This window comes from Stegostoma tigrinum, chromosome 5, assembly GCF_030684315.1.
Source record: "Stegostoma tigrinum isolate sSteTig4 chromosome 5, sSteTig4.hap1, whole genome shotgun sequence".
Classification (NCBI taxonomy): domain Eukaryota; kingdom Metazoa; phylum Chordata; class Chondrichthyes; order Orectolobiformes; family Stegostomatidae; genus Stegostoma; species Stegostoma tigrinum.
Genome location: NC_081358.1, coordinates 118,259,788 through 118,374,030, shown reverse-complemented (window position 1 = coordinate 118,374,030; position 114,243 = coordinate 118,259,788). Strand labels below are relative to the sequence as shown.

General features: G+C 40.9%; 3 protein-coding genes across 4 annotated transcripts; all 3 read right to left on the bottom strand.

Moving 5' to 3' along the window:
* Positions 1 to 10,408: 10,408 nt before the first annotated feature.
* Positions 10,409 to 17,249, bottom strand: mc5ra (melanocortin 5a receptor). The gene is made up of 3 exons (XM_048529495.2): positions 17,167 to 17,249; positions 12,403 to 12,532; positions 10,409 to 11,472 (listed from the first exon to the last, which is right to left on the bottom strand). The coding sequence occupies exon 3, from the start codon at positions 11,384 to 11,386 to the stop codon at positions 10,409 to 10,411; it is 978 nt and encodes a 325-aa protein (XP_048385452.1). The 5' UTR covers positions 11,387 to 11,472; positions 12,403 to 12,532; positions 17,167 to 17,249.
* Positions 17,250 to 40,820: 23,571 nt separating this feature from the next.
* On the bottom strand, positions 40,821 to 75,228 carry rnmt (RNA (guanine-7-) methyltransferase). Its single transcript, XM_048530004.2, has 10 exons — positions 74,954 to 75,228; positions 71,541 to 71,676; positions 70,342 to 70,467; positions 69,562 to 69,677; positions 63,504 to 63,685; positions 59,937 to 60,101; positions 58,975 to 59,092; positions 54,046 to 54,147; positions 49,263 to 49,296; positions 40,821 to 41,264 (listed from the first exon to the last, which is right to left on the bottom strand). Exons 1-10 carry the CDS (start codon positions 75,116 to 75,118, stop codon positions 41,227 to 41,229), a joined length of 1,182 nt encoding a protein of 393 aa, XP_048385961.1. The 5' UTR covers positions 75,119 to 75,228; the 3' UTR covers positions 40,821 to 41,226.
* Positions 75,229 to 79,584: 4,356 nt separating this feature from the next.
* LOC125451963 (leucine-rich glioma-inactivated protein 1-like) lies at positions 79,585 to 112,105 on the bottom strand. Of its 2 annotated transcripts, XM_048529783.2 has the most exons (8): positions 111,709 to 112,102; positions 111,341 to 111,412; positions 99,537 to 99,608; positions 98,933 to 99,004; positions 93,693 to 93,764; positions 88,594 to 88,763; positions 88,342 to 88,506; positions 79,586 to 80,926 (listed from the first exon to the last, which is right to left on the bottom strand). In XM_048529783.2, exons 1-8 carry the CDS (start codon positions 111,888 to 111,890, stop codon positions 80,106 to 80,108), a joined length of 1,626 nt encoding a protein of 541 aa, XP_048385740.2. In that variant the 5' UTR covers positions 111,891 to 112,102; the 3' UTR covers positions 79,586 to 80,105. The 2 variants fall into 2 exon arrangements, with proteins under 2 accessions (XP_048385741.2, XP_048385740.2); XM_048529784.2 differs by lacking the exons at positions 98,933 to 99,004; positions 99,537 to 99,608 and having other exon boundaries at positions 79,585 to 80,926; positions 111,709 to 112,105.
* Between the last annotated feature and the right edge of the window lie 2,138 nt (positions 112,106 to 114,243).

Sequence of the window (114,243 nt, the reverse complement as noted above, 5' to 3'; positions counted from 1 at the left end):
GACCCAGAGATAATGGGAACTGCAGATGCTGGAGAATTCCAAGATAATAAAATGTGAGGCTGGATGAACACAGCAGGCCAAGCAGCATCTCAGGAGCACAAAAGCTGATGTTTCGGGCCTAGACCCTTCATCAGAGAGATGAGGGTCTAGGCCCGAAACGTCAGCTTTTGTGCTCCTGAGATGCTGCTTGGCCTGCTGTGTTCATCCAGCCTCACATTTTATTATCTTGGATCCCTTGACCCGATGGTAATGGTAGAGTGGGCAATATGTCAAGCCATGAGGTTACAGATTGGTGTTGACTATAACTCTGTTGCTTCTTATGGCTCACAGCACCTCATGGATGTCCAATTTTGAAACAGTTAGATCTGTTGTGAATCAGTTTTGCATGGCAATATTTCCACACAACACAGTGGAGAATGTCCTCAATGTGAAGTAAGGAGTTGGACTTAAAAGGACTGTTTGGTAGTTAATCCCACCAACACTGTCATAGATAGGAGAGAGATAATGGGAACTGCAGACGCTGGAGAATCCAAGATAACAAAGTGTGAAGCTGGATGAACACAGCAGGCCAGGCAGCATCTCAGGAACGCAAAAGCTGACATTTTGTCCCTAGACCCTTATCTCTCTGATGAAGGGTCTAGGCCCGAAACGTCAGCTTTTGTGCTCCTGAGATGCTGCTGGGCCTGCTGTGTTCATCCAGCTCCACACTTTGTTATCTGTCATAGAGAGCTTCACCTGCATAAAGTAACTTTCTCCTTTGTTTTGTTTCTCTCTGTATCTGCCACAGGCTGAATCTAATAATTATGTTCTGCAGAATTCCTTAGCTCAGCCAGTACTGCTGACCCATTCTTGGTGATGGACATTGAATTCCCCAATTCAGAGTACATTCCCATCTCCCTTTGTGTTTCTTTCACAGAGTATTAACATGGAGAAGTATTGATTTCTCAGCCAAGAAGGTGATAAACAGCAGAAGGTTTCCTTTTCCGTACTTGACCTGTCTCCATGAGGCATCATGAGATTGAGCATCAATCTTGAGGGCTCCCAGGAGCCACTCCATCACAACTGAACTCCAATGTTTCTGAATAGTTACAGAAGATTCCCAATGCCCCACTAGATGCAATTTTCTACATTCCCCACCACCATGCCCCTCACCCCAACAAGCTTTCTAATTTCTGCCTCTGATCTCGTTTCTCCCAAACGTCCCTTTTAATGAGCTGTGGCTTATGGAATCATTGGACAACATGAGGAAGTGGAAGATTTAAAAACTGCAGCAAGTGTAGTTCAATAGAATTTCTTCCTTCAAAACCTGTTGTGGCTATGAGAACACCAGGATTAAAATAGAATGTTTCTAAAGGGGTGTGAGTGAAGTACTTCGTGATTGTTACAATGATTGGAAAAGTTTTTCTGTTTGTTCCTGTTCATCTAGGTCCACCAGAGACCACATGCTGGCAAAATTGGTACATGGAAGATTGGGTGTTTATTTTCAAAAATTGAATTGATTCATTGGAGTTCAATGATGTAAGATTAGCAGTATACAATCACAACAGCAGCCTGGATTTATCTTCCCAAACAAAACCCACTCATACTTCAATCCTACTGAGCATTTTGTATGACAGAAAGCACATATATCCCAGGGAGTTAAGGCAGAATAGTTTATGAGTTGTGTAACAGCATGGTTCATCAATTTTGAAGAAGAAAATAGATTATATTCAATATAATAAGACATGATTCATCAGTCATTTGCTTTGTTTCCTATGTTAGGTCTCTTCTGCATCACTGACTGAGGTTGAACACTAAAGCATTCTTCAAATGGCAGACAAAAGCAAATTACTTTGACAGATGTGAATACAATTATTGTGGCGAACCATTGCACCTTTGTCTTTGGCTAGCTCAGCCATAAGCTCACCGCTGGTGGTGGTAATGTCACTAGATTAGTCATCCAGAGGCTGCTGGATGACTTTTGGTATCTTTGGGTAATGCCCCTATCTCTGAGCCAGGAGGTCCCATTCCGGGTCTTGAGAGCCAAGATAATAAAACACGACAAAGTAAAATATGACATAACGTAATCGTTCCAATACACTAATGGTAGGCAGTTAGAGCAGGGGAGAGCCTCCTGGTCAGCTAGAATGCTGCAGCCTCCCCTCATTTAAAGAATTTAAAAATACCACTAGCTGTACTCTGTGGCAAGAACTGCTTGCAGAATCTACCAGAACAAGAACACAGAGGCCAAAGCTAATGCTTTTGGGACATGAGTTCAAATTCCACCACGGCAATGGAATTTAAAGTCAATCAATAAAGTCAGGAATAATAAACCATGCAACCATGATAACTATTAGCAATTGTTATTAAACTATAAACGATTGTCATTAAACTACATCTGATTCACTGATGTCCTTTCGGGAAGAAATTTGCCATCCTCACTAGGTCTGGCCTACATGTAACTCCAGTCCCACAGCGATGTGGTTAACTCTTTAACTGCCTTGTGAAATGGCCCAGCAAGGCACTAGGTTTATTTTAATTTGCTTGTGGGCATCACTGGCTAGACCAGCATTTATTACCTATCCCTAGTTACCTCAAGAAAGTGTTGGTGAGCTGCCTTCTTGGACTGCCGCAGTCCATGTGCTGTAGGCTGTCCCATAATACTGTTACGGTAAGGAATTCCAGAGATTTGACCCAGCAATAGTGAAGGAACAGTGATATATTTCCAAGTCAGGACGGTGAGTAGCTTGGAGGGTAGTGTTACCACATATTTCCTGCCCTTGTCCTTCTAGATGGAAGAGGTCGTGGGTTTGGAAGGTGCTGTTTAAGGATGTTTGAAGCAAGGGTTATAACGGATAGGTAATAAAGGATGGTGATGATTATAATGGTGGTAATTGGGCAATAGTGAAGCCATAAAATATCAAAGAGAGGTGACTATATTCTTTCTTGTTGATGACGGCTATTGTCTTCTCCTGGGGATGCTCCACATGCTGAATGACATGGCATGCCATACCCAATACTTTCCCCCTGCACAATAATTTGTTGAAATTACGGCAGGATCAGGTAATTAGAGAAACATTACAGTACACAATCCCAATGTGTTTACATGGATCTTTATTCATTTTACGACTCAGTGAGAAACCAGATGTAGTGTACTCCACGATCCCTCATGAATACTCATGTACAGTGATTCACTTACAGTTCTTTTACTAATTCAGCTGTTGATCACTACATTCCATGCATACAACCACAAAATCAAACTCCATCAAAGATGCGTAAAAATGACAGCAGCGTAACAAGTCAACAAGTTGCACTTATCTTGTCTCAATCACTTCTATCCGTGCTACAAACTTAATTTTATTATTATAAGCACAGCGATCACAGCAACATCTCACAGACCATGAAGACACAGGTGAATCACATTGACAGATTCTATCAGTACCTTATCCTGGCTTTTGAGTGACTTTTAGAATGTATCTCATTTTCAGCGGAAAAGCTGTATTCGCACTGCATGCTGATGCCGCTACAGCCAGGATAACAAGGTACACAGGCAGTGTGAACCTTCATAAGCGCACCAAACGCTTGGGTAGCCCGATCGTCATTGATCAACCCACCTCTGAGTGCTGTCCAGCTCGAGGTGACATGAACAAAGAATATTTTATTACCCCAGGAAACAAAGTTCACCAAATAGCAACAGAACGTCCTGGAGATATTCAGTATGGCACCCTCTACCATAAGCTACTGTTGAGGTAGAGACTATGACCATTTTGAAAAGAAGTTGGGCAAACTGTTTGAACAGCAACAGAGAAAAGTCTCAGAAAACTGTTTGGAGTAAGCAGCTGAAATCTTGCAGAGGGCAACAGATCAAATGGCTTAATAAAAACTGAAAGAACTGCGGATGCTGTAAATCTGGAACAGAAACAGAAGTTGCTGGAAAAGTTCAGCAGGTCTGGCAGCATGTGAAGAAAATGTCAGAGTTAATGTTTCGGGCCCAATGACCCTTCCTCAGAACTCAGATCAATGGCTTTGGTGCTGTAATTTTCATTTTAATCATTACGGTTTCAATCATTATAAATTAGATTGAAGGAGGCACCTAAATAAGAAGGTTCATTGCACTTCAAGCATGATACGTTTTGTGCAAAAAAAACTTCTGTTGATTATTCAATCTGTATACATTTGAGTCTTCCATCACTGAAAGATTCAGTGCAACATACAACATAATTTCGTTCTAAACAATTAATCATATTTAAGACATGTCTTCATCACTGCTCCATTGAAAAGATCACATCAGATTTGCCTTTGAGAGTCACAGAACAAAGAAGCAAAAGTAAAGCATCTAATGATGATCTTGTGATAAAGTGCTACATAACAGGTTTGTCAACAAAGTTAAAGTCTATGAATAAAAGGGACGGTGGCAACATGGACACTATCTCTGGATAGAAAATAGGCTGAGTGTCAGGAAACAGACAGTGCAGCTAAACAGTTCTTTATTGAACTGGAAGAATGTAGGGCGTGCCGGGTCATTAGCAGGACCACTGCTTTTCTTAATCTATTTCAGTATCTTAGATTTGGGTGTACAGGACACAATTTCAACATTTGTAATTGCCACAAAACTCAGAATGAACTCTAAACTATCAGAATCATGGCAGACTTCAGGAGGATGTTGAGAAGTTAATCGAATGGACAACGTATGAGGGATGAAATGTAATGCAGGGAATTCTGAAATGGGTCATTTCGACAGGAAGAACAATGAGCAACAAAGTCAACTAAAAGACAATTCTACAGGGGGGAGACGAGTAGAGAGAACTGGGGTTATAGCTGCATCAGTCATTAAAAGTAGCAGGCAAATTGAGAAAGTGGTCAGTAAGGATATGAGCTCATCAGTTTTAGAAACAGATACATGGAGTACAAAAGCAAGGATGCTATGGTGAGAATTCAGAAAATACTGATCTGGCCTCAGCTGAAGTATTCTACTCCGCTCAGGGCTCTACACCTTAGGAAGGACATTAACAAATGTTCATCTTCCCAACAGTTTGAAACATAGATGACAAGATTAGTTGATAGTTTCTGTAACAGTCTTAATTGGACAATGAATGATGTCAAATTTGTTATATCTGTATTTATAAACTAAATCTTTAAGACTATTCGTATGGGCAATATATATTAAGCTGCATTGAACAGAAGAAAACCTTTAAGAAATTGTAAACATCTGTTTTAACAAAGTGAATCAAGCCTGATTTCCTAAATCCTTCAGATCTAATGTATTTTAACATTATTTCTTTCGCTGCACATAAAAAGCTGCTGTTTCCTAGATGCCTTCGAGAGGTATCATTAAACTAAAAATGGCAATTATTTTTCCTCTCCTCCCAATGTCTTTTTTTCCTTTCATTTTCCCCCTTCTGCTTCTAAAGTGACCAACCTACAGCATAATACCTGCGTCAATTATCCAAGATAATGAATACCAGTTGTTTATTCAAACATGGAAAATCAATTGAACCATGTCTTACAGCTGTCCTCACTCCGTTCCCATTCACACAGGCCTCCAGCTGGTTGCCTGAAGCTCTCTGAAACTATGCATCTCTGACCCTAGCCCAGAGCCAAAAAAGATAACTTTAGCTCTCTCAGTCATAAACTTGTTGGATCTGGTTACATTATTAAACATTGGAGCTAAATCCTGATACATCTTCAGCATTAGAGCCCAGTGCTATACAAAGCAATGTATTCACACAACAGGGAACTGAAAACTTCAATTAAAAGCAGGAGAAAATATTGGAAATACTCAGTTAATGACTTTTCATCAGAAATGCCAAAAAATTTTCTGATGGCAGATTACCAACATGGAAGATTTGATCTACAAGGGACTTGAGGGTTATGGAGTAAGGCAGGAAAGTGGGACTCAAGGTCACAACCAGATCAACTTTCATCTCACTGAATGGCCGAGCGGGTTTGAAAATCTGAATGGCCTAGTTATGTCCTCAGCAAAACTGACTTTATTTGTAAAAGGTGTTTGAATGTGGATGGCATTGAAACAGAAAATGTTGGAAAAAATTCTGATACAAGATCACAACCTGAAACATTAATTCTGTTTCTTTCTCCACGGATGCAGAGTACGTGAAGCACCTTCTGGATTTATTTTAGATTTCCAGTATCATAGTATTCTGCTTTGTGGTTACTGAAAACTGTAGCTTGGAGCAATTAAATAAAACTGCTTCATTCACCTCAAATTTTCATTAACTCTGGCCATATTGTCACAGCTTTTCAGAATTCTACAACTCATATGTAAGTTGTTGTCACATCAGGCACTGATGTGTCAGCTAGGCTTCAGTTGGTAGCACACGCCACCCAGTCACATTATGTCAGTGTTAAGTCACACTCTAGCACTTGAGCACAATTACAAGGTTTGCACTCTGGTGCTGTACTAAGACAGTGCTGCATTATTGCAGGTGCTGTTTTTTCAGATGGGATGTTAAAGCACGGTTGCATATAAGTGATCCAATGCTGCTATTCTGAAGAAGTGTTATAACTGGTTAACTAATTTACAAGCAACTTTATCTACAAGCAACTACTGCTGTCGATAAAGGTGAACCAGCGGAAGCATTATACTTAGATTTCCAGAAAGCAATGAAAAATTATTGAAGAAAATTAAAACCTTAGTGTTGAGGGTAATATATTGGCACAGATAGAAGATTAGCAGGCTAACAGGAAGCAGAGAGTCAGAACAAATGGGTCTTTTTCAGGCTGGCATTATGTCACAAGTGATGTGCCACAGGGGTCAGTTCTAAAACCTCAACTCTTTACAAATTATATTAATGTTTTGGCTGAAGGGACTGAAGCTAGCTTTGCTGGTGACAAAAAAAACAGGTAGGAAAGTGCGTGGTTGAAAGGATGTAAGGAGCCTACAAAGGGATGTAGTCAGGTTAAGTGAGTGTACAAGGATCTGGGGAATGGTGCAAAATGTGTGAAAATGTAAAATTGTCCATTTTGGCAGCAAGAATTTTAAAAAATCACATTACCTAAGTGATGAGATGTTGTAGAGCTCGGAAATGCAGAAATTTGAATGTTCTAGTGTATGAATTACAGAAGGTTCATACGCAATTACAGCTAGTAATCAGGAAAAGCTTTGTTATGTTTCATTGTGAGGAGAACTAAATAGTAGCAAGGATTAGTGAAGTTATGCTACATAAGGCATCGAGGAGACTGCATTTGAGCAGAGTTCTTCATTAGGAGAGGCTAATCGGCCTGTATCCTCTGGAGTTTAGAAGAGTCAGAGTTGACTTAGTTGGAACATATAAGATCTTGAGGGGACTTCTGCAGGTGAATGTGAAAAGGATGTTTCTTTTTGTGGGAAAATCCAGAATGAAGAGTCATAGTTAAAAATAAGGGGTCATCCATTTAAGACAGAGGGAAAATAGTTCTCACAGTAGATTGTGAATCTTTGGAACTCCCTTCCTGGAAAGGCAGTGGATGCAAAATCATTTAAATATTTTTATGGCAGAAGTAGACAAATTCTTGACAACAGTGGTGGCGGGGGGGAAAGATTATTGTGGATATGCAGGAATGTATAGATGAAGTTAAAGTCATATCAGATATGATCTTATTGAATGAGCTTACTGAATGGTGGGATAGGCTTGAAGGATCGAATAGCCTACTTTGTTCCTTGTTTACGTATTGATATGGTGTCCTGACAAATAGTCTTCCCTCAATCAGTATCTCTGTAATATATTAGACAGCCATTCTCACAGTACCAAATGATAGGTCTCCTGCTTCTTGGTGACCTTAATGCTACGGTCTTAAGAGAAGTGACTAATAAGATGCACGGCATCAAATTTTCCAAAATCTATTTTGGGGAAGCAGTGGTGTAGGGGTAAGCTCACTGGACGAGTAGCCCAGAACCCTAAACTAATGTTCTGGGAACGTTGGTTCAAACCCTTTACAGGAGTTGACGACATTTGAATTCAATAAAAAATAGGCCCGAAACGTCAGCTTTTGTGCTCCTGGGATGCTGCTTGGCCTGCTGTGTTCAAACAGCCCTACACTTTGTTATCTTGGGTTCTCCAGCATCTGCAGTTCCCATTATCTCTTATCGATGATTATGTAAACATAGCTGATTGTTGTAAAAACCCAGCTGGTTGACTAATATACTTTTGGGGATATAGATTGGCCACTCCTACCTGGTCCAGTCCCCATGTCATACTGGATAAACACCAATGAGGCTGAACTGTTAAATTCAGGTTGGCCAGAAATGCTGGTCTTGCCAGTGATACCAGATCCCATAAATGAACAAAAAAAACCGTTAGATTCCAAAAAGGTACCATTAAGCATGATAGTAATTAATACAAACTCTCTATTTGACAAAGGAGATGGGGGGCTGAAAACATGAAACTATCAGCCAATTAGCTTGATATCTGTTATGGGGAAGGAGCAAAAACCAGTTCTTAATGAGGTTGTTACTTGGGACTTGGAAAAAACTCAAGGTAACTAGAAAGAGTCAACGTGGCTTTGTGAACAGAAGATCTTGTTTAAACAACATATTAGAATTTTTTTAAGGAGTAATGTACACTGTGGATAAACAGGAGCCTGTTGATTTGCTGTACTTGGATTTTCAGAAGGCATTTAACAAGATTCTTGTCAAAAGATTCTCGTACAATGTAGGAATTCATGGTGTAGCGGGTAACATACCAGCATTGACATAAGATTGGCTGACTAGCAGAAAACAGAGATTACAGATGAATGGGCCTTTGGTCAGATTGGCAACATGTGACGAATACAATAGCTCAGGCATCTGTGCTGGGCTTTCGACATTTTAAAATTCATATTAATGATTTAGAAGCGGGATAGTAGGCATGGTGGCTAAATTTGCAAATGACACAAAAGTAACTATAAAGATGTATGGCGAAGACAACACAAGGATTCAAAGTAATATACAAGTTAAGGGAGTGTGCAACAGATCCGGCAGATGGAATATTTTGTGGGAAATGCTAAGTTGTTTTGGCAAGAAGAATAAAAAGTTCATATTACTTCAATAGAGAACAAGTGTAGAATTCTGAAGTGTGACAGGATCTAAGTGTTCAAGTCCATGTAACAAAGAGTGCGTACACAGGTACAGCATGTCATCCAGAGGGCAAATGGGATGTAAGATCTTTCTTATAAGAGGAATTGAACATAAAAGTAAAGATGAATGTTTCAGTTACACAGGGCATTGGTGTGACCACATCTCGGATAGAAATTTGGTCTCCTTGTTTAAGAAAGAATGTAAATGCATTTGAGGCAGTTCAGACAAACTTTACTAGATTGCTTACAAGAGTAAACAGATTGTATTGCAATGAAAGATTGGCTAGACTGGGCTTGTTTACACTAGAGTTTAGAGAGTGAGGGGTGATTTGATTAAGTTCATTAAGATTGTGAAAGGTGGCTGTAGAAGCAATGCTTAATTTTGTGAGTGAGTCCAAAGTTGGGGGACACTGTCGTAAAATTAGGGACAGCTCTTTAAGGACAGAAATAGGCTATACCTTTTCTCCCCAGAGCATTATGTAGTTTGGAACATTCCTCCTCAGAAGGTGAAGTCACAAAATATTTTGAAGGTGAAGGGAACCTGGTCATTGTTAGGTAAGGGAATTAAAGGTTAGCAGGAAATGTGGCCATTGGATCTCAGACAGGTCCATTGTAAACTTATTGAATGGTGCAGCAGGTTTGCAGGACCAAATTACCTACTTGCTACTCCTTTATTGGTCATGAGATTTAATTAATATTGTTTCCTCTTTTTGACATGAATAAACCACCATTTTTCCATGACTGATCCAATTGAAATTTCTTTAGCCTAACTCGAAGCCTGCAATAATTTTGTCCCTGGAACCTTTACGGTAAAACCAAAAAGTACCTCATCCCCTCGTGCCCATGGCAGACCTTGGAAAGAGCTCTCTAATTAAGCCCACTGCACTATGGTTTCCCCTAGCCCTGGCTACCAAGTGTTTATCCAATTGAATCTGAAAGTTACTATGTGTTAGCACAGCCGTTTAGGCAATGCATTCCTGATTTTTACAAATCAGAGCATCAAAAACATTTCTTGCATCTTCTTCTCTGATAGTTTTGCCAATCTATTAAATTTGTTTCCTCTGTGTCTCAACTGTCCTGCCCTTTTCTCTCCACCGAATCTATTAAAACCCTTCTTAATTCTGAACCACTTTATTCATTCTTCCTTTCTCCATTTTAAGGAGATTCTCTTTCTTCTTCCCTTTATCCATGGGTAACTCCAACATTGAGCAAAACTATTCCTAAAATAAGGAGAAAGGAATCTGGGAGTTGTCACTGACCTGTGAAAGAATTTTGTTTGTTATTACCCCTAAATTACCAGCTGGTGGCCAGATTTTAATCATTCACTTTTCGCAAAGTGGGGAGGACTGAAAGGCAGCTGTCTTCAATTGTTGCAGACTTATCTGTCAGAAAATCCAACACAAGCTGCCCTTAAATTGTAGCAACAGATGATCTCCATGAACGTCTTCCGCATTTCCTGGCTACGGAAGGCATAGATAAGAGGGTCAATGATTGAGTTACACATGATGAGGATCAGGTACAAATTAAAGTGTGACATGAAACACACACAGTACACATTCCTGGGACAAGAGATCATGAGGATGAGGTGCAGGAAGAATGGAGCCCAACAGATGATAAAAATACCGAGCAGGATTGTTAACGTGATCGCCCCCTTCATACTTGCTCTCTGGTGGATTGAGTTGTAGCCCGTCAATGCAGAAATTCGCTTTGCATGCGAGCGAGCCAGGAGAAACATGTGACTGTAGAGGGAGGCCATGAGGACCAACATAATGAAGAACATGGTGACCAGACATATGACGACAGATGGGCTCTCAGAGTAGATGATGAAGATGATACCACAGCCTGTACAGAACAACCAGATACCTGCAATAATAAAAGCAGCTCGTTTTACTGTCATGATGTGATGGTAACGCAAAGCATAGAATATGGTGATGTACCTATCGACAGCTATGGCCAAGAGGCTGCACATGGATGCCACGACAGAAATGCAAATCAATGAATCAAAGACATTGTCCACCTGTTTGGCCAAATTGTCTTCAACAATCAAATGCCTGTTGTTCACTAAGGCGATCACAATGGTCTCCCATGCATTGGAAGCACTTACCAGCATGTCAGCAACAGCTAGGCTGCAGATAAACAAATACATTGGGGAATGGAGGTTCTTATTCTTAATAATTACAACAATGACCAAAATATTTTCCAGCAGACTCATAAGGCCTAGAGTTAGAAAAATCTCAATGGCTACACTGACTTGTTCACAAAAAGCAGATGTTCTTTTCATCTTATGCATTGCATCGTCACCAGGAGTGAGGTTCTGCAGCCATCCCTGATGTGAGTGTAGCTCTGTTAAATTCATGGTTCAAATACACGCAGAATAGTCCTTTGGTTGTTTCAGCATAGAATGCTCACAGCGAAGGGTGCAAGCTCCATGTCTAATCTTCCCTAAGTGAGAAAAAGACAAAGTTAAATTGAGAACAGAGACAGGGGAATTTATAATGAGAGGAAAAAAGAAGGAAATGACAGAGGAACTATTGCTTTCCATCAGTCTTCACAGAAATTTCACTCAAGTCTGCTTTGGTGTTTCTGATAAATCTCTAACTGCTCAGAGCCTGCAGAGAATGAAACATAGTGCATCTATACAGCACCTTTCAGATCTCAGGGTATCTCAAAGAACTTTACAATAAACCAAGTAGTTTTGAGAAGCATAATGACTATTGAACATAGAAAATCTACATGGCAAACACAAATGTGATCACAGCCAAATCCATTGTTTCTGGTGATGTTGGTTAAGGGATATGCTTTGACTGGGACACCATAGATAACTCACCACTCTTTTTCATATTAGTTTACCTGTCCATCTGAAAGGGCAGGCATCTCATTTTTCACATCTCATCCAAACAACTTACATAGGCAAAGGAGGAAAAAAATAATCACTGTCATCAGAGATAATGGGAACTGCAGATGCTGGAGAATTCCAAGATAATAAAATGTGAGGCTGGATGAACACAGCAGGCCAAGCAGCATCTCAGGAGCACAGGTGCTCCTGAGATGCTGCTTGGCCTGCTGTGTTCATCCAGCCTCACATTTTATTATCACTGTCATTAATCTGGTTTTCAGGTACAGAATAAAACCAGAAGTGGGGGTTAACCTGATGCTGTGCAACAACACACTGGTAGGCAATGCAATGCACTGAGAACCAGTAGTTCATCAAATATAGCCAGTATCATCCTTCATTAACTGAGCGCTGTAAGTCAGTTCTCTGCAGCAGGGCGAGATTATGATTTCGCCCTCCAGCAGACTGGTTCCTGACCAGCATATCTATCTGCCCTGCTCCTGTACACTTGGGTTGCATGTATTTACAAGACCACGCACCTCTAACTGAGCCTCTGAGATTCACAGGCTGCCAGTTTCTGAGCTGGTGCCTGGTGAGATGTTGGGTGCTGAGGGCTGTGGTCCTCCTCCACTTTTTCTGGTACAACCAGGTTTCTGACTTGTGACAGACCTGGAAAATCAGAGAGCAGGGCAAGAGTTAGCACTCAGTGGTCAGGGAAGAAGAGAGACAGAGGACGAGCAGCTCAAAAAACAACTAATTGCTTCACTAACACAGAACTGTGGCATTGTGTTTAACGTGGTAATGGAAACAAGGGAGTACCATCATTCCACTACGAGAGATTAAATTCCTTTATAACTGTAGCTAACAAGGGAAGCGAAAAATTGTATTAGACGAAAAGAAGAGGTTTATAAGTTTTAAAAAGAATACTTGTCAGCTTGAGGGTGAAGAGGGCACTTTAGAATTCGGCAAAGCAGGATGAAGAAACTGATAAAAGAAAAAGTGAACCACTGAGAGACATAAAAACAGAATGTTACAGTTTCTATAGCTCTGTAAAATGAAACAATTAAGATAGGCAAATGTGAGCATATGAGAGGCAGTGGAATTTATAATGAGAGACTAAATAGGAAATGGCAGAGAAACTATTGCTTTCCATCAGTCTTCACAGAGGATGTTACAAAATCCTTCCAAGGAATACTAGAAAACTGAGGGACTGACAAGAATTGAAAACAAATTATAAATCAAAAGAAGTACAAAGCTAATAGGATTGAAAGTTCATGAATTCTAATGACCTAAAAATCGATATAATAGTTTTGAAGGGGTTGGTATTGATGAGCTTCTTCCAAAATTCTAAATATTCTGGAATGGTTCCTGTAAAATGGAAGGTTTTTATTATTCATTTGTGGGATGTGGGTGTCGCTGGCTGGGCCAGCATTTCTTGCCCATCCCTAGCTGTCCTTGAGAAGGTGGTGGTGAACTGCTTTCTAGAACCGCTGCAGTCCTCCTGCTGTGGGTTGACCCACAACACCATTAGGGAGGAAATTCCAGGTTTTTGACCCAGCAACAGTGAAGGAGCGGCGATATATTTCCAAGTCAGGATGGTGACTGACTTGGAGAGGAACTTGGAAGTGATGGTGTTCCCATATATTTGCTGCCCTTGTTCTTCTAGATGGAAGTGGTCATGGGTTTGGAAAGTGCTGCCTGAGGATCTTTGGTGAATTTCTGCAGCACATCTTGTAGATAGTACACACTGCTGTTACTGAGCTTTAGTGGTGGAGGGAGTGAATGCTGGTAGATGTAGTGTCAATCAAGCAGGCTGCTTAGGTGGCAAACTAATCCCAGAATACAAGAAATGAAGGACAGAATTAGCTAACAAGAAAAGTAGCAAACACACCAACTTCTCAACTGGGGATAGGCTATAAATTCTGCCCACTCAGTGATCTCCATATTCAATGAATGTGAGTTAGGAATAAATGCATATTCATATTCCCAGGTTGGCAACTTCCTCTCTGAGGCTAGCTCTCTGATGAAGGGTCTAGGCCCGAAACGTCAGCTTTTGTGCTCCTGAGATGCTGCTTGGCCTGCTGTGTTCATCCAGCCTCACATTTTATTATCCTCTCTGAGGCTACTGAGTTTGTGGAATTCTCAATCACAGAGGATTGTGGGGGCCAAGTCACCAAGCACATTCAAGGCTGAGATAGTCAGATTTTGAATCATTAAAGGAATCTAGGGTTAAGGGGAAAAGGCATGAAAATGGAGTTGAGGATTATCAGATCAGTCGTGATCGCATTGAATGGCAGCGTTGACACAAGAGACCAAATAGCCTATTTCTGCACCTACGTCTACTGATCTTCTGGTGCTTCTTAGCCTCCAGCCCATTGATTCTGGGATGTGTCTGCCCAGGATCACATTTGCATCCATAAACTCCCACTTCCTGTCATCATAGCATTTCATCTGACCTGACATCATTATTATTGTGTATTAACAAATTAATAATTTTAACTAATTTATAATGAAAAATGTTACACTTCCCATAAAGATTAGAACAAACAATAAACTTTACCAGTATTAATAAAGTGCTCACAATTACTAATAGTTACATATAGTTATAAGCTTAAAGATTTGTTGTTTTAATACCAGTAATATATACAAAGTACCCAACAGTACTTAATCATGAATCATTGATGACATGAACCAATGAACTACTACTATCTTGTGAAGTCACCATTTGAATTTTTTTCCAATCAGATACTCTCCAGAAGTTGCAGCTGTTAAATCTGGGTCCCCAAGCCTGGATCTCAATTTATCAATTTATATCTCAATTAAAAAGAAGAGCATTATCTAAATAGAACATAGAATACAATACAGCACAGTACAGTCCCTTTGGCCCAGGATGTTGTGCCAACCTATTATCTTACTAAGATCAAGATGATGAGAGATTGCAGATGTATGAAGGATATTTCCTCACGTGAGGCAATCTAGAGGTCACAGTTTTAGGATAAAGGGTAATGGATTTAAAACAGAGATGAGGAGAAATTACTTCTTTCAAAGTGTCGTGAATCTGTGGAATTCATTACCCCGGGGTGTGAGGAATGCTGGAACATTGAACAAATTAAAGGAGGAGACAGAAGGATTTTTAATTAGTAATGGGATGAAGATTATGGAGAGTGGGCAGGAAGATGGAGTTGAGATTGAGCTGAGATCAGCCATGATTGCATGAAATAGCAGAGCAGGCTTGAGGGGGTAAACTGTTCCTATTCGTACGGTCTTGAGAAGCAGGGTGATATGGGGAGCAGCCAAGTGCATGAATTACCAAAGATTAGTATGCATGTATAGTAAATAATCAGAAAGCTAATAGAATGTTATGTTCTGTTATGAGAGGAAATAAATGCAAGATTAGGAGGTTATGCTTCAGGTGGACAGGGCTTTGGTGGAACCCCATCTGGAGGACAGTGTACAGCACCAGTCACCATATTTATGGGGGAGTATTATATATTAGAAGCAGTTCTGAGAATGTTGACTAGACTAATGGCTGGAATGTGCAGATTATCTTAAGGGGAAAGGCGAGACAGGCTAGGTCCACGTCCTCTGGAGTTTAGAAGAGTCAGAGGTGACTTAAATGAAATATATGAGATCCAAAAGGGGCTTGACCTGATAGGTGTCTAAAGGATGTTTCCTCATGTGCAAAATCAAGAACTAACGGGTCACCCATTTAAGACAGAGAGGAGGAAACAAGTACTTTCCCTCAGACAGTTGACAGCCTTTAGAATTCCATTCCCCAAAAGGCAGTGGATGCAGAATCTTTGAATATTGTTAAGGTAAAGATAGACAGATTCTTGATTGCCAAGGTGATGAAAAGTAACTGGGGTATGCAGGACTAGAGCTGAGGTTAAAATCAGGTCAGTGTCTTACTGAATGGGCGAGTAAGGCTGAAGAGCAAAGTGGCTTACTCTTGTTCCTTGTTTACATGGTATCCATTGCATCCTCACTAGTTGTAGTGTGGTAACATGAGAACGATGAAATATTCTCCACCTGCCCAGCTGGGTACAATATTAACAATACTCAAGCCCAACCTCGACTAAGCAGCTCGCCTGATTGGCACACAGTCCAACAGCTTCAACATTCACTCCCTCCACTATTGGTGTACAGCCGAAGAAGTCTGTACAAACTATAAGATACACTTCACTAATAAGACTCCTTCAACAACACCTTCAAACCCATAAAAAACAAGGACAAGGGCAGGAATACACGGGAACAACCATAACCTGAAAGTTTCCCTCCAAGCCACTCCCCATCCTGTCTTGGAAATATACCGCCATTCCTTCACCGTCGCTGGATCAAAATCCTGAAACTGCTTGCCCAGCAGCACTGCGTGAAGTCCCCAAGGACATCAGAAGCTCAAGATGGCAGCTCACCACCACCCCCTGAAAGGCTGTTAGAGATAAGCAGTGTCAAGCCAGTGACACCCACATCCTGTGAATTATATTTTCCTTTAAAAAAAAGACCGGAATACTGGGAGAGGGCTTTCCCACAATGCCTCTGCTTGTTCAACTGCTCAACTTCAATTTGGATGGCAATCCACATTTCCCCTTTAACAGTCAATGGCTGCCTTTAAATAGTGCCAGTGGATGGTAGGCTGGCAGAAAAGAGATCGAGCCTAACTGATGGCTCATCAAGCCTGAGTGAATGAGACACAGCATCAGTTTCATTCATGCTGCGCTGTGGTACAGTCTGGCATGAGTTAGACCTGGAAATCAGCCGGTGTTGAATTTCTCCCCGCTCAGAGAATAACTCTTCACTCTTGACACAGAGTTTGCTGTAGAAATTCAGATCTAAAATTCCCAAATGCATTTCACCAACTGGTAACGTCTCACACCATGGACGAGTGTGCGTAAAACCAGACCCATTTGCAAAAACAGAAGTGAATAGGAGAGGCTCTCCAACTGAATTGTATTGGCAAGTTTAAGCCTTTGAAGAGCGACCTTTCGGATGCTGAATCTATTTGTTACGTTTAAAAGTTATTAGTTCATGCCAATGCTGTCATGCTTTTCCCTCCTGTTCCCATTTGCCTCTTATAGAATAAATACTTCCAGTTTTTATCCTGCGGCCCACTCACGTTACATTTTTTGTCCGGTCTCCTGCAGTTTTGCATTATTTCTGCATTTTAATTGACATCAACGTTTGATTAAAGCATTCGAAATTCAAGACTTTAGCCCGTGCACCTCTTTATATCTGTCACAGCAGCTAAGTTGATGCGTGTAAAAAATAGTTGGTGAGCACTTAAAACAATTCTAAAAATTACTCACCGGTCGATGATTGTTTTTTTGCTTATCACTTGCCGTTGCCTCCCTGTATTCTTTGCCTCCTCGCTGCTGAGTTTACAGTTCGCAGGCTCACTTGTTGCAAACAAGTGGGTTGTTAGCAAAGCTCACTTCTCCAGGTGCCGTTAGACACAAGCTGTGTGGGGGCTACAACTTGTCTTTCTGCAGCCTTTCAGAACACGATGCTTTAGCTGAATGGGCAGCACGTTCTCTCCCTGTGAGCACAAGGTAGCATCTAAACAACAGGACACTTTTTTCAGCCTCAGATACTTACCCATTGACAATACCCACATCCTTAGGTAGCTGCAGGGCCATCTTCTGGCATCAGAAATACTTGAAGCTGCGATAATGAGCTCAGACAAGAATCGACTCATCAGCCAAAAATATGCAATGAAAATTAAACAATTTCTTTCAAGACGTTGCTTTTATTCCGTGAAAGAAAATCAGAGGAGGCAAACAATTAATTCTTGTCTGAGATAAAATAACATCAAATCTTTCAACTGAATCATAGCCAGAGTTCACTGACTTTGAACACTCTTTGTCATTGGTTACAACAGAGATGGCGAGAACTGCAGATGCTGGAGTCAGAGATAACAGTGTGTGTGGAGTAGAGGAGCACAGCAGGCCAGGCAGCATCAGAGGAGCAAAAAAGTTAATGTTTCAGGTCAGGACCCTTCTTCAGAAAAGAAGGGTCTGAAGAAAGGTCCCAACCTGAAATATCAACTCTTCTGCTCCTCTGAAGCTGCCTGGCCTGCTGTATTCCTCCAGCTCCACATTGGTTAAAACAAATGCTTTAAAACTGTCATCCCTACCAGCACCCCCCCCCCACTCCATTCTAATTATTTGAAAAACCAGTCATGCAGATGTGCCGCATCAAATTTTAAATTGTAATCGCTTCAGCTGTTTCCATACTTTGGACTTTCATAAAGAGGTCTACAGTTGAAGTCTTTTTTAAATCCAACATTCATCAGGACAGAATGCAAGAATACCAAATCTCAAAGCGAGCAACAACTTATAATGCAGAAAAAGGTTGCTGATTCATTGCTACTTGGAATGTGATTGGTAACAGTGTTGCATTGGGAAATGTACAAGGAAATGTTTCTCCCCCAAGCTACTTTTTGGTTGAAAATATTACATGATGTGAACATGGTCTTGCAAAGGTGAGTGTGAGTTCACCAAGTGTGTGAATAAAAGTGATTTCTAGTACTTGGACGAATTGATAAATCAGAGTCATAGTCATACAGCATGGAAATAGGCTCAAGGGTCCAACTAGTCAATGCAAACTGTAATCCTAAGATAAACTAGTTCCACTTGCCTGTACTTAGCACATATTGCACCAAACATTTCCTATTCATGTACTGATATAAATGTCTTTTAATCATTGTGCCTGTACCCTCATCTGCCACTTCATCTGGAAGCTCATTCCACAGACAAACCATTCTTTGTATAAAAATGTTGCCTCTCATGTCTTTTTTGAATCTTTCTCCCCTCACCTGAAAAATATGCCCTCTGGCCTTGAAAGCCCCTACTCTAGGGAAAAGACACCTGCCATCTACCTTACCTATGCACCTCATCATTTTGTAAACCTCTGTAAGGTCACCCGTCATCCTGATCCACTTGAGCAATTTGCCTGGTTCAAATTTAAACAAAGGTTTGGAAGTTAACAGTTCTCTGGTACATTTTTGTACATTTTCAAAATTATTAGGTATAAAACTAATCCCTTACTTATTTAATTCAGTCATGTTGATTGCATTGGAAATCTAGTATAAACAATAGCTGCAACCAGACAAGGCTCCTTATCTGTTTGTAGCAGACTAACAAACAAATTAGCATTCTCAGAAACAAAAACAAAGTTGCTGGAAAAGCTCAGCAGGCCTTGCAGCATCTTTGGAGGAGAAAACAGAGTTAACGTTTCAGGTCCGGTGACCCTTCCTCAGAAGGTTCTGAGGAAGGATCACCAGACCCGAAACGTTAACTCTGTTTTCTCCTCCACAGATTCTGCCAGACCGGCTGAGCTTTTCCAGCAACTTTGTTTTTGTTCCTGATTTACAGCATCCGCAGTTCTTTTGGTTTTTATTTTACATTCTCAGAATTGTTACTTTCCTAAACTGACATTTTCACAATCTTTGGTTAAAACAGGAATTTGTCTGAATTTTCTTTGGAAATTTAAATATGTTTTGTCATTATCCTCTGCTGAAATAATAGTATCATACCATAGATTCAAACAGCACAGATGGAGGCCATTTGGCCCATAATGCATGTGCTTGCTCTTGGATAGAGTGTCTGAATAGTCCTGCTTAATGCTCAGTTTCATTTAGAGCCTGCCATTTTCAATCCAGTTCCTGATGCTTCAGTGATACAGGACAAGTTCAATCCCAGATGACACATGGTTTAATAGGCCATAAGTTTTATTTCTGTTTTTGTTTACCATGGTGGTCAGTCATTCAAAGTATTCACAAAAGGCTGCCAATATACTTATAACAAAAGAACATAAAAGTTTATTGTACAAAATAACAAACTATATTATGCTGTACAAGAACAACAGAAGTGGGCTCATTACAAATACCAGGAAAAAATGTTCAACTCTTTTCAAATAAAAGTGGAGTTATTGCAGAACATAGATACCAGGAACAGGATTAGGCTGTTCAGCCCTTTGAGATCACTCCACAATTCAGTTTGATTCTGGCTGATCCTCTACCTCAATGACGTATTCTGTCCATACTCCTTGATTGTTTAAAACAACTTGTTGATTTCGACGTACAGGGCATGGATCTCTCTGTTTGATAATGTTCTAATAAGTTAAGGTTTTTTTTCTATTCTTAAGCATAAACATAATTTATAAAGTGACGGAAAAGTTATTGAAATACATAAAAATCAACATAAATAAGTAATATAAATAAGCAATTAACTGTTGGGTGAAAGAGCTAACTGACAAATGGCAACATAGCACAAGAAGCCATTTAAGTGGGTGAGGGGAGAGCAGGAAGGAATGTAACAGTAGGTGACAGTATGGCAAAGGAGCTTGGCACTATTCATCTGCATCAAAGAGCAAATGTTTCGCCTGCCCATTGACAGGCTTCAAGGCATTGATCAGAGATGAAAAGGAACTTGCAGCGAGAGGAGGAGGTTGTGGTTCATGAAGGTAGGACTATGGAAAAGATTTTGCAGACAGAGTACGATCAGCTAGGCATTGCGTTGAAGAGCAAAACCTGGTAGTACACACAACATCAAAAAATGCTGGAAAAGCTCAACAGGTCCGTAGAGAGAAATCAGGGTTAATTTTCAGGTCCAGTGACCCTTCAATTTGAAAGTAACCTATAATAGATTGCCAAATTAGCAGCTATTAACAACTAATTAACTAACAGTTTTTCTCTAACATCACTCTTTGTCCCTGATGGGCTTCAATTTATCCTGTTTAAAAATAACCTGACAAACTATGAGGCAAAGAGACTCTACACTAAATTCCCAGCTGAAATGACGCACATTAGTTAAGCTTCATTAATAATCAATAGGCTTCAGGATAGTGACTGATAACTCCCTCAGTTAGCTGAATCAGCTATGTTATTAACTTTTTAACTGGACTTCTGAATTTTAAATTATTAAGAAGAAAAAAAAGCAACATTGACCAGTTCTATTCCAAAGCTGCCCCAAAATCCCTGAAATATATACTCTCTAAGGTTGTGCCTCACTGCAGATGTGTTTTCTCCTTCCTTATTGTGAAAAGTTTATTGATTGTGTATTTGCAATAGAACCTCTCTAAACAGAGCTAAGGGATGCTGAGATGATCCACACTAGATAAGCATATCACACTTTTAAGTATTATTTGTTTTTTTAAGTATTATTCTGCTGCCTCTTCTACAAATATTCCTCCTTTTTTCCAATATAAACCTTTCACTTGCCCTGAAATGTCTCTCAGAATAATGCAAAGAATCATCTATGATCAGACTGCTGTTGCAAATTTTGTGAGCATGGGCTGGTTGAGTACAATAAGTACCATGCTTTTTGAGAATACCCAGAGGGACATACTGTTCAATAAAATTTGCCAATCTTTGAAATGTACAGCCTACATACCCTGGTATCGCACCAGCACTGAAATACATACATTACTCATTCTCATGGTAGGCAGGTAATCCTTCAGGCCTGATAGTAGCAATAATACTAATTATTATTGTAAAATGTTATTATGAATTGTCATAATGCTGGGTATTTGGTGGATTTTTTAAAAATTACTCCATAGATTTCCATACCAATTTAATTTTCATACAAGGCCAATTCACTGTGTGAAAAAATGTTTCACTGTATCTTTGTTCAAACTGAGCAAGAATTTATTTTTAAATTGGGGCTCCTATTTCGAGACTGTCCCAAAGAGGACACATATTTTCCACACCCAGCCTGCAAAGACCCCTTAGAATTTCACATGCTTCAATAAAGTTATCTTTTACTCTTCTAAACTTTAGTTGGACACCATCTTCAGTATGTTCAACCTTTCCTCATAAGATAAACTGCCCATTCCAGTCATATTCACGTATTCACATCCTTCCTTGGCCAACTCATGGACTCAGGAGATCCCAAATTATTGAACTACAGACATTCTGGCAATTGAAGGAGCACAGCAGCATGTGTGCACAGCAAGATCCCACAGACAAGAATATGGTAATGGACAGAAAATCTGTTTTTATGAAGGAATTGATTGGGTAATAACTGAAACTCACGTCCTTTTATTCAAAATAACACCATGGAATTTTATTTTCATGCTCACCAGAGGAAGCAGTTGGGATCGTAGCTTTATGCCTCATCAGAAGGAAAGTTTCTTTGATCGTGCCGTTGGGGTTTCGGACCAGGGTTTTATGATAAAAATCTCTGGAATGGAATTTGATTATCTGCATCTACTGCACTCTCAGGCACAAGTAGCCATTTGGTCCCCGGCTGATTGTGATTGTGTTTTTACCGTCCCCTTTACTATGATATAACACACTGGTTAGGTCACAGCTGGAGTACTGTGTACACTTCTAGTCACCACGTCATAAATAGGATGTGATGCATTGCGCAGAAGAAGTTTACAAGAATGGTTCTAGGATGACACACATAAGTTATGGGAAAGACTGCAGAAGTTTGAACTTTTTTGCTTGGAGACGAGAAAGCTGTGAGGAGATTTGGCAGAGGTTTTTCCAACAGTCGGCAACAACATCACGGTGATCAATAGATCCTTAATTCCAGACATTTTTTTGTAATTATTGAATTCGAATTCCACCGTCTGCCATAGTGGGATTTGAACCTGGGTCCCCAGAACATTAGGGATAATAGGAACTGCAGATGCTGGAGAATCCGAGATAACAAGGTGTGGAGCTGGATGAACACAGTAGGCCAAGCAGCATCTTAGGAGCAGGAAAGCTGACGTTTCGGGCCTAGATCCTTCATCAGGAAATAATGATCCCCAGAACATTAGCTGGGTTTCTGGTTTAATAGCCTAGCAATAATACCGTTAGGCAATTGTCGACCCCATCTGTAAAAGTGAAAGTGGCATTAACAACAAAAGTACTCCTTGTCTCAGTATCACCGTGCGACTTACTCCAAGAAAATACTGCAATCCCTCAAAATTAATCAGCTCTTGTACATGTTTACGACCCCATGTGAACCTTTATTGGGAGTTTAATGAATGGCTGAGGATATACACTGATGTTGAGACTGACTCAGCAACTCACTATTTTAGTGCATTGGAATAGTGTAAATACATCTGAATTAAATTCTTTAATAGCAAATTTTATTTTTCTTTCACTGTTGTTTTGTTATAAGTAATTTTGGAATGAACTAGCCACGTACCTGAAATTAATGTTCATATAGACAATAAAATGAAATTGAAATTAAATGAAAATATTCTCTAATGCCCCCGTGTACCCTGATGCTTTCTTGTATCTCCCAGTTCTTTGTACCCACAAACAAAGAAATTAACAAGGTTGCAGTTAAAGATCATGGGGAAAGTGACTGGTTAAATTGCAGCGAGTCAGTAAGCACTTTTTTGGAATGAATGGTCACATTTATTGCAGTAACCATCCAATGATTCTGTGATTCTGCAATACTCATTCCAGTGCAAGCTCCTTCCTGTTCCCAGTCAAGCACCCTAATGTGGAGTGCACTATCGATCCTACGTTCTGACTCAGTTAATATCCTGGAACCTCTTGCCTATATTGACACAGGAGTCATATCAGCACAACTGAACGAGTACAAGAGAAACAGCCATTTGCACATTCTTAGATAGATAATAAATGCAGCCCTGCCAGTGTTAAACACATTCTGAAAAAATAAAAACCTACAGTAGCCACAGTAAACAACAAGGCTATTATGAAAAGAGGTTATCGGGTCAAAACAAAAAACAAAATCTGGAAGAAAGGGAAATGGAGATAGTCACAGTTCAATGATCCAAGGATAAACAAAAATGAATAGACTGAGAGAAAGGAGAAAAAGAAAGAACAGCAAACAATGTGATTGCTTCATGAATCCAATTCTGTGAATAGAGGTGGCTCTGTAGGTAGGAAATGGAGGTGCACCTTGAGGTGGGAGGAGGGGATGGGTGAGAGGAAGAACAGGTTAGGGAGGCAGAGACAGGCTGGGCTGGTTTTAGGATGCAGTGGGGGGAGGGGAGACTTTGAAGCAGGTGAAATCCACATTGATACCATTGGGCTGCAGGGTTCCCAAGCGGAATATGAGTTGCTGTTCCTGCAACCTTCAGGTGGCATCATTGTGGCACTGCAGGAGGCCCAGGATGGACATGTCGTCTGAGGAATGGGAGGGAGAGTTGAAATGGTTCGCGGCTAGGAGGTGCAGTTGTTTATTGCGAACCGCGCGTAGGTGTTCTGCAAAGCAGTCCCCAAGCCTCCGCTTGGTTTCCCCAATGTAGAGGAAGCCACACCTCTCACCTATCCCCTTCTCCCACCTCAAGCTGCACCTCCATTTCCTACACAATAACCTCATCCCACCCCCTTGACCTGTCTGTCCTCCCAAGACTGACCTATCCCTCCCTGCCTCCCCACCTATACTCTCCTCTCCACCTATCTTCTCCTCTATCCATCTTCAGTCCGCCTCCCCCTCTCTCCCTATTTATTTCAGAATCCTCTCCCCATCCCCCTTTTCTGATGAAGGGTCTAGGCCCGAAACGTCAGCTTTTGTGCTCCTGAGATGCTGCTTGGCCTGCTGTGTTCATCCAGCTCCACACTTGATTGTAGTGAGCTTTGGTATATTGCGAGCTTGTGAAGTAGCAATGTGCATGTATGCAGCACCTTTAATTTAGTTAAACATCTCAAAGTACTTCACATAATGAAAAAAAACATCAAGCCGCATAAGGAGATATTAAACAAAGGCATGCCTATGAGGTAGGTTATAAGTGTTATATTAAAAAGAGGAAAGCTGGGCTAGAGAGATAGAGAGATGTAGGGAGTGAATTACAGATCATGGATGAATAATCGGCCAGAATTAGAGGGACTCAAACATCTCAGGCTTTGAAGATGGCATTGGATGATTATTTGAGCTAAAATAATGTGTAAGGATTTGGGGAAAAAAAGCAGGAGATTGCCACTAGGTAATGATGGTGGCTTGAAAAGCCAGTGCCGGCTCGGTGGGCAGAATGGCTTCTTTCTGCACGGTAACACTTCTGTGATTTTGTGATTCAGAGGGTGCTACATAAATGCATAAAAACTTTCCCATGAACTGCACCAGATATTCATGAAAGATGGTCTATATTCTTAATGGTGGCAATCTTATATGGTTGTGAATCTACTTGAGTCGCTTTTACAGTTACGGAAAATATATATTAAGCATTAAGGAGTACAATTTCCCCCAAAAGTAACAAGTTTCAGCCTGATTTTCCTTCCAATGCCAATCCAGTCTCAGGATCAAATGAAAAACATCACAACAGTTCTCTGTGCTTTAACTCCACGGAATAAAATCTATCCTGAACTGCAGTAAAATACAAATTCTACAAGGAAGGAGGAAAATGCTCTGTTGTGTTTGACAGAAAGGAGATATTTCTGTCCCCTAGCATCACCTCACAGCCTGACTCTAATGTGATGTCCTTTGCTCTGGACTTCCCGAGAGGAAAGAACAGTTCCTTGTTATTTCACCTATCAACTCCTTCAATCAACTCAAAGACCTCATGTAGAAACAGCAGTGAAATGCAGTAAGAGGCTGGAAAGTTAAGATACTGGACATACTGGAGAATTTGTGGAATTTCCCTCCTAATCTGCAGTTCCCCCCCAGACCTCCCCCAACCCTTGAATATGTCCTGAGATGAAATTGTGTCTGTAATTAATTAATGATGTTATTAAATCTGACAGATGCAGGGCTAAAGACATGAAAACAGAGAACATAACCCCTGCTAGGAACTTAACCCCTTGCATTTCTTTCATAGCTCATTGTTGAAATTACATCCATCATATGAGATGTTTTTATCGATAACCAATTGCAAGACTGTCAAAAGCTGCTTAGTGTTGTATTAATGCTGCTCCATTCAACACCCAGCATCTCATTTTAACGATTTTTTCCAGCAGTGTAGCATCCCACAAATGCCATTACTAAGATTTTTCAACAAGTTCAAATGAAACAGCTTCTATACCATTTTTCTGCGCAGAAGTCCCCAAAGGAAAGATTTGCAGTTTTACAGCATTTCTGTAACACTGGATTTCTCAAAGTGCTGTAGAGCCAGTGATGCACCTCCTTGAAGTCCCTTGATTTGATGGTGATGTCCACTCAGGGGCATGAGTTCTGCTGTGGTCTTCATGTTGAGTGCGTAGGTCAGGGCAGGACACACGCTCACATGTCTGAGACAGAGATGAGGAGGAATTTCATCTCTTGCGGGGTAGAGAATCTGTGGAATTCCTGACTGCAGAGGGTCATTCAAGCTGGGTCATTAAGTCTATTCAAGGCTAAGATAGACAGATTTTAGGTCATAAAGGAATCAAAGGTGATGGAGAAAAGGCTGGAAAGCAGAGTTGAGGATAATCAGGTCAGCCATGATGGGCTGAATGGTCTAGTTCAGCTCCTATACCTTATAGACATCCCACAAGCTACTGGGATCCAGAGGAGAATTCACTTCACTTTTCTGCCCCTGCTCTGTCTCATCATTAAAGGCAACTGGATTCAAAGTATGATGGCAGCTTGATGGATAAGCTGCCACCATTTTGGCGATGAATAAGATCCTTCCAGTCATTAATGTCAATGCTTCTGTGCTTCAAGAGAGCTTCAGAATGTCTTTGCAAGTATTTGTAAGACTTGTCCTTATCATTTCTGGAACACTGAGAGTCGGGAAATCAGGACCTGCTGGTGAAGATGGTTCTCCACCGTCCACATACAACATCGAGTATATAATCGCTGACTTTTCAGGGGTTTTGCCTGAATATTTGTGGAACTGGCTTCAAGAGGGACAATAATGTCTGTTTTACAGTCCTCCATTGAATTCAGTCGAGGCACTGCTGGTGGAATTTCTATCATGTTCATAATCATCACTGATACGCACTCCAAGTCTCACAACTATCCTGGAGTCTAATGCTCATGACTCACACTTTTATTGTGAAGCTGTAAAACAGTTCAGTCAACTACATTGCTATGGGTCTGGAGTTGCACGTAGGATGAGGGTGAATGATATTAGTGAGCCAGATGGGTTTTTACAAGTCAGCCCTTTTTTTCAAAATAAACTTGGACTGTAATTGCATTTAAATTCCACCAATTGCTGAGAGTGGGATTTGAACCCATGTCCCTGAACAATAGTCTGGGTTTCTAGATTACAAGGCCAGTAATATTACTGTTAATCCACTGCAGAAGAATTACGAAATAAAATATGGCCTTCGGTCAAGTAGGTAAAAAGGAGATTAGTTCAGGTGTCGGTAAGTATTTGTAATCAACAAAGTGAGGTAGAGAGCTATAGGTCAGGTACTTCAAAGCTTTGACCCCAGGCAACTGAAGGTTCAAAATATGGAGCAATTAGAATCAGCATGTTTACAAGGCTAGAATTAGAGAAGTGCAGAGATTTCACCTGTGTGTAGATCTGACCGAAATTACAGAGTTAAGTGAGAGTGGAATCATTTGAAAGCAAGTATGAAAGTTTTAAAAACCGAAAGAACTGCAGATGCTGTAAGTCAGGAACAAAAACAAAGTTGCTGGAAAAGCTCAGCAGGTCTGGCAGCATCTGTAAAGGATAAAAACCGAGTTAACATTTTGAGTCCGGCGACCCTTCCTCAGATGTTCCGAGGAAGGATCACCAGACCTGAAGTGAAAGTTTTATAATTAGAATTAGAAAATCTTAAATCTTGTCTAGAATCTAGAGCAACAAGGACAGAGATGGAAGGGAACACTACACATCTGCAAGTTATTTTAAAACCTCCTTACTGGGAAATATATCATCATTCCTACAAAACTGCTGGATCGAGATCCTGAAACATACATCCTAACAGGACTGTGAGTGCCCAATACAAGTGGTTCAAGAATGCAGCCCCAAAGGCTCTTCCCAGGGGCATTTAGAAATTGATCAATAAACGTGATAATTTCCAATGAGGCAGCAGCACAGCCTACTGTCCTCTCATGTGCTGTATAAGGTCTGAAGGAGTCAGTGTTCATGTTACATTGAGACCCATCTAATTTGGTGATGTCTATTGACTCACGTGTTTAGGTGGAGGCAGTTCGGTTCTGCATTACTATCTGATGGGAACAGATGTGTCCTGTGCAGTTCCAGAGTGTCCTTAGTAATTATTCCTTACAAGTCGTGTCAGCTGTGCTTATTGCTACCACACAATAAGCTCCCTTTTCATATAAAACAAGTGCAACTTCTGCTTCGACTCACCAGTGGTTTATTCTCTACCACTGATAATTAGACAGGTCCTAGACAGAATGGAGGATTGACAGCAGTGAAGTAGCCAAACCAGATTGCCACATGACAGCAGTGATATCTGAAAATATGTCCCCAGCCCACCCCATGTGGTTCAATTCAAATTAAGTTCAACTGGAGAATTAACTTTGCAAATTCCCAAAACAACACAAGTTTTCCCTAAGGTACCAAATCCTGTTTTGATTCAGCAATTCTGAAATAGTAGATAAGAAACCCCATTTGTCATTGGAGGACATCCTTCTCATTTGCTAAAGCTTCACAGTGACATCCTTCACTACTTATTGTAACCAGAAGGAAATCTTACCGTGGTTGTCAAGTCATGCACTCTAATAATTGCTGGCAACAACTTTCTCACTGTGTGTGGTCTTCTCAAACATACCTTCAATTATGGGTCATACAAATGAATCAATGCTTTTGGCGAATGGCCACAGAAAATGAGAAGTACAGCAAATGTTTTAACATTATTATTGAGACCGCATTGTCACTGAGGAAAGCCATGTGCAGTTTGACAGCAGAGTCCTACGTCAGGAGCACATGGTCGATGTGGAGAAAGAAGACAACTCTGTGGATTTTCAAAAGATAAGTTGCAAGCATGCTACAGCAGCAACCTGAATTGATATAGCCACCTAAATATGGCAAAATGCCCCAGAAAACTTCATGGGCCCAATTAGCAAACAAGGTCACAAAGAAGTCACAGAATCACACAAGTCGTATGGTACAGAAAGGGGTTATTCGGCCCATCGTGTCTGTACTGGCTCTTGTAATGAGCAGTGTTGCCTAGTGCCAATTTCCTGCTTTTGCTCCATGCCCTTCTATATGATTTTTATCCCAAATTTTATCCCAATGTCCTCTTGAGTGCTTCAGTTGAAGCTGCCTCCACTACATTTCCAGGCAGTGCACTCCATATCCTAACTGCTCATTGAGTGGAAAAGTTCTTTTCTCACCTCACCCTTGCCTCATTTGCACATCACTTTAAAACTACGCCCTCTTATTCTGGTTTCTTATATGAGCTGCAGCTTCTCCCTATCTAGTCCATCCATCCTGCACCTGATTTTGAAAACCTCTATCAGATCTCCTCTCAGACTTCTTCTCTGCAAAGAGAACAGTCCCAACTTCTACAATCTATCCTCAGACCTGGAACCATTCTTCTAAATCCTTTTTGTGCTTTCTCCAACGCATTCACATCCTTCCTATAAAATGCTGCACATCTGGAAGGAGGAGATAGAGGGAACAAAGCAAAGATGTTCAAGGATGAAATTTCAGAGCTCAGCTGCGAAGGTGGCTGAAGGCATTGAACATCAGATTTTTGCCAGTGTCAAACTTAGAGGACACAGACGTCTTAGTGGGTTGTCGGGCAGGACGATATTACTGGGATCGAAAGAGGGCAAGGCCATAGAAACATTGGAAAACAAGAGTGAGAATTTTAAAATTGAAGCATTGCTTGACAGGGAGCCAATGCAGGTTCGCAAAGTAAGGACTAATAGAGGGAATGGGCTGAGTGTAAATTAGGATCCAGAATTTTGGATGGCCACATATGGTCAAGTGACCACAGGCCCAAAATTGGACATTCCTAAACTGACTCACATTAAGAGGAATCAGGCCTGACAGAAAATTGACCAAGCTAAATTAAACAACTGCCAGCAGCTACTGACTACAGAGAACAGAGGAAACCGAGGCCAAAGAGGTCACAAAGGTTCAGGGGAGGCTTTGCGAGGAGGTGGAGGGTATCGGTGGTGTCACGGATTTAGGTGGGGAGTTCTTGGACCTGGGGGGGGGGAGAAAGTGGAGTCAAGATAAGTGAAGATAAGTTCAGTGGGGCAGGGGATTCAGTAGATCCAGTTACAACCAGCCTGAGGGTTGTGAATTAGGGAGGGATCAATCAGAGCTTCCGGCACCTTGACTTTGAGCAAGGCGTAATTTACACCTTCCCAGCATGGCAACAGAGAAGGGTGTTAGCATGACCCCATTGGATGCTTTGAAGTCAGCTCATGACCCCATTGGCTAAAGGCAACAGCACATTCAGGAAGGTCCAAGGCAATGGAGATATAAACACATATCTGGAAGACAGACCCCTTAGAGCCTCAAAGCGAGATGTGTGGCAGAAAAAGATGCTGCAAACCAGTAAGGCCCAGAAGAGGTTCTGCCCTGACCCAGCTTCATGTACGAGAGCCAGCCCTATGTCAGAGAGGAAGTAGATTCCAACAGTCCAGCTCAAACACATGGTAACATTGTTGGTAACATCCTTTCTCAAAGGGATAGAGCAAGATAGAGAGGAAATATTGTGGGAATTTGACAAATGCTCACAAGGTGTTTTTAATTAGGAATACTTTGTTAATAAAATTGAGTTTAACCATAAACTGAATTCTGTGTCCCTTGCACCAACAAGTGTGCTTAGGTAAGGTGTTTTCATTACAGAAACTGGTCAAAGTATCCACAGCCCAGGCAACAATAAATTTACCAAGGATGAAAATTGGATGCCTGGTCAGCATTGGAATCCGTGATTCCTAAGATAACAAAGTATTGGATGAGGTATCAATATAATTCAAGCAAAATGGAAAGTATTTATTTTTAACAAAATGGGTCAGCACATAGAATTTAAGATTTAGCTCAGTTTGCAAGACAGCTGGTTAGCAATGCAAAATGATGCTAACGGTGTAGGCACAATGCCTGTATTGGCTGAGATTATTATAAAAAATTGTCCTTTTCAATCTCTCTCCTCACCCGAGGGGTGGTGACCTTTAGGTTAAACTGTGATCCTTTATGTCTCTCACTAATGAGAGCAACCCTACATTCTCGTAAGACTGTAGTGACTTGACTGTTTTAGAAATGAAGGTTGTTAAACAAAGAGAGTATGTTTTATAAAGCGGTATATTTTGTTTTCACCATTATTAGTCTGATGAGGTACTTATATTAACATTAATTTTAAGACAGAATCACATACCACAGTTATTTTAACATAAAAATTCACAGTAATTCATATTCGATGCCATCTACAGTAATGTGGTCAAAATGAGCCACCATCAACATACTGGGGGTTATCACTAACCGGAAATTTAGTTGAGCTAAACATGTAAATGTTGGGTGTACAAAAGCTGGTCAGGGGTGAAACAACTGCTCAGAGTCCAGTATCCCATCACCATTTATTAACATGTGGAGAGTCCTTGACACTGATCCAGCTCCATCATAGCTAGATCTCAGAATGAACAGAACCTCTGACACTCCTGGTTATCTCTGGCAGCCAGGACTCCCTGAGTGGAACAGATTACCAGCCCCAATAAGGTAACTCATATTAGAATCCCTACAGTTTGGAAGTGGGCCAATTGACCCACACCAATCCTCCAAAAAGCACCCCACTCACACTCCTATTCTACTCTTGTAACCCTGCATCCCCCATGGCTAATCCACCTAGCCTGCACACCCCAGATACTATGGGCAATTTCTTATGGCTAATCCATGCTAAACTGCACACCCTTGGACTGTGGGAGGAAAGCAAAGCACCTGGAGAAAGCTTGCGCAGACATTGGGAGAATGTGCAAGCTCCATACAGTCACCTGAGGCAGGAATTGAACCCAGGTCTCTGCTGTTGGGAGGCAGCTGCGCTAACCACTGAACCACCAAGCACCATGTAGTCTATGAGGCCCACCTAGCTGACATCATTATGATCACTGCAAGGGGATGGAAAATGTGCAGAGAGTAACTTGCCTCCTAACTCTCACAGGCTGTCCTCGATCTACAAGACACAAGCAGGAGTGTGATGGAATAAACTCCACTTGCCTGGAAGAGTGCAGCTCCAGTAACACTCAAGAAGCTTGACATCATCCAAGATAAAGCAGCCTGCTTGATTGACATTGTCCAATGAAACCTTTCTTGTTCATTATATTCTTGTACTATTTAGCAAATCGTCACTATCAATTAGCTGTTTCTTTAGCTTGATAAATCTTCACTGATGCTAACATACACAGGCTGGTGATTAACAGGCATTTATTGAAATAGTCAGAAGAAAAGTTAGTACAACGAGCAAAAATCCTGAATTTACACTTACAGCACTGGGATTTCTCTTAGATTTGTTTTGAGTCCATTAAAGCAAGGAGGGATTCAGAAAGCCATTTAATATTTCTGCAGATGATGATTAATCTCAGACATTTAATCAGTTAAATTGCCTCACTGAATGCCAATTGTAAAAGCAGTCTCTACCACTAAAGAAACAGAACACAATCAAGGCATTTAATAAGTCTGAGGAATCATTTTAAATATGTTTTAATCAATTACACCTATATTCGTGATTTATAACAAACACAAATTCAATTTACATTTTTGCAGAAACTGTATGACGTAAAAATAGGCTTTCTAGAAGTTCCCTTTTGGCTCTGGACATTATGGAAACATGGTTTCATTTTTAATTTACACATCAGCGTGGAAAAATATGGAAATGTGTTTTTTTAATTCATTAAAAAATGAGTTCCTCTTACTTAAAGCCAGTGAGTCATTGCAAGTTGCCTAGTTACAGGATGATGGTGTGTGTCTGCCAGTCAATACATGCCTGCCTTTCATTTGAGATTCATGCTGTGTGTGCTTTTGCTAACTCCTCAATAACATAACAATAGTCTTCCTAAGACAGTTAGAAGCACATTTTAATAATTAGTCTATACATAAAAGACAAAAATTAAAAGCAAACTGAACTACTCAAGTAATCTTGAATGTGCGTACAGCTCCAACAAACACTCAAAAAGCTTGATACCATCCACAACAGAGCAGACTGCTTGATTGGCATTACATCCACAATAACTCTACTGTCTCCACCATCAATGCTCGGTAGCAGCAGTGTGTACCATCCACAAGATGCACTACAGAAATTCATCGAGGCTCCTTAGACAGCACATTCTAAGCCTATAACCATTAAGGAAGACAAGGACAGCAGATGGAGGTTCCCTCCAAGGCACTCGCCATCCTGACTTGGAAATATATTGCCATTCCTTCAATGTTACTGGAACAATGAATTCTGGAACTGCCTCCTTAACGGCATTGTAGCTCAACCTACAGCACATAGACTGCAACTGTTCAAGGAGGCAGCTCACCACCACATTCCTAAGGGGAATCTGCGGGCGAGGTGATGGCCTAGTGGTATTATCAGTAGTCTATTAATCCAGAAACCCAAGCAATGTTCTTGGTCCTGAATTAAAAATCTGGAATTAAGTGTCTAATGATGACTGTGAATCAATTGCCAGAAGTTTTCCCTCTTCACAGCATATAATAAAATTGCAAAACTCTGTTTTCTGAACAAAACTGTATTGACGGAATCTTCCCCATCCCCACAGCTTTTCGCCTGAATTTATCAGTTAGAAAGATGAGCAGGTGAACAATGCAATGACAAAGTACTTTATTTGTAGCTGTAGTTTTGTGAAGGTGTACTCAGCACTTCAGATTATTTAGAAATGCACAGATTAAATTGGCCATTCAGGCCTTTTTCTATAGATAACAAAGTGTGAAGCTGGATGAACACAGCAGGCAAAGCAGCATCTCAGGAGCACAAAAGCTGACGTTTCGGGCCTAGACCCTTCATCAGAGAGGCCCGAAACATCAGCTTTTGTGCTCCTGAGATGCTGCTTGGCCTGCTGTGTTCATCCAGCTTCACACTTTGTTATCTTGGATTCTCCAGCATCTGCAGTTCCCATTATCACACACCTTTTTCTATTCTCTTTTCTCTCTTGTACTCATCTTTTGAAAACAACTCCCTTATGAGTTAAGGAAATTAAGAAACATGAATTGGCCGTGGGCCAGCTTAAAGCAAAGAAGGAAGAAAGAATCAGTAGCTCAGAGGATATTTCTTTATCCAATAAGAATCTATTTAAACAAGAATCTATGCTTTGTGCATAAATTTAATGAGGATGAAGTCCAAAGGTATTTTATCTTCTTTGAGAATCTGCTGGATTGATGAACTGGCCTAGAGAGATTTGAACCTTAATATAGGAATGTTTTAACAGGTACAACTATGACGGTGTATCCCAGTTTGATAGAATAACATTATATGACTGTTTTGGAACTGTCAAAAAAGCAATATTCAATGCCTGTGAGCTGGTGCTTGAAGCTTATCAATTAAAGTTTACAATGGCAAGAAAGAGATTTAATCAAGTTTGCAAGGAAAAAGAAAAATAGATGGGCTCTGTGGTTTAGATCACATAAGCTAGAGGAAAGTTTTGGGGGCACAAAAAAGTTGCGATAATGGAAAAATTCAGAAATAGCATTGTTGTTCATTTTTTAAAAAATATTTAGATGTGTCCATTTTAATGTCAAAATGTTTGTGTTGCATAAAAGTAGCATCATGTTAATTTTTGTTGAGTAATGAAAAGGCCTCTTTAAAACAGATTTTCATTTTTCTTTAAGTAGTAGGTATGTTGTAAGGTTTGTGATTTATGTATATCTTTATATCATTTATGTTTGAAGTTCGAGTTTTGAATTTTGAATAAGAATCAACTGGGTTTTCTGAATGTGCCCAAAGATACATTTGTAGGCATTTCTGTAGCCATGGTGATTTCATTGTTAAAAACAATCTGAGAGAGGTAGTTTGGAGGCTGTTGGGAATTTATTTACATTGAAAGAGTTTGAGTGATAGAATGTCCGTGTACTACTTTAGGTTTTTGGATAGAAGATCTGAAATCGTTTTATTTGGGATTGGGGGAACTATTATAGCTTTAAGGGAAAAGGATTTTTGGTTTCAGTTTGCCTCAGTTTGCGGGAGTCTTGGCTGAAGCTTCCAAGAAAGGGTAATGGTTTAGGATTTTTAGTTAAAAAAAAGAGGTTACCCCAATGTAAGGAGTTTGGTTTAAAACTTCCAGATCTGAAGCATTTGCTTAAAACCCTGAAGGATCATTTGAAGTTAAGAAAGTTCAAATTCAGTTATGTGGAAGCTCCAGGAAAAGGCTATCAGATTCTCAAGACATGGATTGTGAACATAAGGACATGAGTAAGCCATTCAGCCTCTCAAATCTGTTGGACCATTCAACGATGAGGTTCTAACTTAATGCACCTGCCTTTGGGTCATCCCTTAATACCTTTGCTTAACAAAACATTATCTATCTTTAATTTAAAAGTAATGACTGATTGAACATCAACTGGCAGCTGAGGAAGAGGGCTCCAAGCCTCTACCATACATTGTGAAGTGCTTCCTAGCATCTATCTGTAATGGTCTGGCCCTAATTTTTAAACTATCACTCCTGGATCTAGAATCTCCAACCAATGAAAACAATTTGTCTGTATCTGCATTGCATTTTCCTATTATTACCTTGAAGACTTCATTCAGAATACACCTAAATGCCAGAAAAAAGTCTTAAATTACTTAATTTCACCATACAACTTAATCTCGGATGTCTAGGTAGCATTCTTGTAAACCTACATTGTATTTGCTCCTAGGCCAATATATCCTTCCTAAGGTGTGGTACCCAGATCTGCTCACAGTACTCCAAGTGGCATCTAACGAGGGTTTAGTATAGCTGCAGCATAACTTCTGCATCCTTATCCTCCAGTCCTCTAGATATAAAGGCCAATGTTCCATTTCTTGATTATTTTCTACAACCCGTCATTACATTTTAAAAATCTTTGTGCCTAACGCCTCAAGTCTCTTTGGACATTTGCTGAATTTAACTTCACACCACCTAGAATGTACCCTGGTTTATCCTTCCTCAGTCCAAAATGGATAACTTCACGCTTGCTTACATTGAACTCCATCTGCCTCAGTTTTGCCCATTCACTTAGTCTATCAGTATTCCTTTGCAATTTTACACCATCAGCTACAGTGTCTACAACGTCACCTCACACTCAGCAAATTTGGATATATGACTTTCTATGCCATTATCCAAGTTGTTAATAAATAATATGAATAATTGAGATCCTAACGCAGATCCTTGTAGGACACAACTAGTCACATACTGCCCATTTGAGTACCTAACCATTATCCATATTTACAGTCACCTGCCACTCAACCAGTATCCCAGCAATGTCAGTAATTTGCCCTCAGTTCTGTAGGCTTCTACGTTCATTAACAGTCTGTTGTGTGCGACTTTATCAGATGCTTTCTGGAAGTTCATATAAACAACATCCGTCGGCTTTCACTAAGTTGGTCACCTCTTCAAACATTTAAATGAAGTTTGTCAGACATGCCCTACCCTTCATGAATCCATGCTGGCTGTCTCTGATTAACTGAAATCTTTCAAGATGTTCAATAATCCAATCCTTGATTATAGACTCCAATAATTTCCCACCACGGATGTTAGGGCAAGTGGTCTGTAAATTCTTTCCTCTTTCTGCCTTCTTAAAAACCTGAGTGATGCCTAATTTTCCAATCCAGAGAGATAAATTTGTGTTATATGCCAATAGTTTGATTTATTCTATGTTCAGTTCTTCTGCGTAATAAACTTCTGATTTATTGTTCAGCTTGAACATACAGCATTGCATGATTGTGCCTCGGTGAAAGGCTTGTTTGTTAAAACCAAAAAAAAACTATCAAGTCAGGCTTCAGTCTGAGATTGGAATTGTTCATTAATACCCTCAGCTGAGATCATGACAATATCAATGTCACATCAGGAACACTGTTATATTGAATTCACAGGTATCTAAAATTCTGGTCCAATCAGGGAGCCCTGGCTGACAGATATAAACAGGCATGTCAGAGGTTCAGTTCACACTGAGAGCTGGCTCTGAGGGAGCTGGATCAGTGTCAAGGACTTCCCATGTGTATAAAAAGGGTGGCTCGGTGACAGGATGCCAATCTCTGTGGAGTTATTTCACAGTGGTTGACTTTTATTTATCTTCCATGTACTTGGGGATGGGTAATAAATGCTACTCTAACCACTGACACCCACATCCTGTGAACAAATAGAAAAAAACTTCCAAGTCCAAGTTGTACAGGGGATGGTAATCCTTTTGCATGGAAATGCAGCAATGCAATGTTGATTTATTGCTTGACACTTAATGATTAGTGCTTTCACAGTAAGCACCATACATTCTGCTAGATCATTTGTGCTTTGATACAGGAATGACGAATTGGTATGAGTCACTCCCCACTTAGTAAACACGTCTTCAACCAGTTTGTCTTTGTGTACTGTGGTCTGTTGTCAGATCTGGGGCTTACTTTGTCAACAACAGTCTCATTTGTTGTAACAAGGTGTAGAGCTGGATGAACACAGCAGGCCAAACAGCATCAGAGGAGCAGGAAAGCTGATATTTCGGGTCTGGACCCTTCTTCAGAAAGTGTCTAGGCCCGAAATGTCAGCTTTCCTGCTCCTATGATGCTGCTTGTTCTGCTGTGTTCATCCAGCTCCACACCTTTTATCTCAGATTCTCCAGCATCTGCTGTTCTTACTATCTCTGTCTCATTTGCTGTGTTGTTCAAACAACCAAAAATGGGAAATTTACAGATATAGTCCATCACAAGGATGTAATTTTCATCACGAACTGTGAGCAACTCTGCTGCTAATTTCATCCAATTTGTGGTTGGACTGTTGTGTGGATATAGACATTTCCTCCACTCCTGAAGTTGATGCCTTTGATACTTCTCTCACGCACTCACAAGTCATTGAATATCCAGATTCACCACTGACCAGTACACAGACTCATGTTTTAGATATCTGCACTTGATGGAGAGAGAGAATCCATGGATTCTAACAGCCTCTCCGACCGCTCCAAGGAGGCGATAATGTTTTGCTCCCACATCGTTTGCAAGTTTGCAGCTTTCATATGGTCCATGCACTTGTTCAAGACTGTCGCACCTACCCAAACTTATTATGCCACTGGACCTGACCTCGCATCAACTGTGCCTCTTATCCCAGCAGCGCTATTCCTGTGGTTCTTACACCAAACCACGCCCTGTGAAGTAAATTGGCTCTCTTGCTTAGAAGAGTCTCATGTTCAGCATCAGCATTCCTGATACCATTTCATCCTCTACCCCGCAAAGTCTGGGAAGATCAGATTTAATCTCGTGTGGAGCTTTCTCCCTATTAGCAACTCGGCTGGAGCTATCCCTGTAGTTGCACGAGTGATGGTCTGATAATCAAATAGAGACCAGGACAGTCTGGCTCGACTGAAGCTGTCTGCCCAGTAAGCAATCCCTAAAGTTTGGATTTCTCTTTCTGGCGGATTGTTGATCGAGGGTATGGAACTATCTCTACATGTCGATCGCCATTTGACTTTAGGAAATATTCAAATTCCCTGCTGGTATGTGACAGCTGTTACCTGTGACCAATACTTCTGGGAGTCCGTGTATTGCAAAGGGTGTGTGTGATTTTTCGATTGTTGTCCCGTGTTTGACAAATGAACTCTATGTATTCCCAACCACTGAGTGGGTGTCCACAATGAGTACGAACACTGACCCCATGAAAGGATGTGTATAGCCAACATGTAACTGAGCCCAAGTTCACTCGAACACTCCCAAGAATGTAGGGGAGCTGCTGGTGGTAACTTTTGTCCTAGTTGGCATTCCAGGCAATGCCCCACTGATATGGCTGTGCTTGCATCCAATGATAACTATCAGACATAATTTCCAGCCAGCATCTTCATTTTGGAAACCCCTGGATGACCCTGGTGGAGTTCAGCCAGCATTTAGCAGTGACCTTTACTTGGCATAATCAATCTTGCTCCCAACAGCAATATGCCATCCTCGACAGTGATTTGGTCTCCCCGGATCCAAAAAGGTTTTGGTTCTGGTTATGACAGCCCTTTGGTTTCCTCCATCACCACCAGCTGCTGCAGTTTTGCCTGGACTGGATCTGTCTGCGCAAGTTTGATATTGTCGCTGCGACTGGAAGTGTGTGGAGAAAATTGAAAACCATTACAGCCTCTTTCAGTGGCAGCACCACCGGTGATGTGTCTGAAGGGGGAGGGGCCTCCATACAGCCACATTCGCCGCTTGGCCCTCCAGATGGTGTTCCAACTTGTAAATGTATGCAACTAGTATTAGTGCCTACCACTAAATTCAGCCTGGAACTACGTGCGACACTGCTTTATCCTTTTTAAGTAGACCCAGCAGGAGTTTGTGGTCCATTATTATTGCAAATTTATGTCTATAAAGGTATTAGTAGAACTTCCTGACACCAAATATGACCGCCAGTCCTTCTTTCTCTACCTGGGCATATTTACGCTTTGCATTAGCCAAAGTCTGGGATGCATACACTATTGGGCGTCCCATTCCATTGGAACACCTACGAGCAAACACTAAATTAAAAGAAACAAAAGAACTGTGGATGCTGTAAATCAGGAATAACAACAGAAGTTTCTGAAAAAGCTCAGCAGGTCTGGCAGTATCTATGAAGAAAAAAATCAGAGTTAATGTTTCAGGTCTGCTGACCCTTCCTCAGATCCATTGTGTCTGCTTCGCCATTCAGTGAGATCATGGCTGATCTGATAATCCTCAAATCCACTTTCCTGCTTTTTCGCCCTTAACTCTTGGTTTCCTTATTGATTAGAACAAACCTCAGCCTTGAATATATTTAACCACCCAGCCTCAACAGCCCTCTGCATTAAAGTACTCCACAGATTCACCAACTTGAGAGAAGAAATTCTTCTATATTTATGTATCTTAAACATGTGGCCCTTTACTCGGAAATCATGCCCTCTGGTCCTAGCCTCTCCCAGCTGGAGAGGGGATAATTTTCCTGCATTTACCTGTCAAGTTCCCTAACAATCCTGAAAGCTTCAATAAGGTTGCCTCTCATTCTAAATTCTAATAAAGCCCAGCCTCTCTTCATAACAGTCCCTCCATATCTGGTAATAAAACATTTCTGGAGTGCCTCAAATACTCATCTTTCCTTAGATAAGGAGAGCAAAACTGTGCACAATATTCTAGTTGTGAGCCTTGTTGTGCCTTGCACAGTTTTAACAAAACCTTCTGACTTTCTCCTCCATTCCCTTTGAAATTAAGGCCAACATTCCAATTGCCTTCCCTATTACCCACTGAACATAGATGCCAGCTTTTTCATGTTCTTGAATTCAAACACTTAAAACTCTAGAGTCACATACAGACCAGACTGCATAAAAACAGGTTTTCTTTGCAAAATGTTTGTAACTCAGTGGATTTTTACAATCATACATTAGCTTCAGACTCTCCACTACTGGAGTCATCTTTTTATTCCAAATTATTTAATTAGCTGAAATCGATTCCGATATCATTAGGTGCAAGGTGAGTTCATATCTCAGACTGGAAAACCACAACTCCAGTAAACATAACCACTATGCTACCAGAAGCTATTCAGTGAAGTACACTAGAGGGCTGCCATAGGACCATTTACTTTAGTGTATGCATCACAAATCAAGTCTTCCTAGTCAGTAGGCATTAAAATTAGAATTTGAACAGCTCAAATTCAGAAGTCGCCTCTTATGAAATTAGGCCAATAAATAAAGGTGATGTATTGAGAAATGGACCTAGAAAATCTTGAGTCTTCTGAAGGTAAAGCATACATTTTGAGGAAAGGATTGGACTTTATAAGCTAGGCGATGGCTCAAAATAAAATCAAACTTAAAAGCAAGAGTCCGAAAGTCAGTCCAGGGAAATTATTCACGAGAAAACATTCTACCACAAGGAACATAAACAGAAGACTGACACTGCGCTAATTCAAAAGAAAAACATTAAATTGCTGGAAAAAATTAAAGTAAATAGAAGAAGATGGGTTCAAAAGATGGTCAGATTGCATTTTTCCAAAAAAATGCATGAACACAAAGCTTCGGTGACTGTTCAACCCAAATGTGTTCAGAAACTCAAATTACAAGAAGCAAAACCAAAACATTCTTTAATGTATATTTTATTTTATAATATAATTAACAATCAATTCAACTTTCTAACATCATTTCTTGAACTTGGTCATCCTAAAAGTAAAAAAGTACAGTATCCAAAAATGTTTTAAACAAAATATATACTTGCAAGTGAAACAAGTATTGACAAAGAACATTAACAAAAAAAAACATTCCAGCAAGACATCGTTTCTTGTAAATTTAACACCGGCCCACCGAGGGCTGCAGTTTTAATCCAAGATCTCCAAGATATCTTCCAGACTTCACAGGCATAAATGTCAGTCTTAAAATACAGTACTTCAAAGCAGTTTCAAACAACTGCTAGAATTAAGTCCTCTCTAGTACTGGAGCTTCTTTAGGTACCAAAGATTGAAGCGAGAAATTGAGGTTTGTTTGTTTTCTTATGGCAACTTTTCAAATGCAAATACCAAGTAAATACCTGAGAAGAAAGCATACAACAAAAATGGATTATTGTGGCTCTAATGTCAATGCATTTCAGATTCAAATGAAACTAACATACAGGAAAATGAGTGTCAACATTGTTAAAAATAGGTTACTTAATTACTGATACACCATAATGACTACAAAATATCAATCCAAAAATGGGAGGTGGGTTGGGATAAAGAGCACAAGAAAGAAAGGGATGTGCATTTACATTGTGCTTTTCACATGCACTAGATTTTTCAAACATTTTACAGCCAAGTCAGTACGAAAAAAGAGGAGTCGTTGTTACAACAGTTAGAAGGTGGTATAGTGGTAATATCATAAAAACTGAAATTGCGGGAAAAGCTCAGCAATTCTGGCAGTTTCTGTGGACAGGAATCTGAGTTAATGTTTCAGGTCCGGTGACCTGTCCTCAGAGCAGTCATACCCCAGACAGACAGCAGGTGGTGTAATTTAATCTCAAATTAATAAATAAATCTGAAATGATGAAGCTGTTTCAGTGCTGTCAAAACAAAACTCCAGTGCATTACTGGAAATCTGGCAACGTGCTGCCAGGCAATATAGTTGACATTTACTTATCCTCTAAAATGGCCTATCCAGCCACTCAGTTAAAGAATAGTGAGGGATGGATAACAAATATCAGAGATGTCCACATCATACTAAAGACTATTAAAAAAATTAAAGACTAAGATCAAGAATTAAGACATTGACGGTTACCACTATCCAAAACATTTTCTTCAACTATATGTTGATCTTCAACCAAAAAGCCTACTGCTTTTCATAGCCTCTCACCATCGAAACCTATTTAAAGTCAATGGAGTACCTTTCAGGAATAGTCACTGCTGTGAGAAATGTTTCAGCTAATTTGTACAAAGCAAGTCGCACAAAAACCGATGAGGTAAGGACCAGATGACTTTTTGTGATGTTGAGAGAGGAATAAATATGGCCAGGACACCACGGAGAACTCCCATGCTCTTCTTGAAAGGAAAAAGCACCACGAGATCTATTACATCCACCTCAGTGTAACATCTCACTTAAAGATGGCACTTCCCACATAGAGTACTACCCCATTAGCGTACTGAATCAGAATGTCAATATTGATCTTTATTCTCAGGCAGACACCTCCTGACTCAGAGGAGACAATGTTTACTCACTGAGCCACATCTGGCACCTACTGATGAACAGCTTGTCACTTTCCTTAAAATAAAGAAATGAAAAATTGAAAGCAAAAAGTGAAGAAAATACAATTAGAATGAGCTGCTGATAATACCTTCAGTCAACTATCAAATTAGTCAAATTTGTATTTCTGTCAAACATCTTCATAGGATCACAGAAGGATTACAGCAGTCAAGGTGGCCATTTGGCCCATCATGTTCATGTTGGGTGTCTATAACCTAATCTCACTTCTTCCCAAAAGCCCTGCAAATATCTCTTTTGTTCAGGTAAATATCAAATCCTATTTCAAAAGTGAAGATATTATCTGCTTCCAACACACTCAGGCAGTGCATTCCAAATCCTTCCCGAGTGAGTTTCTTTCATGCCACCATGGCTTCTTTTGCCAATTATACCTGTGGTTTCCATTGGGAAATGACAGAAAACCAATGTCCAGACTCCTCAATTTTGAGCACTTCTATTTAATCGCCTCTTGATTTTCTAGCCCAGATAATCTAGCCGTGTAACTGAAGTCCCTCATGCCCAGGATCATTTTCATAGATGTTTTCTGCATACTTTATAATGCTATCATTCTTCCCACCCAGAAACATTCCAGTTGAGACTGAGCCCAAGTTTTACAAAAGCTCAGCATAGATTCTTTGCTTTGGCAAACTCTGCCTTCATTTATTAAATCCAGGATTGGCCAGGCCTTATTAACCACACTCTCAATCTGACACCTTCACCATTTACCCACAAATCCCACATTCTTGCAAGAATTGTATCTTTTACTCTACATTGTCTCTTCTCAACGTTCTCACCAAAACTTCCTCTAACAGTACTGGAAGGAGTGTGCAGCGAGTCAGCACTGCTGTAAAGCAGACTGGGAGGGGTGCACAGCAGGTGAGCATCACAAAGAATCAGTCTAAGAGAGCAGGATAATAAAATGTGAGGCTGGATGAACACAGCAGGCCGAGCAGCATCTCAGGAGCACAAAAGCTGACATTTCGGGCTCTCTGATGAAGGGTCTAGGCCCGAAACAACAGCTTTTGTGCTCCTGAGATGCTGCTCGGCCTGCTGAGTTCATCCAGCCTCACATTTTATTATCTTGGAATTCTCCAGCATCTGCAGTTCCCATTATCAAAGATAAGATTTCTTTTCTTGTCTAACTTGATGGGAAGCCAGTTGCCGCAGCAGTACAGCAAACTTGGCAGTGGATAGCGGCTGCCCAGCTTTCTGATAAAAGCCTGAGGGGCAAGGACCAGATAGAGCTCACTCAGAGCAGCAGTTGCACTCCACAATGATCCAACCAGAAAGTGAAAAGACTGACATCAGTGGTATCAGCAGAAAGCAAAGCAGTGCGCTGCTTGGCAAGTTGTTTTTTTCCCCCCACTTGAAGGGGAAGTTTTCAAGTTTCTTTTTAAAACAATTTCTTACTTGGCTTAAACTTAGACAAGAGCTTACTTGCTTTAAAATGAAGGTATGACAGGAGTTTGGTCCCATGTATTACACACGCTACAGTATGCGGGAAATCATAGCCATTCCTGGCAGTCTGAATGACTACATATGCAGGAAGACCCACCAATTTAAAATCAGTATGATCAATGGGTTTTGGAACTCGAGTGTCAGCTAGACACACAGCAGTGCATCCATGAGGCTAAGAGTTATGTGGATTGCACTTTAAGGTGTGGTCACCCTGCAGCTTAGGGCTGTGCAGTCAGGAAAGGAAGAGGTCCCCATTAGTCAGAACAATGGCAGCACACAAAGAGTCAGGACAGCCCTAGAGTGCAGCTTACTCGAGAACAGTTTCACTTTGTTGGAAAAATACAGTAGGAGACAGTTCCTCCGAGATGTACTGTCACAATCCAGCTGCACAAGGGGGAAAAGCAAGAGTGGGGCCAAGGAGGGACCAAAGTAGCAAACTATGGGCAGTGTCAGAGGACGTAGGTGAGGTTTTAAGAGTATTTTTGGAATGTCCTTACCAAAGAGAAGAATGATGTATTATGGAAGCCAGGGAAAACGACTAAGATATATTTGAACAAATTACAATTGAGGGAGGGGTGGTATTAGTGGACTTAAAGTTGGATAAGTCCCAGGCCGTATGAGATGGATCCCAGGCTGATGGAGGCAAGGAAGAAATTTACTAGGATTCGAGGGTCTAATTATCAATGGTCAGGAAACTATTGGAAACAAAACTGGGAACTGAATTAATCTCAATTTAGAAATGCAAGGATTAATCAAGGATATTCAGAATGGCTGTCAGTGGAAGTTCAGGTCTGACAGGTTTGAATAACTTTTGAGGAGGTGACTAGATATGTGAATGAGAGTAGCAAAGTAGAGATAGTCTAACCAGACTTCAGCAAAGCTTTTGGCAGGCTCTTGCACGGGAGACTGGTCAAGTAAATAAGAACCCATGGGATCCAAGTATGTTTGGCAAATTGGATCCAAAAATTAGCTGACTGACAGGAAACAAAGGGTAATGACTGATGGTTGTTGCTGTGAATGGAAGTCTGTTTCCAGTGGTGTGCCACACAGCTCCATGCCAAGTCCCTTGCCATTAGCAGCGTGTATTATAGTCTAGACATGAATCTAGGCCATTTGATCAACAAGTTCACAAATGACAAAAATTATGTAATACATAATGAAGATGAAAGCCTTAGATTACAGGACAATATAGAAGGGCTAGTCAGATGGAGAGAGGAAAGGTAAACAGAAATCTAAACAAGTGATGCATTTTCAGAGGATAAACAAGGCAACGAAATATACATTGTACACGAGGACCCTAGGAAGTACAGGATCAAGAGACATCTTTAGTGTGCATGTCCAGAAATCTTTAAAGACCACAGGACAGGTGGAGAATGCAGTTTAGGCAGCCGATGGGGTATTTGCCTTTATTAGTCAAGGCATTGTGTAGAAGACCAAGAAGATTATGATGGAACTGCCTATAATGTCAGTGAGGCCGCAGCTGGAGCACTGGGTACAGAATTTGGTCACCACACTGTAAAGGTGTGATTGTACTAGACTAGATCGTAAAAGAAATTCACCAGCACATTGCCTGTTTCAGCTATGAAGAGAGAGGGTTGATTTTCATAGAAATGAGAAGACGCTGCTGGGGGGAGGGGCGTGTTGATTGAGGTGCTCAAATAATAAAATCATAAATAGGTCAGACATTGAGAAACTTTTGGAGCAATCAATATCCAGGGGGTATAGATTTAGAGTAAAGTGATGAGCAGGAAGTGTACAGGGGGATTTATGAAAGACAACACCCAGAGGGTGGTGGGTATCTGGAACTCACCGTCTAAAAGGATGGCAGAGACAGGGACAATCACAACATTTCAGTTGTATTTTGATGAGCACTTGAAGTGATGCAGCATGAAAACCTATTTGCTAAGAGCTGGAAAATGCATCTAGATAAGACTGGGACACTTGCACAATGACTACCCTGGACATGACTGGCCAAAGGATCTTTTTCCATACGGTAATACTTCATGATTCTATGGCAACACTTCTCGAGATTAAATTTTATCTGCACCATGCTTGCCTTTCTGTAATTAGAATATATAGAAAGAAAAACAAGAGGAGGAAAGACTGATTGAGTGCATTTTATAAACAAATCCTTCAGAATATGCTGAAAAGCATTGCGACTACATCTCAGAAGTAAGGAAGTGCGCATGTGTTTCTTGTATGAGGCACAGCAATTTTCTATTTTTTAATGTATTATATGCACACCACCTACTGGCAGCAATACAACACCACAAGTATTTTATTTCATTGCCCTTCACACTCGCAGATCAAAAGCAGGGAACTATGATAGCGTACAACACTCCCTAAAGTTAAAGGTTAACACATCAGTTCAGCTAGTGTTCACTTATTTTGATGAAACAAACCCAATTATTGATGATAAATCATTGATTTCCTTTATAACAACGTACAGGGCAGCAAGGTTGCTCAGGGGTTAGCACTGCTGCCTCACAGCACCAAGGACCCGGACTCAATTCCACCCTCAGATGACTGCCTGTGTGCTGTCCGCAGATTCTCCCTGTATCTGCACCTCTAGATGCTCCACTTTCCTCCCACAGTCCAAACATCTGCAGTTTAGGTGGATTGGCCATGCTAAATTGCCCATAGTATCCAGGGACGTGCAGGCTAGGTCAATTAGCAATGGGATACGCAGGATTATGGACATTGGGTTGTGGGTCTGGGTGGGTTGCTCTTCGGACAGTTGGTTAGGACTTAATAAGCCAAATGGCCTGCTTCCACACTGTAAGGGTTCTATAAAAAGAGGCTTCAACACCGAGGAGCAACAATGTCATTGGATCCTTCTTCTTACTGATTATTTGTAGAGAAGAAATTGATATCAATATCAATATTAACCAGGATTCATTTAACAATATCGTTCAAAGAAACATTGAGATAACACAGTTTGGAGCTGGCTGAACACAGCAGGCCAAGCAGCATCAGAGGAGCACAAAAGCTGACGTTTCTGATGAAGGGTCTAGGCCCAAAAAAGGGGGAGGGGGAGAAGGGTTCTGAAATAAACAGGGAGGGGGGGGACACGGATCGAAGATGGATAGAGGAGAACGTAGGTGGAGAGGAGACAGACATGTTAAAGAGGCAGGGATGGAGCCGTTACAGGCGAGTGTAGGTGGGGAGGTAGGGAGAGGATAGGTCAATCCGGGGAGGATGGACAGATCATGGGGGCGGGATGAGGTTAGTAGGTAGGAGATGGGGGTGGGGCTTGAGGTGGGAGGAGGGGATAGGTGAGACGAAGAACAGGTTAGGGAGGCAGGGATGAGCTGGACTGGTTTTGCGATGCAGTCGGGGGAAGGGGAGATCTTGAAGCTTGTGAAATCCACATTGATACCATTGGGCTGCAGGGTTCCCAAGCAGAAAATGAGTTGCTGTTCCTGCAACCTTCGGGTGGCATCATTGTGGCACTGCAGGAGGCCCAGAATGGGCATGTCATCTAAGGAATGGGAGGGGGAGTTGAAATGGTTCGTGACTGGGAGGTGCAGTTGTTTATTGCGAACCGAGCAGAGGTGTTCTGCAAAGCGGTCCCTAAGCCTTCACTTGGTTTTCCCGAATGTAGAGGAAACACTTTTGTTTTTATAAACGGTTTTGTAATTGAAGTACCAAAATTTCAGAACACCTAAAAAAGCAGAAATTTTCTACAATGGAGAAGACGTAAGCCATGGTTTGTAGGCCCCACTCCAAATTCCACTCCTTCGTTACTAACTCTACCCATCTCCCTAGCAATGGTCTAAGACTAAACCAAACTGCTTACAACCTGGTGTCACACTGGCCCCAAGGTAAACCTCTGGCTACATTCTCACACAATCACTAACACTATCTATTTTCACTGCCTGTAACTTTTCCTGCTTCAGATCATCAATGCTGAAACCTTCACTTTGCCATTGCTAGATTTGACTATGCCAGTACATGCCTTGGTTGGTTTCATATTTCTCCCTCCTTATACTGGAGATCATTCAAAACTCCAGCATATATCCTAATTCATACGAAGACTCATTACCCCTTCAGCCCTGTGCTCACTGACCTATCAAGTAACATTTGATATTAAAAACTCTCATCTTTGTCCTTAAATCCTTCCATGGCCTCATTCATCCCCATCTCTAATCTCCTTCAGCCCAACAATTCTCCAAGCTATGCTCATGTAATGTGGCCTTCACATCATCTCTAATTTGAATACTTATCACTGGTGGCCATACTTTCAGGAACACTGGAAAACAGTGTTTAACACTGGAAAACCTTTCCCACACTTCTATTTCAGATTCCTGCTTGAAGACACTCAAAATCTCTCACCAGGTCACTTGGGCATCTGAGGGGCTGAACAGTCTACTCCTGCTTTCTATCTGATCAAATATCGCCCTTTGTGGCCAATGTCACAATTTGGTTTAAACCCCTCTGAAGCATCTTGGGATAATTCAGGATGTTAAAAAAACTGCTATTTAATACATGTTGCTACCATATGTTGGCAAGCAGAGAGGAGTCGTCAAGATGAGGACCCTGTGACAGGCAATTAGAGGTAGAGCCAGACTTGTTTGGAGCAGATTAGAACTGGCTCTTGCTGTGCTGCAGAGAGAGGACCAAGTGTTTGGTGAGTCATTAGGAAATGATTAGGGTCATTTCTATTTTTAATACAAGATGCATAAGTGTTAAAGTTAATGAAATATATAAAGCCAATATAAGTGAATAATTTCATGAATTAAAACTCAATGGCCAACGATAATGGGATGATATCCTTTATTATAAGGGGAATTAGACACTAAGGATTTCATTTTTCAGTTATGAAAGGCATTGAAGCAACAATGTGCAGTATTCTAGACACAGTTTTGTCTTATTTAAGGATGTTAAAGCATAGAAGAGATGTACTAAATTACTACTTGGTATGAGTGGGCTGATTTAAGACTGTTGTTTGGATAGGCTGGGCTGCTTTCCATTGGAGTTTAAAATAGGTGACATGGATGAAGCATATGAGATCTGGAACGGTCTTGTCAAGGTGGACATGGATGCTTCTCGAAGGTCAGTCTGCAATTAGGAGATACCATTTTGGAACAGAAATCTGAAGAGTCCTTTTTCTGGGGGTTGGAACACTGTCTCTAAAGGCCGTGAAGATGGGATTATTAAATATCGTTTAAGCAAAGATATACATTTTTGTTAAGTAATGGAATCAAAAAGTTACTGGGGATAGATGGCAATGATGAATTCAAAAAATAAATAGTCACAATCTTATTGAATGGCAGTGCAGGTTCGATAGAACCAAAAAGTCTACTTCTGGTCCCATTTCAAATCTATGTAGGAGAGGTGTTTTAAAGAGTACACTTACTTGTGGCCTCCCACTCAGATTTGCTTAACGTTCCCTGTAAAATAAAATTGATATTTTTGTAATGATTTATTTGAAAAGTTTTACAAAGCATCTTGATAAATCTTGAAAACCATTGTTCAACATTGTAATATTTATTTGCATATTTTCAAAGAATGCGTACATTATCTGATTCCCTCTCAATGCTTCAGGTCAGCCTGCAGCACAGTGTAAGGGAAATTTACCTAGACACTTTACTCCACCCCTCAGACTAGGTCATTTAAATTTGGTCTATCACCAGGGACAGGAGGATGAGGCAAGTATAGAGACCCAGGGGTTTCATTTGAAGAGCCTCAGTAGTTGCTCAACAGTTCAGGGGTTCATGGAAGCTGTGCAGACAAGCGTGGGACAGTGGCGCAGTGTGGGGGAATACTGAGCAAACTGACCATTTCACTAGGAGTCACTCTAAGTGGGGTGGGGTGGGGACCTGGTTTAGAGAAGGTTCCCGAGGATTATTCCTGGTTTGGAAGAGTGCAAAGGTTAAACAGGCTGGGACTCTGTTCATTGGAGTTTAGAAGAATGAATGAGAGATGATTTTATTGAAACATATGGAGTTCTTAAGGGGCTTAGCAGGGTCAATGATATGGTGAATGTTTCCTCAAGGTGGAGAGTCTAAGAACAGAAAGCATAGTCGCAGAATGAAAGACTGCCAATTTAAAGACTTTTCTTCTCTCAGGGGTTTAAGAGTCTTTAGAACTCCGTGCCACAGAGAGCTATGGGGGCAGAGTCCTTATGTACATTTAAATTTGATTAAATTATTCATCAGTAGGGGAATCAAGTCATGGGGAACAGGTAGGAAAGTGGGCATGAGGAATTTCAGATTAGTCATGATCCTATTAAGGGGCAAAGCAGTCAAGGGGTTGAGGGTCCTACTCCTGTTACTATTTCTTATGGTGTTATGTCCTTAGGGCTGCAGAAGAATTGTTGGAAAGAAGCTGAATGACGTCACAGAAAAACGAAAGTGGTCTTTCTGTCCTGCAGGAATGGATGGTCCAAGTGAGAACCAATTGGTAAGTACCGTAAGGTCAGGTAAATATTCACAACTTTTATTGCTTATACTTTGAGGAATTTTTATAGTTTATCGTTTCTAAGTTCTGTATTGTGTAATAACATCGAACAGGAAAGGCAGCCCTAGAGAAATTGATATTGTTATTTGATAATAAGCACCTTCCAAAAGGTTTAATTTAGGTTAATTTAATTTAATTTAGTTTAATTTTAGTTTAATTTAAAAAGGCATGGTAGGAGAGCTCAAAGCCATGGTATGTTCCTCCTGCTAAACCTGGGAAGCCAGGAATACTTCCAGTACCCAGGGCCAGTATGCGGTGTCTCCAGCTGCAGCTCCTGGACGTTGTGCAGTATCCGTGAAGCTGAGAGAATCGTGCATAACACAGAGAGGTGGTCACATTGCTGGCTAAGACTCCACAGGCAGAAAGGGAATGGGTGACACCAGGCAGAGTAAGAGGACTCAGCAGGCAATGCTAGAATCCCCTGTGGCCATTACCCAGCAAAGCTGATTTGGAGGCTGAGATGAATGGCCGCTCAGAAAAATTGCAACAGGCAAATTCATGGTATTATAGCTGGGTCTGCTGCAAGGGGGAGAAATAAAGGAGAAGTGAGGAAATTCAATAGTCATTGGGGATTCAAGTGGAAGGGAAACAAATAGGCATTTAAGTGGCCATAAATGAAACTCCAGGATGGTACGTTGCCTCCCTGGTGGGAAGATCAAGAATGTCTCAGAGCAGCTAAACAATATTCCAGAGGGGGAGGGTGCACAGCCAATGGTCATGGCACACACTCGTACCAACAGCAGATTTAAATAAAAAGGACAAGGTGCTAAAAGCAGAATATAGGGAGTTGGGAAGCAGGCTGAAAAGTAGGACTTCAAAAATATTGATCTCAGGATTACTACCAGTGCAACAAGTTATTCAGAGTAGAACAGCAGGATCTCTCAGATGAAGACGGTTAAAAAGATGGTGTGAGAGGAAGGCTTTCAAATTCCTGGGGAATTGGGGACAGTTCTGGAAGAGGTGAAACTAATACAAACTGGACAGGTTACACCTGACTGCCCTGGAGGGAGTACTTGCAAGAGTGGCTGGGAGGGTTTAAACTAAATTGGCAGGGGTCTGAAAATCTATGCAAGGAGTCAGAGCAAGGGAAATCAGGTCAATATCAAAAGACACAGGGAAATAAGTGAAGTGACAGGCAGAGGAATCAAAGACCAGAATCAAACAGTCCAAAGTTAAAAAGTGGGAATGGGGCAAGGAACATGAAAGAGACAAGTCTCAAGCCGTTGTGCCTGAACAAATGAAGTATTCGAAATAAGGTGGATGAATTAATCAAATAAATAGATGTAAACTGATATGATACAGTTGGGATTACAAAGACATGGCTGTAGGGTGACCAGGGATGGGAGCTGAACATCCAGGGGTATTCAGTATTTAGGGCGGACAGATTAAAAAAAGGAATAAAGGAAAAAGGTGGTGCAGTTACGTGACTGTTAAAGAGGATATAAACACAGTATAGAGGACAGGTATTAGCTCAGAAAAATGCAGAACGTGTGTGGGTAGAATCCAGAAACACTTAGGAGCAAAAATCATTCGTTGTTGTATTATAAACCACCAAATTGTAAACGGTGATGTTGGGAAACGGGAAATCAGAGATGCATGCAATTGAGAAACATTTGTAATATTGGATAACTTCAGTTTGCAGATAGGGTGGGTGAATCAAAATTATTCACAATACAGTATAAAAGGAATTTCAAGAGTATATGCAGGGTGGTTTTCTGGACCAACACATTGACAGGCCAACCGAAGAACAGGCCCTACTAGACTGGGTATTACCAATTATTCCTTCATTGTTGCATAATGTAGTGTGAGAGATCCCATGGGGATGATAGAATTCTTCATCAAATGGAGAGTGAGGCAGTTGATTCTGAGACTAGGGTCCTGAATCTTAAAGGCAAACTACAATGGTTTGAGGCGAGCTGGCTGTGATGAATTAAGAACTATTACTGAAAGGAATGGCAGTGGATAGACAGTGGCAAACATTCAAAGAGCAAATGGGTGAACTTTAAAAAAAGTTTATTCCTGTCTGGTGCAAAGAGAACAAATGGAAACACAGATAGTATTAGATGCCCAAAACAAAAGCATACAAATTGGCAAGAAAAACAAACCTGAGGATTGGGAACTGTTTAGAAATCCAAAAATGAGCACCAAGGGGGATCGATTAAGAAGGGAAAAAAAATACAGTATGAGAGTAAGCTTGTGAGGAACACAAGAACTAACTGTAGAAGGTTCCACAGGTATTCGGAGAGAAGAGATTAGCAAAAACTAATGTAGGTCTTTACAGTCATAAACAGGAGAATTTATAATTGCAATCACAGAAGTGGCTGACAAAATAAATTCTTACTTTGAATATCTTCATAAAAGAGGACATGTATAATCAGAAATGATGGGGCACACAGAGTTTGGTGAGAGACGGAGAAATTAAAGCATATCTGTAGGAGTAGAAAAGTAGTGTTGGAGAAATTAATGATACAGAAGGCTGATAAATCCCCAGTGCCTGATAATCTACATCGCAGAGTACTTAAGTGGCCCTAGGAATAGTGAATCAGTTGGTCATCTTCCAAGATTCTTCAAAATCTGCAACAGTTCCTACAAATTGGAGGGTAGCTAATGTGATCCACCTATTTAAAAATGGAGTTAGAGAGAAAACAGGAAAATACAGACCAAATCTGACATCAATAGTGCAAAAATAAGGAGAGTAGGAAAAATAGGTCATTTTCTAAGTGGCAGGCAGTGACTAGTGGGGTACCACAGGGTTGGAACTAGGACTCCACCTATCATATGTTATTGACTTAGATGAGGCAGCTGCAATATCTCAAGATTTGCAGATAACACAAAGCTGGGTGGAAGTGTCAGCTGTAAGGAGGATGCAGACAGATTTCGCCGTGTAATTTGACTACTCTGAGCGAGCGGGCAAATACATGGTCAGTGCAGTGTAATGTGGATAAATGTGAGGTTATCCACATTAGTAACATAAATAGAAAGGCAAATTATTTTGAATGGCTGCAAATTGAGAGAGGGGAACGTTCAAGACCTCGGTGCCCTCGTGCACTAGTCGCTGAAAGTCAGCGTGTCGGTGCAGGAGGTAAGGAAGGCAAACAGTATGTTGGCCCTCCTAGGAAGAGGATTTATGCACAGGAGCAAGGATATATTGCTGCAATTATTAAGGACACTGACGAGGCCACACCTGAAATTTCGAGAGAGTTTTGGTATTTTTAAATCGAGGACAGATGTTCTTGCAGTGAGTGAGTGCATTGAAAATTCACCAAAGTCTAACAGGAGGTGGCAGCAGTGGTGGTTGTGGGGTCTAGATCTCAGGTCATGGTTTAAGGGTAAGGGGCAAATTATTTTAGGACATAAATGAAGAGAAATTTCTTCACCCAGAATGGTGAGCCTGTGGAATTCTCACTCCAGATTGCCGAAATCTTTCACCCATTTAGAAACTAGTCTATGCCACAGTGCACAACACTTTCTCCACAGTGTATTCCATCTACCACTTCTTTGCCCATTCTCCTAGCCTGTCCAAGGTCCTTCTGCAGCCTTCCCAACTCCTCAACATCACCTCTCCCTCCACCTATATTTATCTCATCTACAAACTTATGTTAGTTGTTAAAATATTTGTTTAGCTTCAAGATACATTAAGTAGATAATCAAATAAAATAAAAGGAACTAGTCAAACCTACAAATGGGGGTCTTGCTTGTGGATTCTTCAGGTATTCTTCTGCATGCTCATAATCCTGCTGGTTAAATGTTGGAGTACCTTTATTTTCTGCACTAGGGTATTGCTGCAAAATAGAAGCAAAACATAGTATTAAGTAATATAACAAAACAGTTTTAAAGCATTATCCATTTTGTAAGCCATTTTTTCTTTAAAAAAAACACATTCAGAAAACTAGTCTCAAAACAGGTTAACAACATGATTTTTCACTTCTCAGTACAAATGTTGTAGGAAATCTGTCTACCGTAACAGAATTTTTTTTTTCGATTGCACTTTGTGTAATAAAGGTGTGTATTGTCATTTAATTATTTTAATTTAAAATAGAGACAAAAATAGACTTATAGTTTTAATTTTGTGAAGGCGACATTTTAACAGTTGGAACAGTGAAACAATTATGTAACTTTTAAGAGAGCGTGAGATTTAAGTTAAATGCCTAAGATACTCAAGAGGTTAATAAATTAACTCCTTACAAAGTTGAACTTTTTCAACATACAGAGAAAACAGACCAGGGGCTACCTGTACTTTGAATTCAGTTCAAAGGACAGTTTCATAGAAGCAAAGGGCAGGTTAGTATGTGAAGTTTCTGAGATATGAGAGCTAGAAACAAGTCTCTAAGTCATCAAAACTGGAAAGAATGAGTTAATTAAGAAAGTACACAATTAAGAAAGGAGTTGCTCTTCACTGGGATGAATATATGTAAAGAATATTACTGAGAAAAAAAGGCTGAAACCTTGTTTTCTTCAAGATCTTTCAAAGCTAATATCTATATGTATGTGTGTATATATAAAACTCGTGTGATACGTTTGTTGTTTTGTTTGGTAAAAAAGGCAGCCTAGCATGATTATGTTCTATAATTAGCCACCCCAAGGTAACAAAATGCAATAAACAAAATTATGATCTGTGAAGCAAGGTTTCACTTTGGGATCTGATTTGTGCATTATGAGCAGTGAGGATCATAAGAGTAGGATGTGGGCATCATTAGCTAAGCCACAATTTCTGTTCCTAACTGTCCTGGAGAAAGCTGTAGTGAGACACTTTTTTGAACCACTGCATTCCATTTGGTGTAGGTACACCCATAACATTTTTAGGGAGGGAGGTTCCAGGATTTCACCCAAGTGTGAAAGAAAGGCAATATAATTCCAAGTCAGGATGGTGTGAAACTTGGAGGGTGGTATTCCTATGCATCTGCAGCATCATCCTTCTATATAGTAAAAGGTCTCTGGCTTGGAAGAAGCTTTCATAAGTTGTTGCAGTATATCTTGAACATACAGCAGCCACTGAATGCCACTGGTGAGGGGAGTGAATAGTTAAGCTAGTAGATGGGGTGATAATCAAGTGGACTGTGCAAACAACCTTACCTCTGGCATTATAATGGAGAACGGTCATTGCTAGAATGACTAAAGATGGTTAGGCCTCTGACACTGTCCTGAGGAACTTCGGCAGTGATGACCTGGGCTGAAATAATATGTCTCCAACCATCTCCCTTTGTTGAAAGCAGTGGAGAGTTCCCACGAAACTACTTCTAAGTCTAGCCCATTTTCCAAAGGCTGCAGAACACCAGTCTTAGTGAAACACTGCCATGAGCAGTCACTCTCACTGGACTGCTGGAATTTAGCCCTTATGCTCATGGCTTGACCAAGGCCATGCCGAGGTGTGTAGCTGAATGATCGTTGTGAAATCCAAACTGAGCAGAGTACTGATAAGATGCATCACCTGATCATACTTAATAACCCCTTTCATCACTTTACTGACAATCGGTGTAATTAAGATATGGATTTGTCCAACTTTATAATGATGGGGAATACCTGGGCAATTTTCCATTTTGCTGGATAGATTCTATAATTGTAACTGTGCTGTATCAGCTGCACTAAGAGATCACGGATATCTCCGCAGCACCAATCGTCAATATTACAACAGGGCGTTACCAACACCAAGGCCTTTCATGTATCCAATGCATTTGGTCATACATTGTTTCTACGCAGTGCAAATCAAATCAGCTGAAGACTGACATCCAGGGACCCAACAGGGAGGCCAAGTCACCTCATCCACTTGGCATTTCTGGCCTATAGTGATTGCAAGTACCTCAGTTCTTGTTTTTTGCACCGATGTATTAGACTTTCTCATCATGAGGATAGGGATATTCATCATGCTTCCTCCTCTTGAAGGTTGCTTTTCAAGGTGAAATTAGGTAGATTATTGATAGATAAGAGAGAGAGTCAAGGAATATCTGGAGACATAGGAAGATGAAGTTGAGACCAGAGCCAGATCAGGAATGATCAGACTGACTGGCAGAACGGGGTCAAAAAGGTCCACTTGGTCCCAAGTTCCATTTCCTCATGTTCCACCAGTTAGTTGTTTGATTTTCCACAGTTGACAACTGGAAGTTTCAGATCTTTGATACAGAGTCACAGGATAATGCAGCATGGAAACAATAGGCCCTTTGGCACAAACTGCTGTATGCTGACCATGCTGCCCATTCAGCTAGTTCTAATTGCTCACATTTGGTCCATATCCCACTAAACCTTTCTCAACCCCGTACCTTTCCAAATGTTTTTTAAATGATGCTATTGTACCCATCTCAACCACTTTCGCTGGCAGCCTATTTATATGCACACCACTCTTTTCATGAAGTTGCCTCTTATGTCCTTCTTAAATCTTTCCCCTCTCACCTTAAACCTATGCCCTCTAGTTTTCAATCCCTGGGAAAAAGACTACATGAATTCATCCAATCTATGCCCCTCTGATTTTATACACCTCAATAAGAACATGCCTCATTCTCCTATGTTCCAAGGAATAAAGTCCTATCCTGGCCAACCTCTCCCTATAACCCAGGTCTACTGGTCCTGACAACATCCATGTAAATCTTCTTTGCACACTTGCCAGTTTTTAATTATGTCTTTCCTATAACTGGGTGACCAAAACTGTACACAATGCTCAAAGTGCGGTCTCACTAACTCCGTACACAACTGTAGCATAACGTCCCAACTCCTATACTCATTGCCTCAATCGAAGAAGGCCAGCAAGCTAACTGCCTTCTTCAACACCCTCTGTAGACAGTTTCTCACAAATCAAGAAAACACTATCAACTTTCTCAGATCCAATGTGTGTGACCTACACCATCTCACAGTGAAGTACAACTGTGCAGTTTTGCCCACTGACTTAATCAGTCTATGATCCTTTGTAATTTCCTGCTCTCGTATGCAACTGTCCACCTTTGGAGGCCCATACTATCTTGGGCTGGTCTGCTGAACTCCTCCACCTCTCTGTGTGCAACAAACCTTTTAGAAATCAAAATGAGACTGACAGAAAGTCTCCAGCAGCCAGGACACTGTCCCCACCTTTGCTTCTGAACAGAAGGGTCTAGGCCCGAAACGTCAGCTTTTGTGGTCCTGAGATGCTGCTTGGCCTGCTGTGTTCACACTTTGTTATCTTAGCCACGACAGTATAATTACATTTCAGTAATCATTTGCCAAATGAAAAGGAGTGATAGAAGTACAGGTGTTACTCAAAATTCAATCAGATTTCATGACATTTGAGTTAATAAACAAGAGAAATGCTGGCACAAATGGCTCTTTTCTTACAGTATCCATATCACAGGGCAGCATAGAAAGGAACAGCAAGACATTGTGACCTTAACCTCAAAAGAACTCAGGGGCTGTTTTCAGGGAGACCTAGCAAAATCAGAGTCAAACTGCAGTTAACAGGGATATCTAAGCTTAGAGAGTAATCTATTAGCACAAAAGCTGTCATTTAGAATTTATGCCAAAAGATGTCAGCAGTGTGCTTTATAGCTTGTGTCTCATTTATAAAGCATAATGATACTGAGCTGGAGTACAAAATTTAAAAATCAAATCTATGACTGGGAGGGCATGGAACATTTCCTGATTTCCCCCCACCCCCACCCCCCACCCTTGTCAATAGCCCCTTCTACCAAAAATCCCTGAATATAGGTGTATCTAATGACATACAGCTATCACTGACAGAGAATATCCACAGATCACAGTATTCCTACATTGGCTCACCATTACTCTATATGTTAATGAACAAGGTGACATTACTCCTTGATCAGGGAATTGTTTCCTGTATTTATTCTCTAGAGAAACTTAGAATTGCAACACTGGGGAATTGTCTGTATACAATTTGTGATGCCTGTACCTCTTCTCATCTTGAAGCACTTGCACTGTAAATTTGTTTTCTTACCCTCCCTTTCAAAATTTTCTTGTGATTTTAAGTCACAAGTTAAAAACTGATAGTTGTTTAAAAGTTTCTGATGTCCGTGCACTGTAAAGTGCAATCCATGGTGCTTGCTAAGCCTGTTTAATCAACACTGCTGTCCAACTAAATTCTGCAGGTGCTCTGCAAATCTCTCTGCACCAGCATATCTTCACTAAAGTTGCATATTATACATCCTCAAACCACATACACATTCCCATTTCCTTTCATCCTTACCATTTCCACTTAAAATGATTAGTACAACTGAATGGAGGAAGTTAATAATCAATCAACCAGACTGCTGAGGGTCTGGAGCCACCCATCAGCTGTTTTGATGACAATGGCAAAACCAAAGAGGAAGTGGAATGCTGAAATACAATACATGCACCATCATCTTAAGAAGTGCTGATTTCTACCAAATTAAGATTAAAGTTTTTTTTAAATTATTAACTGTATTGTGCCCTGAAAACCAGGAATGCAAAATGATCTTGTCAGAAAAATACTGAAATTTTAATTCTGATTTTAAACATTGACAAGCCCTTGTCCTAAATTTCACATTGTAAACTTACCAATTCATACATTTGACCATTAATAAAAAGAAATTAAAAAACAACAGAAGGCCAGATGTTGCTTATCCAATGGGATGTGCTCAACACCTTCATTAGCTGTTGTTTCATATTACCTCTAATGACTTCATTTTCTTCAACAGTATTTTATGTTCTGAATTCTGGACCTTCTCTTTGAAAAACTCTGCAAAAGATTTTCTTAAGACGAGCTTCATCTTGTGCTTTTTAGCCATCCTAGAAGGACAAAGACCAGTTATACAAATGCTATAACTTTACAATGGCTGCATTACAAGTAGAAATTATACTGAAAGGAGCTCACCTACTGGCCAAAACAGCAGGCAAAAAGTATTGATAAAGACCTGTATTCTTACAATATACTTGACTGTTACAGTTCCATTAACACATAAGCACATTTATTAACACACTGAAATGCTCATCTGAATGTTTGTTGTGAGAAGGGAAACCATGAGACAATAAAATTCTCTTTGGGAAATCTACAATCCAGCCTGAAAGAAGATTCAAATATCAAGTCCCCTTCTTTTAATACCCCAAAATACATTTATTACTTCAAAAGAGTACGTGCATTAAATCTAAAAATCATTGCCTAAAATGGAAACAAAAACAAAATGTCACAAGGCTGGATTAGCAATTTATTGTTTCTGTAATATAATTCTTTTAAATTTTGAGGGCATTAACAGTAAAAAGGAAAAAAGATGATTCAAGGCAAATAATATTTTTGAGAACACAAAATTTTCTCAATGAAAATGAAACCAAAAATTGGTAGGTCCAATGTTTTACTGGCATGGAGTACAAAAATAAAGAATCTACTTGAAACACAATGGGTGACATCTTAACTAGTTAAAGGTAATATTCTAACAACTAAGGCAATACAATCGTTGAAAGCTAACGTTTAAACTTTTGGAGATATTACTTTCAAGCATTGTAGTGCCTCTATCACTTTGCACCAAAGACATCTAAATTTCCAAATAAAAAGCCATGAGCCAAGATAGGAAATCTATAGTTCTAGTTCTGAATTAGAACAGCTTTCTCAACATTATTACCCATTCAAACAGCTTACTCTTCAAACAGTGGAAAATAAACAAGGAATTCAGGGACGTTAACGACTCCTTCCAAGTTGAAGTCATATTGACAGCCAAACAGTGGGTATTCTCCCTTCTTTTGAAATGTTACACTGTACAATTCATTTCCAAACGAGCTGGTTTCTGATGCCTCCAGACGTTTTCTGAGGAGGAAAGACAATGTGAAGTACCACCAATGTCATTAAAAAAAACAGCATTCAAACATGGTTAAAACCATCAGATTCTCTCAAACTACACAAATATCTAAATGACACAATTTGTATTGAAACTGGATTCAAGAATGGATGTAATAATTCATTAAATTCAGGATTGAAAAGTAACAATCAGAACTGCAATGGTTAAGAACTACAGCATCGGTTGTTGAGTGAAACAAAGCCAAATGCCGGGTGCTCAAAGAGGTGGAAACACAGAAAACAAGAGGAGTGGGAAATGTGGCCATTAGAGCCCATTCTGCCGTTCAAACTGATCAACTCAGTACCCTGTTCCCACTTTCTACCCACAGCCTTTGATCCCTTTAGTCGAAAAACTTAATCCAACTCTTTGAAAATGTCCAATGTTTTGACCTCAATTGCTTTCTTTGGTAGACAAGTTCACAGACTCCCCGCTCAGAAAAAAAAATTCTCATCGCTGTCCTAAATGGGCTGCCTTGTATCTTTTGACTGTGATCCCCGATTCTGGACTCCCGGATCGTTGGGAACACCCTCTTCAGTCCTGTTGAAATTTTGTGGGTTCCTATGAGATCACCCCTCGTTCTAAATTCTGGTGAATTGAAGTCCTAATCTATCCAGTCACTCCTTTCATCCCAGGAATCAGTCTGCAAATTCTCCTTGCACTTCCTCCAAAGACAGAATATCCCCTCTCAGCTATTGAGCCCAAAAACGCACCAAGACCCCACACAATTGCAGTAAGACATCGCTATTCCTGTACTCAAATCCTCTTGCTCTGAAAACCAATATACCAAGTGCTTTCTTTACCTGCTTGCTTACTTTCAGCAACTGGTGTACAAGAACTCCTAGATCTGATTGTACCTCCCCCTTTCCCAATGTATCACGATTCAAATAATAATTTATCACTCTATTTTTGCTACCAAAATAGATAACCTCACATTTATCCATATTATATTTCATCTGTCATGCATTTCCCCACTCACTCAACCTGTCCAAATTACAAAGCAATGGAAAACCATGACTTATGAAAGAAGAGTCGAAACGAATTCAAGTTAGCGCATTCATGTCTAATCTGTTGACAGACTTTGTTTGGAAAATGGCAACAACATAATAACCAAGGTTCCGTGTCAACAGTTTGTGGGCCAGGAACGAGGTCAAGGATTAAGTGATAAAATTCATTGCTTCATGGTGAACTTATTGAAGGACAGGAAGAGAAAGATAAACATAACATGTCGGCAGTAATTACAAAGTAGGTACTATTATGGTCAGACGTGAGACTTCAGCTACCTCCAAAATGTAGCTTTAACTCGGATGGAGTATCACAAGTTACTAAAATTAGTGACAAAGATACGAAGTCACACTCACTCAGTCCATGTACTTGCCAAATTAATTGACTGAGCCTCCACTATTTACAATCTCTTTCAATGATCTACCTTGGAAGACTGAGTGAAATGTGCTCACGTGTAAGTGGGAACAGAAGCTGAGAAGACAGTGCAAAGCAGCTGTGAAAGAAAATAAGAGTTTAGTGGGCAAGAATGTGGCAGGTAGACAAACACCGGAAGAATGCAAAATTATCTACTTTGGTAAGAAAAATCAAAATTGTTAATAGATCACAAATTAAGAAATGTCAGAATTCAATAGGACTTAGGTAGCCTTGCACAGGAATTTAAAAGGTTTGCTGAGTAATTCATGCAAATGGCACATTCCCTATCAGAGAGGTTTGGATGCATAGGGTTCATACTTTCCAGGGTCTAGAGGAACAATGGTCATCTCATTAAAAATATTATACGTTTAAGGAATTTGACTGAGTAGATAGTGAGGACAACATTTTCCTGGATAATGAGTCTAGAGCTAGTGGCTCACATTTGCAAAGTGGGGAGGTGGACAACGGGACACACATCATTTTGGTGGGGATGAGGAGTCATTTGTTGACTCAGAAGACGGTGAATCTTTGGAAGATTCTACCCTATAGAGAACTGGGTGCTCAGTCATTGAGAATATTTAAGTCAAGGATTAAGGGGCTTCTTCTTCAGTTCTGAAAGGTCACTGGACCTGAAACATTAACTCGGCTTTCTCTCCATAGATGCTACCAGATCACCTATGTTTTTCAAGCATTTTGTTTAATTTTCTGATTTCCAGCTGCTTTAGTTCTTCTTTGTTTGACAGGTTTGTCCATAGTAAGGGAGTTTAAGGGATATAACAATGGAGCAAGTTGGCTTAGAGGTAAGAGAGGTGCCATAATCTTACTACATGATTGAATCCATTCAAAAGATCAAATATCTACACCCATTTATGTTCTTAAATGCAGTTAATTTAGCCTAAATAGCTATTTCTTGCAGTCAGTCCAAAGATGTGGACATCACTAGACCTGCTAGCATTTCTCTATTATCTAATAGCAGTGGGTCTTCTTGAACAGCTCCAATCTGCATAAAGAAGGTGCTTTTTGGTAAGGAGCTCCAAGACTTTGACTCAACAATGGCAGTCCAAGTTACAACACTGTGCAACAAGGTGGGGAGCTTATGGGGGCATTCAAATGCACCTGTTCCCCTTCCTTAGGGAGTGGAGGAGGTTCTAGGTTTTGTGGAAGCATACAACACGCTTATGGTGAAGGGGTGGATATTTAGGCAAATGCAATAAGTGCCAATCAAGTTGGCCGCTTCATCCTGTATAGTGTCAAAGCTGGAGACTAGTGGGAGTCAATTCATCACATTCCCAAAAATGGTGAGCCATTTATGAGAGTGCATTTCTAATTTGGAAACAAGGAAACAAGATGGGGAATTTAATCCACAAACATCAGTAGTTATGAGCACGTGTGCTGATAAATCTACAAAAACAAAAAATGCAATATTTGGATGCACTGTGGAAGATCAAAAAAAAATACTGGATTACTTTTGGAAGATGAAACATGTTTGAAAGAAAACACATTTTGTTGAACTGGGCAGTCAACACAATCCACCTGTCTTAAAGTCTACTAGCCTGAGAAAGGACAGGACAGTCAGAGGTAGGTACAGAGATGATCAAATGACAATTTCAAAGAACAGTGAGTTGGGTGACGAGGTTAAGTGTTATGGCTAGCGTTAGACTATTAAACTATTAAAAACTGGCTTCTCACTATAAAATATTCAAATATCAAGTTATACATTATCAAGAAGGAAAGCAAAATACAACATTTTTCACCAAAATGGTTCAGCTGTGGAACAAGTTCCCTTGGTAATCCTTTGAAGCTGAATTTAACAACATGTCCAATGAAATTCCTGGAAGTTTGGGTCTAACTTAGCATTTTCTCGTTCTATCATCCTGTTATTTATTTCCTCCCATATCCAAGTTCAAATTCTTATTAAGGTGAAACAATTTACACCAAGATAAATTAAGACTCACACAAGTTCAAAAGCATTTGGTGTAGTTCCAATGAAGTACCCTCCCGGACGCAAGCGTTCACACGCATTCTTCAGCATGGTGTCTGCCTGTTGTAATGTTTCAAAGGAATAATGGTAGACAAACTGACAGCTGCAGATGTCAAAGACTACATCAGGATCCTGATACTTCTCAGTCAGCAACTCCTTTCAAAATAAAACAGCAAAAACTCTTTCAAAAACAAAATACTGTGGATACTGGAAATACCAAGTCAAAACAAAAAAATGTTGGAAAAATTCAACAGCTCAAGCAGCAACTGTGGAAAGAAACAGAGTTAATGTTTCAGGTCAAGTGATCTTAAATATTGATCTGCATTCGAGGTATTTTCTAACTAAAAGACTTTGATTTTTAAAGGGGACATGGCGGGATAGTGGTAATATAACATATAACCAGGCTTATAGCAACAAGGAGCTGGGTTCGAATCCAGCCTTAGGCAGCGGTCTGTGGAGTTTGCAAGTCTTCCCAGTTTCTGCTTGGATTTCCTTCAGATGTTCCAGTTTCCTCCCACAATCCCAGGATGTGCACTTCAGATGGGTTGCAGCGTGCAGGCTAGGTGGGGTAACTGTGGTAAATGTGGGTGACAGGGATAAGAGGGGATCCTCTTTGAAGGATCAGTGCAGAATCGATGAGTCAAATGGCCTCTACCTGCACTGTAGGGATTCTATGATTCTATGATAACAGATGTCATTTTGATTTAATTTGAAGGATCAGTGCAGAATCGATGAGTCAAATGGCCTCTACCTGCACTGTAGGGATTCTATGATTCTATGATAACAGATGTCATTTTGATTTAATCAAAGCTCTGGAATGAAAAGTTTGTCTAGTAGCAACTACACTGATGATTGTTGTAAAATCCCATCTGGTTCATTACTTCCTATTAGGGAAGGAGATCTGCCATCCTTATATTGTCTGGCCTACATGTGACTCCAGAAGCATCATATTATTGTTGACACTGGGTAACTAGGGATGGGCATTAATTGCTGACCTAGCGAGCAATGTTCACGTCCCTTGAATGAATTTTTAAAATGGTCATTTTTCTACCAACCTTCTCTTCCCAATACCTTCAAGGTTGTTATATCACACACCTTTGTGCTCAGTCAATAAAAATAATCAATTTGGATTTTATTTACCCACCTCAATCCTCATCATGACAAACCATAACTAAGATTTCCAAACTTCTTTAAAATGGACAACATCTACAAAGGAGATCATGAGCATCCAGAGGGGGAACAGGAGATTTGCTAGAAATTGTATCAGGTGTGGATGGAGAAACTAGGATTTCCCTTCCTGCTGCAGAGAAGGTGAAGGGGAGATTTGGTCAAGACTAAAAATAACAAAGGGTTTTAAGGGAGTAAGTAGGAGAAACCACTTCCAGTGTCAGAAGAATCAGTCACTGAAAGAAATAGGTTTAAGCAATTTGGCACAAGGATCAGAAGTGACCAGGAAAAACACCCACACAGTTATGTTGCAAGACTTCAAAAAGAAAAGAAACCAGATGGACTTCCTGGCACTAATCTAAGCAGCATTAACGACAATGGCAAATCCAACACCGCCAATCCGACAAAGTCTTCTTTAATAAGACCCTGGGCCTTGTACCAAAACTGGGAGAGCCGTGTCACAAACTAATCAAACATGATCCAGACATTGTCATACAATGCATTCCTATCTTACAGGAAATGCCCAGGCGCCATCAGCACTGGCACTGTATGTCCTGTCCCATGAACAGGGCAGGCCCAGTAGAGTTGAAGGCATACAGTTCAGAAGCAGTTTCTTTAGGATTCCTCAATATTGACTACTGACGCCATCAGGCAAAACACGGCAAGGAAACATCCTGCTGATCGTCACATACTAACACCCTCCTCTCAGCAGATGAGTCAGTACTTTTCCAAGTTGAGCTAGACTTGAAACAGACACCATGAGTGGCAAGTGCACAGAATGAGATCTGGGTGGGGAGCTTCAATGCTGAAAAACTACTACTGACTTGACCTGGTTGAGCCCTAAAGGATATTGCTGCTAGACAGGACGTATGGCAGGTAGCGAGGGAACCAGGAGGGAAAAACATACTGAAAGCATTCTCACAAATCTCTCTGTCACAGATATATCTGCTCAAGAGAGACCACTGCACACTCCCTGTGGAGATGAAGTGCCATCTTCACACTGGGAATACTCTTCATTTCATTGTGTGGTCCTACAAGCAAGCTAAATAGGATCAAATTAGAAAAGGCCTAGTAATTCAAGACTGGACACGTGTGAAAGTGTATAAGCAGCAGCAACACACTCAAAAACAATCTGCAACCTCACTGCCCAGCATATCCACTTCCACCACCACCATCAAACCAGGGAGAAACCCTGGTTCAAAGAAAAGTGAGGGCGGGCACACAAGAAAAGCACTGAGCATAACTAACAATAATGGTGTCAAGCTGGGAGAAGCTAAAGCACAGGACAGGACTACTGTGTATCAAGAAATATAAGCCGTTACTTAACTAGAGCTAAGCAATTCCACAAATGAATAGATCAGATCTGAGCTTTGCAGCCCTGCCACATCCAATCGTGAATGGTGTTGCACAATGAAACAACTTGATACAGAATGGAGCTCCACAAAGCTCTAAATGATGGAAGAACCCAGCACATCAATGCAAAACAGAAGGTTGGAGTATTTGCGGAAAGTTGCCACCCAGGTTGACAGGGCTGTTAAGAAGGCATACAGTGTTTTAGCTTTTATTAATAGAGAGATCAAGTTCCGGAACCAAGAGGTTAAGCTACAGCTGTACAAAACTCTTCGTGCGGCCGCACTTGGAGTATTGCATACAGTTCTGGTCACCACATTATAAGAAGGATGTGGAAGCTTTGGAAAGGGTGCAAAGGAGATTTACTAGGATGTTGCCTGGTACGGAGGGAAGGTCTTACGAGGAAAGGTTGAGGGACTTGAGGCTGTTTTCATTAGAGAGAAGAAGGTTGAGAGGTGACTTAATTGAAACATTTAAAATAATCAGAGGGTTAGATAGGGTGGATAGGGAGAGCCTTTTTCCTAGGATGGTGATGGCGAGCACGAGGGGGCATAGCTTTAAATTGAGGGGTGAAAGATATAGGACAGATGTCAGAGGTAGTTTCTTTACTCAGAGAGTAGTAAGGGAATGGAACGCTTTGCCTGCAACGGTGGTAGATTCGCCAACTTTAGGTACATTTAAGTCGTCATTGGGTAAGCATATGGACGTAGATGGAATAGTGTAGGTTAGATGGGCTTGAGATCGGTATGACAGGTCAGCACAACATCGAGGGCCTCAGGGCCTGTACTGCACTGTAATGTTCTATGCTCTATGTTCTATGTTCAAAAGGTTGGGGCGGCATGGTGAGTCAGTGGTTAGCACTGCAGCCTCACAGCACCAGGGACTTGGATTCGATTCCAACCTCGTGTGACTGTGCAGAGTTTGCACATTCTCCCTGTGTCTGCGTGGGTTTCCTCCGGGTGCTCCAGTTTCCTCCAAATAGTACAAAGATGTGGAAGTTAGATGGAGTGGCCATGCTAAATTGTCCACTATGTTCAGGGACCTGTAGGTTAGGTGGGTTATAGGGGTGAGGGTCTGGGTGGGATGCTCCAAGGGTCAGTGTGGACTTGTTGGGCCAAAGGGCCTGTTTCCACATTGTGGGGATTCTAAAAGTGCTAGTGAATGATCTCTCTGCCTCATTCTGCCTTCAAATCAAGGATGCCAGTTCTTAGCCAATTCAATGCACTCTAAGTGTTATCAAAAATTAGTTAATGACACTGGATACAGCAAAGGCCATGGACCCTAGCAATATTCCAGCAATAGTATTAAAAACATATTGCAGAATTTGCCACATACTTAGCCAAGCTGTTCCATTACAGCTATAAGTCTGGAATCTACCCTGTTGCGCTGCTGGTTTGCTTAATGTTTGACAATTCATGATTCCTCAGATAACAGTCCACGTTCAAATGCAGCAAGGACAAGGCAATATCCACAGATAGTAAGAACTGCTGATGCTGGAGTCTGAGATAACACAGTGTGAAGCTGGAGGAACACAGCAGTCCAGGCAGCATCAGAGGAGCAGGAAAGCTGATGTTTTGGGTGAGGACCCTTCTTCAGAAAAATGACAATATCCAGGTTTTGGCTGACAAGTGACAAGTAACATTCACGCAAGTGCCAGGTAATAACCAGCTCAAACAGAGAATCTAACCACTGTCCTTGACGTTCAATGGCATGACCCATTACCAAAACCTCCACTACCCTGTGATGTTACCAATGACCAGAAACTGGACCTGTCATATAAATACCATGTCTGTAAGAGCAGATGTAAGTCAAGGAATCTGCTGTAAAATTGTATGAATCTACAAATCTTGCAGTAACTCATCACCCGATTTCCCAAAGCCTGTCCATCATCAACAAGATGTAAGTAAGGAGTAGCACTGTAGTACATCCCATTTGCCTGGACGAGTGCAGCTCCGACACCATTTAGGCTTGATAGCCCACTTGTCAGTACCAATCCACAAACATCCAGTCCCTCAACCCAGTGACATTCAGCAGCAGCAGTGTGTACCATCTACAAGATGCACTGCAGAAATTTACCAAAGCTCCTTAGACAGCACCTGCCAAACCCACAACTTCTATCATATTGAAGGACAACGGTAGCAAATACGAGAATACCATCACCTGCAAGTTCCTCTCCAAGGCACTCAACATTCTGACTTGTAAAAATATCGCCATTTCTTTGCCGTTGCTGGATCAAAATCCTGGAATTTCCTCAACATCATTACGGAAGAACCCGTACCAAATCAAACTAAGTGAGAGGGCAAAGAACTGACAAACAAAGTATAGTGTGGGAAGACATGAAACTGTCACTTTTGGCAGACAGGATACAAAAGCAAAATATCTAAACAACGGGAGGTTATACAGCTCCACAATGCAGAAAGATCCGGGCATCCTAGGCCATGAATCACAGAAGATTAGGATGCAGGTGCAGCAAGTAATCAGGAAAGCTAAAAGAACATGGGGTTTTCTTGAAAGAGGAAATTGAATACAAAGATAGGGAGGTTATGCTTCAGGTGTACATGGTACTGGTGAAACTACATCTGGAGCACTCTGTACAATAGTGGTCAACACACTTATGGAAGGATGTCAATACATTGATAGCAGTTTAGAGAAGGTTTATCAGGTTAATACCTGAAATGTATAGGCTACTGTGTAAAGAAAGGCTACACAGGCTAGGTCTGTATCCTCTGAAGTTTAGAAATGTCGGAGATGACTTAATTGAGACAAGTGATCCCAAGGGATCTTGATTGGGTGGATGTGGAAAGAATATTTTCTCTTGGGGAAGGATCTAAAACAAGGGGTCAAATTTTAAAAATAAGTGGTCGACAATTTAAAACAGATGAAGAAAAAACATTTCTCTCACAATGTCAAGTGTCATAGGAATCCCTTTCATCAAAAAGCAGTGGATATAGAATCTTTAAATATTTTTACAGCAGGAATAGATAGATTCTTGATTAGCATGGGGTTGAAAGATCACTGTGGGTATGCAGGTATGTAGCATCAAGGTTAAAATTAAATGGCAGAGCAGGCCCAAAGGACTCAGTGGCTTAAAATTGTTTCTTGTTCATGTGTTCAGTTAATGGAGTGCTGCACTTCAACATGATAGCTTATCACCTCTTTCTCAAGGGCAATTATGGATAAGCAATAAATGCTGTCGGTACCCAAATCCCATGAACAAATTCAGTTAGCATATAATTTACTCAGCTTCAGGCTAGTTAGATTGCACATAACAGAGCAGAAGAATACTGGAGAATTTCAATGCATTTAAAAAAACAAAACGTTAGTACACCAGTTATCGGATTCTGAAAGTTACCTAAACAAATGTTTTTTTTCTGAAATTTATGAATATTATAGTTATTACCACTAAGCAGGCTTCTAAAATCATCAACATTTATAAAGATTTTCATAAAACACAAATGTATTGCAATGCATAATGGATTTGAAGATCAGATACAATTAAATTGAAAGCATTTTACCTTCGTACAGTCTGCTCTTATAAATTCTGCAGCAAAAAGATGTTCGTTTGAATAACATCTGTTTTTCATGTCAGTGTACCGGTGAATGCACTGTTCGACAGAAACATCAGCAATATCTGTTAGAGGAGAAGGGTGAAAAGGAATTTAAGCAGCTATCAGCTTCACCAATTGAACATAAAGATACAACTTTTAAAAACATATCTTGCTCTTCATCTGACACCGGTCTCAATTTCTAGCTAAATTTGGTGCTACAGTAAATTAAACGCTAAAATAGGTTCCTTTGTAGTCAATAAAGGTAACAAGCCTCATTTCACATGTGGCAAATGAAGAATGAAAGAAATATATTAAGTCATCACAATTAATCTCAAATGAAGAAACTGACAGTAAAGAACCAGAAGTGAAAATAATAAAGGAAACAGTTTTACATTAGAAAATTATTCTTCAGTAATTAAATAAATTGGACTGCATGCTTATTCTCCTGGAATTAATAACTAACAAATTACTTCTGCCATTTAAAGCTCAAATGCTGATGACATTTCAACACAAATAGCAAAAATATTTCAGGTCATCCTTTCTGATAGTATTTTTTTTGGAACAGCATTAACTTAAATTTCAACGAGATTTTCATATCATACGAGTCTTAAGATTAGGTTACATTTTAAATAAACCAACTAAAATGAAAACAGTGCACAATTCAAATATTTGATACAATGCTCGATTCTGGACCAATTTCCAAAACAAAAAAAACTGTTATCTTGCTCCCCCAACAAAATTACTTACCGACACAAACTAACTTATTAATTTGTCCTTTTTTCCATTTCAGTAAATCACCACCTTTTCCACAGCCCAAGTCCAAGACAGTGATGTTGTGTCTATTTCTCAGCTTTACATTTTCAAGATACTCACCTGCAATAAAAGGCAAGAACTTATCAATTTAGTTCAAAATTCCTCAAATGGCATTGTCTGATTTATTATTAACCACATATTTATCTGGTGCAGTTCATTGTGGCAATGAAATGACAGCAAAAAATGCTAAGACACGCACGGCTAGGGGTGGAGGGTACATTTCAACTATGTGTAATGTGGTTCAGATGAGTAGTCACATCGAAATTATAAACTTTTTCTTTTCCACAAGATGATTGTCTTGCTACGGCATATTCTAGTTTCTGGTATTTCTGAAATATAAAGTAACCAGTTCAACAGCAACTTTACAAACATATACCAGTATATATAACTATCATAGATTACTACAGACAATTTAAAGTTTTAGTAATTGCCCTACAATGGTTAAGTTATTGTGACCAAACAAATCCTCCCTCAATGTTGTCACCACACCTCAAACTGAATTCTCCTTGTTGTTTCCACACAATATAAACATTTGCAGAAGGAAGTATGCAATGGACACAGAGCAATGATTTCCACACAGTTCACTCATCAGTTGATGGGATTAAATGGATTGATCTTCGTGCTCACAACTTAGGGTGTCTTCTGAACTTCACTAGATAACCACTGAGAAATGTGTGCAAAAGTAAAAAGCTTTGCCAATTCCAGCATTTTAGCTACTGACTGTTAAAATACAACACGTGACAGCTTATGATTTGATGCCTTCTGCTGAATCACAGATTTGGCAGTCTATTCCAAAATATTCAGCTTATGGGCTCGTTATTTTATCCTATAACAATTGATGTTTCAAACCTTTACAGTGTGCTAAAAAGATTCCAAGACAGAAGAAGAGTAGTTCCCTCTGAGATCTTGTTCAAAATTCATAAACTGACTCCCAGATACAATCACCTAGTTACCATTCCCGTAGCAAGTGGTGGCTTGCGACAAACAAACTGAATGTGTGTTTCTTATATTGCTATGCTACGCTGGCTATTAAATGGTTTTGGATGTCCTGGGGACGTGAATGACCTGACATAAATGCATGCCAATTGTTGTTCACCCTCAGGGATTGAAAGTATAAATCAGAGATTACATACCAATAAGGACACTCTTGATCCAGTTATTGAAGTTTCGCAAGTAAAAGATACGACTCTGATTACGTACTGCCAAGCCACATTCTTGAAGCTCATTGTAGTGTGCGGCCACTTTGCTGCAGTAACCCTCATCTATTTTCTGATTTAAAGAAAGAAAACAGTGCATTAAAAGACAATACAAATATGTTTTTGCATAATCATACATCTTAATTCAGGAGAGCATGGAAATTAAACAAAAAATGGAGAATAAGGAAAGAAAAATTCATTCACGGCAAAGATTTACAGAATGCTTTAGCAAACCCAACCGCACAGCCAATAACTGCAAGCCAATGCAAGATTGCTAACCAATGACATTTAAGTCTTGGCAAACAAGTGAACTTTTAAGTTGACTACTGCCCAACGTAAGCAGAGTTTTCATCCCTAGTGGTCTCTCAAACTCATGGCATGTGCACTATTGTTCATGGTGCCATGTTTCAAAGCTAATGCATCATTGGCAGAAACTAAAGTCCTAATCTCAAATATCATCTAGGCCACCGTCATTCAAGCACTGCTTTTCCACAGTGATATTACTGTACAGAACTCCAGTCAGCACTAATTTTAGTTAATGTGTTGAATGAAGGGCATCTGGCGCAAATTCAAGCACACCTCCTCCCTCACCCCCATCCCAGGCCCCAACATGACTTTCCACATCAAGCAGATATTCACCTGCAAATCTGCCAATGTGGTATACTGCATCCGCTGTACCAGTTGTGGCTTCCTCTACATTGGGGAAAACAAGCGGAGACTTGGGGATCACTTTGCAGAACACCTACACTTGGTTTGCAATAAACAACTGCACTTCCCAATCGCGAACTATTTCAACTCCACCTCGCATTCCTTAGATGACATGTCCGTCCTGGGCCTCCTGCAGTGCCACAACGATGCCACCCAAAGCTTGCAGGAACAGCAACTCATATTCCGCTTGGGAACCCGCCAGCCCAATGGTATCAATGTGGACTTCACAAGCTTCAAAATCTTCCCTCCCCCTACTGCGTCCCAAAACCAGCCCAGCGTGTCCCCGCCTCCCTAACCTGTTCTTCCTCTTACCAATCTCCTCCTCCCACCTCAAGCCACACCTCCATTTCCTACCTACTAACCTCATCCCGCTCTCTTGACCTGTCCATCCACCCCGGACTGACCTATCCCCTCCCTACCTATACTCTCTTCTCCACCTTCGATCCATCTCCCCCTCTCTCCCTATTTATTTCAGAATCCTCTACCCATCCTCCTTTTCTGATGAAGGGTCTAGGCCCGAAACGTCAGCTTTTGCGCTCCTAACATGTTGCTTGGCCTGCTGTGTTCATCCAGCTTCACACTTTGTTATCTTAATTCTGGATTTTGTTTGTTTTTGTATTTTTAACACAAGAGTCTGCTATCATTAATGTCATTAAAATTTTTAAAAATGAAATCAAAAGTGTTCTGTAAGATGTCTATCTTGACTGAAATCTTTCCACTCAGTCAGACAGCACAGAAGAGACCTTCGAGCCATATGCCTTCTAAACTACCCTAATGAACACCTGTCCTGCTGCTTTCAGGGATCTGTTTGCAAGCACCCCAAGATCTTTCCTTTTCTCTGAGCTTCATTGTGCTGTGCCATTCGAGTACTCCTTTGTCATGTTACTTCTTCCAAAATGCCAAAGCAGACCATTCAATCCATTCAAGCTTTCACTCATTTTAATATAATCATGACAGAACTTCTACTTTGATTCCATTTCCCTGCACTATTACAGATCTCATTTCCATTTTGCAAAAGCTGTATCCACTTCCATCTTGGATATACTCAATGATTGTGCATTCACAGCTCTCTAGAATAGAAATCCAAAGATCTAAAGGACTTCCTCCTGATCTCAGGCCTAAACAGCTAGCCATTTAACCTGAGGCTGTGCCCCCTTCAACCTCAACTCCCCAAGAGAAAAATCATCCCAAGAACTATTCTATCAAGCCCATTTGTTTTGTTTGTCAAGAGATGCAGCTAAGTAGCAAAGGAGGGATTGAGAATTAGTAAAGAAAGAAATTTCAATCCCATCACCTTACTTCAATACAAGTTGGGTCTCCAGTCGTAGCTATATGTCTCTTAACTTGTAGGAACTTATTGGATTTTTGGGTCACTGTCCAACACATCTGCAAACTGAGTGGATTTTTCAATAACTTTCAGCATCTCTCTGACCTTGAACTCACAACATTTATTAGACCATTTATCAGTGACAGTGTTTCCCTTCTCACCCCTAATTCTCTTAACAGTTTGTACTACATCAGTGCAATAAAAAGAAACACGAACTTACAGAATGACTAAAATTACCAGAGCCTACCAGGTATCGTAAAATCATAGAACTCTTATAGTGTGGAAGCAGACCATTCAACCCATTGGCTCATTGAATCCACACTTCCAAAGAACATCCCACCTAGACTCGATTCCCTCCCTCCCTCCCTCCCTCACCCCCCCCCCTCACCACCACCACCCCCCCCCCCCCCCCCCCCCAATCCTTGTAACCCTGCATTTCCCACCGAGCCTCATTGTTTGCCTCAGGTAATCAGCAACATCAGTCAACAGGGAAGGAAACATATACCGGAGGACTTTTTCTTTGTCAATGTTATTAGAGTTTTTACTGAGGTCTTGCAGTAGTGGTAGTGTCCCCATCTCTATACCAGGATCAAGTCCCACTGGCTGCATAGGTTGATTTTAAAATATATGTATATTTTAGAAGTTTTACCAAGGGCTCCTGCTGCCTCTGAACCAGGTTCCAGGTTTAAATCAGCATTGACTAGAAAATATATTACAGCTCTTACCAGAATTCCTTCTTAAACGAAAATCTTTAGAAACCAAAATCATGTCTCCCCACCACTGCACATTCCAGCCAGTCAGAGCATGCCCTTCAGCCCCTCCTGCACCTTAATGAAAACACAGCCACTCTGCCATTCAGCGGGTACAGCCATAGGTATGTACCACACAGCACAGACCAACCAGTGTAAACATCCCTGATAACAAAGTGTGAAGCTGGATGAACACAGCAGGCCAAGCAGCATCTCAGGAGCACAAAAGCTGACGTTTCGGGCCTAGACCTTCCCTACACACTTCCCACCACCCCCTCCCCATGCATACACGGGGGGGGGGGGGGTGTAGAACCAGCTCTCAACACAAAGTTGCCAACTTCCAGTCCCCATCCCTTCCCTTCTTCACCCCACACCGAGGGTGCCCTACTCCCTCACAGTGCAATCGATGTTGATTACAGCCACGGGACAGGATGAGTTAGGGGTTAGGGGATACGGGATAAAGGAGACGGGATTCTGTACATGGAGTATCATTGCCAACCCTTCCACCCCAAGCCCCAGACCCAGACCCAGACCCCCAACTTCTCTCTCGTCCCCACGATCCATACCCGGACTTTCGGCCCGTTCACCCGATCCTCCTCATCCTCGTCGTCCTCCCGCTGCAGTCTCCGTTTCTCGGGATTCCGGACTCCTCCTCCGCCGCCGCTGCTGCTGCTGCTGCCGGGATCGCTCCCCGACGACGGACGGCGATCCTCCTCGGCCGAGTGACTCATCTTTCCTCGAGAGAGCAAGACAAATCAATCGCTCGCTGGCTCCCGGCGAGGCCTCCTCTTCCTGCTGATGCTTCCAACGGCAACTTCACTGCGACCCCACCACTTCCGGTTGGCAGGCGACCTCTGACAACCCCGAGCACTCTTTCCGGTTCATGCCCATGGCTACGGTTGCCATTGAAACCGCCTCCTGAATCCATCGCAAGAGCATCTCCGTGAGGAGGGACCCTTATCTGTACATTGACATAGCACCTTCCAGCCCCGCAGGTCGACCCAAATCACTCAAGAGGTAATGAGGTACATATATTTTTTTTTAAATGAGGTGGAGCCCAATGTGTCAGAGATAGTAGGAACTGCAGATGCTGGAGAATCTGAGATAACAACATGTAGAGCTGGATGAACACAGCAGGACAAGCAGCATCAGAGGAGCAGGAAAGCTGACGTTTCAAGCCTAGGCCCTTCTTTAGAAATGGGGGAGGGGAAGGGGATTCTGAAATAAATAGGGAGAGGGGGGAGGCAGATCGAAGATGAATAGAGGAGAAGATAGGCCTCCACAATTTAGAGGTCAGTACACCATACCACCACTGCACCCCTCCACAACTACGGTCCATCCCATGTCCAACTCTTCCTCTTCTCCCCACTTCCTTGACCTGACACAACCTATCTTCTCTCCCACCTATCTGCCCCACCTTGCCAACTGACCAATCTCCACTACCCCCTACCTACATCCAACTGTCACCATCCATCTGTTTATTCCCAGCTCCCTTCCCCCTCCCCAGTCCTGATGAATGGTTCTGAGCTGAAATGTCGACTCTGAGGTTGCGTGACGTGCTGTGTTCCTGCAGCTCCATGCTGTATTGATCTGACTCCCGTTCTTGCTATCTCCGAAATATAAACCGGGTCTGCTGGAGACAATACCTCTGTGAAATGGTGTTTCAGTTTCACTGATAGCATCATGTTGCATTGGATACAGCCGCCACAAAGACAAAACAAAAACAGTTAAACTTGGGAATGGCGAGTGATGGTCTGAAATGGTCCAGCTTGGACCAGTATATTTTCAAAGTGCTTCTGTTTTCTCTCCCTTCTCCCCGCCATATCTTCAAAGGAGTTGTCACTACCTTTTTGGCACCAACACCTTTTAAACAACAATATGTAGAAGTGTTGCCAACTCTGGCTGGGCATATGCCAGGAGATGACATCTCATGATCTGCCAACTTCAACTCCACCTCCCCCAAGCTCCTGTTGTTGTTCACCCAATGTGTCAATCTCTAAACAACCCCACCATCTCACGGCTTTTCAACATGTACGGGGTTTTCATTTTGAAAATCTGTCACTCGATCAATAGTGGAAGATTCATTTAAAGTGCTCACACTCTCAAAGATGACATTCTCAAGTACGTCCAGCACAAAGTAGCCTGCTTGATTGGCTCAACAGATATACATTCCATCAATCACCAACGAAGCTCCTTAGACAACACCTTCTAAATTTGTGACCACTTCTATCTCAAAGAACCAGGACACCAGTTACGTGGAAACACCACCATCTGTGAGTTCCCCTCCAATCCACTGTTCCCTCAGTACTGCTGGGTCAAAATCTTGGAGTTCCCTCCCTAACAACATTGTGGGTCTACCTGCAACACAAGGATTGCTGTGGTTGAAGAAGACAGCTCACCACCACCCTGTCAAGGGCAACTAGAGATGGGCAATTAATGATGGCCTCGCCAGCGATGCCTACAAGTCCTGCCACCATGTGCCAGGTTCAGGATAACATGAGCACACATGAACCTGTGTGAGAACTGAACTGCAAACCTTTGGAATCAAAGCCCATAGCTTAGCTTCTCAAAACCAAGAGTGAAAATCTTTCAGTTCGACCTCAAGGTCGAATTTTCCTTACCCAGAAGAGGCTATTAGAAGGTTGGGTGGGGAACTTTAATTGGGCATGAAGCAAAAATACAATTTTCCCCAATGGCATGCTGAACCTTTTCAATTGACTTCTCAGAACCTTTTAGGGTTTGTGGCCAGGAATCTGTTTTGCATTCATGAGCATGTCATTAATTCTCAATAACATTCCAGTCTGCTGGAATTATATTTACAGGTTTAATCTTGTTAGCCAAAAACAGGAAACACAAGTGTCATGAGATAACAAGGTGTAGAGCTGGATGAACACAGCAGGCCAAGCAGCATCAGAGGAGCAGGAAAGCTGATGTTTCGGGTCGAGACCCTTCTTCAGAAAGTGTCATGAGGTGTCTACCTTGTGAAGCAGACTTTTTTCTCTCAGCTCTGGAGGGTACAAACCTTTTCAATTGTTTGGTTCCTTCATTATCAAGCCATTTCTTTGTGCAAATGCTTACATAGTTAGAGGTGAAGCTAATCCACCTTGATCAGCTCATAAGTCTCAGTAATATGCAGTTGTTAAATGGTGAGCTACAGCCTGACTGGGCCAGCACACCTGCTGAAGAGAGATAGCCACACTGGCTAATGCCATCAACACTGACAGAGGAGGCTCACCTCAAAAGGAACTCAAACCAAAAGGCTATCTTTTATTTTTGTGTCCACTGTAGTACCAGTATTAATACATATGAGTAAAACACATTGATTGAACATTGGGCATCTGATGGAGATATCTGGCACCCAACCTCTCATGTGATAACCCTCTGCAGTGGCAACCTTACAATGCTAACTCACATGCATAGGAGAATAAAGCACTGAGTAGTCAGTGGTACAAAGCATAGCAGAGCACAGCTGATCATTTATCCTCATGACACCGGAGTCAGCTTCTTTTGAGTTTTCCACAGATGCTGACCTCTGCAGCTAACACCGTGCAGGCTGCTGTCATTGGTCAGAAAGGACTTCTGTTGCTATTCGTTGGGAACAGAACTTTCCTTCTCTCCTGGACAGGTTTCAGAAGATCAAGGGAGGGATTGGCACATTTTGCTTCCGCCTGCTGTCTCACATCATCAGGGGTGGGAGAGTGATGAGCAGAGATTGAATGATGCTCCCCGGTTGAAGAGAGAGGTTCTGCCCAGGTGCCTTTTAAATATGGCACCTGGACATTGAAGGACAGAAGTCACCGCAGGTTTCAGAACTTGCTGCCCATAAAATCCATTGTCATACCCCACCTGCACATTTAATGAGCTGACAAGAAGATAATTGACACGCCCGATCAGATGTTCCTCCAATTTATATGTCCACCTCCACACTTTGGCTAGCCAATGTCTTGATGACTAGTCATGAGGAAACATACTTGCATTTGAGTTCAATGTCTTACCTGCAGAGATCCACGGAGATGCTGCAAGTTAGACTGCAGATTTTAAAACCGTCTGATGTCCACAGATACACCAGAGCTACACCTCTACAATGTTTCCAGCATAGCATGTGAACAGCTTAGAAGTTTCTCAAAAGCATTCTTCCTTAATGAAATGTTATTTGTGTATGCAAATGCATAAAGTACAAATCTGTAAGAAAGAAATGGTTTGCTCTGTGCTTGTCAATTTACTGCTCTGCTATCACTTCTGAGTCCTCATGAGTTGTCAGTTTTTCATCAGCTACTCTCTCAGACTCTCTGAACCCCCAAAAGTGAAAGTTTCCTTGCTGGCAGTTGGAGAGTCTTTGATGGGCCTTTATGATCAATTAGCTTTATTTTCATGCCTGTTCAATATATCATTGAGGCTACAACGCTAAAAGACCAATTTACCTTTGTGTAATTCATCGCGCAGTGATTCAGAGCTCACAGAGCTGCATGAGGGCTAGTCCAAACCCACTGAGCAAATTCAGTATAAGGTGAGAATTTAATGTTTGGTATGTTAGTGGACCAGGAACCAATGTTGATCATTGCGCACAGGGATGCATGGTTGGTGTTAAGCTGGGAATGGTTAGAAATTAGGCAATTGAGTTTTAGAGGAGTTCAGGTGAGTGGAAAGTAAAAGATGGTCAGATGACTAAGACAGCATTAGAATAGTTGAGATAGAAGTAACAACAGATAAGAACTTAGCAGTGGATGGGATGAGGCAGAGGCACTAAACAACAATTTATGTTTTTCTGATGGATGTCAGAAGGACAGCTCAGGGCCACATAGGTTGCAAACAGTCTGGGTCATCATGGGATAGTAGCCAAAAACAGAAATTGAATTGCCAGTGAGAGGAATTGGGGTTGAGAAAACACGAGTCTGTGGCAGAAGCTGAAACCAATGGCTTTTGTCTTCCTTGGATGATTTCAATGACTGAGGACAGAAACAGAAACCATTGCAGTAGATTCTCTGACCTAATTGGATAGCTAAGAGGGTATTATTTTAGGTCTTAATTATGATTTTTAAAATTCTAATAGAACCACCAAATAGGTGAACAGATTAGCGCAAAACTTTAAACAAATGATGATTGTATTTATATTAGACTAAGGAGGGAGATGTCTCAGTAGAGAAACCATTAATAAGTTCAAACAGACTTCTGCTTTCTAACTGTAGCAAAATCATAAACATATTTCTTGGGAAACAAGCATATTTATTTGAATATAAACAGGAACAATCAAAATCTTCCACATAATATTTCTCACATTAGCAAAGAGAACATTTTCCTTCAGGAGTTAATGGTGTGAAATAATTTTTGTTAAAAACAGCCCAAAATGTAAAGATTTTATTTGTAAGATTGTTCATTCAGTAGAATAAATAAATGAAAATGTACATCTCAATATTGGCTGTAGTAACAGGTATGATCACACATATATTTACAGCTTGCATCAGCAAAGTACAACAGTTAATTGCTCACTGTGTTACGGTAAGAGTTCAGAAACCACTATGCGTAATGCAATCAAAAATAGGGAAAATGAACACTAGGAATAGAAATATTTTTCCCAGTAAACCGGAACCTGATAGCATTCATTGCAGAACAATGATAAATCATGCATATGTTTCATTATCACGTCCATGTAAATATTATTACCCAAAGCTACTTTTAAGATGTCATTTTACTAATTCTTAAATAGACTTGAACGTTTTCTCATATTGTGCTCAGATCAATGGTGATATGTTTGTATATTTGTGTATTTCCTTTGAAACTTGAGCTGAACATGAACTCACGATTGTCTGTCACCACAAATGTAAATGATCGCGGAGCCTGGATGTTTAGTTCTTGGAATTTTACAAATTTCTCTTTATTGTTTTCCCAGCGGTAGATCTGGGTGAATGAGTAGTCACTCCCAAGGATAGCATACTGCCAGTTGTTTATTCTGAGAGGTTGAAAAACCATGGCACCGCGGGAGGGAAAGGACTGTTTCACCACAAACCTGGAATTCTCCCATTTCATCATTTTGGAGTCGCCTATGAATCTGTTCAGGCAAATGTAGAGATCATCATTAACAACAAAATGTTTCACTGCGTACACATCTTCCATGTCTGGGATATCCGTGCGCCACACAAACTCCTTCTGGCTTTTATTCCACTGGAAGATGACAGGACGTTGGGAACTACTTGACAAGATTAAATGTGGCTTGTTAGCTATTTCAAGATATTCCACATCTGTGTCTCTGAACCAAGAATGGAGACTCTGATGGGAGTAAAATCCATTTCCATTCCACTTGTACACAGTAGTTGAACCAGCCTTTGAAGTGTCTGCAATCACAAAGTACCTCTCTGTTTCTATTTCAAATGTTTCAATATCATTGGGTTTTCTGATTTTGAAGTTGTCCACGTCTTGCATCTTGATGAACTTGTTGGAAAAACTATCCCTTTTGTAGATATGGGAGCCGCCAAACAGCTGGGCCACAATAACAAACAGCTGAGCATCAATGATCAGTGGTTTGCAAAACACAGTGGAGCTGCCTACGCCAGGAGAAGGAAAGTTAATTATTCATATGCACAGATGAAAGGATCTAACACTGTTATCATTGTTAGTGCTGTCGCTTTTGGTTGTCATAGTTGGAACAGAAACAGTGGAATAGGGCCCCAGAATGGGGAGAACATCTTAATAATTAACAGTTTGCATATAAAATGTCTTCAAAGCAGTAAAGCTACCCAAGGGTGTTAAAAAACAAGTTTCAGACCAAACCAGATTTAAAGGTAGGAGCAAATTACTGCTGGAATCTGTACTGAAAACAACCAATGCTGAAGATCATAGTGGGTCAGACAGCACCCATGGAGAGAGAGCAAGCAAAGGTTTCAAGTCTAGATGACTCTTCATCAGGGTCATCTCGACTCGAAACATTAGCTTGTTCTCTCTGCATGGATGCAGCCTAACCCGCTGTGGTCTCCAGATTTAAAGGTATTAGGCGACCAAAAGCTTGGTCACATACATATTTTAAGAGCATCTTTGAGGAGGAAAATGAAATAGAGATGCAGAGAGGTTTAGGGAGAGAGTTTTAAAATTTAGGACATGGCCACTAAAAGTGATGAATTGAAAATTGGAAACAGGGAGGAGGCCATAATTAGTGGAGCAGAGGGATCTCAAATTGTCAGGCCGAAAACTGGACAGGTTACTCTTGCATTTATATACACAACCTTTAACAAAATAATATATCCCAAAATGATTCATGGGACCATTTTTATATGATATTCAAACCCAAAAAGCAAATTTTAGAACATATGACCAAAGGTTTTGTCAATGGAGGTAGGCTTTGCAGAGTTTTTTAAATGATGAAAGGAAAATTGTCAAGTTTAGGAAGGAAATTTCAAAACTGAGACAGAGGCAGCTGAAGCTACAGTCACCTTTAATTGGGGATATTCATGAGTCTGGAATTAGAGGGATGCTGTAGAGGGATGCTTTTTGGAGGGCAAGTATGGCGAGAGGAGATTACAGAGGTAGGGAAGGATGAAGTCATGGAAAGATTTGCAAAGCAGAACAAGAATTTTAAAATAAAGGCATTACTTAACCGAGAGCCAACGTACTTCATAAAGCATGAGGTAATGGGTAAACGGATTTAACATGAGAAAGTAGTTTCCTCGTACATGAAACAACGACAGTTAAGATGCAAGTAAAGCAAGCAATTAAGAATACAAATGGTCTGATAAAAATGTAGGAATAGGACCAAAACATTCACCCTTTCAAGCCCCATATTCAAGATAGTCATGGCTGATTGAGCACTTCAATGCCTTTTACCCACACCAACCCATAACCCTGTACACCAACTGATTATCAGAAATCTCTCAGCTTCCAGTTTAAATAGACTCAAAGATTGAGCTTTCACAGCCTTCTGGGGAGAGAAGTCCAAAGATTTGCTACCCTTTGAGTTAAAAAATTCTCATCTCAATTCCTACAGAATCCCTCTGATTTTTAAGTTATGCACCCTGGTTTGAAACATCTCAGCTAGGGAGACATCATGTCTGCATCTACCCTGTCTATCCCTTTGAGTCTTTTGTAGGTTTCAACAAATCACTTCTCATTCTTTGCAACTCTAGAAAATACAGGCCCAGTTTTCCCATTTTCATTTCATCAAGCAGTTCCACCATCTCAGGAACAAGTCTGGTGAATTGACAGCTTTTGTTCCAAAGGAACTGGAGTGTAAGAACAAATAAATTTTATTGCAGTTGTAAAGAGTGTTGGAGAAGTCACACCCTGACTACTAAGTGCAGTTTGGTCACTGTACCGAAAGAAGTATATACCTGCCCAAGAGGAAGTGCAATGAAGGTTCACTAGTCTTGTCCTTGAGAGAAGTGGATTGCCTTGTAAGGGGAGATTGATAGATGCCCTATATTCCCCAGCGTCCAGAATGAGAGGCAATCTCATTGCAGCACCTAAAATCTTAAGTCACTTGAAAAACAGGTGCTGAGAACATATTTCTATTGGCAGGGGAATCCAGACATGGAATCAGAGTTCCAGAATAAGGGGTTGGCCGATTATGACTGAATTAAGGAGAAATTTCTTTATGCAAAGAGTTGTGAATCTTTGGAATTTTCCACCCTAGACAAATGTGGAAAGTCAGCTACTGAGTATATTCAAGACAAACTTCAAGTTTTGATGCCTAAGGGAATTGAGGGATATGGCATAGCACAGAGAGGTAGACTGAGGTAAAAGACCAGACACGATCTTATTGCATGGCACAGCTGTTACAAAGGGAAAAATGGCCCACTCCAGCTCCTATTTTATGTTTTGGGTACCAAGGCTAGAATGTGGGAGTCCACCTAGGAATGTATCAAAATAAAAACAACGTACTGTAGATCTGAAATCAGATAAGAGCTGGAAAAAGTCAGCAGGTCTCTTCACCATCACCAGCACTCCTTTTGCCTTTTGCTAGACAATCTCTTCCACTTGCTCCTTTACCCATCTTTTCTACACCATCACTTTTCCAGCAACCCTTCAGTTCTGAAAAAGTTATACCGGAGTCAAAATGTTAAGTCCTTTTCTTTCTCTACAGTTGCACCTAAGCCTGTACAGCACTTTCTGTTTTCATTAAAGGAGTGTATTAGAATAGACAAATCTAGTAGTATTAAAGCTTTGGAAAAGGATTTCAGCAGCAGATCAGCTAGCAGGAATGGAATTTGGACGATGATACAAAAAGGTGATCTTTGTGATGGCATAAATATACAGTCATAAACTTATCTTGGTATCCAAAATGACACCAAGGAGAGATGGATAGTGTCTGTGTTAGGGAATGGATTTCGGAGCAGCAATCAAAGGCAATAGTTTCAGTCTTCACAATATTCAGTTGGAGGAAATTTCTTGTTTGTCCAGCACCGGATATCAGATAAGCAGTCTGATAATTTTGCAACAGTGGACAATGAAGAAAGTGGGTGATGAAGAACAGGTTGATGTCAATGTACATGTGAAAACTAAAGCTGCATTTTCAGGTTATTTCAGAAGGAGCAACATGTAAGAAATAGGACCTTCAGAGTAGAACCTTCAGAGACATCAGAGGTAACAGTGCAGGAGAAACCACGGCAAGTGATGCTCTAGCTAGGGTTGGATAGATAAATAACTGTATAGGGCCATGTTTATACCAAACAGCAGGAATAGCAAGGGACAGTGTTAAGTGATTCCATGACCATTAGATCATATTTAAGCCCTGTAGACCTGACACATCCAGTTGTGCATGGTGGAGGCTTACAACTCACTGGAGGAGGAGGTTCCACAAGAATATCAATCTTCAATGATGGACAAGTCCAGTACATCAGTGCAAAAAAAATTGACTGTGAAATCTAACATTTGCAGAAAATTACCGAGCTCAGTCCTGCAGAGAGCGAGAGAGAGCAGGACAAATTCAACCCTGCCATTACTGCCCCACCAGTCTACTCTTGATCATCAGTAGAGTGATGGAAAACATAGAACATAGAACAGTACAGCACAGAACAGGCCCTTCAGCCCACAATGTTGTGCCGACCATTGATCCTCATGTATGCACCCTCAAATTTCTGTGACCATATGCATGTCCAGCAGTCTCTTAAATGACCCCAATGACCTTGCTTCCACAACTGCTGCTGGCAACGCATTCCATGCTCTCACAACTCTCTGTGTAAAGAACCCGCCTCTGACATCCCCTCTATACTTTCCACCAACCAGCTTAAAACTATGACCCCTCGTGCTAGCCATTTCTGCCCTGGGAAATAGTCTCTGGCTATCAACTCTATCTATGCCTCTCATTATCTTGTATACCTCAATTAGGTCCCCTCTCCTCCTCCTTTTCTCCAATGAAAAGAGACCGAGCTCAGTCAACCTCTCTTCATAAGATAAGCCCTCCAGTCCAGGCAGCATCCTGGTAAACCTCCTCTGAACCCTCTCCAAAGCATCCACATCTTTCCTATAATACGGTGACCAGAACTGGACGCAGTATTCCAAGTGCGGTCTAACCAAAGTTTTATAGAGCTGCAACAAGATCTCACAACTCTTAAACTCAATCCCCCTGTTAATGAAAGCCAAAACACCATATGCTTTCTTAACAACCCTGTCCACTTGGGTGGCCATTTTAAGGGATCTATGTATCTGCACACCAAGATCCCTCTGTTCCTCGACACTGCCAAGAATCCTATCCTTGATCCTGTACTCCGCTTTCAAATTCGACCTTCCAAAATGCATCACCTCGCATTTATCCAGGTTGAACTCCATCTGCCAGCTCTCAGCCCATCACCAAATGCACAAGCAGCACTTGCTTAGCAATAACCCACCCAGTGCCGCTCAGTTTGGTCCTCTCAGGTCCTGACCTCATTATAGCCTTGGTTTAAACATGGACAAAAGGGCTGAATTTCAGAGGTGAGGTTAGAGTGACTGCCCTGGACATCAAAGCTAAATTTGACCAAGAGTGATATCAGGGAGCTCCAGCAAAACTGAAGTCAATGGGAATCATAGAGAAATTTCTTGCTGATTTGAGTTATACCTGGCACACCGGAAGAAGCTTGTGGTTTTTGGAAGTCAGGCAAAGCAGCTCCAGGACATCTCTGCAAGAGTTCCTCAAGGAGGCCCATCCCATTTTCATCTGCTTCATCAATGATCTTCCCTCCATCATAAAGTCAGAAGTGGGGATGTTTGTTGAAGATTGCTAATGTTCAGTACTGTTTGTGACTCCTCGGATACTAAAACAATCCAGTTTCAAATGGAGCAAGAATGGACAATATCCAGGTTTAATTAACAAGTGGCAAGAAACATTCACGTCACACAAATGCTAGGCAATGACCATCTCCAACAAGAGAGAATTTAATTGTCACCCCTTGACACTAAATCGCGTCACCATTACTGAATCCCCATTATCAACATCCTGGGGGTTACTATCGACCAGAAACTGGACTGGACTCACCATATGGCTAGGAATCCTACAGTAACTCACATCCCAACTCCCCAAATCCCCAAAGCGTCAAGGCACAAGTCAAGAGCTTGATGGAGTAGTCCCCACTTGCCTGGATAAGCACAGCTCCAACAATACTGAAGATGTTTTATACTGTTCAGGACAAAGCGCCCACTTGAATGGCATAACATCCACCACTGATGCTCAATAACAGCAGTGCAAACATCTACAAGTGAGTGAGGACCAATGGAGCGAGTGGGTCTGAGATCAAGCTTCACAAAGATGTATTGCGAGTAAACCCCATTAAGAAGTTTCTGGTCCCATGTTTACACTGATCTGGTTTTCACATGGCTCTCTTTTGAGTTAGGCCCTGAGTTTAGGGCTGCCATCATTATAGGGGACAATGGTCAGTGAAGCATATGTTTCACTTATTCCATAGCTTGAATCTTTTCACTTCATTACAGAAATGTACTAGAGAGGGTGCAGAGGAGATCGACGACGATGTGGCCGACAGTCAAGAAATTCAATTATAAGGAAAAATTGCACAGGTTGGGGTTGTTCCCCTTGGAACAGAGAAGACTTAGAGGAGATTCAGTCAAGATATATAAAATTGTCAGGGACATAAATAAAGCGATGGAAAGGACCTTAGCAAAATGGTTATTGACTACAGAACATGCATTTAAAATGAATGATGAAAAGATTAGATGGGAGATTAGGAAATGTGGTTTCATCCGAAGGGTGGTAGGGATCTGAAACTCACTACCTGAAGGAGGAACAGAGACAGAAACCCTCAACTATTTTAAAAGATGTCTGGATCTGTACCTCAATTGTTGTAATTATCAAGACTACAATCCAAATGACGAAGCTCGGAAGACTCAACTTTCAGCAGCACAGACATGATTGGCCATTGTACGCTGCTCTACAGAAGTTCACCAAGACACCTTACACAGCACCTTCAAAATCTGTGACCAATACCATAAAAAAGGACAAAAGCAGCATATACAAGGGAACAGATCCACCTGAAAATTCCCTTCTAAACCATTCACCATCCTGAGTTGGCCACTGCCATTCCTTCAGTGTCACTGGGCTGAAATGTTAGAACTACCTCCCTACAACAAGTGGATAGGGGGATTCAAGAAGGCACTTCTCAACCATCTTCTCATGGACACTTGTTTAGGCAGTAAATGCTGGCACATCCATCAATGTCCACATCCCATCAATGAATAAAAGAAAGTCTTCAGCCAGAAGTGCAAATTGTTTGATTCTCAGCCTGCTTTGCATGCCCCCAGTATCACAGATGCCATTCTTCATCCAGTTCGAATCACTCTACTTGATATTAAGGCACTAAATACTGTGAAGTGTATGTACCCTGACAATATTCCAGCAATAGTACTGAAGACCTGTACTTAGAATTTACCATGTGCCTAGCCAAGCTGTTCCAGTATAACATTGGCAACTACCCAGCGATGTGGAATTGGTATGTCCTGTACACAAAAGCAGGACAAATCAAACCTAGCTAGTTAGTGGGCCTTCAGTCTACTCTTGGTTATCTATGAAGTGATGGAACGTGTCATCAACAGTGCTATCAAGCAGCATTTGCTAAGCAATTTCCTGCTCACTGATGCTTAGTTTGCATTCCACCAGGACCACTTAGCTCCTGACCTCATTATAGCCTTGGTTCAAACACAGACAAAAGAACTGAACTCCAGAGATGAGGTGAAAGTGACTGCCCTTAACATCAAAGCCATATTTTCACCAATCATGGCATCAGGGAGCCCTATCAAAACTGGGGTCAATGACTCAGACTCACAGGTTAACTCCCTGCTGCTTGAAATCATACCCAGCACAAAGGTTGCACGTCAGTCATCCCAGCTCCAGGACATTGCAGGTTCAAAATCCTGGAACTCCCTCTCTAAAAGCACTATGATGTTAGGTGTAAGAAGGCACTTCACCATCTTTCAAAGGCAGTAAAGGATTTTTAATAAATAGTGGCCAAGCCTGCAGCTCCCATTTGCCCTGAATGAAGGAAAAAAATATAAGGATTGGGTCCAAGGTGAAAACAATCCCAGCCAACTAAATGATTAAGGAGAGGAGTTCGAGGAGAACGTAAAAAGTTGAAGGGAAATTAAGGAGGGAAGTTTACTTTTGTCATTTGTGACTTGAAAACAGCTGTTTAAGTACTATGTGATGGGTGGAAACCTTATTCAAGCATGCAGTTCCTGAAAAGATGGAAACAGATTTGAGAGAAAGCAACACAGTTGAGATCTTTGGAGAGAAAAAGGAGGTTTAAGATGAGCATTAGTTTGCAAGGACATTGGAGTAAAGGTTATTTTCTGAGGAGAGGTTTTATAAGGCTGAACTGAACAAGAGATGGACAATATGTAAAGATGGAACTGTTACCAATATCAGTTCACACAGGAACCAGCATGTTGGGCAATTAGCGGTTTACAGTGAAAAGAATTAAAGGATCTTAAACAGCTCATTACAATTTCAACACAGATCACTGTTTCAGGGAACTGATTATTTTACCAATAATGTTGTCATAATTTCTGAAAACCATCTCCACGTGATCCCATTCAAAAAAGCTGCACTTCCCCACGATAGGTTGAGCAATAACAACATGGGCATCATTCATAAAAGTGAAGGCTTCAATGGAAAGGGACTGAAACGGTAGAGACTGATCAAGGACAAATTCTGAAAAATCAAAAAAGGCAGAAATTAGTTAATCTGTAAATTAGACTGTTTAATTTTAATCCTGATGAAAATACTTGCTGCACTCACCTGTAGTCATGCAGTCAAATTCCTTCAGTGAGAGATTATTAATTTTATCATCCTGATACTCTGCTGGACTGGCACAGTCAATCTGATCAACTGTGGCATTTGTGCTGCTTAACCACGCCACTAACCATTTCAGTTTGCAATCACAATGAAAAGAATTCCCTCTAAGATCTCTGCAAAGAAACATAATTATGATTCAGAAATAGTCTTTGGAAATACATAGCTGATGGAGGAACATCAGCGTTCCTGTTCTTGAAAACAAGTATTTACACAGTTGGAAAATGCCAGGCTGAAAAGCACAGAGATGCAGTATCATTGCATGTAAATGTTCAAAATAAAATTAAGCTACTGTACTTTCACAAGCTTTCTGAGTATTAAGTTTTCAACATCAACTAAAAATACTGGGAAGTCAAATAAGCAACTCCGAAATATCTTCTTCAAGTCTTGTTTAATTTAATGAATAAACAAGAGCTGTTTTCTGTTTGCCGAATCTGATTATGCTGTAAGAATATAAACTATAAAGATGCCTTGACAACATAACAGTTTCAGGAATCAAATCATTTTCCGTAATGATATCTTAAGTAGACATCAAAAAAGGAAAAAGTTTCCTTTTTGAATTGCTTTACAGTAATTGTAATCAAATTTTAGCAAAACAGTGTCATATCACATTTTTACTTTTTCTGTTCTATGGTACAAAATGTTGAAAAATTGCTAACAGTAAGGAAAATTCAGTGGAATAAAATAGATGTCAAATGAACTATTATATACTTGTAACAAGTATTTGTTAATTTTTTTTTGCTCATAGCACAATACTTCCACCCAGTGTCCTGTCTCACCCTAAGAAAGCATTTCTTTTTAAATGAAACTTCATCAATTCGTGTTACATCATTGTAAATTAATACCAAGCTCCTGACAAATCAGATGCACCAAAATGAACCTCCAGACAGCATAGGTTGCCTGGGATCAGCACGCAGTAAAAGAGTGAATTTCCATACATTATATGTTTGATGTTAATGTTTAATGGTGACTTTGAACACTGATGAATATTCTAAATCGGCTGTCAATTTAACAGTCTTCTTCTTCAAACATTTCCTTTTCTGATATATTTTGGTTGGATATTGACCTAAATTCCTTTCTGCTTCATTTTCTTTATCAAAAAAGTTTCCTATGTGTAAGACCCCACACTTAATATGCATTGTCTGAACTAAAATGTAACCACTTCTTTACACTGATAAAACATTTAGTTCTCTCAGGACAGTGACTTCAAAGGAATTTGGGTATTTACATATACATATTAATCAATTAAACCTTCTAACTAATAAAAGGTTTAACAGCATCTTAGATAACAAAGTGTGGAGCTGGATGAACACAGCATCTTAGATTTGTTTAGTACATCCTCATAAGTGGTGTGACCCTTTGATCTTTTACTTATAAATTCTGTGTCTGATACTGTCTCTCACGACCGCCTGAAGAAGGAGTAAGACTCCGAAAGCTTGTGCTTTCAAATAAACCTGTTGGACTATAACCTGGTGTCGTGTGCCAACACTGGCACCTCCACATCATGAGGAAACTCAACACAGCCAAGGTACTGAAATGGTGCAGTTTAATCCTCACCAACTCAGTGTCAAACCTACCTCCAATCCACCTCCAAGAATCCAGGCTGCTACCTAGTGAGCAAATAACCATACAATACTGACTGGGGGAAGGGCAAGCATGAACCAATTCAAAGCCTCTGCAAACATTTAGTAACAAAACAAATACATAGAATTCCCATGCAGTACTCTCAGGGCTAGCTGAAAGAAATCCAAGTTGTACCACCAAGACTATAACTCTATTCTTGCCAGAGCGTCACCCAAAAGCTTGTGCCCTTTGACAACCAATATGCCCCCAACTGTACAACCAAACTCAGGGCAAAATCCAAGCAGAATGTTTTGCAAAATTTAATCTAGATCATCAAAATCAGCAGTATCACCACTGATGTATGACACACATAACTCAGCAAATTCCACAGTTAAATACTCAGATTACAAAATGCAAGAGAATTGTTTCAGTGAAGATGGCAGAAGTTTTTTGGTACTAAGAACCAAAGATCCTAATACTTCTGAAGAAGGGTCACTGGACTAACCTTTATTTTCTCTTCACCGATGCAGCCAGACCTACTGCTTATCTCCAGCAATTTCTATTTTTCTTTGTTCAAAGTGTCCAAATTCCTAACTCCTGGCCAGAAACCAGAAACAATTGGCAAAGGTAGATAACTTTGACATTGAGGACATCAGAAAACTGTTTTCAATTTAAATAGTATGGTAACATAGTATTATGTTGCTGGATTGCTAATCCAGTAGTTATCAATCCAGATTGATAACCTGAAGTCATAAATTCAAATCCCACCAAAGAACAAAGAAGTGGCCCTTCGGCCCTCCAAGCCTGTGCAGATCCAGATTCTCTATCTAAACCTGTCGCCTGTTTTCCAAGGATTTGTATCCCTCTGCTCCCTACCCATTCATGTATCTGTCTACATACATCTTAAATGACGCTATCAAGCCCGCCTCTACCACCTCCACTGGCAACGTGTTCCAGGCACCCACCACCCTCTGAGTAAAGAACTTTCCACACATATCTCCCTTAAACTTTTCCTCCCTCACCTTAAAATCGTGACCCCTAGTAATTGAGTCCCCCACTTTGGGAAAAAGCTTCTTGCTATCCATCAAGCAGCTGCAATGTTTAAACTAAACTAATTTAATTTGGAATTTAAAAGTTAATCTTAGTAATGGTGACCATGAAACTAGTGAATTGTTTTAAAACCTGGCTGCCAGCTCACACTTTCAAGTGCCGGGGAAAATTTGTACAAAGTAGATGCTCTTGTTGCAGCCAATGGTAGTGGGAAATTCATCAAAATCTGCAAACTAGCAATTGTCCAAGGTGGACGGATATCCTAAAAAATCATAAAATCTGTTCTGAGGGTCATCTTCCACAGGCAGGACATAAGCAATGTAGCAGATGCGAAATCTAAAACAGTTGATCCTTCAATTCCTAGCATCAGGGAGACAGCCAAGTGCGCACCTACAACAGTGATACCTCAAGATTGAAGGCAGTTGGCATTATTTAAAAATCCAGCAATATGTGGTGATTGCCTGGAACAAGGTCATCATCTAAAGCATCCGGAATGGAGGCAGGTAGCACTTGACCAATCTACTTTGTCCTTCCCCTTCTCAGATGCTCAGACAAGATTAGTTAACTCTAATGGAAGGCATAATTAGATTGAGTGCAAAATAAGCAGTGATCAATCTTGTCATGACTTGCCAGATGGATTTGTTTAAAGTTATCCTGATGAATGAAGAATCTTAAGACCCTAAGACATCTTATGAGACATCTGCGAACAAGAAGCAAAATAATGTGCAGATTGAACTTGGTGCTCGGAAATACTGACCTTGAATCCCTATTATGTTAAAATTGGCACCTGGAGTTTCCATCTGTCTTCTTCCAATCTCCTAAATGATAATGTTGCCACAATCCCATAGGGCTATAGGGATGTACTCTCATTGGAGACAGAGATGACTGGTCATGAGTTTAACCTGTGAATCACCACACCTCAGGCAAGGAGTGAGGTTAGAAAGGCAGGACCTTCATTAGTAGCCTCGGAGAGTGTAAGAATCAAGCATGCGCTGCTGGTGTTACTCTGCACCAGCCATCCAGCCAACGGAGCAAACCAAGCCCCATTCTCCCCTATTCCTGATCATAACACTAAACGCAACATAATATAAATCACCATTTATTCAGTTGCTGCAATGATTTTGCTGACCTTGCAGTGGTAGATTAGGATGCATAGAACCCTACAGTGTGGGAGCAGGCCGTTCCACCCACAGAGTCCACACCAGCCCTCTGAAGAGCTTCCCACCCAGACCCAACACCACCTATCCCTATAACTCTGTATTTTCCATGGCTAGTCCACCTAACCTATACATCCCCAGACACTATGGGCAATTTAACACAGCCAATCCACCTAACCTGCAAGTCTTTGGACTGTGGGAAGAAGCCAGCGCATCTGGATGAAACCCACACAGACATAGGGAGAACATGCAAACTTCACACAGACAGTCACACAAGGCTTGAATTAAACCCAGGTCCCTGGTACTGTGAGGCAACAGTGCTAGCCACTGAGGCACCATGCTGCCCATCAGTGCAATTATCCTCTGTCTAATGAGGTTTTGTGCCAGGAGTGTTTGCTCATTGTGTTTGTGGTGTTTTAATTTTATTGCCAGATTCCATTCAGATTAGATTCCCTACAGTGTGGAAACAGGCCCTTCGGCCCAACAAGTCCACACTGCCCTTGGGGCATCCCACCCAGACCCATCCCCCTATAACCCACACACCCCTGAACACTATGGGCAATTTAACACGGCCAATCCACCTAGCCTGCACATCTTTGGACTGTGGGAGGAAACCGGAGCACCCGGAGGAAACCCACGCAGACACAGGGCGAATGTGCAAACTCCACACAGACAGTTACCCGAGGCTGGAATCGAACCTGGGTCCCTGGAGCTGTGAGACTGCAGTGCTAACCACTGAGCCACCGTGCCACCCCACAGATTTGTCTAAAACAAATTATGGCTAAATTTCATAGGGATTCTCTTGATATCCAGCCACAAGTTTTGTTTTGAGGCAAAATTGTCAGAGTCCTAGTCAAATAGTATAAGTGGCTGTGCAGCAATCTTTTACTACTCTGTTTATGCTCCCAAAATATCTCACACCTCTTAAAGCTGAAAACTCACACTCTCATGGATTCAGCAGACATTGTACAAATGATGACACCAAGAGCTTTTGAGTTTTAAGGAGGACAGTGGAATTCATCTTTGACAGTGACACAAAACAAACAACATTGAATCAGCAGCCAGTTTTACACCATAGAACTGAAAATTAGGTAGAGTTTAACATGGTTGGCAAATATGCAAAGGTCATTTTATGTAACTCTACCTGCCTCCCCAATTCTACCATAAATTACAATATGTCATAGAGCCTTTTAAATTATATGGCATATTATTTCTCATAAATGTTTGCAATACTATTAGATGAGTGACACAATCATAATTACAGGTCATTCTTACACATTAGTCAAAGCATCCAGCCCTTGGAATACATCCTTTGGAAGTGTCTTAAGGTTGTTATTTGCCAAGCTTCTGTCAAAATAAAAATTAAGAAATTGTTATTTACAGTTATATCTCATTTGGCAAGTTCAACATAGGTCTTCATTGAGACCAGCTCAGATCCCGTTTTATGTCCAGTACAGAGAAGCCAATTTCATAGGCGCCAGTTATAAGATTTGATCCTGCTTCAGGCAAAGTTACATTAGGCAAAGTTTAATCCATAAGCGCTATAGATCAACCCTACTGCTTACTTACCGTACCTTACCACATCCATACAAAATTATGGTTTTAGAGATTGCTATGAAATTTATGGAAACAAACGAGAGAGAAAATACAGGTATTTTATTTAATTGTATGTATTTGTTCTTATAATATTACTTAAATATATTGCTTGTTCATTTTTTTTTGCAAAGTTCATGTTTCAACCAGGTGTTGCATTAGAATCTTATGAATCTTCTACCTGGACCAATATCACAAACATGCAATGCAATGAATTCTTTTATTCATTTATGGGATGAGGGCATCAGTGGCTAGGCAGCATTTATTGCCCATCCCTAATTGCCCAGAAGTCAGTTGAGAGTAAACCACATTGCTGTGGGTCTAGAGTCACATGTTGTCCAGACCTGGTAAGGATGTCAGTTTCACAGATAGCAGGAACTGCAGATGCTGGAGAATCTGTGATAACAAGGTGTAGAGCTGGATGAACACAGCAGGCCAAGCAGCATCAGAGGAGCAGGAAAGCTGACATTTCAGGTCTGTGACCCATGGTGTTCCACGAGAATCAGTGCTGGCGTCTCTGCATTTGTAGAAATATAAATGATTTGCATGAACATGTAGGTGGTCCAATTAGTAAATTTGCGGATTACACCAAAATTGCTGGAGTTGTTGATAGTAAGGAAGACTGTCAAAGGATGCAGCAGGACATTGATCAGTTAGAACGCTGGGTGATGAATTAGAAGATTGTGTTTAATCAGGAGATGCATTACAGGGGGTCAAATGCAAGAGGACAGTATGCAGTAAAACGGTAGGACCGTTAGGAATATCGAGATATTGTGGGAGCTTGGGTTGCAAGCCTATAACTCACTGAAAGTGGCAACACAAGTGGAAAAGGTGGTAAAGAAGGCATATGGCATGCTTGCCTTCCTCAGTCAGGGCACTGAGTATAAAGTTGACAAATCATGTTGCAGCTATATAATACTCCACATTTTGAGTATTGTGCACAGTTCTGGTCACCATACTATAGGAGGAATGTACAAGCTTTGGAGAGGATGCAGAAGAGGTTTAAGACCATAAGACATAGGAGTGGAAGGAAGGCCATTCTGCCCATCGAATTCACTCCGCCATTTAATCATGGCTGATGGGTATTTCAACTCCACTTCCCTGCACTCTCCCCGTAGCCCTTAATTCCTTGTGAGATCAAGAATTTACCAATTTCCGCCTTGAAGACATTTAACGTCCCAGCCTCTACTGCACTCCGTGGCAATGAATTCCACAGGCCCACCACTCTCTGGCTGAAGAAATGTCTCCTCATTTCCGTTCTAAATTTACCCCCTCTAATTCTAAGGCTGTGCCCACGGGTCCTAGTCTCCCCGCCTAACGGAAACAGCTTCCCAGTGTCCACCCTTTCTAAGCCATACATTATCTTGTAAGTTTCTATTAGATCTCACCTCAACCTTCCAAACTCTAATGACTACAATCCTAGGATCCTCAGCCGTTCATCATACATTAAACCTAGCATTCCAGGGATCATCCGTGTGAATCTCCGCTGGACACGCTCCAGCGCCAGTATGTCCTTCCTGAGGTGTGGGGCCCAAAATTGGACACAGTATTCTAAATGGGGCCTAACTAGAGCATTATAAAGTCTCAGAAGCACATCTCTGCTTTTATATTCCAACCATTGAGATAAAGGACAACATTACATTCGCCTTCTTAATCACAGACTCTACCTGCAAGTTAACCTTTAGAGACTCCTGTACCAACACTCCCAGATCCCTTTGTACTTCTGCTTTATGAATTTTCTCACCGTTTAGAAAATCGTCCATGCCTGTATTCTTTTTTCCAAAGTTTACCAGGGACAAACTTGGATTGTTTTTGCTACAGTGTCAGAGACTGAGGGGCAGTCTCATCATAAAATGATGAGAGGCAGGAATTGGGTAAAATCTTTTTCCCAGGGTGCAAATGTCAAATACCAGGGGTCAATGATTTAAGGAAAGCGGAGAAGTTTTTTACACAAAGGGTGGTAGGTGTCCAGAACGCACTGCTAAAGGATGTGGTGGAAGCAAATACAATAGCAAGGTTTAAGAGGCATTTAGACAGACACATGAACAGGCAGGGAATAGTCGGATATGAACCATGTGTTGGAAGTTGTGATTATTTTAGAATGGCATCATGGTCAGCACCCAAGTGGTGAGCTGAAGGGCCTGGTCCTGTGCTGTACTGTTCTATGTTCTATTATAATCTGTTATTACTGAGCTAATGTATACAGATAGCACATTTTGACCAGTAAAGTAGTCTGACATCCCAAACTAAAATGAAATTGGGCCCAATGCCTTGCTTTGCACTTGGGGTACAACAATGCCACTGCCACTGTCTTCAGATCTCAGATACTTCTCTTCTACATTATATCTACGCTGCATTGAAATTATAACTAAAATCTGTTTTCAAATCATGTTTCTCAGCATCCCAATTGCACACATGCTGACCTTCCCTGACTTTTCTACTTCTCAAGCACATTTTAAAATGATTTGTGTCATCTATTTACAAGTATTTAGTTCACCTTCTAATTCTTTTCAACTTGGCAATGGCTGGTGCTTTGAACCTTGGTCTTATATCATTTGCCAATTGAAAAAAATGATGCCTCTCCATAAGACAGTGATCGAATTACAGTCTATTGGTCGTCATTTTAAATTACTCATACATCTCTTGTGGTCCACAATGCCATTTAAAGCTTTTCATTGGATTAGTGCGTTAGAATTGCTAGGAATATCTATGACATTACATAATACCAACCAACCACTAACAAAAGGGCAGAAGTTACACGATTTGTAACTGTCCCAGAGGCACAGCTCAGCTGCATCAAATTGCTAATTTATTTCCTTTGACTGGGACCGAGCTTTACTATCTCCCTTGAGAAGCTTCTAAGATTAGCATTGTCAAATAACCACAGCCCTGATTCCTACTGTTACACAGCTTCTTTTTCAATTGACTCATTAGTCCAATACAGATAGGACAGGAAACCCCTGTGACAGAGCACTGACCTTCTGTACTGGCCAACAATTCCAATTTAGCAAATCTCACTGGAAGACAAAATGAAGAATCAGTGAGTGATTGAAAAATGCCTGATAAAGAAACACTTCTCAAGAAAATAACCAAGCCACAAAAATGTCTACTCTCAAAATGTACTTTATATTGAAAAAATGGCACAGTCTAACATAGAATATTTTCAATGTAAATAAATTTACTCAACCCCACCCCTTCTATCCAATTACATGATACGTCTGTTTCCTATTTCCTATACCATTCAACTTTGCAGTCACTTGCATAAGATCACTAGATTGTGGGTAATATTGAATCATGAACAGACTTACGTCTTCTTGGAACTGCATTTGAAATTATAGTTAGTTGAAATTTTATTTGAAACTGTCAAAGCTAATTTTAGAATTGGAATTGTTGCAATCAGATGAAATAGTCACCCTGACTTCTTGAAGTTTATCATGGTAATACCAATAAGGCATTGGTGGAAATTCTAAAGAAATAGCTTAAATGCTATTCGTAGTCATTTTGCATAATTTTCCATTGAACTCCCAACCAAAGTGGGTGACAGAATACCAGTGAACACTCTACAAAATTCTGGATTGAAGCAGTGCTTAAAATTACTCTATAACTGTAAGTAATTTACCATAGTCCACAGAGAAAATTGGTATCTCTTTCTATTACAGAGTCAGAATTTGTTTTATATATATGTAGCTTAAAGGACACCACTTCAAACGTATGGGGTAAGATTAGTGAGATAAGCACAGTCATGCCACATAAATGCCAGGCAATGACCAGCTCCAATAATAGATAATCTAATGACTGTCCCTTTGCATTACCATCACTGAATTGTCCACTATTAACATCCTGAAGGTTACCATTGACCAGAAACTCAACACAAATACAGTGGCTACAACAGCAGATCAGAAGTTAGGAATACTGAACCGGGTAACTCATCTCCTGACTACCCAAAACCCGTCCATCATCTTCAAGGCACAAGTCAGGAGTTGATGAAATATTCCCAATTGCTTGGATGAGTGCAACTCCAACAACTCTCAGGAAGCTTGACACCATTCAGGACAAAGCAGCCCAATTATTTTGCACCACATCTACAAACCTTCACTCCCTCCGTCTCTGATGCTCAGTAGGAGCAGTGTGTACTATCTACAAGTTGCACTGGAGAAATTCAGCAAAGATCTTTGGACAGCACACTCCAAACCCATGACTACTTACATCTAGAGGGGCAATGGCAAGCAATACATGGGAACAAACCACTTGCAAATTCCCTTCCAAGCCTGACTTGAGAATATATCACCGTTCCCTCACTGACACTGGGTCAAAATCTTGGCGTTCCTTCCCTAACAGCATTGTAGGTGTACATACAGCATGTGAGCCACAGTGGTTCAAGATGGCAGCTCACCACCATCTTCTCAAGGGCAATTAGGGAAGGGTAATAAATGCTGGCCGGCCAGCAATGTCCACATCCATGAGTGAATAAAAAAGTGAGGGAGGCACACCTCCATAAACTACCGCAGCACAACTACTGAACCCTCAAAACTAGTGTCCTTCTGTAATGCACGCTATTTGTCAAATCAACTAAGCTAACCAATCCTATGAACCTTTGAAAACCATGAACGCAAGTATAGTATCATTGGACCAATACCATTGGCATTTGATTGAATGGCTTTTTTCTGTGCTGTTAGCTTGCTATAATTTTAAGCAACTTTGGATAACTTTGATAACCTTTGTAATGAGTATTGTGTGAATTTTTTATGTTGTATCCTGTCTACATTGTAGCTTGTACAACAATGAATTCAGGACAACACAAGATGTTATTGGCATTGATTACTATGTTAGTACTTGCCTGAAGAACATTTGTACTTAAGGTACTGGAAACTTATTCCATACTAAATATGTAAGTTATATCAAATGAGCAAAGATACACTTACAGGTGAATTAGAGACTTGAGTCCTCGAAATGCATGCCTTGAGATGGATTGGATTTTGTTGTTTTCTACAAACCTGGGGTGGGGTGAAATAAGCATTTCAATAGTTTCATACTCCTGATACTCAATCTATGCACAATATGAACATGTCCAGATTCGATATAACAAGGTGTGGAGCCGGATGAACACAGCAGGACAAGCAGCATCTTAGGAGCAGGAAAGCTGACTTTTCAGGCCTAGACCCTTCATCAGAAATGGGGGAGGACAAGAGGGTTCTGAAATAGATAGGGAGAGAGGGGGAGGCAGATCGAAGATGGAAAGAGGAGAAGATAGATGGAGAGGAGACAGACAAGTTGAAGAGGCGGGGATGGAGCCAGTAAAGGTAAGTGTAGGTGGGGAGGTAGGGAGGAGACAGGTCAGTCCGGAGGACAGACAGGTCAAGGGGGTGGGATAAGGTTAGTATGTAGGAAATGGGGGTGTGGCTTGAGGTGGGAGGAGGGGATAGGTGAGAAGAAGAACAGGTTAGGGAGGCTGGGACAAACTGGGCTGGTTTTTGGGATGTGGTAGGGGGAGGGGAGATTTTGAAGCCTGATTTGATATTTACTTACAGGTATTTGAGTTGAGAAAGACCAAGGAAGGCATCATCTCCAACAGTGTCAAAAGAGTTTGAAGTGAACAAGCTGTTATGGGAAGTAACAATCAGAACAATAATCATTTATCTTTTCATAAAATATCTGATATTATGATTGGTACTGAGAAAATTTACACAATTGTCAATCACACTACAGAAGGTGTGGATTCTTTTGCTGGTCGGTCTTATTTGATAGGGTGGTGGAGTAATATTCAATAAGCAGCTTTTTGCCGGGGTATGGAGAGAGTCAAAGACTGAGTCAGATTAATTGGATAGCCCTTTCAAAAATGCTGGCATGAGAATAATGGGCAGAATGGCCTCCTTCTGTGCAGTAAGGTTCCATAACCTATCTCTATATCCAAAACAGAGAGTTAACACTGGAACGATGCTACAAAAACTGGCAAAATTTAGTCACAGGCTAGCAGGGAGATCTGAAGGGAAGTGGAGAGTTTCACCCAGCTTTCTGTTTGGTGAGCAGGCCATCATCGTTGCTAATAAATTCAACAGAAGGGAGCAAGACCAAAGAACTTCAGGACAGAGACAGCAGGAACAAGGATTCTTCTAAAGCTCTGGATCCTTTCGTACCGAGTTACCTTAAATGTAACATTAGCTGGGCCCTGGGATAGCAATTTGGCAATGCTACCTTCCAATCAGCAAGATTTCTAATTGAGATACCAATTATGAGAAGATTTGTAGCTCAAGTTGAGGTTCTGGATGTGAGTTTGCTCGCTGAGCTGGAAGGTTAGTTTTCAGACGTTTTGTCACCATTTTAGGTAACATCATCAGTGAGCCTCCGACGAAGCGTTGGTGTTATGTCCCGCTTTCTATTTATCTGGTTAGGTTTCCTTGGGTTGGTGATGTCAGTAATGCAGAGACTCGAACAAACAGCTCTGCCAATCATCCAACCCAAACTTTGGGTCCGCTATGTGGATGACACCTTTGTCATCACTAAACAAAACAAATTAGAGGAAACCTTCAAGACCATCAATAATACCCTTTACTGGCATAACATTCGCAAAAGAGGAGGAAAACAACAACAAGCTGCCATTCCTAGATGTCACAGTAGAGCGAACAGTCAATGGGGAACTTCAAACCAGAGTCTACAGGAAAACAACACATACGGACCAAATACTGAACTACAGGAGCAACCATCCCAACACCCACAAACGAAGCTGCATTAGAACATTATTCCAACGAGCCACCACACACTGCAGCACAGAGGAACTACGCAGAGCAGAGGAAAATCACCTATACAGCGTATTCAAAAAGAATGGGTACCCTATGAACACAGTCTGCCGATTTCTCAGCAATAAACCCAAACAAAGACAAAACAGGCTCAGAAGCCATAACCACTCTCCCCTACATCAAAGACATTTCCGAAATGACTGCCAGACTACTCGGACCTCTTGGCATCAGGGTAGCCCACAAACCCACCAATACACTAAAACAGCAGCTAATGAAGTTAAAAGACCCTATACAGACAACAAACAAAACAAACGTCATTTACAAAATACCTTGCAAGAACTGTGACAAAGACTACATTGGACAAACAGGCAGAAAGCTAGCCACCAGGATACATGAACATCAACTAGCCACAAAACAACATGACCCACTGTCACTCGTATCCTTACATACAGATGAGGAAGGACACCACTTTGATTGGGACAACACATCCATCCTAGGACAAGCCAAACAGAGACACGCACGAGAATTCCTAGAAGCATGGCATTCCAACCGGAACTCCATCAACAAACACATTGATTTGGAGCCAATCTACCATTCCCTGAGAAAAAGAACAGGAAGTGACATCATCAACGCAGGAAATGACATCACCAACCCCAGGAAACCTAACCACATAAATAGAAAGCGGGACATAACACCAGTGCTTCATCGAAGGCTCATTGATGATGTTACCTAGAATGGTGACGAAACGTCTGAAAACTAACCTTCCAGCTCAGCGAGCAAACTCACATCCAGATACCAATTAAGCATAAAAATAATGCCACGTTAATAGATAGCCAGTTTCTCCTCTCCCTTTCTTCTGGCAGATCATATTGTCAAGAACTGACCATTCACCCATCTGAGACAGACACAGTCATATTTAATAAGCAAGTTTGAAACGGAAACCCAGTTACTGCAGACCTTAATGCAACTTTATATCACTGAGGTAAATTTAGTGATTCAATGCTGCCAGCAACAGTTGAAGAAAGTGCAGGTCAAGGCATCAGTATAATAGTGTTAAAGCTCTATTTTCAGTCTATACCTCTTGTTAGCAGGCTGCACTATTATGTCCACTCTTTCAAGATTTGATAATGCCTGAAGTGCAAAAAGACTCAGAGAAATTGTGCTGGATAATAAACTGGCTTCATAAATGATAGCAATTTGCATCTGAACTTTCAGGTGATGAAACTGACTGGATTTTTTTAATGTATTTTTTCATGGGAAGTGGGTGTTGCTGACATTTGTGGCCAGTCCCCAAATTCCCTTAAATTGAATGGTTTGCTTGGTGATTTCAGAGAGCAGTTGAAATTCAACCGTATTGCTTTGAGTCCAGCGTGCCAGTTTTCCTCACGTGTGTGATATTTCTTAATTTACTTACACTGTTAAAAAAGATGCATGGTATGCTTGTTTCAATTAATAGATAAATAGAGTATAAAAACAAGGAGACTAGTCTAAAACCTTTACAAAACACGATTTTGTTCCTCAGCTGGAGTATCATGTTCAGTTCTGGGCAACATCTGCAGATTTTGACAGGAAAAAACAGGGTAGATTAAAATAAACTATTTCCAATGGTTAGATTCTCTATAACAAGGGGGCAGAGTCTAAATATTAGGGCTAGGCTGTGCAGGAGAGATGTTAGGAGGCATTTCTACTCACAAAGGGTGGTAGAGGTTCGGAATTCGTCTACAAATTGCGGTTGATGCTCAATCGGTTGTTAATTTTAAATTTGAAATTAATTTTTGTTGTTAAACAAAGGTATGAAGGGCTATGGCCCAAGGAGATATATGGAATCCGGCCAAAGATCAGTCATGATCTCATTGAATAGTGGAGTATGGCAAGAAAGAGTTACAGACTCCATGACAGTGCTGCTGTATTGCTGGGAAAGCAACTGAACCACACAGGTTCTGTGTATGGGACGCAGGAAAGTCCTAATGCATTACAATAACTCCATATAGTGGGGGAATCAGCAATGTCCTAGGAATGCCATCCCAGTCTCCAGGATTCTGAAGGTGATACACCTCTTCATGATGCAATAAGCAAAAAACGTGATGATATGCTGTCGGTGCTGCTAGAATCTGGTGCAGATGTAACAATCACTAACAACAATGGTTTCAATGCTCTTCATCATGCTGCATTGCGAGGCAACCCCAGGTATTATTAGATATAGGTTCATGAGGGAGTTCCGAACATAATCGATGGTAACATTTTCTGATTTGATGAATTTAACTCTGTCAGAGATTTTTGTGATGTGTTTATTCAGCTTTTATTATGTAAAGATTACACATGCTTTTGTTGAACTCCATCCAGTGGACCACACAGTGAAATTTAGTTTAAATATCTGATCCAACAAACTCATTGAAAGGACCTCAAACTACATATATCTCTTCAGCTGTATCTTGCAACTTCTGAATATTCATGTCACGCAATGGCTAGGCAATGACCATCTCAATTCTGAAAAGCAGAGGGATCAAAGTGTTCCCATACATGAGTCACAGAAGAGGAATGTGCAGGTACTCCAAGTAATTCGGGCAGCAAATCGAATGCTATCCTTCGTTGTGGAGGAGCTAAACATATAGGTAAGTATGTTAACTATACTTCAATAAAAAAGATATTGGTGAGATCATATCTCAACAAATGTGTGCAGTCTTGGTCTCCCAGTTCGAGGAAGGATATAAGCATGTGGAAGTTGTTCGGAAGAGGTTTATTAGATAGCTGTGTGCACTGAATGGCTTGTTGTATTTGGGGTGGTTGCTCAGACTGGCATTGCTTCCACTGGAAGTTAAAAAACTAAGGGATGACTTGATTGAAATTTCAGAGATTCATGAATGTTTTAGTTTTTTGAGGATGTGACTAGAAAGGTTGATGAGGGTCGAGCTGTGGATGTGGTGTATATGGACTTCAGTAAGGCATTTGATAAGGTTCCCCATGGTAGGCTCATTCAGAAGGTCAGGAGGAATGGGATACAGGGGAACTTAGCTGCTTGGATACAGAATTGGCTGGCCAACAGAAGACAGCGAGTGGTAGTAGAAGGAAAATATTCTGCCTGGAAGTCAGTGGTGAGTGGAGTTCCACAGGGCTCTGTCCCTGGGCCTCTACTGTTTGTAATTTTTATTAATGACTTGGACGAGGGAATTGAAGGATGGGTCAGCAAGTTTGCAGACGACACAAAGGTCGGAGGTGTCGTTGACAGTGTAGAGGGCTGTTGTAGGCTGCAGCGGGACATTGACAGGATGCAGAGATGGGCTGAGAGGTGGCAGATGGAGTTCAACCTGGATAAATGCGAGGTGATGCATTTTGGAAGGTCGAATTTGAAAGCTGAGTACAGGATTAAGGATAGGATTCTTGGCAGCGTGGAGGAACAGAGGGATCTTGGTGTGCAGATACATAGATCCCTTAAAATGGCCACCCAAGTGGACAGGGTTGTTAAGAAAGCATATGGTGTTTTGGCTTTCATTAACAGGGGGATTGAGTTTAAGAGTCGTGAGATCTTGTTGCAGCTCTATAAAACTTTGGTTAGACCGCACTTGGAATACTGCGTCCAGTTCTGGGCGCCCTATTATAGGAAAGATGTGGATGCTTTGGAGAGGGTTCAGAGGAGGTTTACCAGGATGCTGCCTGGACTGGAGGGCTTATCTTATGAAGAGAGGTTGACTGAGCTCGGTCTCTTTTCATTGGAGAAAAGGAGGAGGAGAGGGGACCTAATTGAGGTATTCAAGATAATGAGAGGCATAGATAGAGTTGATAGCCAGAGACTATTTCCCAGGGCAGAAATGGCTAGCACGAGGGGTCATAGTTTTAAGCTGGTTGGTGGAAAGTATCGAGGGGATGTCAGAGGCAGGTTCTTTACGCAGAGAGTTGTGAGAGCATGGAATGCGTTGCCAGCAGCAGTTGTGGAAGCAAGGTCATTGGGGTCATTTAAGAGACTGCTGGACATGTATATGGTCACAGAAATTTGAGGGTGCATACATGAGGATCAATGGTCGGCACAACATTGTGGGCTGAAGGGCCTGTTCTGTGCTGTACTGTTCTATGTTCTATGTTCTATGTTCTAATTATGAAGAGCTTGAAAAAAGTGGGCAACCAATACTTCAGTACAGTTGAGAATGGGAGTTGGAAAGCTCATCAGATAATATTTGCTTGAGGCAAGATTATAGCTCAGAAAAAAAAGTGGCAGCATTGGCTTTGTGAGGCTTGTTGTGTGTGAAAATCTTAAACTGTGCCTGTGATTAAGTACCAGAGTGCAACTTCCAGAGTCTAGGAAAGGAGGATGATTAACCATAAAAGGAGCTGTCATTCCGGATAGAACAGCTACGAGAGGGAATATCATGGACAGAATAGCAGAATTACGAATTATAATCTCTTATGAAGTTTAATGATATTTGATGATCCACTGTGTCATTAATATCTGCAAAGTACTGCAGAGCAATCTGTAGGATCTGGTGTATTCATATTTGCTATTTCATGTGCACTGGGAGGTTTGTTTGCAGTCTAATACCCATATTTACCAAATGTTAATTCTGGGTGGTAGAAATAAGTTGTGTAAGTAGAGTTGAGTCATAGAGATGTACAGCATGGAAACAAACCTTTTAGTCCAACCGACTAAATATTCTACATTAATCTAGACCCGTTTTCTGGCATTTGGTCCAAATCCATCTAAACCCTTCCTATTCATGCTCTCATCTAGATGCTTTTAAATGTTGTAATTGTACCAGCCTCCACCACCTCCTCTGGCAACTCATTCCATTCACGCATCAAACTCTGCATGAACATACTGCCCCTTAGGTTCCTTTTCAATCTTTAAACCTATGCCCTAAACCTATGGACTCCACTACCCTGGGTATAAAACCTTGACTATTCACTCTATCCATGTCCCTCGTGATTTTATAAACTTCTATGAGGTCATCACTCATCCTCTGATGCTCCAGGAAAAATGGCCCAACCTTATTCAAACTTTTCCTACAGCTGAAATCGTCCAACCCTGGCAACATCCTTGTAAATTGTTCCTAAACCCTCTGAAGATTCACAACATCAGGGAGTCCAGAATTGAATACTGTATTGTAAAAGTGGCGTCACCAATATCCTGTACAGCCACAACATCACCTTCTTAGTGATAATGGGAACTGCAGATTCTGGAGAATCCAAGATAACAAAGTGTGGAGCTGGATGAACACAGCAGGCCAAGCAGCATCTCAGGAGCACAAAAGCTGATGTTTCGGGCCTAGACCCTTCATCTGATGAAGGGTCTAGGCCCAAAACATCAGCTTTTGTGCTCCTGAGATGCTGCTTGGCCTGCTGTGTTCATCCAGCTCCACACTTTGTTACCTTGGACATCACCTTCTTAGTCTGTTCAAAACAGTGAAATTTTATAATTTTGTTCTCTTAGTAAGTCCCCTAGATCTCAATAAATGTTGCTGGTTTAATTACAGTTCATAATTTGTTTTTTGGAACCTTAAGTTCTAAAGTAGACAGAACCAAATATTACTTTAAGTTTAGTTTGTTTTGTATTTCTCTATAGTATGCTAAGAAAGAGAGGCATGGTTTTAAATTAATTTAAATTCGTTCTTTGAGTGGTAATAGGGTGTCCAAAGTTTATTAATGCATGCATTATTTGTAATTAAGAGGGTTTCAAGAAGTTCTTGTATACTGGTAATATAGTTTGTGTCTTTTCTCCTTTGATCAAAATTAAACTATTATTGTATGGTCTTTCTGCCTGTAGTGAATATGTTTCAGTGACCGATCACCACAGTAAACAAATAGCAACAATAAAACTGATATTGTCAAGCAAGGTTTCACTGATTTGCCCAGTATTACTATCTGCTGGGGATATAACACTGGCCCCTGGCCAGATCATAACATAAATTTGGCAATCTGGTCCAGGATTCTAACAGTAGATTCAACAATGGTAATGTAAGAACAAGTGATGATGGCTAATTTCTCTCTCATTGAAGATAATCATTTCCAAATTGTTACTTTCCACTTATCAGCCTACTTCTGAATGTCACCCAGGTCTCACTGCATTTGACATGGACTGTTTCAATACCTGAGCAGCTGTGAATGAGATTGCTAAGTAGCTACATTTTGGATTCTGGCAATGACCCAGTCAGATCAGGATACCCCAAGTTTGTGTGCTGGTCTGCACCAAGTCAGCTGACTTAATTAATAATATGATGACCGTGAACATAAAATGGTCAGAAGAGTCAAGACAGAGGCTTTTATGATGCAGTGATGGATTCCCTACCTCTGATCTAGAAAACATGGCTTCATGTCCCACCTGCTTTTGATGTGTGTCATAACATGCTCGAACAGGTAGTTTTAAAGTAATTAGTGGGAAGATAGTGGTGTGATGATAATGTCATCAGAGTCCCAATCTTAGGGAAATTAGGTTGAATTCACACTTTGGTAGCTGGTTATAATTAATTAAATCTGGAAGTGAATGCTAATCTCAGTGATAGTGACTCTGTGGTTCCCTTTTTAAAAAGATACAATGGTAGTGTCCCTACCTCTAGGCTAGGAAGCTCAAGTTCAATTGTCACTTTTTCCAGAGCATGTCATAGCATGTCTGAACACATTGATAAGATGGGTAACATTTCTGAACTCACAATTGTGAGACCCACTGCTCTAGTGACAGGAGTTCAAACCCCATACAGCCTCTGGGAGAATTTAAATTCAATTGATAAATTAGATTTAAAATGCAAATCACTTCAAAGGGGCTCTTGCTGCACAATGGTAATGTCTCTACCTGTGGGCCAGGAAGTCCAGATTCAAGTCCTGACTGCCCCAGATGTGCGTGCTAACATCTCTAAACAGTTGATTAAAATTAACCAGAAAAGTCAAGGAAAGATGTTTTCATTTTTAAAAACTGGAGTAAATGGAGTAAATACTGTGTATTTTGTCCTCACCCTACTGGGAGAGTCCTATCCTTTCCTGGCATGTTCCTATGTACTATGGCTAACAGCAGGTAGAGTGGGAATGTGAATTAGGATGTAGGCATCATAAATGAGATAGCAGACATCCCTGCCTCACTCTGGCAGTAAGCTCTGACAGCCATTTCCCCATTAGGTTTGATAACTCTTGAGTTTTAAACATGGTTCAAATCTAACTTTACATGCTTCTGGTCAAATCTGGATTGTCGCAGCACATAAAACAGTTAACAACTGCTACATCAGATTACTGAGAATTTACTGTAAGACACTGGAGCAGAAGTAGGCGATTTTTTTTTTAAAAAACTTCATTCATGGGATGACAGCATCACTGGCTAGGCAGCATTTATTGCTCATAGGGCAGTCAAGAGTCAACCACATTGCTTTGGGTCTGAAATCACAATGTAGCCAGACCATGTAAGGATGGCAGTTTCCTCCTCTAAAGAACATTAGTGAACCAGATGGTTTAGTTTTGACAATTGACAATGGATTCATGATCATCAATAAATTCTTAATTCCAGATATTTATTGAATTCAAATCCCACTGTGTCCCACGATGGGATTTGAACCAAGGTCCCTGGAACACTATCTCTAGAGTAATAGTCTAGTGATAATACAATAGGGCATTGCCTCCCACCATGCCTGCTTTGACATTCATTGAGATCATTGTTGATCTGATTATCCTCAACTGCACTCTTCTGCCTTATCTCCACAACCCTTGATTCCCTTCCTGACTAAAAATCAGTCTATCTTAGCCTTCAGATTTACTTAACTACCTAGCCTCAACAACTCTCTGAAGTAAAGCATTCCACACATTCACCACTATTTGAAGAAAAAAATTCTCCTCACCCCTGCTTTAAATGGGTGACTCACCACACTGACTTTACATTCTCTGATCCAAGACTCTCCGGCAAGGAGAAACAACTTTACTGCGCCCTCCCTGTCAAGTCCCCAATCATGTTTCAATAGGCTGCCTTTTATTCTTCTTCCAATGAGTGTAAGTCACAACTAATCAACCTGTCCTCATAAGACAGTCCTTCCATACATGATAGCAGCCTAGTGAACTTCCCCTGGACTGCCTCCAATGCCAGTATGTATTTACTTAGATAGGGGGCTCAAAACTGCTCACAATATTCAAGCTGTGATCTTACTAGTCCCTTGTATAGTTTTAGCAAGACCATCCTATTTGTATACTCTATTTCCTTTGAAATTAAGGCTAAGAAGCAGTTCAGGACACAAGATCTATACTCAGTGGAGTTTAGGAGGATGAGGGGGGTACCTGATTGAAACTTATAGAATACTGAAAGGCTTTGATACAGTGAAGGTACAGAGAAAATGTTTCCAAGAGTAGGACAGACTAGGAATCGAGGGTATAGTCTCAGAGTGAAGGGTTAACCCTTTCAGAGGTGAGGAGGAATTTCTTCAGCCAGAGGGTGGTTAATCTGTAGAACTCATTGCCACAGAGGGCCATGGATGGAACTGCCAGAGGAAGTGGTAGATACAGGTACAGTTACAACATTTAAAAGACATTTGGACAGGTACATGAATAGGAAAGGTTCAGAGGGATATGGGCCAAATGCAGGCAAGTAGGACTAATTTAGTTTGGGAAACTGGGTCTGCATGGACTAGTTGGACCAAAGGGTCTGTTTCCATACTACATGACTCTATGACAAGCTGTATGCCAATATCCACCATACCAACCAGCAACTTATTCCAGAGGCATTATCAATGTCGGTGACAAGATAGTCACATTTGCAAATGTTCCCTGATCTTACTAGCTCTGAAAACCCCTCAAATTTTGGAGCCTGGGGCAAGTTAGAAATCTGGGTACTGAGGTCAGCCTTGACTCGGTAGGTAGCACATGCACCTCTGAATTAAAAGGTTGTAGAATTGATCCCTATCCTGAGATTCACTGCATTCTAGGCAGACACACCATCACAGTTAATAAAGTGTGAAGCTAGATGAACACAGCAGGCCAAGCAGCATCTCAGGACCACAAAAGCTGACGTTTCGGGCCTAGGATGAAGGGTCTAGGCCCGAAACGTCAGCCTTTGTGCTCCTGAGATGCTGCTTGGCCTGCTGTGTTCATCCAGCTTCACACTTTATTATCTTGGATTCTCCAGCATCTGCAGTTCCCATTATCTCTCACACCATCACAGTGTTGATGAAGGGGTGGTGCTCTGTCAGAGTTGCTGTCTTACAGATAAAACATTAAACTGAGACCCCATCTTCCTTCTCAGGAGGACGAAGAGATTCCCTGGTACTATTTCAAAGAAGAGCAGGGAAGTTATGGATAATATTTAACCTTCAGCCACTGAAACCAGAAGGTGGATTGTCTGGTTGTTATCTCATTGGTATTTGTGGGAGCTTACTGTGTATGTATCAGCTGTTGTGTATCCTACATAATGGCTAGATTTCAACAGTACTTCATGGGCTTTTAAGTGCTTCAGGACAAGAACATAGAAATGAATGATCTCTCTACAGTGGCAAAAATCTGAGACCTTTGGGAGGCTAATCTGGTTGACATAAGTGTACAGCTACCTCCAAATACCATTAAATTGTATGTTATATGTGAGGTTCCAAGTGATTTTTCTATAGCAACAGTTAAAGGAAATAACATGCAGATTATCTACCAGAATGTAGAACTCTATAAAATATTCAACTTCAGCAGTACAGCCTTGGGCCTGAAGCACACTGTTTTTAAGAAATTTTAGTTTTTAGAAATCCTACTCAACGAGAAAATACCAGAGAAACTCAGCAAGCCTGTGGAGACAGAAACTGGGTCAATGTTTTAGAGACAACAAAGTGTGGAGCTGGATGAACACAGCAGGCCAAGCAGCATCTTCCATCCAGCTCCACACTTTGTATTTCTCGGATTCTCCAGCATCTGCAATTCCCATTATGTCAGGGTCAATGTTTTAAGTCTATTATGCTTCTCTCACAGAACAGATGCTATCAGGTTTGCTGAGGTTCTCCAGCACTTTTTTTATTTCAGATCTGCAGCATCACAGTACTTTGCTTTATACTCAATCAGTCCTCCTTCACAGCAGTATTGAGCTAATTATTTTAAAAATGTAACCCTGCAGTGTTACAAGCTTTGCTGCAATAATAGTCCTGCTGTTCTTGTAGCAATAGGAAGATAAAGGTATATCAATCCTCTGTCAAGTTATCATGTAGTACCCCAGGTCCTTAAAATATCCCTTCCTTTCCAAATATTACAATTTTGTCAGGAAGGATGTTACTTTTTCATTGAATTTTATACCACCAAAATCTGAGTCAAAATTGATATTTTGTATACTGCTTGAATGATAATACATACAAAGTCACAAGTTCTCCCTACACACTGTTACACTAATAATTTAAACCTTGTACATTTGAGGCTGCTATACAGACATCTGTGCAGGCAATACGTTTTTTTTTAATCCACAACAATTTAATATTCATTATCTGGCTGACTGACCATTCCTAGGAGAGATTATAGTATTAACCTCTTCTTGCACTGTTAGTATCGTATTTATTTCAGAGGTATCTGCAGCAGTATTAAACCTCTCCTGACATGCCACCAACACAGCCGCTGCTACCACGCCACAAATCGACGTGTACTCATTATCTACAGAATAAACATAGGAAAGGATCTTACAGGAGCTGCAGGGAAGGCATGTGTAAAAAGCTGCCTTGTGGGATTTCAGTGAAACCAGACTTCGCAAACGACCTGTAAACAAAACGCACCAATTAAAAAGGTCACAATTTCTGAGCGTTTCCAATCAATCGAATCACGTACACTGTTGACTAATACATCCATCATCAACTGACAGCAACATGGAAGTATCCCACAAACATGACGAACAGTAGCCTGCATTCACAATCGTCTATTTTTACAGAATTGCAAATGACAAGGGTGTAAGATGGGTGAGATCCTTTGGGGATCATGCAACATTATATAATAAACATAGTCAGGCGTCTCATTAATGCCAATGACGGTAAAAGTACACATCACACAGTACTTACAAGGAAACTACACCGGGAGGAAAATTGAGAGGAATGGATTTTCTATTTTCGCACAAAGCATTATCCTTAGAGCAAGTACATCCCCCGGGACATCTCATCTGCTTGGATGTCTTCGACTCAGTTAAGAGCAACAGATACACCATCCATAAGAATAAGAACATTCTTTTCGCGGCACTTTCCATGCTTCGGAACACTTTTAGTTACGGTCAGTAATGTCTCAGGTCCGAAACTGCTTGATGCTTTTTAACCTGCGTGTGAAGTCAGATTCTGTTTCTCTAGTGCCTACAACACTGATCTGATGTATATTTCACTGGTGCAGCACAGCTCCTCATAGACTAGTCTTCTCCCATTTCACCAATACGAGGGCGAACCCCAGAAATTATTACGGGCGGCAAGACACATCTTTTTATTGATTTCTATTTTTTTAATGTAAAAGTACGCTGTAATCTTGCCTTGCCTTTGTCAAATCAGGTGTGGTTTCCTGTTGATTATTCGCAATTTATATGTTTGCCGAATGCCACCGAAAACCCCTTCGAATAAAATGGTATATGCTGAAATCCTCTGGGAATTTATTAAAGGAAATATTATGGGTGGATGGATCTTCACTCCCCATACACTGCTCAAGGAGACGCAGTGAGAAAATATTAAACAGAGCATTCTGTAATTCAGCAGTTTGGATCATATTGTAACAATATTGTTAGTGTAGAAACCCTTTCGATAAAATATGGTTATAGAACAGTACAGCACAGAATGTTTAAAGATCTTGAGAAATTATATTATGCCATTATATGTAAGGTATCAAATAATTAATGCTTAATATTTCTATATTGTATTAAAATATTTACGCGTGTCCCTTGTCATAACATTCCATTTAAAATCTAAACTTAAGGGCTACAATTGCAGTACCTCAAAGTCTAATTCTATATTTTAGGTCTCTGCACCTACAAAACTATTTTTAGCTTTGGAAAGCGAAAGCCTGGGCTAATTTTAATCCGTGCTGCTCCTTGCAAAAGCTAAATTTAATGCAGCATTTTTTAAGTTGCACGGGCAAGAACACATATGCAAAGCAGTTTCTATTTTTAGCTGCAGCGGTAACAATGTGACACAGAGGATGCTGTGCTAAAAGGCGGAACAAGTGAGGGTTCGTGTCCTTGATTTCCCGCTTGAGCGCCTCAGCAGAGACACAAGCGAGAGGCAAGTCATGCTCAGAGACTGACGATGTGCATGGTCTCACCCACTTCTGGTGGAATGGCTCAAGATCAGCAATAGATGGGATCTGACAGTAGGCTGCCTATTCACGGAGTCAATAGCTTGCAAATATTGAGTGAAACAGATTGAGGCATTTTGATACGAAAGTATGATGCGATATAAAAAGTGACAACAGAAATACAAAGAAAGCTTTTCTTTTCGATGGAGCCTTTCATTACCTCAGGACATCCCAAAGTACTTTACCAAGTAAATACGTTTTGAAGCGTAGGCACTGTTGTCATCAATTCATAGTTATTGTTGACACTGTAGGTGACCATTCAGAACATTGAGTGTATGCAGGCTCCAAAGAGCAATTCAGTCAGTGTCATCCCCAGAATTGACCCCGTTAACCGACATATGAAGATACACAGGAGGATCAGGATAGGCCACTCTTCCCCTTGAGCCCTGTTCCTTTCAATAAAGCCATTGCTCATTTGATTATGCCGCATTATTACCTACCACCATAATCTTTCACCCCTTTGTTGAAGCAAAATTGTTTGCTTTCAAAATATTCAGACTTTACTTCCACCACTTTTAAGGAAGTGATTTATAAAGACTCGTAACTTTCTGAGATAAAATAATTGCCTATCCATATAAAACATATCCATGTGTGTACTTTACTCAAACAACTAGAGACGAGCTGAGACACATGCTATAACTCTGTGCAGCAAGGCATCTACTATCACTGAGTAAGCAGACATCTGTCACCTATTGATAACCAGGGTGAGCTCATCTCCAGAATTCAGGCAGCCTGAAACTGATTCAACAGGAAGGATAGAGATTTAACAGTGGCAATACCAATTGAACTCTGCTCATCTTTATCTTGACAACACCCTATGATGAGAATCTTAACATTGTAACAACAAAGACCAAATTTGTAGGAAAAGACTATCAGGAATAAGTCATTCCACCCATCAAGACTGCCCTGCCATTTAATACGATCCAAGCCATCAGACCCTGGGAATTTCAAGATAATAAGATGTGAGGCTGGATGAACACAGCAGGCCAAGCAGCATCTCAGGAGCACAAAAGCTGACGTTTCGGGCCTAGACCCTTCATCAGAGAGCTCTCCTGAGATGCTGCTTGGCCTGCTGTGTTCATCCAGCCTCATCTTATTATCTTGGAATCTCCAGCATCTGCAGTTCCCATTATCTCTGAGCCCCTGGGAATTTATTGACTTTCGGCCCCGCTGATTTCTCAAGTACAATCTTCTTAATAATGCTAATTTCCTTTAAACTCCTCATTCTTTCTATCCACTTGGATGTCGGACTTCCTCAGTGAAAATAG

Bases quoted from the DNA above. Each gene is read 5' to 3' on its own strand.
- rnmt (XM_048530004.2), bottom strand. From the start codon at position 75,118: ATGAGTCACTCGGCCGAGGAGGATCGCCGTCCGTCGTCGGGGAGCGAT. The intron at 49,297-54,045 runs GTAGGTTTGACT...TTTATTTTACAG, and splicing joins CACAAGCAAGACCCCCATTT to GGAACGTTAAGCAAATCTGA. The intron at 41,265-49,262 runs GTAAGTGTACTC...CTTTCTTCTCAG, and splicing joins ATCTGAGTGGGAGGCCACAA to GTATTTACTTGGTATTTGCA.
- LOC125451963 (XM_048529783.2), bottom strand. From the start codon at position 111,890: ATGGAAAGTGCCGCGAAAAGAATGTTCTTATTCTTATGGATGGTGTAT. The intron at 111,413-111,708 runs GTAAGTACTGTG...TTTTGTTTACAG, and splicing joins CCTCCCGGTGTAGTTTCCTT to GTCGTTTGCGAAGTCTGGTT. The intron at 93,765-98,932 runs GTAAGTGTATCT...TTATTTTGACAG, and splicing joins CTCAAGTCTCTAATTCACCT to AAGCTTGGCAAATAACAACC.
- mc5ra (XM_048529495.2), bottom strand. From the start codon at position 11,386: ATGAATTTAACAGAGCTACACTCACATCAGGGATGGCTGCAGAACCTC.